Source organism: Colius striatus, chromosome 9 (genome assembly GCF_028858725.1).
Source record: "Colius striatus isolate bColStr4 chromosome 9, bColStr4.1.hap1, whole genome shotgun sequence".
Classification (NCBI taxonomy): domain Eukaryota; kingdom Metazoa; phylum Chordata; class Aves; order Coliiformes; family Coliidae; genus Colius; species Colius striatus.
In genome coordinates, this window is record NC_084767.1 from 14499804 (window position 1) to 14641161 (window position 141358).

A 141358-nucleotide genomic window follows, 5' to 3' on the forward strand; every position below is an offset into this window, starting at 1 on the left:
GCCTCTTTATCCAGCCCTGTCCCATTTAAATGGACTTTCTGAAACTCTGAATGGGATTGAGAAACGCAATTGATGAAATTTTGTTAGGAACTGTCAAGACACAGTAGAAGGAGCTGAGCTTCAGGAAGAGGCTGACCAAATCTGTGTGTTGGGATGAAGGGAACCGTCTCGCCAGGAAGCCCAGCGCTGGATCTGCTCAGCTCACACAGATGCAGGAAGTCACACCACGTGTGTTTAATACACTAGCAAAATATTTATTTTATAAGGATAAAACAGAAGTGAAGGATTTCTTTTTGGTGTGCACCAGAAATTGTAGTAAAAGAATAAGGGGATTAATGGACTCTTTATACATTTCAATGACAAAAATTCATAAAGGTTAGCATCAAATTCAACTGTTCTCCATTTACAAGCATAAAACTTACCATAATACCCCCCAAACACATATATAAAGAATTATAGTTTTAAAATCTATAAAAAGTAAAAAATATACAGTCAGAAGATCTAACTCTTATTCAAATCTTTAATATAAAATTGTAAACATTTATTTACACAAAGGAAATGTGTATCACAACATTTTTGAGCACCCTTTTCAATTGAATGGTGGTTTTTGGAAGGCAGTGGATGTTGCACAGTGACTCTCTCTCTCTCTCCTTTCCTGCCCAACCAAGACCGCAGTTTATAAATAAAGCCATGGGCGGCTGGCCAGGTGCAGTTCAGGGGAGATATGTTTTATTGCTCTGAAGCTGCAGCAAATGGAAAGCCCAAGTGCATATACAGACAGCTACATGTTTGAGGGCCTGCAGGCAGAGCCCAGCCCTGCCCATGCACCAATGTCCATCAAAACCGTTACTTTCATTCCCTTCGAACTGTTTCAGCTCTGTGGCAGTGACACCCTGTTTCCAACAGCCTCATCACATTGTGTTGACAGGGACCAGACCCGCAAGCGGAGGCTGGTTGTTTCTCTCGGGTTAAACGCTGTTGGGATCCTGCTCACATAGGAAGACCAGTGGGCTCTGTACGCCACTTTGCCTAGAATCATCCTTAATTTTACTTCAACAGTACCATGAAAAGGCCCTGTCATCAAACCCAGTTGCCTTCCTGAACAAACCCGCTGGTCAAGCCGGGCAATATCCACCTTTGCTTCCAGAAACAGCGGAGGAAAGAGCACATCTGCATTTTCCCGGACGTGTAGCTGGATTGACTTTTTGGTAGTAGTAATGCAAACAGCAGATGTTATTTTCCTCCATTTAAGAAATCACAACTGGATGGATTGTATTTTAACTTATTCAGAATAACCTGTGTGCAAAATCTACTGGAAAAGGTAGCAGATTTCACCACAATTAAACAGGGAAGAAAGAAAAGCTGAATCCTACTACCCTGTTATCTCTCAAGTGTTTGTAAGGGGGAAACAAAACCAGTGACATTGAAGCATGTCACTTGAAATTATGAGGTCCCAAGCACCCCTGACGGGAAGGGAAGGCACACTGGTGCAAAGTTAACCCTTAAAAAATAAAATGACAGCAAACATTCCTTCCCCTGCCATTGCTAGTTTATATCTAGACTCTTCTAATGACACTGACCTTGGACCAGTTTTTGGTTTAACCTCATAGCAAACCAAACTCACCAGCTCTTTTCTTAGATTGCCAGTATAAGAAAAGCTAGCATCAGTTATTTGCATCTCAACTACTTATTCTAGAAAATATCAGAAGGGTCAACAACCAAAGTCACTAACACCTTTGTCTTCCTATCCAAAGACAACCTTTATGTTATCCTTTCAAAAGCTCTACGAGGGATTAAGCCTGCTTCAGTGAAGTTTTATCCACTATTCCACGGTGGGATCCATCGTTCAATGCACATCTTTCACCAACAGTTCAACGTGATACAATATTCAACCTGTTCAACAGAGCGTAATTCATCCACACTAGCTAAGTGTGCTGGACAAACCATGTTCCATGCATATTTGGAAAGGGTTAAAGTATTAGTGTTAAAAAGCAGTTTTTAAAAGTGCAAATTGTCTCATAAAGGAGCTGCAGATACAGTAAAATATTTTCCTTCTTTGAAATCAATGTTATCCTTCGCTTCCCTTCACTTGCTCTGGGAGAAACCCTCTCTCCTGCATGTCTCTGCAGTGCAGAAAACTCCCAAAGCAGCCAGTCTGTGCTGAAGGAAATTGCTTTTGAATCGCAATGCTGGGTTTAATTAGAAAGTTTTAAAGAGTCTTCCAAAAAAAGTGGATTTAAAAGGGAAAGAGGTATTTGTGCATTTAAAACAAAAGCTTTTCAACTTTATTTTCATTTTAAAACAAAGGTTAAGGCAAGGTGGCTTCTTGGTGGACAGGGGATTTTTTGGTAGAAAGTAAGGGTTTTGGAACACTGACTGTTCCCGTTGTGGTTTTTGTCCTTTCTGGGACTGACCCTAACGTACGGGTAAGAGGTTTCCTTGGGCTGAGCTGAAGAACCAGCATCTGCTTCAAGGGCTATTAAAGAAGTAAATCCACCAGTTTATAGAACGATTATCAAACTTGGAACCCACATTTATTTTGTTTTTTTTAAAAGTACTTAAAGGGGGAGATTTCCATGGTGGAGCAACCCTGACACAAGCCCTGTCCCAGGCTGCCTGTGCTATTATTGCTGATAAGGACTTGTCACCTCTCAGACAAATTACTTTTCTTCCTCATTTTTACCCTGAAGTGACAAAGTCTTGTGCTCATTTCATCGCTGCTAACTTTGGGGAATGAACTGATCTCAGAAGTTAGTTTTACTTTTTACAACAAAAAAACCTAGATGAGCTGTCATGAAGCAAAGCCTTCATTTAAATACAACTACCTTTGGAAATAAGTTATGAAGAAATAGGTGCAAAGTAAATGGCTTTACAATTCATGTTAAACCTACTACAGTTTAAAAAGTTCTCCCATAAGAAACTCCCCCTTTAAACACAGCAAGGTATAAGCCAAAAACTGTGCCTCTCTACAACAGAGTGCAAACTGCAGCTTAGAAGACTACAATCTATTAAGACGACTACCTAGACTAACTGGCCAGGTTTTAATACTTTCTTTCATCTATTACCAGCATCTAGAAATATTTACCGTGAAGTATCAATTGCTTACGGGGAGTACAGGCACATGCTTTAGCAATGGGGAAAAGTAACAATCCAAAACATTTTGCAAGCGTCCTCCTCTCCTCAGAGAGGCAGAGCCTGACGGACAGCACTGTAATAGCATGTCAAGCTATGAACAAATAACGATTGCAATTAACAGCCGCAGGAGACTAAGTCCTACACACTACGTGTGCAACTATTTGCTTTCTTTCTGCACTACTTCTGTGGAATTTTGTTTTTTTCTTAAATAATTTTTTAAAATACACGTTACTTTTAGAACACTGCAAGTGAGGTTTCTGAAAGGCTGGCCAGGAGACACACAAGGGGGCTTTTGACCTGTTGAAGTGTGCGACTCCCGAGAGCGGCGGCGATGCCGCGCGCTGCCCCCGCAGAGCCTTCTGCTGCACCCTGCCGTGTGGCAGCACTCACCGAGAAGCAGCTCCAGTCCCTTTCCCAACCGTTCACCTCTAATGCCTGCAAGTCTCCTCAATGCCACAGGTTTTTTGGTCCAAGTGTTGCTTACATTTCATGAAATAATTAAAAAAGTAGAACCCCTGCCCCTGGCCCCATTCTAATGGGTTCCTAACAACTCATCCAAATCATTCATCCACTCCTCTGAAGTCCTGTTTTTCAGCAAAGAGTCTATCAGGTCTGTGTCACCAGTTAAGTTCTGAAGTCCATTATTGCCCGACTGGCCACTGTAGGCAAAAGGCAGCTCTTGACTGGTTGTCCTCACTGGGTACCCTTGACTACAGTGCAGATTACCTCTGTTGGGCAGTTGCTGATTTGGATTCTGGTTGAAAGCATTCAGATCTGGAACAGTCTGGTTCATGCCAGGCAAAACTTGCTGTGAGGGTACCTGCTGTTGCGTGGGTGGGTTTGTCCGCTGCTGCGCACCTAAAGACGACGACAGCATCTGCCCAGAGACAGGTGCATTCAGAGAGGTCATCGGCCTGCTGGTGCTTAGGCTTACCTGAGGCATTCCTTGGGCAAACTGCTGGTTGGCCATCTTTAGATGAGTTGGCTGCATGTGGAAAGAGGAGCTGGCAGTAAACGGTCCTAAGCCGCTGTTTGCTTGCGTCTGGTTGTTGATATTAGGGATACCTTGGTGTTGCCAAGATGGATTTTGAGCCGCCATAGCAGCTGGTACTCTTGCCATCTGTGGCTTCGATAAGGTTGGATTCAGTGCACCTTTATTGTGCTGCTGAGAAATACTTGAGTTTGCTAAGGCATTCTGCCCATAGCCAGCGGCGACGGCAGCACCCTGGCCCAGGCTGCCCTGTCTCTGCATAGGTGGCTGCCCGTTGGCACTCGGAGCCGTGTGCTGGGGAACCATCTGGGTCATACCAGGCGCCAAGTTGTACAATCCTCCTCGCTGAATGTTTTGCATATTGGGATACTGAGTCACCCCCCGATCCTGCTGACTGGAGCCTGACTGGAGTGCAGGAACAGAACTGTGTCCAGGTCCCATCTGAATCATGTTCTGGGTCTGAGGAAACATCCGTGGACTACTGGAGTTGGACTGTCCTAAGTTACTGACCCCAGGCATGGCTGAAGATGACCCTGAAATACAAAGAAATATTTTGTGCATTAAATACCTCAGTTCAACCCGAGCCAAGCTAGGCTTGTGTCAATTGTTGGCTCCAGTTAGCCCCTCCACCTTCACCTTGAGCACACATATCCCAATGCCCTAAAATCCAAATACTACTTTTCAGAGTTCACCATCATCAATTTTTAAACAATTAGCCTTTGAAGGCAGGACTCCAACATTTGTGAACAAAGGTGTATGTGAGTACTTAGAAGTGCACACACAATTTGCTAGGCTGTTAAAACATACCCCTTACTGCATACACACATTGTCAGTTATTCCCTGCATACCCTGTATATCTCTCATTGTGCAACTGTAGAGTTTCCAGTCCCCTGTTCAGCCAGCTCCAGAAATTTCTCCTATATTATAAAACTTTCAGAATTTTTTGGTCTTTTTTTTATCTTTTGGGTTTCCACAACAAAATATTCAATATGTTAATATGCAATGCAGATAACCAAGCAAGATGACTTGCAAAAATAAGTCTCCTCAAATCAACAAAAGTCCTTTGTTCTTGAAAACTCTTGAATAAAAAATGTTCTTCCTGGAGAAGGAAGCCTCCCCCTTTGAGCAAAAGAAAGAACAGAAAAGCACTGAGAAGTGTAATGTATATGACCCTCTCTCAACTTTTTACAGTCAACCAAGAAAACCTACTTACATTAGTACTTCCTCTATTTTCAAACCAAAAAGTAAGCTGAAGAATTTTTTCCATATTTTAAGTCAGCTGAGGAATATAGTCTCTCCCTTATTACTAATTCATTCTTTACTCAAATCATATTGAACTCATTAACAAAGTACACCATTAAAATGTCAGCGTTGTGGAGGGTGGTGTGGATGGGTGCTGGAAGAGTCTTACTGGAACACTACAGAGAAGAAGTTGTATATATACCAGGATTCAACATGCAAAAATAGTTATATCATCATAACATGGGAAAAATAGTGTCAATAATACCGATGCTCATTACAGTAAAACATATTCCATATCTAACAGGTGTGCTACTGTCTTTCCGTAGAAAGTGGCAGGAGAAAAAAAGCGTTCCAGTGCAGTATTTGAAGGATGCCACTGATGATTGTGTTAACAAACAATCCTTCTGATATTCTGGCTTAATGGTACAACATCTTTTCTTTATCAGCATTAATATACTGAAGACATACCAAGCTGCTTCCCCTACAAAAACACTAACATGTAAAAGAATTCAAATTGCATTCCCTTCTAAAGGTAGTTGGGATAAGAATATTGGAGAATTTTAAACTCATCCTAGTACGTGAGAGAAATAATACACTTATTTGCCTTTAATAAGGGCCTGTGATAGATACAAGCAGTAGTGACATTAGGCTTCAGGAAAAAAACTTAATTCTAATATATGGAAAGCTAAAGAGAACTTACAACCTGTATGGGGAAACAGTAGTACAAAAAGACCTTTAGAACAATGAAGGTACTTAAGAATTTTACACATTTCCAAAGCAATATCAAGAATCAGAAGCTTAAGTTGTCCCAGATACCTAGGACAGGGGAAGCTGCTAATTTGCAACTGAATCAGAGAGTGTAGGCCCAGAAATTTTAAGGCACAGTGACGTGGGAAGATGTTGCAGCAAATTAAAAGCTATCCAACCCAGAAAATTGCAGATACCTTATTTTCTTACTCCTGCTACTTTTTTTTCCTGACATTATTTCAAGTGCCATGTTTACTGACCTGTGAACTGTCCAACCTGCTGCTGGTATGGATTCTGTGCCTGATCCTGATATTGGGGAGGGGGTCGAGTCAGATGCCGCTGCAGCTGCTGCTCTTGTTGCTGCCGCTGTTTCTCCTGAGAAAGGCCCAACATAAGACAATTAGAAAACACGTCAAGTTTTTTTCCAAGGATGACTATCTTGGATAAAAACAAGCTATCGACATACTTTTATGCAGAGTTGGTAACTATAAGGGCCTTAAAGTCACTTCAAATCTTTGTTCTCAAGGTCCCAGCAGTCAATTTTATTGATGAGTGACAAGACCAGGAACTCAAGAGGTAACAGGACAACAGTGTGCATTACAGGAGTTATTGCAATGCATGTCTGAAGTCTTTTAAAAACTGAAAATTTGAGATGTTAGTCTTTACATCAGTGACATCAACAAGTATTTTTAACAATTCTTTAAAAACACAATGAAGTACAGAAAGAGCAAAAGTAGGGGACTGGAACATCTTTCATATGAGGAAAGGCTGCGGGAACTGGGGCTGTTTAGTCTGGAGGAGACTGAGGGGAGATCTTATTAACATTTATATCTAAAGGGTGGGTGTCAAGAGGTTGGGGCATCACTTTGTTCTATGGTATCTAGCAACAGGACAAGGGGTAATGGGATGAAGCTGGAACACAAAAAGTTCTACTTGAACATGAGAAAAAACTATTTCACTGTTCAGGTGACGGAGCCCTGGCACAGGCTGCCCAGGGAAGGTGTGCAGTCTCCTTCCTTGGAGGTCTTCAAGACCCGCCTGGACATATTCCTATGTGACCTGATCTAGGTGAACCTGCTTCTGCAGGGGGGTTGGACTAGATGATCTCTAAAGGTCCCTTCCAATCCCCACCATTCTATGACTGTATGATGTATTTTTTTCCTCTTTACCCCCAGGTTAATTTATTTTAGACCTCTCCTTAGAAATTAAAGTACAAGTCATAAATATAAAGAATGTTCCACAGAGAAGTAAAAAATGAACATGTAAATATTTTTTAGCCCTTGTTGTCAAAAACAAAATGAAAATAAATCCTCAAACTCAAATTCTCACCCATGTTTTTCTAGAAGATTATGGAAAACTGCAGAACTAAGTTTATAACAGAAGGTACACAGTTTTGTTATTTTTGTTCAAAACCATTTTCTTAACAATGCAACAAAACAAACCCTACTCATGACTCAAGGGAACCTTGCCTCTTTGAAAGCACACTCAACTCATATTTACTTTATGATAACATCATTTGAAAAATAAAACAAGCAACATTTTTATTTGGAGACTTTTAGGGAAAATGAAATTTAAAGCCTTAGGAGGAACATCAAAGCTTATGTACATACAGCCAGTAGCACACTCGGAGATCTTGACAGCCAACTGGCTGCTTTCACAATACGAAACATATCAGGCGTAATATTCCTGGCTCCTGTTTCTCAACCAGACTGCAATTCTGCAATAACTGAGTAGTGACATAATGCACAACCACCTACTTATCTGCAAAGTCACCCAGAGCACACAAGGGGACAGAAATTCCCTCCCAGGAATACTGGGGTAAAAAGACAAGCCTTTAAAGAACAGAGTAGAGCAACGTAAAATAGGCAGATACATGTTACTGCCATCCTTTTGAAAGGCCTATGACTAAGAAACTGTTGAGACATGCAGAGGAATGAAGAGGACTGGCTGTTTGACAGAAAGGACCTGCTGCTTGTAGGACCAGTCAGACCCGAAAGAGGCTGACCACAGAAGCCAAGAAGAGATGCCATAGTTCTGAGAGAAACCAAGGGCTGCAGAACCTGGCTCAGAAATTCAAAAAGAAAAAAAGAGAATATCAAGTCTTTGAAGTGCCAGGGAATGTCACTGAAGGTACCTGAAACTATAATTCTCCTGTTAGGAGATGATCTCCTAACAGAGATCATCTGACTCAGAAATATGTTTTTTTTAGACTACATCCAGTATCACATGTATCCAGAGAAATAAGTATCAAGTTAGAACACTAACAAGATCTAGCTTGACCAGGCAGCACGACGCCAAGAAATGTGGCAAATGCCGTGACTATATCTTTTCAGTTTCAAAGTGAAACTGCTCCTTATCTGAAATCAGTCACAGTATCACTACAGGAAGATGCAAGTTTACAAGCTAGTTGTAGTTACAGTAACTAGGACAGGAATAAAATATTTTCATTGTACTGATACTTACCACAGCAGCATGTGCTGGCTAAGCAGAAGCAAACAGGTAGGAAAAAAAATATGCTACTTCAGATCCTGTTAATAGAGCACCCCACTGCTCCGAGAGGTCTGACACCTGCTAGGGCCAGGACAGCTACTGGGCCACAGCTTTCAGAGTCACTCACCAGTAGTGAAAAGGAAAAGCATGACACAAACATCCCTTACTTGCTTTCTCCTCACCTTCTTTCAAGGAGTACCTGGTCCTTAACATTTTGAAAATAACAATTTGTAATTTTTGACATTTGATATTGACACAGAAGTCACCAAAACCTGAATGTCTTACTAAAAAGCATTATATCTATATGTTTCTATAGAAATTTATAGTTTACAGAACTCATACAGAAAATATGATTTTATTGATGATAGAGGCTTTCTTTGGCCTTCAGTCTCTGATCTGTATTTCCACTACAATATTCCCTTAGCCCAGATAACAAAAATTTACCAACATTCATGCAATTTTCTTTAAAACATAAGAATGTGGTTGGCAATGTTTTATCTACACTAGGTAAAGAACTGAAGGTGATCTTCTGTTACCTAGCTAGGACTTGGCACAGCCACAGCTCCACAAAACTGCAGATTCTACTACACACTTCCCCTAAAAATGTGCTTTCACATATTTTCACTTCAGAGGAGACTGTATTTCCTTCTTTCTTAAAGCTTCTGATCAACAGTTAAAGCAATGGGGAGGAAGGTGGTGTTCGCAACCATTATCTGACCTTCTCTCAACACCTTGCATTTCCCAAACTTAATACTGTGAAAATTCTGTCAATCAGGATAACAATTTCCAACTTTAAAGTTGAGAATATTGAGATTTTATAGCTTCTAACACTACTGGAAATTAAGGAAATTACACATTCCCAACTGTTACTGGTTCAAGGACTCCAGAGTATTAATTTTTTTTAATTATTATTTTAATTCTCAGGGATAGGCACAGTTCGATTTTTTTCCCATTAAATCACTGACTATTTTCTTCACCATCCCAAAAAAATCAACAGTTTCCATGGCTCTTCCCTCCCCCAGTTATCAAAGTCTTCAGCAGTCTAGATCATTACACATTTTCAAGAACCTAAATATCAGGTTCTCCCTGGGTTTCAAACCTTCTCTGAAAATTCATCTTCCCCCTCCTCCACATCACCTCTCTGTACGTACAGTGTCAGTGCCTGGAACCTGTCTGCATGGACTTGAAAAAACTGCAGAAAAGAACTGATGATGGGAATAAGGCCCTTTGGGATGATTCCCAGCTGAAAAGTCTTTCAAAAGGTTTAAAACTTAGAAAAGTTCACACAAGCAGCCTGTTTCCCTGAGACAGGCTACAGCAGCATTCTGCGGTCTGATGGACAGCAGAGTTAAATTCTTTTGGCAGGTTTTGATGCAAGTTGGATGCAGAAGTCTAATTATTTTCCCAAAATAAACAAGTGAAAGAAGTTTTAAAATCTGAAACACGAACTGCCGTAGATCTCACAGGGAAGACAGGCAGAAAGCACAATGAGTTCAGAGTCCTTTGCTCGTTGCTTCCGTTTTAAAGCTCTACAGAACACATCAACAGTATCCCAAGTTTATATTTCATTTTTTTGCTCCGATTCCACTTTCCCTTCATCTTTCACAAAGAATTGTGAAAGATGCAAATATGACATATTCTCTTCATATAAGTATTGCCCTGTATTTTCACACTACTCCGTTCTACCTATTTTACTCTTTTTACCTATTTTTTACCTCAGTTTTACCTATTTTACTCTTTTCATTTACCACAGTACCTTGTAACAACAGAAAAAAAGTGTCAGCAATCAAGTGCTATGTGTTGGGTTTATAGAAATATAAACCAGCAATTATGATACCAAAGTGGACTTCTTTTATACTGTGAATACAGTTCAACAAGGTATCAAACACTGTTTCATCCACCACAGCAAATCAGCACAAAGAGAATAAGACTGCTGGGTCCTCTCACCTGCTCAGCCAGAAGATGTTGCTGTCTTTGCTCCATTAGGAATTGCTGTTTCTGCTGCTCCATGAGCAAGTGCTTTTGTTGCTGCTCTCTCTGCTTCTGCTGGTCCATCAGCATTTGGTGCTGCTTAATCACTGCTGCTTGCTGCTGGTTGCTGAGATAAGGTGAGTTGCTGTGGTTACCTGCCATGGAGACATTGGGAGCCTGGGCACCCACACCAGGGCCCGGGACAGAAACAGGAACTCGAGGAACGTTAGGAGAAGGGGTTTGATCCTGCACAAAACAGAAAACATGACGAGTTACAGAAAGAGGTTAGCCCTCCAGGTTTTAGAAACTGTAAGGCAATGACCACCATTTCTGTTATTTTAATCTTTTTACAGGATATGGAAGAGAGACTTTATAAATGAAGTCTACTCAAGGAGGGCAACCATAACACATCACAGAACAACAGTCAATTATCACTGCTGTGTACATTTACACTATTTAATAAAAAGCAGTTCAGATCCTTATATTTTGCCATCTTGATGCAACAGCTTCACTTGTGAAGCTTCTAATGGAAAAGGCAAAGTGTGATACAGTTTCTAGTTCAGCTTACTAAAGTCAAAATCTCACCTATAAAGTGCCAGACACAGAAGTTCACAGTTAACGTCAGAAGCTCCACATTTCAGAAGCTTTAGCTTCAGTCTCAAAGTACTTCCCAAAGCCAAGAGGTGACCACAGCCCTCTGGGCTTGTGCTCAGAGGACTAGCATCAGCTACAAGCAGCACTTCACATACACCAGCCTCAGCTTACTTTGGTAATAGCTTTTCAAACACTACATTTCAAATTTTTGTTATACAAAATATCCATTTAAATCCTGCCTCTTCTGTCAACATTTAATCCAGCCAGTGTTTATGTCTACCCTCCTAATGTTGCTTTTTTTAGTACCAGAGTATTTACTATTTGCAGTTGAAGGGGAAGAATGCTATCACTGATCAAAATGAGTTTTAACATATTTTTCCAGCAATCCAACCATCATCATATTCTACAGAGAAAAATACTACTACAGATAAGTCACAGAATCTCAAGGGTTGAAAGGGACCTTGAAAGATCAGCTAGTCCAATCCCCTTGCCAGAGCAGGGCCACCTAGAGTAGGTCACACAAGAACTCGTCCAGGTGGGTTTTGAATGTCTCCAGAGGAGGAGACTCCTCAACCCATTTGGGCAGCCTGTTCCAGTGCTCCCTCATCTGAACAGTGAAGAAATTCTTCCTTGTCTTTCTTTGGAACCTCTTATGTTCCAGCTTGTACCTGTTGCCCCTTGTTCTATCATTGCACATCACTGAGAACAGCCTGGCTCCATCCTCCTGACACCCACCCTTTACTTATTTGTAAAGATTAATGAAGTCACCTCTCAGTCTCCTCCAAGTTGAAGAGCCCCAGCTCCCTCAGCCTTTCATCATAAGGGAGATGCTCCATCATCTTTGTGGCCCTGTGCTGAACTCTCTCCAGTAGCTCCCTGTCCTTCTTGAACTGAGGCACCCAGAACTGGACACAATATTCCAGTTCTAAGTTTTCTATATGCAAGCTTTTGAGAAATTCTCCAGCAGCATTCATCAGTATTTCTGTTAATCCAGTGCGAGTGTGGCACTGTAGATGCAAAGTCACTCTCAAGTTTTTCGGTAAATGGGAGATGTGACATACACAACTATCTCTACTCTTCCCCTTGATGTTCAGTCTGGAGAAGAGAAGGCTCCGTGGAGAGCTTCTAAGAGCCTTCAAGTACCTAAAGGAGTCAACAAGAAAGTTGGAGAGGGACTTTTTCCCAAGGGTATGTAGTGATATGACAAGGGGTAATGGCTTCAAACTGAAAGAAGGGAGATTTAGTTGAGACATTGGGAAGAAGTTTTTCCCCATGAGAGTGGTGAAGCCCTGGCACGGGTTGCTCAGAGACTGTGGATGCTCCATCCTGGAAGTGTTCAGGGCCAGGTTGAATGGAGCTTGGAGCAATGCAGCCTAGTGGAAGGTGCCCCTGCCCATGGCAGCAGAGTTGGAATGACATGAGCTTTAAATATCCCTGCCAACCCAAACCCTGCTATGACTCTATGATAGTTCTTCCATCAAAATGTTAAGACTGTTACTTCTGCTAGCTAGCTTTGAAAGAGGTTATTTTTTTTCCTGCCTTGAGACATACATTGATCTCAGATTTTTATTTGTGTATTATCACAGACTAATCAGATGTTTTTCACAAGTGTCTTGTTTTGTTGAGGGAACATATCACTAGAGTTGTACCTCCAACAGCTTTTGCTTAAGGAGTTTTAATCCTTATAACAAAGACCTTTTTTCTCCACAAGTTCTCTAGTATATGTATATTGTAGGTACACATTACAGAACCCCAACAAGTCTGTACCTCCATCCACTTAATAAATTTTCACCTGCAGCACACTTGTAGGATCAGTTATATATAAAGCAAAGAAGCTGCTTCTTTAAAGGAAAACCTGAATCATACTGCTTCAAGCAAACAAATATTACCATAACTCATTCTTGAAGACATATTTCACTCCTATCTCATGCTACCCCAAACCCCAGAGACAACCGATAAACTCGCAGATTTGAAAAGCCTTAAGGAACACCCAAGAAATCAAGAACGCAGCCCCCACTTCCACCTCTCTTCAAAAAAGAAGCAACCAAAGATATGTCTTTTTACAGTAAGCCAACTCTGACACAAGCAGAGACTAAAAAGGAGGTAAAGAAATCAAAGCTTCTTTGAGAACACTGTTGAATGCTACAGTTTTACATGAGTTATTTTAGGCAAGAGTTCATAAAGCATCTATTTATCTTTAAGTAGAAGCCTCTGTGAAGTGTGACATAACCTGTTACCCACAAAGTATATTAAGCTGGAAATCACACACTATCACATGACCTAGAATCAACAGCTATTAAAACCTGTCCCCAGTGGAAGACAGAGCTCTTGATTCTTGTCTCAGTTTCTTGCATATTACCATTTTCTTCTTTAAAATAATGTGGTAACCATTTTGAAACGATGGCAAGTACTCTGTACTCTAGCCTTACCCATCCAACTCTCTTGCAAAACCTTAAATCTATCACTGAACAAAGGTATCAAATCCCAGAACATTCACCTGACTGTGTGGTAGTCGGTAGGGAATGTTTCCAGCCTTGGGTTTTAACAGGATCATCCCATTTTGGTCATCGTTCACGTGAGACAGCGGTGGCTGCTGGCGCTGCTGTATGTACGTCAACATGGGAGTCTTGTTCTGACCAGGTACTGTAACCCCCTGTTCACATTCTGCTTTGTAATGTGAGAGAGGTTTGGTGTTCCCATAGTCTAGCATAGAGCCTTGACTATTCACAGGGTTCTGGTTTAAGCTGTTTTGCTGATGACCCAAAATGTTCACATGGTAATTGCCTCCAGCTCTCGGTGAGCTTTTATTTCCCATGTTAGGCATCATGAGTTTCTGACTGTTGAAGTCTGCCTGGTAAACCGACGGGCTGGTGGGATTTTCCATGGTATATGGGACAGCCAGTGGACTATGAGAAGGCCCCGACTGCTGCCAACTAGACATCTGACTGGTTTGGTGGACTTGTGAAGCTTGCTGCTGGTTCTGCAACATCTGGTCTCTCTTCTGCTTGGCAGCAATCTGCTGAAGTTGATGAGCAGAAGACATTTCTTTGGCACTTCCTGCACCCTTCCCAGGTAACAACACATTGGGGAGAGGCCTCTGGACGTTTTGAGAGTGGTTTGATGCCTGCATCATAGGCTGATTAGGATTTTCAGTCATTGACTGACTGGAAGGCTGAAACATAGCCTGAGAACTACCAACCGCTGGAGAAGCGGCACTTACAGGTACAGAAGCAGCACCAATGAATTGTGGACCTGATGAAGTGGATCGCACCTGGGGAGATCCCATCTGTTCCTGTTCAAAGGGTGCTGGGGAAAACTCAGTCTTTATGTTAATATCTTGTGGCAATGGAGTCTGTGCAGCTGAATTTGTAGAATCTGCATCTTTTTTCTCTTCAAAGTCTTCATTAAAGAGATCCTTCATGTCTTCATCAGGCACCGATCTATTAAGCTCCTCAATAAGTTCCTTCCATTCTTGCTCGTTAAGATTAAGATCCGGCATCAAGTTATTCTGAGACATAGAACCCGCTGCTCCAGCAATCACACATGGAAGATCATCTACAGGCTCCTGCTTCAGCTCCTTGTTCAAACTCAGAGGAAATGAGTCATCAGTATCACCACCTCCATTCATTTGCAGGCTGGAATCTGGAAGACATTTCTTGCTGATGCCATCCAGCCCCATTGGGTGTTTTCCATTAAGCTGTAAGGTATCCCCGCTGCCAGATTTCTTGTGGAGTGGAGACACAGGGGGCATTCCATTGGAAGAGCTGCTCACTCCACCATGACCATCGTCATGACGCAGTTTCTTGGACACAGAAAATACATCGCTATAGCCATTCTGCTGGTCTCCATTCTGAGGGGAAGTAGCACTATCAAGCTTTCTTTTCACAGTCTCATGGAGCTGCTAAAAAAAAGAAAAAAGGTTTTAGTTCTTTAGTTTTATGTTTCATAGATCTGGATCTTTATTTCTCAACAGAACATCATCTCGCTCTGAAATATTTCAGGAAAAAGAGGTTACATCTTTGCTTTAAAAGAAGACTTGTTTTACAATTCATCACATGAGATGACTTCCTTACTATAATCTCTTGGGATAAACTTTCAAAAATATGTACTATATCAAACAGAGCCCACTCCAAGCAAAAGCTGCCACATAGTTTGATAACAGCATAAAGTGAGAAACGGCTGTGAGTTGGACTATATTATGATTTTGCTATTCAAAGTGAGAAAATACTGAAGAATGTAAACATTCAAATTTTAGATGAGAATAAAACCCTGTATTTTACTTGGCCCATGAACACACGGTGTAATTGTTCTGTAAGACTGCTTTATAAAGCACTCACACATTTAAATACTTAGAGAAAAAGAGACCCATAACTTCTGTGATTGTAATTTTTGGAGAAGAACTATGTACATAAATTGTGTACACAATCACATTTTTGGCAGCAAAGGAAAACCAGTTTGTCACTGAGAACGCTGTTTCACACTTATCTAAAAGGCATTTCAGAGTTCACTCAATTCTATCACGGCAGAGTAAGTTTACTCCTTTCCTCCTTTCTCCTAGGGTATTTTGTCAGCTGCTTCTCTCTGCACTATGACCATCAGAGCCCCAACCAGCTCAACAGTTGTTTTCTCACAACCATCACAACCAGTGAATGCACGTATTCTTTTCCTTGTAGTGCCACCTAGAAGCAACCAGCAAGTACAGCAACAGTTTTACAATCAGAGCCTGAGAGCCTTTGGTCGAGTTCTCTCTCCTGGCAACATTCTTTCAAATATAAAGTTCTTTCCATGGACCTCAAAAACATCTGAAAACAGAATTCATGCACACATCAAAGATGACTATAAACTCTTCCTTCCCTCAGGTGCATTCTGTAAAAGCTGTGCTTTGCTTGTGCTGGAACGCTACACCAAGGCAGACAAACCTGTAGGGCAAGGACACTGCTCAAACACATCAGGGCACCCATCAGCCCCCCTGACCTGTACCAGACGCCTTTGTACATCTCAGCAGGACACACACAGAGAATCCTCACAAAAAGCCACCTGTCTGATGCACAGGTCACTGAACAACAGCTCTCTTGGACAGCAGCAAAGCAGCTCATTAAACAAACCTAAAGACAAGTAGGCTTATTTTAATATTACTGTCTCCACAATGCAGCCCACTCACCCTTGGGGGAAACTGTCTCACCCAAGAGCAAACAGGGGAAACCTCGAGATCTCAGCACTCAAGCAAGAGGTTGTATACAGAGCCAGCATAAATTATCAGAAGAATTTTACAGCACTTGCCTGGGCAACAGCAATCTTTGATTTAAGGACAGAAGGACTAGTTCACAGTTAATTGCCGTAATTTTTTTTTAGTGTACAGTTAGCTCATCTTCAGAAAAAACCCCACTATTTGTTTAAAGCATGAGTAGGAGCAAAGTCTTATTTTTATCTGAGGGATAAACTACAGCTTCCCAGAAGAGCGATCTTTTAGATGGTTCATGGAAACATCAGCAGAGTAGTCAGATCAGAAGACTCACTGGGATGAAGGGATGTGTACATTTGGAGAGCAGGCTGAAACTTGACTTCTCTTAATTTGAACATTAGGTCTGCAGGCTGGAGTAGCAGAGCTAGAGTGATTTTTTTAATATTAACTTGAAAGACTAACAGAAATTATTTTTTTTTGTAAAAAGGCAAAACAACAGAAGGCAAGTAAGCCTGAGCTCAATCACAACACTTGGCTTTCAGCAAGTTTCCCATTGTTTACTTAGTACTCCATCTGGGAAAACTGAGGCTCAAGGTGGATGAGTAACTTGCCCAAGGTCATATGATGAGTCAATCAGAGTTTGGGAATTGAACCTCCTTAATTCTAAATCATTAGGGGAAAAAAACCAAACCCCCTGAAAAATGATATAAAATAATATTTAGTACACTTAACATACTCTTCGCACAGTTGAAGCAAATTTCTATATTAAAACTGAATATATGCCCATCACATCACTGCTGTAATTATAATTCATACATACAGCTCAAGGCAACTAGCATTTTGGTAGCATTATAGCTATAATTGAACACAGCCCTTCACAGGCTGCAAAACCTACTTGCTAGACAAGTATCTCAGAAGTTAATTTGTGCTGCAGTATTTACTATTGTACTACATCATTCGCAATATACACAACTAAGACTAAGCCCTCCATGTTTACAAGCTATATTTACAGTAGTCTACAAAAAGATACAGACCCCTGATCTTCATTACAGGCTCTTCCCCTCAATCAAAACATGTAGGAGCTTTCATACCTGTGTGGGTTGTAATGGTTATAACACTCAGATATCAGATTCTTGGATCTTGACTTTAGTTGCTCCAAAGTTCTTCTTTCATCTAAAACTATATTCCTTTGTAAAGAAAAAAACCAACAAAACAGCATTCCAATAGTGAATTAGCATTTCACTAATGAAATAGCATTTGGGAGTGACTGTTTTCAGCCCTGCTTCACCTCAGCTAAATCTAAGATTATTTGAAAGTTATCCTACCTGTATACGACAGCCAATAGACTCATAGGAGAGAAGAAAATCTGCTTATCTTCTATCTGTACCAGAAAAGATTGAGCCCAGTTTGTAACCAGGACACTTAACTTCCGAGTTTTAGAAGCCATTTCACCAACTGCACTTGCATCCGAGTTCACTTTCCATATTATGAAGTCAAAAGCATACAATGATATTGTGGCAGTAAGTCTACAGTGAGATTTATGCTACTGTAATTATACCATCTACAGTACTGCCAGCTAACTAGCTTAAAATTAACCTAACAAGGATGTTTTGTTTTCCACCCTCTTTCAAGGAGAACTTCCTTTCTTACATACTTCTCACATACTACCTCAGCTCTTGATTTCACAAAAAAACCCCACAAAACCCTAAGTTCTTCCCCAATCCGTGTCTGTCAAAAAATCTGGTTTGGGGGGGGGGGGGGAGGGAGGAGCATATGAGACACTATAAGCTATCTACAGATCAAGTTGCTCCCAACAGAATTCTCAAAGCAAGAAAAATGTCTTCTGACAAAACTCAAACAAGAAAAAAACCCAACAATGACTCACTGACAAAAGTAAAACATAGCTTGGTACTTACTTTAGCCTTAATTTTATGGTCCACTATCATGCTGAAAGGCGCAGTGGCCCTCTGGTATGCTGCCAATTGTTTCCTGAGCAGAATCTATCGTTCTATCAGTAACACAGGAGCCAATCCTTCCCATTGTCACACAGTCGAATACAGAATTGTAGTCCCATTTTCTCAGCCTACTCAACTTCCAAGCAAAAGACAAACTTCCAAGATCTCTGCTATTTAGCTTTGCCAAACTGATTACCCCCAAAGCATTTATCCTAAGTATTTAAACCAATATAGGAACAATGAAAAGAATTGGATGCAAGCAAGCCTCAGTCCTCTGGCCCAAGACAGCACACAGTTTCTTGGAGCTATAGGCTGCACCTCCTCCACATCACATCATCAGAGCTGCATTTTATTCACGTGAGGAAAACAGATAGTCCTCAAGATGGTAATAAATGCACTTACTTGGCAGGAGTAGACATGCTAGTCAGGCTGTAACTGTGGATTCCTCACGTGGGGAACACAAAGTAATACAGCCCAGGTGTCAGTCATCACAAAAAAGGGTGGACAACCACAAGCTACCCCCAACAAGAGGAAATAGGCTCAAGTTGCAGCAGAGGAGGTTTAGATTGAATGTTAGGGAGAACTGTTTCATCGAGAGCGTTACTAAGCACTGGAATGGGCTACCCAGGGAGGCGGTGGAGTCACCATCCCTAGAGATATTCAGAAGACACAAAGATGAGGTGCGGAGGGATATGGTTTAGTTTAGCAGTGGGCTTGGCAGTGTGAGGATAGTGCTTGGACTTGATGATCTTAAAGGTCTTTTCCAATCACAATAATTCTAAGATCTGATGACATGTAACTTATAGGACAGACCCGTTGTACTTGACTAGGACACTGGGCCACAATGCTGGAGATGGATGCATGCCCAGTTAAATGATATAGGCTTCCATCAGGAAATGGACAGCACACAGATAATTTTTATAATCTTTATTCAATCTCTGTCTTAAAGCCACTGGTTTATGAGAATGGTACTCAGCCAAATTGTGGTCTTACCCCAGGGGCAAGACTTCACAAAAGCTGTCCATAAGCTACCACGGAAGCCCAACAAGAAGAAAATGGAAAAGCTTTAGAATTTCATCTACAGCTTTTCTGGTAGTATCAAAAGTCCAGAGTCCAGCGCAGCACTCTCTTACTGCCTTGACGGGAAAGGGGGACAAAGCATTGACCAAAACAGTGGCACAAGGTTACTCTGGTTTCATCTTTTTAAAAGAAAAATAATATACCAAGAATCAAAATATTCATGCAGAACACTCAATACCTGAAACTACTAATTTGAAACCAATATAATTTCAATATGTAATAACTTAAACATGAAAGTTTGTTTGCTTGAAAACAAACTTGCTTGAAAGCCAGAAATCCTTTGCAATGTGAAATTACTCTTGTGAAACGTTAAACTTTGAGTCCTGTAACTGACAACAGCAAATATATATGAAAAATAGAAATTGTGCAAGTTTGATTTCTTTTCCTAAAAAAAAAATCTAGTGAACATGAGTGAACATGTCAGAAACAAAATTTTCAAAAAGTCTGGTTCTTATACTGCACTTTCAGGCTCCATATAATGTTTTAGTTTAGTTTTTTGAAGCATCTGTTACAGAGCTTAAAATATTCTTACAGGATTCAACATAGTTTATTTTTTTTTGTATTTCATTTGGAATAAGTTTACCATTTGGGTCTCAGAATTAAGTTATGTCTGAGAGGATTTGTCATGAAGTACCAGCAAGAGAAACAGAATGCTGGGCATTTTTAAAGGAGAAATAGTGTATGACTCAAGGAACATGACAAAAATCTAGTTCCAACAGGCCTCCTTGCTAGATACCAGCTCTCTTACCTAGATGAGGAAACCAAAACAGAATATATCTGGTTTTCTGACATGGAAGTGGTAGTAATGCAGCACAGACATGCTCTCGTGAACCAGAGCTTACAGTCAGTCCTCTACAGACACAGATTCTGCTCTCCTGCCATGTCAAAGACTGAAGCAACAAAGATGACTACCTCTCAAAGCTGGAGCAATGCAAATATCAGAAATTGGACTGTGTGAATTTTAGATAGAAAACGTAACATCTTGACTACACAACATGCTAAGAACTCCCCATTTACTGTGCATCCTACCCACAGCTTCCAAAGTTGCACTCCCCCTACAAGGAAAGTATTTTATTACCCAATGTGTTCCTGCATTCCACTGTGTTGTCAGAACCACAACTGCTGGACTTGTATTAATTTTGACTTTTACTTTGGTTCCAGAAGACTTTTGTATTTGGGTGACTGCCTGCTGGAGGGACTGTGGATATGCATGTCTATAAATATCCCAAGCCTGCATTAGTCACAAGGGGCAGCTTCTGCTACAGGAATTGTTCTGCTGAATCAAAAAAAACTGCTGTGCCTTCAGCTGCAATGCTGGATCCTCCACCTCACTTGAACTTAAACAGCAGCAGATTGTTCACTCCCAGATCCTTATAATTTAGAAGCATATCTAACTAATCTAGTAAGGGAAATGTTTCAAATATACGACAATACCTCAGGTAGAATTAAAAGGAGACAAAGAAAAACCTGTTGGTGCTGTTGGGCAACAAACTATCAGACTTGTCAGCAAAACTAAACAATGGTGGCAAGACTACATTGCACTATAGTTATGTATAAATAACATGGAAATCATTTGCTATTTTTGTGGTAAAATGTAATTTCACAGTTTGACACCCCTGTACCACAGCTTACACAAAAATGAGGTCTTCTCAACTGTTAGTGCACCAGTCTGAGTTTCATTAGTGGAATGCTATTAATGTTTGTCAGTACAATCCAATCTATTCCCTTTAATTTATTACTTTAAGGTCTTTTGCAACCATGGAACATTGCATTGCTCTCCTTAAATTTATTTTTAAAGATTTTACTCTGTGTCTTTGCTTAAATTAGAACTTATCTATTATTAATGTAAAAAACTTCTATTGCTCACAAATAAACACTGGTCTGGTCTTCAGCCTAAACACAAAGCATTCCACACAAAGCATTCCCAAGACAGGCCACTGAGACCTTCTCTGCCCGTTCCAGAAATACAATTTGCGGTTTTGTGGCAGTCCTAGACAAAGCAAGCCATCTACACAACAACTGCTCTCAGGTGGGGAAAAAACCAGCAAGAAATAGGGAACAGGTCTCCTCCCAGAAGACCACATCACAAAACAAGGAGTGGAGATGAAAAGCCAGACTTTGCCATTCTCCTCATTCCCAGGTCAAGGAAACACTTTTCTGTTCATCTCAGTGATAGCCCGTAGCGCAGTCTGTCAGAGAGAGGCAAGGAAGCAGACCTTTCTACTGCAGAGAACTTAAAGGGAGTTATTAGAATGAACTTTCTCAAATCAGAACCTGGCAAAGTGAAAGAAACATTCTAGGGGACAAGTCCTGTCTCTTCCTTACTTCCTTGTTTCACAAAAATACAAAAGTAATACAAAGGACAATAGCCTAGGCAAACACTGAGCATCTTCTACCTTGAACACAGTCTTAATAAAGTCATCCTAACAGAAATGTGAGGTAAATTTCAACATCTGAATTTCCCATTAAATAATAGTCTCAAAAATAATTTTTTAAAAAAGAAAACAACATGTTTTTCACCTTTTTCCTCAAATGAAGGACAGGACTACATGGAACACAAATCATCCAAGGTATTTATCTATACATAGAAAGAGAGAGAGGGAGAGAAAGAGAGATTGACCTATATTTCTCTACCTCTGTGTTTTCTGTGGCCCAAATTTTAGAGCTGCTTAGCAAGAAAATATAAATCTACCTCTTCTGCTTATAAGCAAGATCCCTCCAGCTTCAGGATCTAAACCAGAGAAAAGACTAATGGAAGAGAAAAATAGCTGATTTTGGCCACAGGAAAAATCATACAAGATGTTGAGAAGGAAGAGGAAGTGCTATCCTGCTCCCCACGACTATTCTGAATTTGCAGAAGATGCTCTGAAGTACAGCATCTAGCAGTGCACGTGCTGTCCACACTTGTGGCAGTGCAGCTTCACATCCTTCTACAAACCCTCTGATGCTGCATCACAGATCCTTTACTTTTACACTAGTTGCTTTCTCTTTCAAGGATCAAAACAGATGCTTCATTAACTTTCTACACAATGTACCAGTTTTCCAAGAGAAGACTCACATTCAGCTTCATGGAAAACTCTGAACTGTAACAGCAGTGATTGCTGATAAAATGCATGTTTCACTGATTTAGTTGCATTCTTTTGAAAGGATTGTGTCCAGGATATTTTAAAACAACATAATTTTGATGTTCATCCAAATGTTATTGAATATTGTAAACGAAACTCACGTCCTTCCCATACAAAGCACGTGCTTGATCTTAGTAACAGCTACATGACTGCCAGAGGTAAAATGCCAACCTAGAGAGAGGTGCTTTTTACACCAAAGGAAGTAAGTCAGCAGCAGAGGATTTCTGTTGTCTTCAGGGTTTTTTTCAAAACTTGAATTACTAAGCAAACTAACTTTATACCCTAGTAACAAGGTGATGAATCAGCAGCTGCAATTAAGTTTACAGTCATGTATCCTAGGAAGGAAACAGCAGGCCAGCACGGGGAAGAGTCATTCATACACTAAACCCCTCTTCTGTTGTGTTAATTGGTCACCAGCAGCAGCTTCCTGTACAAGAAGGGCTTCCCCAGATGCAGGGTATTTCAGAACCTTGCTGCCTTTGAGAGTCCTCATTATAAGGGATGCTAATTAGATCAAATCCACATCCAAAGCAATTTAAAAGAAACAACACCAATGAATTAAAAGCATAGGTTTTTTTTAGAAGATCAATATGAAAACATGTGACGGCAGTTTAAGCAACAGGACTTGACACGTTGAAGTGTTCTGTGTGCAACAAAAATATGCATTATTAATGGATAGAGTCCCATATGCAAAAAGCCTTAGAGTCCAGACAGGAAGCAAGTAGGAATACCACCAAGTCTTTAGATAATAAAATACAAATTTGAGTCATTTCTGTTCTGACACAAGTTTGCATCCAAGATCAAGCCAGTAAACAACAACTACCTGGAAAGTTCTAGCGAATCACTTTCAGGAATACACAAGGTTTCCTCTCTTCCTCACTTATCCTTCTTCAACAATTATCCATACAGCTCTAACTACATGACAAGTATCTCAGTCTTCAAAAAAGTCAACAAGCCCTAGATTCTCATATGTGCATTGGCAAAAATAGAAATAATTCCAGTGAGTAACATTTTCACTTCATTTTGTAACTACTACAAACTGCACACACGCTGCCTAGTGCTAGTTACATAAAAGCTAACATTGCTGCATCCTGTGTTTCACTATTTCACATCAGGTCCAGTCATACCGAAGTAAACAGTGAACTCTATCGTGGTTCAATCTTAAAAACTGTAACTGAGGTCCAAGACAGCAGATGATCACATCCTCCTTTGCTTCTAACCTGATCAAACACACTTACTGTCTTAAAAATATTATTTAATCTATATGTTAACCTGGAAATGTCTCAGGCTGATCCAGTATCCCCCTTTAAAACCACTCAGAACACTATAGTAACATTTTCATGCAGATCAGCATTCAGAAATACCTGGTTTTAAAGACGGGTATTAAGACAGGCAACCTTTAAGAGGTTATCCTACTAACCTACATTACTGACACATTAGTAAACAGCAATAGATTTAAAGGGCTCAGAATAAATTAAGTAGAAGCTATCCTGATATACAAACAGGGCTGTATGAATATATCCTGACAACCAGAAATGCTAGAGAAGCCAGAGAAACATTAAGATTCTGAGCTAAGCCAGTTTTTAATGGGTGGAGTGGGATTCCCTTAGTGTTCACACCCACTAGAGTGAGTGGCAAATAAGCAGCTGCCTTTCCACTGAAATCCTTACTAATACGTACCAGAATTTAAATAGACACATTACTTGTCTTTGAAATTCCCCCTCAGAAATAAGCATGCTCATATCAAGTGACTCCACTAAACCCTGACAGCTTAAAGATATAAGTAAGCAAACAAAATATCCAAAGCCACCACAGCACTGATGCTGTAGGGACGTTTTAGGTGAATTGGCCAGAAAGCTAATTCACAGAAGGCTACTCTAAATGACTGTAACCATCATAAAAGACCATCTCCTACTTCTGCCCCAACAGGCAGAAGTTTTTACATAAACTTCCAGAACGCAAAGGTGTCAAGAGAAAAAATACAACCCTTATCAGCTGCAAAGTTTGAAGAGACAAGAGTACCCCACAAGGCAACACTACCCTCAGCCCTCCCACCACAAGCCACACGCCAACAGTGAGAGCTTCTTTTCCTTCCTCCATCCGGTGTCAGCTCTAGAGGAGAGGTCACGGTGTGAGTCGGCCACAACCGCGCCGACCACCGTCTCCTTCTACGGCCCCAACCACCCCGGCCCCCGACCGAGAACGGCCGGCCCCTTACCGCGATCAACGTGCTGCTGCGGCCGTGCTGCTCGCCACTCGCCGTCTCGGCATCCAGGCCGTTGGCTCCGGTCCTGTCGGCGCTTCCCGCGACGGCGGCGGCCGACGGAGGGGGTGCGGGCGGCGGCGGCGCCGGGGGCGGCTGCCGGTGCTTGCCGGCTCGCTTAGCCTTGGCCTGCAGGCAGCGCTGGTGCAGGGCGAAGGTTTGCTGGCGCTCCAGCTCCAGGCGCTCCGGGGACACGGCCTGGTAGCGGGACTCGCAGGCGCTGTGGTGCCGCCGGCAGAGCTCGATGCGCCGGCGGAGCCGCTCCATCACCGCGCTGTGCCGCGGCACCACGAACTCCGCCATGGGGCAGGGGGGCAGCACCATGGACCGGAGAGCGAGGGGGGCGGCTGCCGCCTTCACCGGCTCCTCACCCCAGCCCCCACCATGGCGGGGGCTCTCCCTACCTCGGGCCTTCCCCGGCCGCCGCCGCTCCTCCCCCTCCCGCGGGCCTTACCTGAGCTCCCCTCCGGGCTCGCCCCCGTCGGGGTCCCTCCCCCGGCCCGGCCCGGCCCGGCGCCCGCTCCGCTCCCCTCCCCTCGCCCCACTTCCTCCTTCTCCTCCAAGGCCGGCGCTTCTCCGCTCCCCCCCTTCTCCCTCAGCCCTGACCGGCGGCCGCTGCCCGGGGTCCAGCCAGAGCCCGCTCTGCTGCCCCGCCCGGCGCGGCGCGGCCCCGCGGCCGCCGCTCTCAGGCACGGGCCGGCCCGAACCCCCGACTCCCTATTGTTATCCGCGCCGCCGCCATCTTGAAATTGTTTTTCCCCTCAAGAGCCGAGTTGAGAATAAATAGGCGGAGCTTCCTGGGTGGTGGGCGACGTCACGCCGCGTGCAGCGTCACGAGCCCTGAGCGACAGCCCTCCCAGCCAATAGGCCGGCGCGGCGGCGAGAGGCGGGCGGGGGGGAGGCGGGCGGGCAGGCGCCGGGCTGGAGGCGGGTTCAGGCACGTTTAAAAGGCTGGGGCAGGGAGGGGGCGGGAACAGAGGCGGTGCAGCCAATCAGGAGCGGCGGGGGGCGGGGACACGCGGGATTGACGGGAGCGGGGAGGCAGCGCAGCCGGGGCGCAGCCCGCCCCCGCCCACCTGCCGGCAGCGCGGGGCGCCGGAGGGGTCCCGGCCCAGGGCCGCACCGGGCGCTGAGCCAGCAGAGAGAGGGAGAGGAGGGGACCAAAAAGGTCGTGTAGCAATGGGAATGATCACCTCCCGCGGCCACGGCCCTGGCACGTAGTGGCAGCACCTGCTGGTTGCTAGTCCAGTCGTGTTGTTTCAGGTTGCGGTGAAGACTGAAGCAGTGGTGTTAATTAGACAAAGAAAGCCAAGGCGATTCACTTTCTTTTATTGATTAGCTTTCACTTTTTTTTTTTTCCAAGTTGCATCTACAGGTACCTTCCTCCCAGCGAGAAGGTCACTTCTGCAAATTAAAACACAGTCCGTGTTTAGCAACACTAAAACAACAAAACCAAAACACTACAACCAAACCTTTTTTGAACCCATAAGTCAATAGTGGTATTCTCTAGGTAACAGTATGGGATGGAGAGAAGGGTCAACAAACCCCACATACAAAACCACAGCCGAAGTGGAGCAGTGCTTGTGAGGAAGGAGTAGGAAAAGAGCAATAGACAACCACAGAGATGTGTATCTACTAGCAATTAGCACTAGAATGCCTCCTCAGGCCCAGGAGCCAGTATTAAAACAAGACATTTACAATGCCCTTTAGAGGTCAGCGCCTGAAGCTGTGGTAACTCACCCTTCACCAGACCCGGCAGGGCTAGATTATATCCAGTGACACCACTGAAGCAGGAAAAAATTGTTTCAGCACTTCTACTGGCACGAGTTTCAGATTCCACCTGCCCCTACTCCCCTGGGTTGTCATTTTGATTTAAACATCTAAGCCCCACCACCCATCTTCAGACAATATATTCAGCCATGTATAGCATCCTTTGCAGAAGCTGCCTCTCTAGGGGGAACAGGCACCAAAGGACCAAATATACCTTTAAGCATTTCTAACAGCTCCCATCCTAGTTCACACATTACAACCAGGCAGAGCTTCATTACTGCAAAAGCACAGCTCTGCTTTATATGTAACTCAGGATAAAGCAGATTTCTTTTGTCCTCTACAGCTTTAAAAAGAATGATTGTGAGGTTAAACTGAGCCACCCAAGTCAGAAAACAGGATAAAAAGTAATTTTGGAGTTGTCTATCCATTTTAGAAAGTCTTCATTTATTGTAGTGATTATTGAAGCGGCATACACTACGGTATCAAAAAAAAAAGCCATAACATGCAGACAGGAGATCTTTCCAGGAGATTTAGCAGAAGCAAATGTTGATTTACAGTTAGCTTTAATATAACACTATTTAAAAGCTGATAGCAGACTAAAGTTTACTTTTAATGTTTTGAAAGAACATGTTATGCACGTGACCTGTTTTGGGAATTTAAGGCAATTTGCATATTAAGATAAAAACCATTAGATTAATAGATTTATGTTGTGCTCAAAATGTTAGCTGAATTGAAATAATTTACATAATACTTCATTCTCAAAGGACTGAGAGTCATAAATAGCAGCTGCTCCTTGATTAAAAATACAGACCTGAGGAACAAGCTAGTAGCAATGCTTAAGCTATGACATCTTCCATGTCAGAGTATAAGCTATATTTGCAATAAGGAGCAGTATTTACCAGGTGTTCAACAGGCAAAGGCATTCTAAACATGCAATAGCTCCCAACAGAACTCTGAAATTACTTCCAGTATCTTGCTTACAATAGTTTATTTGCACGCTGCAGAAAGATCAAGAAATCCTGCTATGCATTTGTGACCACTAATATTTCAAACACAACAACCAAGGGATACAACATAAGGACAGGCAGCAAAAGGTGTCTTACAAAAAAAACCAACCCAAAACCAAGAGTGTTTTTTTAGTAATTGGTTCAATTGTTTGCAAGGTAACTGGAACACTCTTCCCTCCCCAACCCCTGGGAATTATTCCCCACACTATACCTATGCTATGACCAAACAACACTGGAGTGTTTAAATTCAGTGCAAGAAGAGTAAATTTCAGGACATTTAATTTCACTCTAAACAAAGGCAAAAGTTTATCTATAGAGACATCCAAATGCCAACATATTTGGTACAGAGTAATGAAGTTACATAGATTTCACCCTCAGAGGTATGCTCTTGTGATCACCTGCATTCCACAAAAAAGTGTTTGAAACAGTGTAATATGGTAGACTCAATGCTTTAAAAAATTTATTCAGCTGGAAATGGAAGTCCCTAACATTCACAATATAATTTAGGATGCATTTGTTACATGAAGAGCAGATAAGACTTAAACATTTCACATACCAGTTAAGATACTCCACATGCTCCTTCCTCACCTACAATACTGACATCTTGGTTGGTTTGTTTTGGGTTTTTTTTTTTTCCTTAAATATTCAGTTCAGCTTGTGTCACGTGACTACCTCCCCATTTTTACAGGAGCAAACATACAGTGAGAACAATAGAGAGGATATGGGACACTGTCCTACCCAGTGTTTGGACCCTGGAAAGGAGTAGGCCTAGCTATAAAAATAAAAACTGACGATGAGCTGAACATGAAGCGCGTCAGCAACTGAGGCAAAGTTGCACTCAGAAAAAGCCGTACAGTCACAGAGAAATGAAAGCATCAGTGGCTGAACAGAGGGCAAAGGGGGAAGTAGTCTAACCCCTAAACAACCAATTAGCTTTACAAAAGAGTTAGAGAACTAAAAAATCCATTACCTGCAAGCTCTGCAGGATGAAATGCCACATTAAGATGACCCACTCCAAATTCTAGATCATTTGCCAACATGTATCAGGGCCTTAGCCATGCACAGTATGCATATTCTATCAACTGACTAACTCCTTCCTTCCTTCCACTCCTCCTTCCTCTTTCTTCTTCTCCCAAAAGAATGAAGTTGATAGATTAGAGCTTCACTACTGGTTTCCCCATACATCCTCCGCAGTTTTGTTGCCTTTTGAGGATGGAGGGGTTGTCAAACACATCAGCAACTTTTCTTTAAACAATTATCAAATTTTTAAGGGATATAAAGACATTGGTGCATTTAGGAATTTACATATTTGTTAAAAAAACTAGATATAAAACTGCATTTTTGTCACCTAGCACTTTCAAGACTCATTGTTATTTTTCACTAATTAATATATTAAATTAAGCCAAGGTTGAGACTGGAAAAGTTCTACCAATCTACTAAAAAAAAAAAGAAAAGAATATTTAAAACCAAAAATGAAAAGGTTAGTTATGTTACATTCCAAAATCCACAGCCCATTATATTAAATGCATTCTTTCTACAGGAATGATGTTCTTTTAAACAGATGATTGCAAATATTTTACTGCTAGACACTCCATTACATTGGATAGTGTGACTGGAACCTGTGGATGGCAAAATCTTGAGGTTTGTCCAAGTTTCAATGTAAGGTGTCCAAGGTCCTCTCCCAGAACCACGTTTGAAGAAAAAAAAAATAATCACAGATCAAGTTCTTATGACTTTTCTCAATCTTTCCTTGGCTTTCTATTTCTGGGTGATCTATTCACAGTTTCTTCCTCCTGCAAGGAAGTAATTTGTGTAAACATCAAGGAAATACAAATCAAAGAATACTCTTAAAAACATTTAGAGCAAGTCTACAAATAATTTATTTCCACTTTTACATTAGGATCTAATTTTTGAAAGGGTTTACTGCCATTACTATCCTTCCTTTCTGTACATGACAAACACAAATCCTCTCTATTTCACAGTGGGTGTACACTATCTGCTGCTTACAAATGGTACCTGCTGCTGTGAAAATACCCTCAACTTAAACATGGGTGGAGTGTTGCTTGAAGTCAGCCATTATGTCAACATGGAAAACTTAATAGGTCACATAATGACCGCACAAAGCTGTCAAGCCTTTCGACTCAAGAAGATGTATTCCAGCAATCCTACTTTAGCAAGGTACCCTGCTCTGCTGAAGTTGCCTACAGAAGTTCCTATTCTGCAGGGCAACGAAATTTCCCAAAGTTGTGACACTGGGAGGGAGTATCACATGAGCCAGGGTAACTTTTAACATTTTAGGAAGGTTTGTTCTACATGACTGAAGGAAAAAAAAAATGCACAAGACTTCCCTCAAAAATTATGCACTCTTACCTCTGATGCATGTTTCCTGTCCTCATCTTCTTCCTCTTCCTCCTCCTCTTGACTAGCACTTCCTACATCAGCATCACTTTTCTGCTTCTCTTCTAAGGAAAACAAAAGTATCTCGTTCTCAATTCTGACTTTAATTTCAGTTCACCATAGGCTTTATTCCACATCTGCCAATCCTACTGTTTTACTCTATCATGGAATAAAAAAAAACCCTCTGAAGAGTTAGTTGACCTACCTAGCTTTTCCTCATTTGCTTCGTCCTCCTCCTCCTCTTCCTTGTCCCCTTTATCTTTTTCTTCCTCTTTCTCCTCGTCCATCACATCAGGCTGAGGAGCATCAGTCTTTTTGTATTCCGCAGCAGTTGTCTGTTTCTAAGCAAAAAAAAATTGTCAAAGCCAGTCAGTTATTTGTGACATTAAGGCAACTTTTCCTGAATCTCTTTTTAAACATTATATTAGGGCAAACACATACCTTCCCAGAACAGCAGAAAAGGACAACAAGGAATACTGGCAAAGCCACAGTGAGGATGTAGACTACCCAAAGCCAGGGACGCTCCTCAGCAGCTGCCATCATCTGGCCCACAACACCAGGCTATAAGATAAGATTAACTGTCAAACTTCATCCCATACAGCAAGTTGTAGCAGTTCAGCTTAAGCCACAGAAATTTCAAATAGGCTTTTTGCAATTTATATTTCGTACCTCAAAACATTAAAGCTAACCTGCACACATACTTTTCCACAGTTTACAAATTAAGAATTAAGGTAAAGTTACCAGTCCAATACAGCAAAAACCTCACAAAAGAGCAATGAGTACTCTAGCAATCACTACTATAATTAGGAACTGAGGTTCCAGTCTGGTTTATCGTAACCCCTAGCCCTGGTACATACACATATAATATTGGTAGACTGGGAGAGAACACCAGTAATGCTCCCACTGTTCCAGTCAGACACAACCAACGAAACTTTTCTTTCTCACCTCTGCAGCGCCATCAGCTGCCTTTTTCAGTCCCCATCCATCATTGGCCCAATCATCAGCCACAGCTCTTTCAGTACAGATAATGAAGTTGTCAAAAAATATGTCAGAAGTCATTGACCATAATTCAAGTCCCACAGCACTGAATGGAGTCATCTTGAAAGGTTCCAAGTCTTCAAAGAAATCCGGGTTTGGGATCTTCCTAGGTTTCCATATACCCTAGGAAAGACAAAAGACATTCAGTCTTACCTGCTGTAATACAGCTTTTAGTTTTCAGCCCATTATGAACTAAGACAAAAACTGGACCATTGAATTTAATCACTATGTCTACAGCTGCAACTCATCAGGTTTTGTGAATCAATTTTCATTTCTGTTATAAAGGGAACCCAAGCAAAAAAGCTCTTTGAATCCATCCCCCTGAAACACATCACAACCATGACAGTATTTGTATTCTTAACTACATCTGCTGAATCTAAATCATTCTGCTTTTTGTAAGAGAAATGCTGCAGTGGCCAGCAGTTTAAGCAATGAAAACACCAACCTGATAGTTCACGTTATCAATCATAGGAGGCTTCCATTTGCCTTTGTAGTTTGGGTTGTCAATCATTGGTCGCTGCCAGGTACCACAGCCAGGGGCTGTCTCACATTTAGGGTTTGCAATCTGAGGTGCCTCCCATTCACCATCCATATCCTCATCCCTGAAAAAATAAATTCATTTTTTGAAGTCTGCCCCTTGCTTTTACACAGAATGAAACTTAGACAATATCTGATCTCTGGGAAAATTATCCAAATTGACATGCTGAAACTACGTACAGCATAGGTCTGTAGATAAAGACACTGCTGAAGGAATGAGGATTTCAAGACACAGCTTGAAGCACAGCTCAACAAAAGGCAGTTCCTGCATACAGCCTCTGTGCCAGCCCTTTCAAAGTATGGTACTACTAACAAGATGACTATCCCTGCCCCATTTAGCTTACAGCAGAATGAACACTAGAAAACAAGACTCCTCAGACCAACTCTGCCTTCTGCTTTTGAAGAAAGAAAGTCTGAATTGACAACTTTTTGTTAGCAAGCAACTGGGAACGATCTATTCCTATACTTGGAAAAGTCAGTACCAAAGCCATGAAATATTTCCTGTTATTTGCAATAGGCAGTGAACATACCAATCTTCAGGCTTCTCAGCATCAGGGTCTGCTACATATTCTGGCTCATCATCCAGCCAGCCCTCTGGTTTCACAGCATTTTCATCTGCAATCTTTGCAGGAGCATCCTCATCCCTTGAGATTAGAATATTATGTTAAGAACACACACATCCCCCACAGATGTTCTTAACCCCAAGACACGATTCTACAGACTCTGAACAAGCCCACTGATCTATAGACAACCAGCCAGTTTAACTTCTGATAGGAAAGCATTAACACCATGATTTCACAACAGAATTGCCTTGCAATCTGTTACCTACATATGTGCCTCATGGCACAACCATGGCAACAACTTTAAGGCAATGCTACAACTTTTTTAAAAGCAAGCTAGAAGGGGCATATTACAGGAAATCCTGTATCTTAGTGGTCTCTGTAAACACGTATTTGAGCTTGAAATTGAGTCTATGGTTCACAAAGCACAGGTTCAAAGACAGAAACCCAGTGTCAGTTTGATTTAGGATGTCAGATATTTCTGTCACTTGTAACTGTACAGTACACAAACAACTACAAACATCTTACAGTTCTCACAGAGCTTCTGCAGCTCATCTCTTGATCTCAAGCATGAAAGCATCAGCTAGCATATTTGTTTCAGTAAAACCTTTATCTGTGGCCAGCACAGGAGCACTAAACAGTAACTCCCAGAGGATACGCATCCTGTCTGGCTTCATCTACCAAACTGCTGCTGCTTAGATGCCTAAATCGATTGTGTTTTGATTACAAGAGTGAGACTCAAAACGTTCCATAAGTCATCCAAGAAAGACTCTTCCATCAGGGCCAAGTGATCAGGCTAAGGTCTCCCTCAGTTCCACCCCTTCCATAGCTCACCAGTCATCTGGTTTAACAGCATCTGGGTCTGGGATTTTTGGTCTCTCATCCCAGTCCTCAGGCTTCTGGTCATTAGGGTCCTCAATCTCTCGGGGTGGATTCACAGGAGGAGACATATCATTTAGCAAATTCCCACTGTTCACGACTGTTTGATCAACCAGTATTTCGAAACTATTATCAGGATTCAAGACTGTTAGAAAAAAAGTTGATGTAACCATTACACATTGTGATACAAAGCATGCATCAAGGCATCACTCATCCCCATGGTACAACTACAACTCCAGCAATTGAAGCTACCACCTACCCTGCAACTGTTCTAAAGAACTAAGGACCTTTCTCCATATGCCAAAGCCTAACTAGTGATGATGAACCACACCTCGTCTTCTGATAAAAAGAGACATATTGCAAGAGTTCTATTTTAAATATGCTAAAAGAAGCTCAGAGAGTGATTTACCAGTTACCACAGCAAGTTGACTGACAGTAAATATTGCTTTCTTAGTAAGAATGTATATATTCACATTCTGCCCAACAATAAGAATAAGACTCCCTACCACTGATTCACAGGATTTTCATCTCACTCCGTTATCCATTACTGCCTCTGTAGCAGGAAAAGCTACAGAGATCCTTCCAAGCACTCCCTGTAAGATTTGTCACAGCTGATATACCAGACTAGATGCTCTACTTAAGAGTTGGTACTACAAAACCAGCAAGGGGAAAAAAAAAAAAAAAAGGAAAAAAGAGAGCATCCTTCTAAATCTAAAGCCTAGTATACCCCAAATTACTCAGTGGCAGCATTCATGCACTTTATAGATGTTGATAATTATTTTGGGTATATTTAGCATATCTAGTTACTCACAAATGCTGCGAAATTCAGTTTTTTATTAAGTTCAAGGTCTCATGACATTTCTTATACAACTCAAGACCTCTTGCAAGAAATAAGCCTCTCTATAATAGGATTGGGTTTTATATTCAGAGTTTTCAAATGTTTTTTATTTTTATGGCGTATTGATGGAAATATTCAGTTGTTCATCTGGCTCATTTTATGAGCTTTTGATTCAGGAAACAATATAGTTATTGACATGCACAGTAATAGACAGTACCTAGAGTATAAAGATGGGTCTTCTTATCAGTAAAATAAGTCTTCAGGTCTGCATCTGGACGCTTTGCATGCTTCTCCTCATATTTGCCAGTCTTTGGGTTTTTGTGTCGGAAAATGAAATGCAATTTATAGTCCTCTCCACATTTGTCAGGACCAAACATGATTGTATATGGAGTTTTGTCATGGAACTGATCCTTTAAAAACAATGCAAAGCTTTATTCCATTACTTTGAAATACAACTTAAGTCATTGTCTGGCATAAGAACATCCAACTCATGAGAAATTTTTCTGCAACTTGGATATCAAGCCAGTGAAGTGCCTGAGCACACTAAAGCTTGAATGAAGAATACAAGCCTCTAAAAAAACCTACCAGAATTGTCCCAGCTACTTGATTGTGCACCTTTAGTCTCTACTTTCCAGGTAGAAAACAACAGCTACTCAAGTGTTATCAAAAAGATAAGTGCAAGTGACAACTTCAATGTTTAAGTCTGTCTCTACAGTACAATAAAGGATTTTAAAACCTATTAATACAGAAGTATCAGTTACTGATAATAATGAATGACTAGATAGTCCAGAGTGTTTTTTCCACCTACTGATATGCAGTAATAAAAGTGAGGCTGAGTTGTACTTCATTTACATACTTGCAAACTGGCTTACTGTCTCAACTCTGAGAGTAAACTGGATATTACAATCTCACCACTGCACACTGCATGCACGTCTATTTCTTCTGGCTAATGTTATCTTAAAATTCAATGCACATATTACACTGCTTATATGCCTACAAGACTACTTGGGTGTCTTTTTTTAAAATACTTTAATAATACAGTTCCAATGAGACTGCAGAAAGAAAGAAGAAGGAAGAGTAACAAGTCAGAAAAGAAGATTGCTAAAGAAAACCCATAGGCTACAAAATTCTACACAAGGTGACTCAGCTTTGCCTGAAGAGGCTAAACCAATACAAGGAGGTATACAAAGAGAGAAAAATTATCCTTAATCCTTAGGGGTAATAGCATGATCTCTTCAATTAAGCACACTTTTAAGACAATGTACTCAAGGGTCATTTATGAAACAAATTACTCTATACAGCTAGCTGTGCCCAGTGCCACCTCTCCAGACTTCAACATAAACCCAGTAACAGGCAGGCGGGTTAGCATGTTAAAGGCAAGACAGAAAACAACTGCAAGGTGTACGTTTAGGTATTTGCAAGAGTCTGTTTTCAAAGATGAAACAGAATCTTCCTCTGCACAACAGTTTCCCAAGAAAGATTCTCCTCATACACTGACAACTCTTATAAAATACTTCCTCTTTGGTCCTAGAACCTAAGGAAACTTGAAGTATTGCAGACTTTAGCAAAGGTCCAGAACTGCTAGAGAACTCCAGAGTTTTCTCTCAAGAGGCCAGAAGATTTTCAGAAGTATTTATCCTTCAATTGAAAACAATGGGAAACAGCTGAGTGCAAAGTACTTTTGCAATCAAGCCCTTAAATACACCCCACTGCCTTTACTGAAGGGGTTTCTTCGGGAAGAAGAAAAATAGAAGAGCTTTGTTTCACAGCTAATACTCAAAGTAGCAGCATTACTCACCAAGTTCAATTCAGGGGTTTTTGAAAGCAATTTCACATAGGCCCCACCACACTCTATTCCATTTTGGAAGTTTACTTCATACCTAATTTTAGTTTGGACAAAGAAGGGAGAACACGTTATACAGGAGGGAAAAATACTTTTGTAATTTGTACTTGAAAATTGTAATTGTGTATTAAGACTTTTTTTGTTGTTTGCTTCAAATCATGCACCCAGTGAAAACACACACTACGCTCTAAGGACTATGCAAATATTCATAAGGGCCTGGGAAATTAGAAAAATCAAAGATTTAGAAAACAATCTGACAAAATATTAAAAGGAATTGACTGCTGGTCTAAAAGATTGTGATCTAGAAGTAGAGAGAAGGAAGAAAAAGCTTTGCAAGTATGTAAGACGCTGCAACAAAGATTGAGGCAAGCCAATTATTTTCCCTCCAACTACTATAGCAGACAGATAATTCAATTTGCAAGACTACCAAAGCAGTAACAACTGGATCCTAGGAGAAGCCCCTTTAGGGTTATAAGCATACAGCAATATATATAGGGATGGCAAAGATTTTGAAAAAGGCAAAACATCTTTGTCAGGAATAGGCTAAGTAAGCTTGATCCTCTCTCAATGCCAGCAGCTGGAGTGGATGACCACTGGGATTTATTTTTAGCCTTGTATTTTGAACCAAACCTAAACAGTCATGCAAAGCAAAATGAACAATTCATTATCTTGTGCAAATACGAATTAGCTTACTCTTTGTTTAAAACTGATAGATAATAATCCACAGTTCAACTGTTCTTCCAGAATGATTCCCCCCACCAACTTGCTAGCGTGACACGCATGCAACTAAATATTCTACATCAGTTATGGCCAAACAGACCTAGACAAGCTGTTCATCTTCCATGACAGATAAAGTAAAAAGGAAGGACATGAGTGCACCATTACCACTCTGGTCACTCCACCTTAGAAACCAGGGACAGTTTACTGTATTAAAAAAGTATACTGACGTATGGGCAGACCAGCTTTTGTCTGGAAGGACACGGACTTTCACAGTTCAAAAAAAGTCAGTTGCCTGATCTTGTTACTATAATTAAATCAAGTGAACTGAAGTCCCAAAACAGGTTACCAAGTCTAGTTTTCAAAGATTTCTTTCCTTTTGAGGATGAGGGATCTATGCTGGTTTTAATTGCACACTTTGGGAATCTTGGTTGCTACTTTACTCTTACAAAGCAGCTGAACAACAGCATCTTTAACAGCATTTAATAGCATCTTATGTCATCTAGACTGCTATCAACAAAAGCTTGGTTATGGAATTCACCTCAGCTTGCTATCATGTCCACCCTGAAACAACAGAACACTCAGTTATCCTTTACTTACTGTATAATAAGAGGCTTCGTATCAAATACAAAAGGCTTCGAGAGTTTGGATGAAATTGCATGATGCTTGGCTCGGGTTACCAATACAAGCCCTTTGTCTCCTGGAAGCTTCGTGTCCTTCATGTCTTGGACTTCCCATTTACCTGGAAAGAAATTAATTACATGTTACCAAATCTTGTTCAAGATAGTCTGTTCAGCACAATTTTAAACACAGTAGTCCACATTCTTTATCAAGTTATTAGCATAACATCTTCACTAAAAAAAAAATCCTTTAAATCCCCAAGTGGATATTTTGTTTAAACCAAAACTATTTATTATTAGGCAGGTATATAAACATCCCTCCCATTTTCTTCAGTGAATGTCATGTTAACTGGGAAACAGTAAACAGAGACTTGTACCTCTTCTTCAGATCTGACAAACGACATCAGAAATATCTAACATCCAAAACCTGGGTCAGACTCACCATCATATTTAGCAATTTCATCATCTGTATCATCTTTCTTAGCTCTTGAAAGGATCCACCTGGAAGATATATCCAATAGTTGGAAAACCATACTTTTATCCATTAAAAATCCTGCCCTTAAGATAGCCCTTGCTGTCCTCTGACTATACCCCAGTGAGGATTACTCCTCTTAAGCCTGCAAAGTTTTCTGCTTTTGCTTCTTTTCACCTACCCACCAAGTAGGATCATGGCCACAGCATCTCATTCTTGTAAAAAAATAAAAGCAGTACCTCACCATCCTCACATTACCTGAGGAAAGTAAATAGTCACACGAGGATTAAAACGTAACTCCTGTACAGCTTGCCTCTCCTTTGTTACCAGAACAAAAGGAAATACTATAGTTTGGCTCAGTATTTTAATAGTCAGCCTCTTACTGTCACTGCTCTAATCCTTGCCAACCACCACTTTTTGCTTCAATTTTGAATAACACAGGCTTTAGAGAGGGTTTCATTGCCTTTCACCAAAAACTTGCTACACTGGATTATCTTTCAGATTATACTCACCCATCCAGAGTTCCTTTGTCAAAGGACTCCACAAAATACACCTCACCAGTTGGGATTGGGGGCCTGTAGTTAACCTATTGGAGAAGAGGCATTTATGCACATTAAAGCACATTCTCTAAAGAAATAGAGAGGCACACACAGCTCACATTTCCCCTCTACACTCAAATACAGCTTACCTGGAACACCACTGAAGCATAAATAACCAAAGTTATGTAAATATTGCTGTCTGTGCCAAACCACTGTGCTTTTGTCTGCAACTAAAATATATATCTAGCTGGGAACATTAGCATTATCTCCTGATAATCACATCACAGATTTCAAATGTGGACCTAAGTCTTCTGAAAGAACGTAGGGGATGCAAGAATAGAAACAAAGCAGCTAAGCTTAATTCCAAGCCTTACTCCCAGATAACATCTTTAATAATGTCACAACATAGTGAATGTTAGCAAAGTAAAGGCAGCTCAGATCAGACCAATATTGACCACAACACAAGCAGCAATTCAGTTTTTAAAATAAGTTCCACAACAGACCTTTGGAGCTGGAGGAGGAGCGCTTGTTTCAGGCTTTGACTCTTCTACCTCCTCAATGCCATCATCCAAGTCATCCTCAATATCCACTACATCATCCCCATCATTGTCATCATCCATATCATGTCCCTGCACAGCAAGAATCCCGAATGCCAGCAGGGTCACATACAGTAGCCATTTCAGCTCCATGATCTGAATAAACAAGACAAGGTGAAGAGGTCAACCCAGTGCTACATGCAGAGCCAAGCATTGCTGATTGGTACAAAACTGAGCATCCACAATAACAGGTAAACTGCCTTGTCACACCGCCGAAAGAAAAATGCCAACTTGTCTTTTCAGCTATGTCACTTAATGCATCTAGTTGGTCAAGACAACTCTAAAGGCTGGAGAGGAACCCAACATAAAGCTAAGGTATTCAATACAAAATAGGCATTAACTGGGTGGAAGAGTACACGTGCAAGTTCTGCAGATCATGCTGCAGAAGTGTTGTAGTTTTACTCTTACACTGCCACAGTCCATGAGCAGAGCAGCAGACACACACACCACCACAACCTATGTACCTGCAAAAGCCTCAACAGAAAATCTATTTCTTCCTTTTGAAGTATTTAAAATGCATCCATTAGAAATGGACATTTCCATTCAGTTCAGGAACTGAAATACTATCATCTCACTCTTTCAGGTAGTGAGTGATCTATAGCATTATCAACCCTCTATGTCCTGTTCAGTACTTTTTTGTCCTTTTCACTGGGGGACACCAGCATTTCCATTCAGTCTTTCCCAGGTTTTATTCTGAAACTACTGCCAACAGTCATTGATACCATTGGCAGACATCTAAAAGCACTTGAGGCTACTGAGGCTGACTCAGGAGAAAATTTCTTACTTTTTAACAGAGTTGACTTGATTTCCCTCTTTTGATCTCTAATTTAACAGGATGACCAAAGAAAAATACTATCTGTTAGCAGAGGCTTTACAGAATTAAACTATCACACTTCAACTCATTTATAAGGTGCTCAGCACATTGTTACACCTAAAATGTGGTAGATGTTAGCAAGTTGTAGCTCAAAAGTTCCAAGTACAATGGGTTTCAATTTGACTTTCTTGCTAAAAAAAAGATTGTTGCATCTTTAGGTTGCCACAGATGGCAATGCTGCTAGCATGCTGCTCATATGCCTTAAAAAAATCCAAACCACAAGACCAACCTGTGCCTTGCTCACCTTTTCTCCTTTGAATCACATTCCAAATTTTTCTTGCAAAGTAACTGAGATTGAGACTTTTTTCCAAAGCAAGTATAAAACCAAACTTCACCTCCTTCTCTTACACTCCTGCCTCAGGCTGTAGCCCTGTAGACTTGCAAACAAAATAGTGCCTGTAGGGGTCTAAGATTCTGCTAGAAAACAAACTTTGAACTTTACAAAGCATGTTTAGGCAACCAAATTAACTTAGAGTCTTAAAGGCTTATTGGCACCATCCAATGCTCCAAAACTACACTCTTAAGATTGCTCTTTAAACTTACTTCTAATGACAGAGGGGATGTTTCCTAACTACCGTAAAACTATATTTTAAGACCTGTGTTGAGGTCACGTCCAGCTTGTCACTACAGCAACATGCTATTGCAGCCAGTTTTCTAACAGTGATAGCCTTAAGGGTTATGGTTTAAAAGCAGACTCACAACCCTCTCTCTAGCAGTTCAGGCAACTGCTCTCAACCACCCCTGAGCCAAAAGGCTGACAAAAACTTCCAAGTGTTGTTATGTATGAGTAAAGCTTGTTTGCTTAATGCACAGTGTACTGCCAAAACTGAAAGCAGTGACAGAACACACAGTAATAAGAGCTGTGACTTGCTAACATGGGTACCACAATATAAAACCAAGGAATGTCACACATACATCAGTGCTCCTGGAAGTTCCTCTTGCACAGGTAGCATGCCCTCTGCATAAGTTCATACCCACCAGCATAAAAACAGCTAAGAAAATAAGAGCCTGAAACTTCAGTTGAAAAAAAACGACCTTTAGAGCTCTGGATGCATCCTCTGTGACTGAGACACCCACAGATGAGGTGGCACAAGGACACTATTCCAAGGACGGGGTTGAATTTTGCCTTAGCTGTGTTAAAAATCTATTTGGCAAGGTAAGTTCAGAAAGATTTTACCCAAAGGTTTATAGCTGCTTTCAAATCATATTATGTAGCTAGAATGACCACTTCATGATTTCAAAAGTGATACAAGGAAGTGAAAAAATATATCAAGGTTAAAAATAAGCCAACTCTCTCTGCTCCTCCTAAGAAGAAGGAGTTTCTGCATACCTCCACCCAAGCCTCTGCAAAGGATATTAATGATTTAGTATGCAAATACTCCCTTAAGTAATCTCACCACTAGCCAACCAGCAGTAAAGTTCTGGTGAAAGAATTAAATCATCCCCCAACTTTCACATCAGTACTGACTCCATATGTAGCAATTACCTACTTGCAATCCCACCCCAACTACAACTCTTTGGCAATACTTGTCAGCAGCAGATGGACTTTAGTAAACGCTACCACTTAAGTGGCAAAGCTGCACAGCCTCATACTGCAGCCAAGGGTGCTCCAGAAATTCTTCTCTCAAAGCACTCCAGTGAACCTAGACAATTCTACCAGTTACCCATCTTGCAGGGGCAGAAGCTATGCCACTGCACATTTGTGTTCCTGACAAAACCATAGGTATCTGCCCTGCAGGTCTACATTTAACACTGTCTGAACTTGAAGCCTCACTGCACCTCATTTCAAGGTAGAAATACTATCTGTCCAAATTCCTAAGCAAGCTTCCCCTCCATGCCTCTGCCTCCCCAAAGCAAGCTAAAAGCATGAGGAGAAGCTGATCTAGTTTCACACCCTGAACTCTTTCTAATCATTGGCAAGCAACAGTCACAAGTTTCTATCACTACAGAAAGCTGTTTAGGACACCTCCTACATACTAAATCAGTCCCAAATTCATAAGCTACCATTCATACACCTTTGGGAGACTAGTAGCGACTGTCAGTTCTCATGACAAGCTCCTTATTCTGTTAATGTGTAACAACACACAAACTAACTCAATTGTAAGAAATAAAAGACACTATGTTCTCAAAAGAGTGATTTAAGTGAAGCACACATTTTCCATGTTAAAAAAGTTACTTCTATCCACAACGGATGTACTGTCACAGGAGAAAATTTCAGCCTCACTTCAGACAATCCTTAGAGACATAACATAAACCTGATCAAGCCCTAGTAAGTTAGGTTATGCTTAAATAAAAGCTAGAAAGGGAGAAGGGAAGAGAGAAGAACTCAGGTTTTGTACAAAACAGGAATAAAACATTTTTTGCAGTGGAGCTTTAAGTTGCTAGAACTACAGGTGTTCCATTAAGTCACCTAAAATGCAGTCTAACCTTCAGACATGCAGCCACCTACTCTATTACAATCACCTCTCTCCCTTGATGAGGTGTCCAATTTCCAAGCAATTGTTATTAGCCATTTTTTACTCTGCCTGCACTTCCCCTTAGGTTTGTGATATTTCTGAAGGTTAGTGTATTTCTGATCATGCAATGACCACAAGCCTTTAACAAAAGAACTCTTTCATAATAGATGGGACCTTCTGACATCTCCATTCTACTTCAGTGCAACTGTCTTCACCATAACAATTTAAGTCAGAGATGACTAAAACTTCATCTGCTCTTTTTCTTTTAATAAGATCTTTGGATACTTAGAGACACTGGGACATCACTTACATTGCAGTAATTTTCTCTCCAACCAAAGTACTAACTCAGAAGAGAATCTGAGACTGTCTGTGCCAACAAATCACTTGCTCTCTGGCTGTGTGTCCATCCACAGTCAACTTCTACACTACAAAATTTACAGCTGACATTTGAGCACCATTCACCTGATTGTCAAAAGTATGAATTATTTTTTTCCCCGGAACTTACAGGAGCTATAGCAGAGCACTGAAAAAAGACACTGGGAACAGCCACACTACAGAGACTTTACTTTTTACCAAGTAAAAGCAAACCAAACAGGGGTGAGATTCAGAGACAGAATCAGCTTCTTGCTGTAGAAGGGGCATTCTTAAAATGTAAGGCTAAGTGACTGCTGCCTTTGGATTTCAAGGAAGTTACACAGCTTCAGAATATTTATTTTCATTTACAATTCCCCTTTCACTGGGTATAAAGGAGAAAGTTCTTAACTGTCATGAATAATAATTGGGAACACTTGACCCATACCACACACAGTTGTCACCATTCTCTAACATATATGTCCTGGGGTAGGACAGACACCAAAAGAGCCCACACAAAGGATGTTTAAGTCCTTCGCTATCACACTTCCAGAACATGGTATTTAGAATGTAACTTCCCTGTCAGATCAAACAGCCTGCAAAACCAGTTTAATCATCTCCTTTATCTACTTGAGTGGTTCCTCAAGCCAGTTCTTAACATTGCATATTTCAGAATGTGTAACTACTGTGTGTTGCTACTGGCTATCTACAACATTAAAAAAATAACAGTCAGATGAAGCGTTTCTTGTTTTTAATAAGTCACTTACCATGAACTACACCTCAAGATCAGTGGTTTCTATTTCACCAGCATCTGAGTGACAGTTGAATGATTTAAGTCAAAAGAGCAAAATTTGCTAGCAAAGTCCTGTGTTCCAAACACAGTACCTGAGTACTGTACTTCCAGTGGAAGCACACCAGTAAGAAGCAGCGCCATGCATTCTCACACAAACGAGAATTATGGAAGAAAAATTACAAGACAAGAAAGTCAAGGAAACTATTCACAACACAAAAAAACAAAATGCAGAGAGAAAATAGTAGAAAGGCTGAGAAAGATACCCATTTTCCCCTCTCCAATGAGATTATTACGGTTTCTGAGCAAAGGCTTGGCTACTCCACACAGTAGTCCACTAGCTTTTAAGTCAGAACCACTAAAGAGTAGAGGAAATCTCCTCTGCATCTCACAACCCCTCCACCTTTCACATCCTGGCTCCTCCGTGGTGCAAAGGTAACTGTTTACATAGTCTCATGATGAACTAGCAGTTGGTTTAAGATGGCTTGAAGTCCTTCTTCTGTGTTATTTTAACCCTGAATCAATACTCCAGTCCAATCCACCATGCAAAGGCAAAAAGAGCTGTGGCAGGACAAGTGAGGTACTGTGAGATAAAGTAGCCAAGGATAAAGGAAATAAAGCTCTTGGCAGCAGAGTCAGCTTAATGCCACAGGTACAAATGCAGTTCTGTCATCTGCAGTTGTCTGAGACAGACCTGTCCTTAGGCAGACACAGGAGATTGACGCTCCATGGCAAAGCTCAACAATCATGTGGCCAAACGCAATAATTTCAGCAACCAGTACATTACCTCACCACCCCTCTAAGAGGGATCTAATAAAACTACATTCATATATATGAAGCAATTAATTATGATGCAGACAACATTTTCTCCCATTTAAATGCTTAGTTTTTGCAGCTAGACAACATCTAGTGAAAGTTCTGCCTTTAACATTGTAACTCAACAAACAGCAGAAAAGGCTGAACTAAAACTGCCTTGCTGACAACAGGCCAGAGGTCTGTGTTGGAGTAGTTTGCTCCCCTTCCCCTTTTTTAAAGGGGATGGCTGAGACACACTGCTACGTAAGATTTGAGGAAAACCTCCTGGAAAGGGTTAGCTAAATCTCTCCTGGAGAGTTTGATAGTTACATAGAAAAAAAGCTGCCTTTTGTTTGGGTTGTAAGGAGCACAAACCATACAAGAGATTAGGTAGGTGAGAAAAGCAACAACAACAGAGCTAGGTTTTAATAAGTATTTCAAACATGCCAGCTTCTAAAAATAATACACAACAGTGCAGATAAGGTAAGGGAGAAAGCATTGCCTGTCAGCAAAGAGATCATTCTCATAGAACTGGAAGTCCTTGGAGGGCAAAGAGAGAACTGCAAGGCTTTTTGACCATATAACAGATTGGCTGCCAGGGGAAACTGCATTAGGTGGAGATCCAGAGGTGCCTCCAGCTCTTTCAGACCATCATGCGTGGAAACCAAGTCAAGTTTACCCTGATACAGATTTGACTCCAGCAAGAGCAGGCCGCCACCACAATCCCTACTAAAGGCAGTAAAATAAAAAGGCCAGAAAAGGAAGTAAAAGGCAGAGCTAAGTGCAAGTCACAAGGTATTCTCAGTAAAGGATTTATTCGTTTATTAAAGGAGAAGTGCTGCAGCACATCAAATGAGAAGGCAATCTAACCAAAGCTGCAAGCTTTCTTACTGTCTTGCTTAACACTTCCTTTCTAGGGGGGGTAGTGATATCAGGAAGCAATTTACATCTTACACACAGCTTGTGATATTGTCTGAATTTTACAATACTTTTAATACTAGAAATACCGAGTCTTACTACAACCACAAAATTTACAACAAAGCTTTTCCTAATTGTGTTAGGTATTTTGGGTAAGCTCAGGTATTAACAATCACATCAAGAGTAAGGAGGTTTTTGAAATAATTTCAAGTGCAGAGAGAACCTAGAGTAACATATTTCAACCTGTATTTAATCAGTATTTTATTTGCATTATCTCATACATTATTAGAGTTCTGCTATTTCCTTGCAATATTTTAGGAACAGCCCAAACCCCAGTGGCTGAAGTGTCCCATAAAGCTTGTGCCTTAGTTATATTTATTCAATGACGGGTAAACATACTGTATTTAGAAATACTTTACATTCCTAGAGACTATTTTTCAGACATCTAACATACTCTAAATAAGTTCCAGAAAGAGTTTTCCACACTGCTTTGTGGAAATGCTGCAGCACTGATTACGTTAACACTAATAATAACATGTGGGCCTTTACTATTACTACTGTTACTATGTCTGCTTCTCTTCACAACCAAATCACCTGCAGTTTTTCTCCTTCTAGAGCCTAGAAAGTTCTTAGTCAGAAACCTGCATCTAAAAGCTCACTCTTTAGGCCTGGTACAGACAAGATACCAGTAAGCTATAGATGCTTTAAATCAAAGCTGTGGAGATTTTTTGTTTGTTTTAAAAGCACACACTACAATCCTCAGCAAAAAAAAAAACCACAAAAAACCAAACCAGATAATTGAGATGTCATTTGTATATTATTTTGAAGACACACAACATAAATGACATTCAGGGAAAGGGAAGAGGAGTAAAAATCAAAACATGTATTTTAAGGCCACAAAATTCTCAGACCTTGCTACTGCAGTCTCCTCAGCTGTACTTCACCTTTGGCCTCCCTGGCTGTTGGATTACCACAGCTTCCCCACTTGTTGGGCTTCCAGTTCTATGCCTTGAACACTACCTTCCAGAGATTTCTTTCCACCACACAGCCTGCATCAGGCCACACAAACCTACTTTCACCTTCTACCTCTCTAGAGCTCACTGATGCTAAGCATTTGTAGGTAGCCGAATACTATTTCCACGCATTGGCGCCTAAGCAAGAAGCCAGATAAAACCCAAACCGCACACCAACCCACATCCACCTCCGACCTCCCTCCCTTCTCAGAAGCCTCTCCCCGTCCTACCCCATCGAGGGGAAGGAGAACGCCACCAAAGGCCCCTGGGACCCGCTCCAGTCGCAGCCCTACCACAAGCCACTCCTCAGCCCAGAGGCCTGAGAACTTACCAGAATACCCGCCGCTCCCCACCAGGCCTCTCAGAGGCCTGCAGAGGCCGAGCGGGCGCTCGAAGGCGCCTGCAACAGCCCCATGCCCGCCCCCGGCCGCAGGGCCTCTCCAGGCGCGGCCGCCTCGCTCGCCCCGACTCCCAGAGGACCCCGCCTTCCCCCCGGCGCACGCACGGGCCTCAGTCGCCCAACACACCCAAGGCCCAGCAGCTTCTCGCCGCCTCTCCGGGCCTTGCCCGCCGCGCCCCGCACCCGGCCCGGCTCCTCCGGGTTCCCCCACCACCTCACCCCGCCAGGAGGCCCTGTGGGCTGGCCTACGCCGGCTGCTTCCCACTAACAGCGACACGGCTGCCCCGGACACGGGCGCTGGGGAGGAGAGGGAAGGAGGACACTCACCCGCCGCAGCCGCCCCCCGCCGCGGCCCTCACCTCCGTCACGTGTCCTCGCGGCCGGCGCTGCCGCCGCCCGCCTATCTGCCGCGCGCCAGCCCCGCCCCCGGCCCACCTCGCTCCGCCTCTCCCATTGGCGGAGAGCGCTCCCGTCCGCCTGCCTCGCCTCCAGCCCGGCTCCTCGATTGGCTGGAGGTGCCGCCAATCGACACTTCTCCCGCCCCAAAACACGCCCCAACGGCGCTGCCTTTCGTGGAGCGCTTTTATTGGCTGGCGGGGTTGCAGGAAGTGTCGGGTGATTGGCTGGCTGACGGGGAGCCGTTGAGAGGTGGGCGGGGGCGCTGCGGCGGCGGCCGAGGCGGCGGCCCCGGCCCCGGCGGCGGTCACCCGCATGGGACCTCGCCCCGCCCCCGCAGCGGCCCAGGCGCGGAGCGGGCTGAGGGGACCCCGGTGCCGGGCCTAGCGGGGCCCAGCCGGGCCGGCTGGCACGGAAGGCCGCTGCCGGGCCCAGCGCCTGAGCGCTGTGGGACTAAACAGCACAGTCACCATTGTGTCTCTCTTCTCGCTCCATAGCTTCTTAGAGAGCGTTTTGCACTTGTTCTGCCTGTTCAGAAGATGGGTTTTGCTCAGTTGCAGGCTGAGGGTTTGAGAACCCCGTAACAACTGACACATGCTCCAAATGCCTTCAGAGCGTGGCAGTGCAGCTCTGGCAGGTGCTTCTTTACAGGCCTTGTGCAGCAACAGAAGCCTTACGCTGTGCTCTCCACAATTAATGTCAGGTATTCCTGTAGAGGTGAAACGCTGTATAAATGCTCAGTGTTCACAGAATCTGAGGACTGGAAGGGACCTCGAAAATCATCCAGTCCAACCCTCTTGCCAGAGCAGGGGCACCCAGAGTAGGTCACACAGGAACTCGTTCAAGTGGGTTTTGAATGTCCTCAGAGAAAGAGACTCCACAACCCATCTGGGCAGCCTGTTCCAGTGCTCCATCACCTGAACAGGAAAGAAATTCTTCCTTGTATTTCTTCAGAACCTCTTATGCTCCAGCTTATAGCCATTGCCCCTTGTCCTATCACTGGGCATCACTGAGACATATCTGAGCAAGGCAGGAAGCACAGGGAAATGCAGATACAGCTGTCCCTACTGCACTGACTGGGAAGGAGAGGCCAGAGGGAGCGATGGGTCTGTGTGGGAACAGGTGAGGGACTGTTGGAGCAAGACAAAGGGGGTGGTATGTACAGCAGCATGGGATAATAATGAACAAGGCCCGGCCATGAGGAAAGCAGACTCCTGGTACCCTATCAGTAATGCCACTTTTAAGTTGACTCTGAGCTGCTCCAGCTGAAAACAGTTAAATGGGAAGCTATATCTGAACTACCCTGTTTAAAGTTGGCTCCTGTGAGGTCTATGGGCTGAAGCCTGTTCCATCAGATGGGAGGTATTCTGTAGGAATAAGAATAAAGAAGGGGGAAGGGGGAGTTGTAAACATAGATCTGTTTTGAGTCCATGCAATGAGTCAGCAACTAAATCTCCCCACAGAGAAAATTCCACCACATCAGGACAATGCAAGCAGGGCCCCATCATTCAGAAATAAGGCTCAGCATAAATGAAAACAGCAAATCCCTGCCTACACTGAAGTTTGGAATCAAATGCTCACATTTTTCCCAAAAGCCACCAAGCTGGCTCCTAAAGCTCCCTGTTGACTGACCTACACCCAGAGACTGAAAAGAAGATGCAGACAGACAGGCAGGGAAACAGCCACAAACAGCGGGCACCACAGGATATACCAAGTACTTTAAATTACAAGCTAAAAACACCACAGAGGAATACTTCAAAAGGTTACAAGGCAGGAAAATGTATCAGACTCCCTGCCTGATGTAGGCAAAATCCATTTTCACCATCTTTCAAGCCCCTCTTTGGAAACAGGTTATTAACTCCAACATAACCCAAAGGACAGCATGATATTACTGCTACAATCACACAAGCAGTGGGACTCAAATATACAAAGACATGCCTTACACATGCTTAGCCTTTCTTTCCTACCTTTTCCCAAAAAAGAGAAGACATTCCTTCCTTTTACAACCTGCTGAATCATGGCAGAGGCAGGCAGCCCTGAAACCCACTGCTGCTGCCTGCGCTGCTTTGTCATCGAGGGGATCAAAAGATCATGTAAGTTTAAAAACAATAAAGTAGAAGCTGCTAAAAGCATATCCTAGGCTGTGATTTTTGAGGTGATTGAACTCAGATAAAAGGAATATTAAACCAACAAGAGAGAGAAGATAATCTAGAAGGGGCGGGGGGGGGGGGGGGAAGACCAAAACAAAACAGAAAAGAAGGATAAAGGGAACAGAAGAAAAATGCACAGAGGTTTAACTGCTTTGGCAGCCCACAAGGTGATATTTTTAGATCAGACTATGGAGTGCCAGGGCAGGGGCGATGAAGGAATGGGGGATGGCAGATACCACACAGCACACATGACATGGAAAACCATCTAGGTGTGTTTGGGCTTTGCTGGAGGAGACTTGCCTCATGCCACTGAGAAACACTCGGGGAGCATGCTGTTTTCTGTTTTGGCAGTAAATTTGAAAGGTGGAAAAGGGGCAGCGTGGTGAGGCTGGCAGAGCCTGAACGTGCAGAGTGACCACATGCATCCTCAGGTGACCACAGCTTTGAATATTTGCCCTTTTGGGAACTTTTCTTACCCTAACTGTTACCAGAGAGACCTCCCGTGCTTTCAGCTGGCACTTTCCATTCTTAGGTCTCTCTAACCTTGATCTCTGAAGAATTCCCTTATCTTTAATTCCTGCAGGGCATTGCCACATTGCCAGCGCTCCCCTTGCATTTCAAGCATTAGTAGTAGATCTTTTCAGACTCACTCTCCACTGGAAATCTGGCAAGAAGTGAGTGGAAAATCAAGCATGTCAGAGTGGCAGGACAATAGTAACACCACACTGACAGATAGCAGGCAGTCGAGGCAGATGACCAGCAGGAGAACGCTGACTTTTGCTCTTTGAAACTTTGAACTGCAGGAGGGAAGACAAGTGCAGATCTCTGCATGGGGCAATGTCCATGCACCCTGGTATGCTTTTTGTAGAAAACACATTTCTTTACCATGACATCTCTGGAGAGCATGCCTGAGAAAAGATGGGAGAAGAGACACCGATGTTATGAAAATGGGGGTGGGGGGGGGGGGGTGTAATATCGAAAGGCAACCAAAAAAACCCCTGTGGTTTTCAAAGCTAATAAATGTGGATGTAAGGAGTGTTATAAATTAACTGTAATAAGCAGAGGCAGATAAGTAGAAAAATGAAAAAGAAACAGAACTAGAAGCAGAGCACTAGCAGGTGGAGAAGGTGGGAAGACAGAGTACTGAGGTGTAAGAAGCTAACCCTTCCACCTGATACCATTTGCACAAGCTGGGAAGTGCCTCTGAGAATAGGAGATTTACAGAAAACTTTAGGGACCTGGAAGCTCAGAGTTACCCAAGACAAGGTAATAGGTGTAAGTTTGGTCTGGACATAAACTAGGGAAATCCTGATGGTTCTCACGGGTTGTACACAGCCTTCATGGTTCCCTTAGGCATTGTTCCACTTAGCTGGGCACCATTTGGTTCCCAGTGTGTCCCTTTCCACCAGTCCTTTCACAGACCAGATGTAGGTTTGTTTGAAAGTGGCCTTCAGATATGCCCAGAGTTGTGTCCCCGCTGAGGGTCTCACACTTGCGTTTTTATCTGAGCATAGCATGTGAGAGGAGTTCTTTCTCTACAAGGGAAATGCAGCTTACCCTTTGGATGCAAACACAGCATCCCCCAAACAGCTAAAGCCCATCAGCAATAGCAACAGGCTACCACTGCCTTGGCGGGCTGAGTGCATCATATATGCCCAAAACGTTTTGCAAAGGACAAAACTCTCATTCCACTCCACAGGGAGTGGCTGTGACTGTCTTTAGCAACGCGGCTGAAAGAGAGAACGCTGTGCTGAAACAGAAAGTCTTTCTGCTTTAGCTCATGTGTTTGAGATCAGCCGGCATAGATAGTGACTGACAATAGCTGCTAATGGCTCCGTGCTATCTCCTTTACAAATCCCCGTGAGTCAGTCCCGCCTTGCATGTGGCAGTCTGGGGGTTGTCTGTCTCAGGGCTTGTTCCTTTGTTTGTTTGCAAGTAGTTATTTTGATAAGGAAGCGTTTGTTTGTTTGTTTGTTTGTTTGTCAGGACAAAACAACATTTGAATTCTCAATGTTCAAGTTTCCAAACATCTTCAGTTTAGACAGACTGATTGGTGTGAGTAATGGCAACTGAAATTCCATTAAAAAGTAGAATCTCGCAGGGAGAAAGCAAAGTAGATGGGTGTATTATTTAGAGGAGAGAGAGGCAGGACAACTTCCTGCCTGACTGTATGAAGAAAGGAAGGCAGGAAATCTCTTCTGCTCCCATGCCAACGTACAGCTCCAGGGCATAGCAAGGTCTCATGTAAAAGATTGGCAAGGGCCCCCCCACCCTGCTCTCACCTTGGCTTCAGGGGACATGACCACCTCCAGCCCTGGACAAGACGCCAGGCATCTGGGGCCGAATGCAACTCTGAGGTAACTGAGCTGGCTTCAGCACAGTGCTCCCCCTCTGCAGCTGCCTGTTGTCCCCACCACATCCTTAAAAACAGGCAAAAATCGTGGTAGAGCAGCTGCATTCCTGACATGCCATGTAAATAGCACAAGGCCACTTGGAACCCCTGGCTTGTCCTAATCCCAACTTGCTGCAGTCAATAAACAAGGAATTAGCAGCCCTTAACTCGGTGACCTCTCCAGAGGTGCCTCTCTCCTGCTTGAAACCATCAGCTTCTGGAGCTGAAGGGGATGGATCACAGGAGACAAATCTTTCAGCCTTTGTGTGTGACTGACAAACCCTCACCACTCTCTACTTTTAAGGAGCACAGAAACCCAGATGTGGTTTCTGCACACTGGCTTTCGAGACTTTTTTTTTTCACTTCTAAACTTAAAGTTTTCACTTAAATCTTGCATGTGGTTTCACATTGAGACTGTTTCTTTGTCTGGCATCTGTCCTAGCTGAAGGCAAATCAGCTGAAAGACACATGGTTTCATCTTGGATTAGCAGGACTGGCCTTTTTGGGAACAGTACAGATGTAGGTATGCCTGAATGGCTTGTGAAATTGAATCTCTAATACCCAATGTAACTGCTGATGAGTGTAAGTTTGTGCTGGAATACTCCACTATCAGTCAGAATGGCCAAAGTGGGACATATGTCGTATTCAGTTGTCGTTGCTGTGGAACATCATCTTCTGGTGGGTAGCCCTGGTGGAAAACTAAGCTTGGCAACCTCTTAAATTACCATCAAGAGCTCTGGAAGTCAGTACAGTAGTGCAGGAGGGACTTGCTTCTGAGAAACAACTCTCCCAAGGAAAAACTCTTCCTAGAAACAGCTCCTTCCCTGCCATGCATGAGATGCAAGAAAGAGGACAATGTGCCCATAGGGAGGGTCATAGCACGGCTGCACTGTGACCATGGCAGCTGCAACCAGCCAAGGAGGATTTCACCTGTGCTTGCTGTATCTCTAATAACCACTTGGTTATACATTGGATCTACAGGACAGAGCTGGAGAATCCCTGCTCATGGGGATGGTCCAAGCCTGTGCTCACCCCAGGAAGGTTTCAGCAGATGGAGAGGCAAGGTAGGTCTGTGTGTGCTGAGGTTTTATGTCCATTTCTCCGGACGTAAATCTGTCATTAATCAGGTGAAAATATTTCTCTATGAATGGAAAGTACTTAAGAGCCATTTCCTGATGCCAGCTTCTAACTAAGCTCACAAACCCACCAGAATCTCTACAGAAAGCTGCAATCACCTAGCACCTCCCCTTGGCCTGGCCGGTGGGCCTCCCTCCCATCTGCCTTGCCAGCACTGGTTTCAAATGCCTGAACCCCAGTGGTATCTGCATTTCCTCCGGCTACTTGGGGAGGACCTAACTGACCTAACTGCCTGTCAGGGGGTGCCCAGTGCAGCCACAGAGATGTTCTCCTGCAAGGAACAACCAGAAAGTCTCCAGGACATTTGTCCCAGGTGGGGATCCCTCCCTGGGCAAGCAGGACACCGTGTGCTGTGCTGGGGGGATGCAACACTCTCAGCTAAGAACCGCTGGCCCATTTGCTGCCCTGGGGCTGCTTCTGCATCCTGGCCCCTGGAGACCATCTCCGCCTTCCCATTCTAACAGATTCATTTTCCTGTCTTGTATAGCTGTTATTCATTAAAAAAAGGCCGATACACATTTATTTTTCGACATAAAATTATGAGACTCTGTATTTGCAGTCTACTGTGCTTCCCTAAGGACAGCAAAGGGGGACGAATGAGAGGATTACAACCAAACACTGCAGCGAGAGAGTCTCCTGTTGTCTCTCCCAGGGGAAGGTCCTGCTAAAGACCCACTGTTCACATCTGCAGCTCCACACTGCCTTCTGGTGGCAAAAATGCATTAAAATCTCCCAGCTTGGGCTTCTTCCAAGTCGGTGCCGAACACTTGCACTGGATGGGTGGTGGTTTGGGGCCCCGTCTCACACCCACCACCTGGCCCTCCCCTCCCTGCAGTCTCTCTGAAATTCCACCTCTTTTCTAGAGGAAAAAAAACCCGCTCCATTCTGTGCCAGAAAGGAGAGTAGGGAATAAGGGTCTGGCTCTGCCTCTGGGAATGAGACATGTCAGGGTCTCTCAGTTCTTGGCAGCCCTTTGCCAATGTCTCCAAAAAGTGCAGGCATCTCAAAGGCTGCCTCTTGCTCTGGCTGCTCAGTGGTAGCTGGTGAGGAATGGTGAATGGATTTCCATCCTTGGTTGCCGGGAGCAAAGCAGCCAGGATGATTTATAGGATTTGCTGCTTCTTGTATTTGTGATAGTCATTTCCTAGGAAAGGATTAGCTGCTGGGTCTAGAGGTGGTCCTGCACCTCCCTGGCTTCTGAAGTCCAGCAGGAACAAAGGGTCTGCTAAGGAGTTTATCAGTGCCATGCTGTGATGAGGGCCAGCAGTGAACAGGACACAGATGTGGGAGTGGGATGAAGAAGAGACCATGCAGGGAGTGCTGTGCTATGATGTGCAGTGAAGGTGATCCTGGCAGAGCTAACAACTCTAGTTGTCTGCCAGAGTTTTCTGTGGAAACATACCGCATTTTCTTGCATTGCTGTGGGTGATAAACCCCAAATAACATTATGGTGCCATACGCATTCTCTCCCTCATTTTAAATGTGACAGAGGAAAGTTTCCTTTCATTTGCTTGTTCTTAACAGTCTTAAATCTTGCCCAAAAGCATCTAGTAATGGCCAAAAGCTGTGCTCTGTGGAGAGGTACTAGAGGTTTCTTTCACGAGAATATCTATGTTTGTACTGTACCTGAGCCCACTGCTTCCGGCAGCTTCCTAAGTGTAGGGTCAACCTGAGACAGCCTCTGATGTCCATAATGTTTTTGTAGACATCTGGCAGCCCTCTGGTTGGAAAGCCAAGGCTGTTCATTTCACCAGCAAGTGCCCATGTGAGCTCTGCAGCCCTCCCTGGTATCAGTCCAAGGGCTCTGTTTTCAAGCTGCTCATGCATGACAAAGTGGAGGCCAGGGACCTAATCACTCTATTTCTCCTTCTATGAACACCAAATATTTCTGCTCATCCTAACGCAGACCCAGGAAAGAGTAGAGCCTGTCTCTGGGCTTACCTACTGAGTTTGGGTCTTGCTGCCACTGCTGTTTGACTATGGGGGAATGAAAGTAAATGATGCTTATTGTTATTTCAGAAATCAAAGAATCTTCTAAAAGCAGATCTAGGCAGGAGCGTGTCAACAAAGATGATGTGAGAACCTGGAATCCACTGGGTTTTCTTCTGTTTTGGGGTAAGGAGAACCATTAGCATGGCCCTAAAGGTGCAATGTTCTTGCTGTTCTTTACTGTCCTAAGCTTAGATTCGCCCCACTTTTCAGTAAGCTGTCTGAAAAGCTGGAAATTGTTAAAAAACCACCTCTAAGTATGGCTGTGCTAATAATGTTTCCAGGGAAAATGGTGAGTCACAGATGAAAAGCAGCACTGTGGCTGTCTGCAAGTGCAAGCAGAGGTATAGTATTCTCTGTAGAGTTTGAAGATGCAGAAGCTCTCTAATGTAGAAACCCAAGACAGTGTGGATGTGAGGGTTTATTTCAGAATTGGCTGGCTGTTAAAAAAATGAAACAGAAGCTGGGAGATGAGAGGCTTCCTTTGATATATGGGCTGATAGGAAAATGAAGGTAGTTTAGAGTCAGTCACAGAAAATGTCTCCTTGGCATGAGAGTGAAAGGAATGGTTAAGGTTACACAAGTGAAACATGACAACCTTTGCTCTCATTTTCAAGTCAAATAGCTTCAAGTTAGATCGTATCACTCAAGACTTGAATTAATCATGAGGTGAGTATTAAAACTGAAATAAATGGATCAAATTGTAAAGGCAAGCTGCTACCAAGCTCAATGGAAACTCAAAAGCCTGATAAAGAATGAAGAGATAGTTCTGAATAAGAAATGTATCAGCTATGCCTCAGGGAACATTGCTGTTCTCAAAGACAAATTCCAGAGTAAAAAATGTGGTGCTTTAGTTTTCCATCCAGAAACTGGGCTAGGTAAGAGGTTGAATTCTTTCAGAGTGTGCTTACCCTGCTGAGATGAAGAGGTTTGCAGCTGGGCTGGCCCATGGTTTGCCTTCATAGAAACTGTAGATTATAACTATCTGGTGTGTATCAGACAAGCTCACTATTTTGGTTGTGCATTTCCAGTTCATTCCTTTCATTTATTTTAAACGATTCCTCCATTAGATTCTCCTTTTTGCAAATGGCTATATGTGGGACTGGAATCAGTTGCTGATTTAGTCTATAGAAGCACACCATCAGCTCCCTTTGTTATTATGGGACATTTTAATCCAAGACTTTATCCAGGTTCTGCTTTACAGCTCTTCATGGATTTGAAAAAGTATATAAACACAAGTGTGTATATATATTCAAAATCTCCACCTATATGTATAATAAGAACATAATAACAAAATCTATCTGTATAGATGTGGTTAAGAAACCCTATATTTAAGGTTAAGAGGATCACTGGTACAAGAAAGGTTAAATATTGAAAGGCTGATCATTAGACGACTTTGAGAAGAAATTTAACTCAGTTTTACTGGAGTAAAAGTGTTCTGCAGAGAGCAGCTGAACTTGTAGATTGATTGTAAATATTGAACTTCTGGAAATAATGGGCGCTCTGTTTGCTTTAGTAATAACCAAAACAGTGGGCCCTGGTAAGTCCTATACCAACAGAGTGGGTTGTATATTCCTGAATAGACACATCATTCTCTGACAGAAGTTAAAAATTATAGAAACCAGTAGTGTCCTAATAAAACCTCCCACAAAAAAAAATAAAGAGAAAACCTTGAATTAAGGATAACTCTGTAAGTTATCACCTGCTTGACATCCACCCTGCCACTTATCAGACAAAATAAGAGATTTCCTTGTGGCATTTCTTTTTAGAAGAGGTGAGATTGGTCCTTACAGTTAGCGTACAATAAATGCCCTCATAAGAGAGCATCCACGTCTCCTCCAGATACACTTTTCCAAATGGAGGTTCAAGCCAGAGTCCCATTTCTCTTGCCCATCTTCCCTGCTACAGGTAACTAGATCAGAAGGAATTTTGCTTGCTTGGTTATCTGTTACCAGCCTCATTAGCTCTCTTGTTGCTTTATGACTATTACTTCTAGTCTTGCCTGTGCTGGAAAGTCTGTCAGATAGGCAGTTACACACAGCAAGCAGTTACTGGTTTGGTGATGTCAATGAATTCAAATCCTGTTTGGCTACCTTGGCCAAGGCAATATCCTTCTAGCACTGGATTATATCAGCAAACGATGAGCAGTCATATGGGTTACTGCTAATTCTCTTTCTGTGACATGTGGCTTAGCAAAAGATCTTTTAAATAAATTGTGAGATGCCAGTGCTTCTCTTGGGCAATTGCAGGAACTGGAGATTGAGCTCCCTTAAATCCCTTTCTTGTAAAATCTGCTTTTAGTTTTAATTTCTAGTGCTGCCAAAAGCTTAGTTGTCACACAGATACCAGGGCTCTTTTGTCCACTCAAAGGGCAAGGCAAATAATTCTTTGGTGTTTGCAAAACTATAGCAACACCCAAAACTTTAAGACGGGTATTCAAGAAGAGAAAACCAAGACAGGGAATAAAGTGCACAAGCTGTTACATGCAATCACTGAAACTGTACAAGGCATCACATCTGTTTGGGATGTCTGCAGGTGCTACACAAATTGTGATGTAAAACTGCAATGACCAGCACTAATGCCAGGGCTTTCAAATACCAAAGCCCAGGCTCCTGTGCGCTGTGTTCAACTCTGCTTTGCCACAGCAGCCCCCAGCCAGATAAAAGCTGACCTGGATCATGCAGAGGTAGGGGATGCAGACAGAAGCCTGGGTAGTCAGGAGCCATCGACCACTGATTAGAGCATGGAGAATTTACTTAACAGAAGTGGCTGCCATCAAGACATGCAAAGTTATTAGGCAGCATCCCAGTCCTGTGCAGTGTGGAGCTGATAGATGGATGCTGGAAAATGAGTAAGTGTGATGCAATGGGCAGTGGGATCCACATTCCAGTACCATTCATCTTGCTTAATGCCATCACAGGCATGAAGTAAAAACTGTGCGTCTACATGGTTTGCAGACATTGTATTTAAAGTATGATGGATCGTGAGGGATTTGTATCACCAAGAAAGCAAGTTTTAAAGAAAACATTGAATGCACCTTGCTGGAAGAAGGCAGTGGAATTGTCAGGAAACTGAAAGTGATGAAATTCCTCTTGTGTAAGGGCTACAAGAAATCCTCAAATTACAGCAGGTTCTCTCTGCCCTTTTCCCCAGCAGAGCTCCAGGGTACTGGTGCTAACTAGGAGCTCAATAACTGCCCAGTGTCACTCAATGAATCCTCTTCTTGTTGGAGCACTTGTAGACACCATCCATCCCACCCTCAGGCTTTGAGAGGCAGATAGTCTGCAAAGTAACACCACTTCTGTTGCCATTTCAGACTCCAGTGGATAAAAGCAAGGATGAGGAGGCAAGGTTGGTATTTAGCACTGTTTCTGGTTGTTCTACTATTTCACATGATTGCATCATGCAGCCATTTCATATCCTAAAAATAAACCCAGCTGGTTTTAAAGCAATTCCTTTGTTGCAGTATGGGATTGGTCACCACTTTATGACTGCTGAGGGGCAATTTCTCACCCTTTGCAAAAGCTCCTTCTTCTTGATGAGTGCTTTAGCTGCCTCTCAAAGGTATCTGGGAAGAGTAAGATTTTCTAACCTAAAGCCCCCACCTGTATGTCTCTCTGTCCTGGTTTGCCATGACTCAGCCCCTACCTGCATGCCTCTGGGGGCCAGCATTCCCATAGCCGGAGAGGCTGAAATAGCTCAGAATGTGCTGGAAGGAAGGCCAATGCCAGGATGGATGCCTGAATGCAGAGGCACCTCTGGCATTGCTGTATCTCAGCTTTGCAAACCAGGAGTGGGAACAAAAAGGGAAAAGCTCAGAAGGAGCCTCCACCTCTGGTATCTTAAATAATGCCCCTCAATTTGAGATGCTGAGGGTAGGAGTTATCTGCCTTTGCTGGTGGACAGCAGAGCTGGATCAGCCTTCATGGGGTGTCTGGGCTCCACATGAGGCTAGAGGAGTCTCTGTGGCACCTCTTCTCAGTCTCTGTCCCCAGCTCCACTCTCCCTGCAGCTGCCTAAGTAATCTTGACCTTGGTCAGGCTCCAACACACACAAAGGCTACAAGGAGTAACAGCCAGTAACCGGAAACTCATCCACTCCCAGACTTACATATTGCCCCTGTCACCCTTGGCTGCCACCAGCTCCCTGGTCCTGTGCCAGCAGGAGATAGAGAGACCAGATCTGTTTAACTTCTCTGGATATGGGAGAAGGGACAGAGCCTGTCCTGTTCCTCTGGGCTCAGCTATTTATGTGACCTGGTCAGCCACTTCACACTGCTTATGCTGCACTTGCAGCCTTGCAGCTGCAGCATGGTGTGTGTACTGCTCACTGGCAGCATCCCACCTGGTACCTGTGCTCTGCTCCCTGCCAGGCTGCCCTGGACCCTCGGGCACATCACTTGGCGTATCTTCTGAGGGCACGAGAGCAAAAGAGTTCAAAGAACAACAACCCAAATGATGACCTGCCCTCATCTGCAGTATCTGCCTTTGACTCCTTCCAAAGATGTATTTCAAAATGTTTTGACACCACTAATGTCACAGAAGCTTTACAGAAACATCTGTCTGTCTCCTAACATCCTCAACTTACTGCCCCCAGCACCTTCTGCCCTCGCACAGGCTCTTTGGCTGGCCTTGTTCCTTGTCCCTAGTCTATGGAGACTCTGGTCTCACCCTCTGTGTTTATCTGGCTCCATTGTGGCCTGGGATGATGTTGAGGTGACATGGGGCAGGACATGGGTCCCACTAGGCACAATCCTGCAACACCAAGCGAGGACAGCAACTGAGGGCAACGGGGACAGAGACAGCCAGAGATGGCCACACCAGCCCATTGTGATGAGTGACATCTGAGGAAGCCAAACTGAGGGTTGAAGCAAATGGCTGGATGCTGGTGGCCACAGCAGAAAGAGAGTGGGAGGCCTTGAGGTTACATACACCTTGTGAATGAACTGAGGGCCTCATGGAGGTTTTTTTGCAGCTCACATGACTCTTCTCAATGGGGTGGTCTCCACTTACAGGGTTGGCCTTGAGTGTGGGAAGCCCTGCTTGCTTCTCTGCCCACATCACTGCACCTCCTGCAGACCTGCCCCCAGACCACTTCTCTTGTCTGCTCAAAACGCCTCCTTTCCCCTAACCCTTCACAGGCAAGGACATCAGAGTGAAAAGACACTGTAATGGCTGAGAGTCTTCCCCCGTGCCTGGCTAGCTAAGGGTCTCGCCTTCACAGGACACCTGTCAAGAATGCCAATCTCCTCCCTAAAACATGTCTCTTCCCTAAAATATGCCCTCACTCAGCTCTCTCTCCTAACTGGGTAGGGCTGGCCAGCATCCAGCTTTCTGTTCCAAACAAGACAGAAGAGCTAAATGGCTGTATTTCTTCATCCCTGTAATTTTAGGCAAGAGAAGCTGCACTCTATGACCGCTCTTCTGCCTTTGATGTATTTCAATGTGTCCTGTAGCCTAGCAATTTTTTCCTCCACATCATTATAAAATCATACTAAGTGTGTAACAGCTGGCAAAGATGTTTGAAAGGCTTGTTTGTCCCTCTGCAAAGGGAAATCCTACCCTTCCCTGCCATATGCACTTATCGCTCCACAGATTCATTCCTCTTCAAAGTAGCCAGAAGTGCAGTTGCCTTTCTGGTGTTGCTCTTTTTTGCTTGTTTGTTTTTGTTATTTCTGACATTCTGATGAAAAGGGAATAGGAAAATTGGCAAAACACATGGAAAGGAGTGTCTTCATGTGACTCATGACAATAACACAAGGCAGGACAAGAGAGGGATTTCGTTTGCGTGTTTGAATGTTTTGAACAGCTGTTGTCCATAAAAGAAGGAATATTATTAATTTGCATGTATCAGTGCCTCTTGATGATGGGTTAAGGGGAGAATTTTGGCAGTGCTTTTGTACTGACGTGCCCTCTAGTCAGATTTAACACGCACACAGACAAAGCTCACCAAACTCCTTTAGAAGAAAGTTTTAAAAAAATTCTCCAAACTATCCCTAGCTAAATTAGTATCATATATTCACTTATATAGCTCCCCAAAGCCTCAGCTTTCCGTCTTGCTTTTTAGAAAATGGCTGTGAATGTTTTCCCTGTTTTATCATTGAAGTGAAGCCCTTCACCTTTACTGAGATGAGAGGCACTGGCAGTAGGTTCTGCTCCACGCAGTGGCATTCAAGTACAGGGTTAAAGCAGGCCAGAGACTGGTTTGGCCCTTAGAAATTTTGCTATAACTAATCATTTCAGAACATTTATGAAACCTCTCTGATATGCTACAGACACAGAAATCTCAGGAATACCAGCCTGAAATCCATCTAGATCAACAGGCCAACACATATGTCTTGTACTGAGTTTGTACTCTGAGGGATGCTTTGTATAATCCTAGCTTAGATGGTGCCAGCAAAACCAGCCACTTGCTGCTTTACTTTCTGAAAGGAGGGGCCTCTGTACAGATGCACATTTTTGGAAGACATGGCAAATTCTTACAGTTAATGCAAAATGCAGAACCTGGGACACATTTCAAAATGCTCAGGAGATGGGAACCAGCCTGCGCCTTGCCAGGAGTGCCGGTACAAACTGCAGAGCAGAAATTGCCTGCAGCTGTCCCTTCTTCTTAGGAACAGCCACATGTGGTTGATTCCATCTTCCTAAGGAATGAAACCCTGAACTGCCATATTTTTAACTCGTCCTTTGCTCAGAGCTGTGAAATCCAAGAATGCCTGGAGAACCTCAACGAGTGTCGGTGTGAGTTCACAGGAGCTGCCGCGGGCCCGGGAGATCGGGAAGGCGTGTCGCTGGCCCCACCGTCGCAGCCTGAGGCAGCTTGGAGTTGGACAGGCAGCAGTGCTGGGGGCTGAGCTCTCTTTCATTCTCGTGAACTAGAAAAACTCTTTTTTCTCTGTAATTCTTGTGAACAAAAACCCCTCTCTCTTTTTCTGTCTGGCTGTTAGAAAGACACTAACTGTTCTCGCCAGCAGTTCCATGGTCACGGGTTTGGATGTGCTTGGTGGCTGCCAAAGGATTCGAAGGGAAAGGAAGCAGAAGCACCAACTAGATTAGAAAACACTGCCATATTTTTACAATACAAATGGAAGGACGAGGCACCCCCATGCTTTACAACTAAAGGGTAAGTTGCTCAACTGCAAAACGTTCCCTCTTCCACTAACAGAAAACTCTTGGCCCCTTGTAGACTCATGAAATACATTTCTAAGGGGATGTTATTACCTCTAACGGTGCTGGGCTCAGCGCTTCTGGCTTCTTGCCCCTGGGGAGTAACAGGTTCTGAAAACTCTGCAGATGCTTAAACTTCTTCAAGCCTTTTGCGTTGCCTGTTTTCCTTCCCAAGATCGAGTTCTGATCAGTGCTGCAATCCAGCTCACAGTATGGCCTTAAAGTGCTAATTAGGAGAAAGAAAGAATCTGAAGATTAATAGCTTCAGGAAGAAGTGGCAGAAGTAACCATGGGCACAGAGAAACGCCTTTGGTGATGACTCAGTGGGAGGTGCGAAGGGTTTGGATCATGCCAGGTTCAGGTGCCCTTTGATGCAGAGCAAAGTACACACTGCTGCGTGGGAGAGAGGGACAGCATTTCGTTAGCTTCCACTCAGTAAATCCATCCCGAGGTGAGTCTGGGACTGCAGCACTTGTCTTTGCTTCAGCAGAAATTTGGCTGTGTCAGGCTCAGAGGGTGAGGTTTTACAACCCGCTTATCCCAGTGTCATTGCAGGTGGATGACAGTGGTGACGTCTTGTCCTCATCTCCCCACCTCAGATGCCTTTCCTGCCCTTCTCCTCCCCCAGAGCCCAGTGACGTAGTGGCTGAGCAGTCAGCTGGGCTTGCTGAGCTGCCTGCAAGCAGGTCTCCCTTTGCTTGCAAGCTAGAGTTTTCCGTTTGATCAACGGCTTGATACGTGTCACCACGTGGTCATTAGGTCAGATGCAAGCGATCGAAGGTCGCGGAGTGAGGGGGACCATGTCTGCTGGCTGGAGCCTGCAGTGACATCTCCTGCCCAGGGATGTTGGTGGCCACTGTGGCCTGCAGGATGCTGAGGCTGTTCAGCAGTGACAGTCCCATCACCGAAGGGCATTAGGTGCTGGGAGAAAGGTCTTTGGGTCTGCTTTTTGCAAACACTGAGTGAGATCAGAAAATAACATGAGCTCTGATGTCAGAAGGTAAAGACAGCTTGAAAAATTATGCTTATGGGGGAGGGAGGAGGAGGGGAGAAATGTCTGTGCTTGTTTATCCATTCATGTTTCTACTAGCCTTTATTATATTTAGACTAAGCTAGATAATACTAGAAGTATTTTGCATTTAATGATGATCTGGGGTGCGGGAGAGCTCTGTGGCAGCCTTTACAGCTCCTCCTGGCCCAAGTTTCCTCACACATATTTGACACTTTTTGCTGCAGATTACACTGCTGCACTGTCATCTTATGGAGGTGATGGAGGATCTTTTTTGTTCAGTTGTTTTGCTTGGTATGTTGTTTTTTAGCGGGCTCTAATTAGACAGGAGCAGAGGGAAACCAAAGCCATTAAGCACCGCAAGACCTCTGCCCTTTTCGAGCTGAGACAGGAAAGTCCCTTGGTTTTTTGACAGCTAGATGGGACAAAACAGAACAAAACACAACGTTCCTTATACTTCTAAACAGTCGCTGGAATGAAAAAGGGTGATTTCTGAGATGAAGGAATGAATCTTAGAGATAGTGCTTGAAAAATGGTGGTGTCTGTGTTTGGTGTTTGCAAAATACTAAGCTGGGACATTTTTATACCCTCTTTGGGTGCCTTTATCCCTTACAGAGAGGCAGAAAATTGGAACCAGCTTATTGCTTAGAAAATCTATCAAGGATATCAGGCATACAATTGCAATTTCTGTGAACTGCTTTCACCTGGTCCTATTTTCTATAATAGTGTCATTTAACAATCACTGTGTCTTAACCCACTTTGCCTTTTCACTGGTCAAAAGGGAAAATTCTTCAAATGAAGAGGAAGGAAACAAAGCCAGCAGTCTCAGCAGCTTGCAGCTACGCCAGCTTTGTGCTCTTAAACAGGAATTAGCCGAGTGGGTCGGGTCTCTCCTGACATGTGAAAACATCATTTTCCTTTTGCATTATCCTGATGAATTCTGCAGGTTTTTACCCACACAGAACTCTCTCTGGTGTTTACAATGCCAGTTAATTTGGTTCAGGATTGATCAGAAGCCTTAAATGCACAGCTCCCAGCCTTTCCAGTAGGAGGGCTGGCTCTGAAACCCTCTTGGTTTCTCACAGTCATTCTGCAGGGCCCATTCCCAAATAGTGTCACTGTGCAAAACAGATCGATACCTTTTAAATTTTATCTCATCCTGTCATTGCAGTGCATTTTTCACTCGGGGGCTTTATTGGATTCTGTCTCACATACATCACGCTCCTTGCCCAACACATGCTTTCCAGAGCCTGGGCACGCAGTGATGGGTACCACGAAATGCTGCCTGTCCTGATGCTCAAGTAGTGCAGACCAGCCCAAGAGGAGCTGCGGTTTCTCTTGTGATATCAGCAAGAAGGACGTGCCTTGGCCTTTAGAAGCTATTTTAAACCAAATGCCCTGGGGGGCAGTGAATTGCTGGGCTGTCAAGACTTATCTGTCTCTCCATTCAGCTTCCCATCATATCTGTCACGTGTTCATGCTCTGATGGGTTTCCTGCTCCCTCATTACTCACTTCAGGAAAAAGGAAGGTGGGAACGGAAACACTCTGCTAGATGTCTCTCTGCCTATTTACATTTCCACAGTGCGTATGGTAACACACCAGCCAGACTCCTCCTGGTTTCAAGCACCACGTACAAATCTTCCCTGTTCAATTAGAGCAAACCTAGGCTGCTAACTACCACTGCCGACTGCCACATCAGCAAGGACTAAACCTCACCTGGCAGAGGAGCTTCTGATCAAGAGATTGGATTTTCTAGCGTCTGGAAGAGTCAAGATGTTGGATCAGATTCATCTGCTGGCTGCCGTGACAGTCCTGGGAGTGCTGGAGCAAGGTAGGGGCCATCAGAGGCACGTGTCCAAGTACTTGCTGGGTTGGTCTACTGTACCTCCACTGTTTTATTTTCATTTCCATATTTCATTTCCACCATTTCATTGGCATTTCCAAGCTTTTCAGACAGTGGACTGATAATCTTGTCTGAGTTTTGAAAAATAGTCAGTGAAACGAGGGCCTGGGAAGCCTTTTCTCTGAGCTGACCTGCCTCCCCAGTTCACAAATTTCTTGGTAGATCTGCAAACATGTAGAATTTATTTCTTTGAAAAATGAGTTTACAGCAGTGCCTGGGGTTCGTGTAGACATTGGCATACAAAGAGCAGTACGATGTGGAAAGGTGGAGGAACAAACCATGTTTGTTCACATGGAGCGTCTCCCAGCTGCGGTTCTACGTTGCATGACAATTTAATTCAGTGGCTGGGTGGCTTAGCTGTGGCATCAGCTCTCTCCCTGCCCAGCTATCAGGGCGAAATAATAAAGGTTTAAAGAACTTTAAAAGTGGCAGTAGCAAAATGCATGTGAACAGTATAACAATTTCCATAGATAATAGATTATCTGTTAATTACATGAGAGAGCAAATATCCGCTGGTGGGACATGACTGCACACTCGTCACTTTGGTGTTACACCGAGTCATTGCTTTTCGTTATTTGAAAGGCATCTGGGATTTTCATCCAGCTTTCTCCACTATGCGGGTGTGCAACATTAAGAGGAACTGCAGATCTTTTGCCCCTACCTCTGGCAATCTCCTGGCCACACTGTGCCCAGCCAGAGGTCTGACCACTGCTGCTTTTATCTTTTTTGCTGCAGCTTACTTCTTCCTCCAGGTGATCTATGCCAGGAGAGCGTTTGGCATTTCTCCTCCAAAGATCTCAGGCCCACCTGAATTTGAGAGGATCTTTCGAGCACAGTAAGAAACTCCTCTTAGAAGATGCTTGACAGATCTCATGTCTAACAGCACTGCCCCTCTCCTGCTTTGCCATTTATCTCTGAAGACTGTAATTCAGCAGTTATCTCCCTCAGTGTAAAGTTAATGGGCTTAAGAGCCAACATCGAGACTGTGTTGGCTCATGAGTGCTAAACACACCAGCCATTGCTGATAGAACCCACGTAGAATGCATTGCTGTAGAGTGAGGGGCTACTAAAGACAAAGTTGTGGGTGCCTGAGTCTAAGGCTGGTTTTAGCCAAGCAGCATCAAAGCCTCAGGCAGCTTCATCCCTGCTCTGAATCCCACTTGCTGGGAAAGACAAGCTCTCAGCTGAGGCTGGTACAAGGACAGCCACAATCCAACATCTCTGCTGTGACTTCTGGGCTAGGGCTGCAGTGAGAAGGGGAGCAGAGAGGGAAGAAGCTTCCACTTTTGCTTTAACTGAGCACTGAAAAAACGACCGGGCAGCAGGAGCAGGATCCCCTCAGCCATTCTGTGATCCCCTTCTCTACTCCTTTGCCAGCCTAGACACGGCTTCATCCAGCATCTCTTGCTCCTGCTACTTTGTGTTTGAGGAGATGGGGCATGGCATACAAGCAATCCAAACAGCTAAGTGCTCCCTCCCACTCCTGCTGCATGAAGCCGAAGCTGCTCTGGCCTTATCTGCTTGAGATATAACTCATCCTCAGAGTGTCTGCAGCCTCCTGGGGCAGACCAGGAGGTCTGGCGGCTTTGGGGCTTTTACAGCAGGGTTTAAGCTGCAGCACTCAGGAAGGGACTGTGGGGGTGGTTCATAGAGTCCTTCTGTGCATGGTCTGATCTGGGCACCTTTTACTTAATTTCCACTGTTCAACTCCTGTGAATAGAGGTGGGACAGGAACTGCAGGGAAAGCTGCAGACCTGGAGGCTTTTAATCACAATGTCACACTAAAAACCAACAGCCTCCAGCCTCTGGAAACTGCTAGGGGAAGAAAAAATGAAGATCTTCCTCCTTTCCCTCATTTATGACCTTCCTCTTTCCTGCCAGGGTGAACTCCTCTGAGTATTTTCCCATTTTCCTGGCACTTCTCTGGCAGGCTGGACTCTTCTTCCATCAAGGTGAGAATAGCTCTTTGCCTGGTTTGTCACTGGATCTATTTCTGCAGTGCTGGCTGAGTGCTGGCTCAGACCTCAGGTCCTGCTCACCTTCCAAACCACGAAATCACACAGTAATTCTATCTCTGATGGGAAGGCAGAGCCAGAGGATACAAACCTTCTATTCCTCCACTTTGGGCTACCTGTTTGACTCAAAGTAGCTCTAAAAAGCCTTTGGAGATGGTCACTGTGATCTCTCTCAACTGCAGGTCTGGCTGCAGCCTTGGGCCTGCTCTATCTCTACGCCCGCTACTGCTACTTTATGGGATACAGGGCATCATCCTCAGAAAGGTAAACACCTCTGCCTGGAGCGCACGGTAACCCCTGGGGCTTGCATCTGGGAACATAATGTGCTTTGGAGAAGCCCAGGACTCACTCTAGCTGCTTCAGTGCCCTGCATGCCTCTCTCTGAGGCATAACATAGGCATTGCCACAGGGCTGGAGCCAGAAACACAGATTATGGGGCAAGGCTGGAATTGCCCTGGGCTCCCTCGAGGCATGAACAGGGCACAGTGCCTTTCCACCTCCCTTCTCCAGAGAGGAAAGGGCTGTTCCTTGGCAAGAGCACTGAGGCTTGGTCTCAGCAGGCTCCCTCTCTCCTCTCAGGCTCACCCCGATATACTTGAGCAGTGGAGTCCTCTGGATTCTCTTGGCAGCATCAGCCCTGGGCATCTTGCATTTCTTCCTCTCTCACTACGTGGAGCTGAATGTCCTCCATCTTCTCACAGCGTGACCCACTCCTCCGTCCCTCATCCTGTGAGCCCGGCTCCCTCCTGCCCACAGTAACAGACTGGCTGCAACCAATACATTCTGCAGTGACAAATCCATGCTCAACTGAGTTTTTAACGCTTCCCTTTCCACTGTCCAGCACTGGCACAAACCACTGAGCTCTTCAGGAGGTATTTTTCCCCCACGGCACTATGTGTGCCACGTGCTCTATGTCCAGCAGCTCTATGATAACTGATGAGGAAAACAAGAAAGCTCAGACCAAGGAGAAATTTAGGAAAACTGGACACGTAAAAGCAGAGCCTGAGCTGCCCCAGGGGATCACCATGTGTTGCCCTTCCTGCAGTGGCTCTGTCTTCATCCCAGGCACTGAATGTGGGTTCATGACAGTTTTCCAAGGCCCACACCTAAGAAAGGCATTTGTTTGCAAAGAGATGTGGGCTGGGGCATGACAAAAGAGGTGAGGGGTAAACAGGAGCAGCCACCAACATGTTGTGCAAAAGTCTGTTAGTGCCCTCATAATGTTTTTTAGCCATTGCCTGTGAGCAATATGGTAAATCAGACTGTGCAAACTCATAACCACTACCACATGCATATCTTTGGATACTGCTGAGCAGCAATGTGTACCAATAAAAAGGCACTGAGCTTGCTGTGCTGGGTGTCTCCTTGTGGGTCTGCAATTAGCAGAGAACAAAACCAGGAGTGTTTGAGCATGGGGCAGCTGCCTTCACTTCCCCACCATGCAGTGCCACACAGCCTGAAACCCTACATCTTGCAGGAGGACAGCTCTGAGTAGGGAGAAGCTGATTTTCAGAGGTGCTGAACTAACAGATTTGGGGCTGAGCCACTCAGCACCAAACAATTGTTCCTGCCGGGTGCTTGGGACCTTCTCTGGGCTTGGTGCCCCTGTGGCAGGAAGGGATGGATTTTTGTGAGAGCCCAGTGTTCACAATGCTGATGCTTTTGGCCATTGGTCTGCTCATGTTAGCACCACAGCTTGGGAAATACCAGCAGCCCTCCCTAATATCGTCACAGGACCATTTCACACCAAACCCATTCCTTAACGTCCTGTACTGTCCTTCCCTTCCTTTCCCAGCAGCAGGCATATCTGGACTGTAAGAACAATAGGTATGGGATTTTTTTTGGGAGAAGTGATTAATTTTTCACATTGTTTCATTTCCTTCTCTGCATTTTAAATTGGCTTATCCAGCAAAGCCCCCAGTCCATTTGCCTTTTGGGTTCTCCTGCCTTGGAGTCACGCTACTGCCTTGAACTTGGCAAACACTGCAAGGGAAAGCTCAAATCCAAACAACAAAACTGTACAGCACTTGCTTCTGCAGTTTTCAGTGCAGCCCCATCCTCACAGGCCTCCCTGACTGTCACAGCAAGATAAACAACAATTTTTTTGTTGTTGTTTTGGAAAACAGCTTGGAAAAACAGCTTTGGAAAAGGCTGAGTGTTGTTTAACTCTGTCAAGGCCAGGGGGGAATAAATAAGCCAACTGCCCTCAGTGAGATTTTACTTAGCCTTTATATTAACATGTCACATCATCTATTGGAAGTTAGTTCTCAGTCCCCACCTTTTTACCAGCAAAACCAGTCACCTCACAGAGGGTTAATACAGAAGGACCAGCCCCACCTGACAGTGCAAGTCCTGGCTCTGTGTCAAAACTCTGCTGTCTCAGGTTAGTTCAAGCTAACTGGTGCTCACTAGTTCTTCAGAAACAACCTCCACCTCTTACCCTGAAAAGAGTTTTCTAACCCCATCATATCGTTCCAGAGCTGCTACGTACCTCAGCCCTACTTGTCTTGGCTCTGTGAGTGACAGGACTGCAGAATGACTCAGAGGGGAGTTAATGATCCAGAAGCGAGGCTGTAGCAAGCTGAGTTTTCCCTTTTGATGCACAGCAAAGCACAGCCAGGCTCTGGTCTCGATTGCCCACTGTTCTGCCACAGAAAAAACTGCCCAGAACATTGCCCATTTCGAACAGTTGTCAGAGGGGTCATTTCAGGCACCTCTAGCAAAAAAAAAAAAAGCCACCCAGGGATGCTGTCATTACTCTGCTACTTCATAACTGTCATCAAAGACAATCACTTTGCACTGGACCATGGTTCAACGATGCAGGCAATGGTGTCAGGATTTAGCCAAAATGGATGAAATTACTCTGCCCACTTGCACCTGCTGCAGAGATGCCAAGGGACAGGCAAGGTGTATGTTAGTGGGACAGGGTCTGCCTGTGTCACCCCAAGGTTATGTGACTCTGAGGTCACCATCCAGCTGGTGTAAGGCCTGTCCTGTGAGCTCCAGTTTAACATCAATCTAACCTCCTGACAGCACCGATATTGGTGCAGGGCTCACAGCAGATGACTGACTTCCACTGCTGACAGGGCAAGGGTCCACACTGTTGCTGGGATGGCTGTGGCCTTGCTGCTGCCCGCGACCCTGCTGCCCACTCCCCACCCTCCCTGCTTCAGGGCAGCTGTGATGGGTTGACCCATGCAGCCAGCTCATCTCCCCCCACCTGGGAATTTGCATCCTGGCTTCATAGAATCTTAGAATAGTTGAGGTTGGAAGAGACCTCTAGAGATCATACAGTCCAACCCCCTGCAGAAGCAGGTTCACCTCCATCAGGTCACATAGGAACGTGTCCAGGAGGGTTTGGAAACCACAAGAGAAGGAGAGGCCACACTCTCCCTGGGCAGCCTGTGCCAGGGCTCCCTCACCTAAACAGCAAAGAAGTTTCTCCTTGTGTTTAAGTGGAACTTCTTGTCTTCAGCCTATGTCCATTACCCCTGTTGCTGGACAGTACAAAGTGTCACCCCGTCCTCCTTAGGTACTTCTAAGTGTTAATGAGATCCTCCCTTAGTCTTCTCTAAGCTGAACAGCCCCAGTTCCTGCAGCCTTTCTTTGTGGAAAGATGTTCCAGTCCCTTGATCATCCTGGTAGCCTTCTGCTGGATTCTCTCTAGAAGTTCCCTGTCTTTCTTGAGCTGGGGGTTGGAAGAGACCTCTAGTGATCATCCAGTCCAAGGCCCTGCTAAAGCAGGTTCCCTCCATCGGGTCACACAGGAATGCCGGCTTTCTTCCAGCCAGCTGGAGTCAAACTGGGTGAGGGGCGAGCCGGCGGAGATCCCGCGGCTGAGCTGAGGCCTAAGGGCGCAGCAGCCCGTGCCGTGCCTCAGCCCGCCCGCCCCGCGCAGGCCCGTCCCCTCAGGCCGCGGCCGCGAGCCGGGCCCGTCCCGCGCCGCTCGACAGGGGGCGCCGCTGGCCCGCGCTGGGCCCGCCGCGGCGGGAGCCTGAGGGGGCGGCAGCCACCGGCCCCGCGCCCGCCTGCGGCCCAGCCGGCGCCCGCAGCACCTCTCGCAGCACCCCACAAGTGCCCGGGGCACCACCGGCTGCAGCCCAGGGACCACCGGCCGCCGCCCCGGGCAGGGCTAGGGCAGCGCTCCTGCAAGCTCATCCGCAGACCCTCCTGCATCAGTTGCACCTGTGCTAAGACAGGCCCTGCTATAAAGGTCATTGAGGCGGGGAGTCCTGTAGCCTGGCACAAATGTCCTGGAGACGGATCGTGACAGACAGAAAAGCCCTCTCCAAGCACGTTGCGGATTCCTGAGCTCCTTCCTGCTTCCTTCCCTTACGGCTGCCAGTTCAGAGGTCTGGCCCAAGATAGCAAAGCCACTCGGGTACTGCCACAACCTCCTAGGCAAAACAGCCAGAAAGACAGGAGGCCAGCGGAGAGCAAAGGAAACCTGCCAAATCAGCAAGAACTTTATCACAAGAAATGCAGAGGCTGAACTTGTAAACAGGCTTCCGTTCCCCTCCCCAATGACGCTTGTTCCCACAGGAGCAAACAAGTGACTGTGCAGCTCTGTCCTACTGACAAGCAACCACCACTGCTGCCGGGATCGCTGGTGCACAGCTTCCTGTAAGGCTTCTGGTACCACATGGCAGGAGTTTGCAGCTTATTTTTATCTTGAAAATTTCAAGTGTGCCCACGTGTACTTTCCTACTGGTCATGTGGTGGCCCGTGCAGGATTCATGCGCAGACAGGTCTGGTGCTCTCACAACAGTGAGTATACATGCAGTGCCCAGCACCAAAATTCTGTGCCCTGGGATGGGGGAAAAAATGCACCCATGCACTTGAGCCCAAGAAAGAGCACCCTGGCCCTTTTGGAGCATGGCTTGGTGGGAAAGATGGAGCACACCCTTGAATTTCTCTTGGGAGCACCACTGCTAACTTTCTTTGGGGGTGTGTTTAGGAGAGAAAGGGCCTGTGAGGCTGGGAGAGGAGGGTACAGCTGATGACCCTGGCTTTGTGGCATTGGCATGTCACCCAGGTTTCCATAGCACCAGCATCCGTAACACAGAGCTAAGGGGAGGGAAAGAAGTAGGTCAGACTGGGCTAACAATACCCAGACATATCTATGTATGGCTCAGCTGATCTGGGAAAGAGGGTGAAGCAGAGGAGAGAAGGAAAGAGGGAAAAAAAAAGAGAAAACACAAAGTGTCCATAGTTTGAGGAATGCGTTTCTTTCCCTCAGAAAATCGGGACACTTTAAAGCCACCTTTGTGTATCAGTACTGAGAGACCAAGACTGGCACCCACCTCCTGCCCATCTGACAACAGACTACAAGGGAATTCAAATGCTAATCTGGAGCCAGACTTCTAAAAGGGTCTTTATTTCTGCAGCAGCTCCAGGCTCAGAGCTCTGGGGAACCAGCTGGCTGGAGCTGTGAGGATGTTAGTTGCCAGACCAGGACTGTGAGACACTTTCCATTCCCCTCTCCATTCCTCATCCTCATTTTGTTACCCCTTTGTCTTAGTTTTACTTGTTTACATTCAAATGACTTGAAAGGCAAGGAAAAAGAAAGGCAGGTACACTGGAACTGTGTAACTGAAATAACTGTGGTAGTGACCCATTTGATATGCTGAGTCTGCAGAGGCCTCACTGTGGATATAACAGCATTTTGGTGCTTGTCTGCTTGCAGGATGGTCATTTTGAACTATGTATCTATCCATTGATGCCAAAACTGAGAACAACATTATGGGCAGTAAGATCCAGAATCTTTTTGATCCTGTTAGACATATGAGTGCTAGTTTTGTCTGGGGTAGAGTTCATTTTCTTCACAGTAGCTGGTATGGTGCTATGCTTTGGATTTGTGCCGGAAACAGTGTTGATAGCACAGGGTTGTTTTAGTTACAGCTGAGCAGGGCTTACACAGAGTCAAGGGCTTTTCTGCTCACCCCACCCTACCAGCGAGGGGGCTGGAGGTGCACAAGGAGTTGGGAGGGGACACAAGGGGCACAGCTGACCCCAACTGACCCCAGGAGTATCCTGGACCACATGGCACCATGCTCAGCAGATAAAGCTGGGGAAGGAGGAAGGGGGATGTTCACAGCAATGGCATTTGTTTTCCCAAATCACTGTTACATGTGCTGAAGCCCTGCTGTCCTGAGGATGGCTGAACACCTGCATGTCCATGGGAAGTGGGGAATGAATTCCTTGGTTTGCTTTGCTTGTATGCGTAGCTTTTGCTTTACCTATTAAACTGCCTTTATCCCAACCCACAAGTTTTCTCACTTTCATTCTTCTGATTCTCCCCACCATGCCACCAGGGAGGAGTGAGCAAGGGGCTGTGTGGGGCTTAGTTGCTGGCTGGGGTTAAACCATGACAATATGGTCACACAGATCCATGGAGCATATAACAGAGCAAGATCAGAAGGAGGAGTTCATTGCTCACCATGAATCAGAAGCTGTAGGTGCAACAGCACAACCCTCACTGGAGAGACTGAGATAGACTGGGGTGAAAAGCAGGACTCTGGCTAACCTGTGTCATACCTGCAGTTTGAGAGCACTGTTTGGCTTGAATGCTGCACCGTTGCAGAAGAGACATAGCCATGGATGGAGGCGCAGGGAGTTTTGGACAGGCCTCTGAGAACAGGACTCTCACCCACAGGCAAATATGCCCTTTACATTACCACAGGACAGAGCCCTATGCAGTAAAAACCATTCCTGGATTAGACTGTGGGGTAAAATTTGAGCAAAACCAAAGCTATCTGCCACTTTGTATGTTAGCAGGTGTGACATCCCACTCAACCCAAAGAAGGGAGGAGTGAGTGACTTGAGATTTGCTGATCTCCTTTAGTTAAAATGAAGGCAGGAAAGAATACCAAGGAGTTGTAAATAATGAATTATATTTATTAACAGAGCTCATTAGTTGTTTTCTTAATCCCTATAATACGATTGTGGTAAGTTTTGTAGGGTGTAGTAGAAGGTTAATGGAGGGAGTGGAAAGAAGGGAGAGAAAGATATTTCACGAGCCCTGGGTTCAGTGTCGGTCCTGTCAAGGAGGTGTCCAGTCTCTGCTGGCACTGCCTACACAGCAATCTTTTCACTGCCTTAGATTGTTCTGGAAATGGGTCAGTGGGCTAGTAGGGTCTTTAAGTGGTTTTGGGTTTCCCCTGCCAGAATTACTGCTATTTGATCTTTTCTAGGACAGGCACTATTCAAAAACAAGTCTTTCCTTCACTGATGTTTTTTCTGCTAACCTTTGCATTGTTTTGCAATGTGGTTTCATATGGAAAAAGCTCAGAGAAGTGCTGTCTTGCTTCAGAAGGCTCCTTTCTCTGACCATAACTTCCTCTTATTGCCATGCTAACACATTAGAGAAATGTTTGAGACATTTAATGGTATATTGTCCAGATCCTTACAGCAGGTCAATACAGGGTGGCCAGGAAAATCTACATTCTCTGGTCACAACTTGCCTTGTCTTCATCACATTTATACTTCCTAGCAATCACCATTTTTAAGACAGTGCCCTTTCCTTTGGTAAGGGCAGACCCACAGTATACACAAGGTGTACAGGGCTTAATGAGCCCTTTTGTGAATGCTCTCCTTCCAAAGGAAAGCTTACACATTGGCTGTTGTAGCTCTGATGCTCCAGCCCCTGCTGTTGTCATTGAATCTTAAAGACTGTTCTCACTTTGCAAGTACCAGTTTGAAAACTATGTCAGTATCAGGCAAGTGTCAGTCCAGTGTGCTCCTTGAGGTGACTAAGATCATTATGTAAGGAACTTCTAACCAGGAGTTACCAGCCTTGAAGAGCAAAGCATCCTGGAACGTACATACTTTGTTAACATACTTTGGAACTTTCAGATTAGAGTGTTCTTAAAAAATCTGTTATAATACTAAAAAACATATCCACAGGTCAAAAGATCTCTTCTCAGGCGAAGACCCCAACTCACGGGCATGGGCAATGTGGGAAAATGCTTGTGTAGTCATCTGCAAATTACTAACCAATCCTAGGAAAGGGGAAGAGTTACAAGGAAGGTACTAACCAAGGAATGGTAGTATAAAGTGTGTGACAGTCATTGGAGAGGTGTGCTGGCTTTGTGGATTTATTCCTCCAGCACTCGTCTCTGTGAAGACATGAAATAAAGCTATATCTTGATTCTGTGTGTAGATTGGCTTATTGCACATTGGGTACTGAACCCTGCTTGTGGGACAACAATGCTGTGCCCTGCTCTGTGTTCAGGGATTTACAGGCAGAGCACTTCTGGAGTGAGAGAATAAAGAGGATCTGTGCCAGCAGCATGTGCATCATCTGTGTTGCTTTGGCATTGCACTAATCGACAAGAGAAAGCTGGGTGACCCCCAACTGCTAAGACAACATTACCTGCAAGGGGTGAAAGTTGGGGATCATCATGTCAGCAAGGAGAAAACCAGTGAGCTGCTGGCATCACTGCTTCTGAGCCTGTGAGTTGTTAAAGTAGGTTCCATTTCCTGAACATGAGTGGCTAGAACACGAAGAACTCAGGCACTCTGTTATCTGCCCTGATAGAGATATTGAGGCATGCTCTCCCAGGACTGAACAAAGTCACCCCACTGTAAAGTATTTACAGCTTTGCAACTCCTTCTCCTTCTGGGAGGGTGTAAGGAATGCAGCAAAGGCTTGTTGTGAGGGATGCAAATGGACACTGGCCCATTTCTTTCCTGATGGGTACAGAGGTTTGACTCTGAACTGTCAAAGAGCTGAGGGAATAAACCTTTGCAGAGAGCAGCCTGATGATGCACAGCCAGATGACTTCTGGATCTGAGATGACTCATTCCCACCCCTAGCTCAGAGTCAGGCAAATGTGCAGATACCTGAAGTGTGCTGGTAGAGTAAACCTCTTTTACTGTTTTAACTGCATTCACAGCAAGGTAGCTAGCTCTAGAAGTAAAAACCAAAAGGTATTCTGCCAACTGACAGAATTATAATGCTGCAAACCCAAAATTCAACAGGCCTGAGTTACATTAATGGACAGATAAGCATCAGAAAGGTGAACTCTCAGGTGAGCCCTGAGGGGAACAGAACAGACCCGATTCTTCCATTTTCACAGTGACAAAATATGGAGAAGCTGGCGATGCAAAGGGAAGGGTGATAGATTCAAGCAGTGGCCTCAGAGAGCAGGAAGGACTGAGTATTTGCTTTTCAGTAAAGCGGTATCTACCAAACTCTCCAACTGCTTCCAGACTGGCTTGGCTTTGTAGTGAACTATAGCTTCGGAAAAGTGGGAAACATGAGCTCTGCCCCAGTCTCTGCTGCACATCATCATTTTCAGAGTAATAAAGATAAAAAAAGTGAAAAAGAAGAAAGTAAAGGCGTGTGTGTGAAAAAAAAAATCCGCCTCTTAAATTGCCCAAAGCAAAATCAAGGAGAAGGAAGCTACCCTTAGCAAAGCTGTGAATAGGCAGCATTAGCAGATGATGAAGGTGGCCATGTTATCTAATACTGTAGAACATGCATCATGCATATTTAATAGCATTGTTTAGCTTGTATTTGTCACAGCATTACAGCTTGAGGCTGCTTCTAAAGCCATGGGTAGAGCCAGAAAGGTTTTAATTGAATTTTAGAACTTTTGACTGGAGGTCATGCATACTGAGAAACCTACAAAGCTTTAGTAGGAGACTTCCATGCATTCCCCATTTTCAGCCCTTACATAAAGCAAGTCAGCTGCTAGTTGTATTTGTTGAGAGTCAATCAGGTTTGCAAATTAACTGTGTATAAATACGCAGTTTAAGTATATATGTATATATATATACATATAGTTACATGCAAACACAACGAACATGCTTAACTTGAGACATGAAGGATGAAATTTATGATGGAGGCAGAAGAACAAACAGGTAACATTTAGCTATGAAAGAGAGAAAAGGAAGGTGCCTAGAGCGATGGGGTCAGGATGATCCCATCTTCTCAGAGGACATATTTAAACTCTGATCACTGTTCTTGAAATGGCAAATGCTGACCCATAAAAAAATCACTGGTTATTGTCTTTTGCATTGCAATATCTCCAAAACCTAGTCAGAAATTAGCATCTGCATCACTTCCAGACACTCAAAGTATGCCCATATGCCTAGATGCCTATAAAACCCTTGAACCAGAGCTGCAGATTTTCTCCCCTATTTTCTTGACCAAGAAAGAAACTAAAGCTAACAAATAAGGATTTATAAATGGTATCTCTCCTAAGCAGGGAGCAGGCTTCCAGGAAGAGCTTTACTTTGGTCCTGCTTAACACTTAATGTGTCTACTTGGCTTTATGCATCTCCCCACAGGTTGGACCAGTGCTCATGCTGTCCTGGTGCAGAACTCTGCTCCCAGCCCTGCTCACACGAACTCTGAGACAATTGGGGATGTTGCACAGGAGCTGTGTGACTATCTGGCAGATCATTTCTCCAGCAGATTTCTACTCAGGAGGCCATCTCTTTGCCCATTTTCTACCAGGTGGACTAGAAAACCCATCAGGCTGAGCTCAGCTTAGATTACAGACCTCCCAGGCTGACCTGTACAAGGCAAAATGAATCTTCTGAGAATGCAATTAGGAAAATGAGAGCAGCTCCTCTCCCCAGTAGTCTGGACAGCAGGTGTGCCTTTCCCTTTGCAGGAGTGGGCCAGTGGAGTTCTGAAGTAGAACAAAGCAGTTTTGTAGAAAAACAAGTACCTGAATTTGCAGTGTGAGCTGCTGACAGACATGCTGACAGAGACAGCACAGTTCAGCTGTGTCTGCTGGCAATCAAGGTACAGGTGCCAGGCTGGCAGCATAAACTGAAAAATCCAGGTAAAGTGAAGATGCCCAAGTTGTAGAAGAAATCATGGAAGCAAGACCTGGAAGTTTACATGTGCAAATGATGTACACAGTTGTTTCCTTTCACAAGAAACCTAATGAAATCCTGCATTGTATGCTTCCAGCAAGATTTTAATCCCCTATCTCATTCTTTGCAAGCACTTACATACCATGGGACTAGCCTTACTTGCAAAAGCACTTACCAGAGACAGCCTCTCAGGAAAAGGGCTGCTGCTGTTAATAACTCCATTCAAATTGTTAATTATTTTCATCTTTCAAACACCACATAGATGTTGGCTAATTATAACTCTTCTGATAACTATTTATGTCTCTGTCTCTGCAGTTTGGCCACATTCTTCCCTTAGAAGTGGCTGTACCTGTTGGATGTGTCAAGTTTCAAGGCAGGCAGGTATTTTGCTTACGCTTAACAGCAATTAAATATTTGAAAAAAGTCACATGACCTTTCTTCTAACACTGGAAGAATATGCATGCAGCAGAACTTCTTCCTGGTATCAACATAGGGTGATTTTTTATTTTCTAAGAGACCTCATTAGACACAAACACCCAAATGCTGTTTGACTACAGTAAACATACAGTTAAGAAAATATTGAGAAAACCAGGCTTTATTAATCACTGAAAATTAGATAGCAAGAAATGAAATGAGCCAGTACAGCTCACTTCAAAGCTGTGAAGTCACATGAATCATGATGTGTAAACAGAGAACCCATTTTCCATCATTATTCAGATGCAGTAATGCAGACTAAGACCAGACTAATAAAATGACACAGTAAACGTACCCCAGTACCTGACTATTAATATAAATGAAGACAAAAATTATCGTTAACTCACTGTTCGAATTGCAAAGGCTTCAACAGGGATTCACAAAGGAGCTTTCTTTACACTAACCAGTTAAAACAGGGCCGTAAATAGATGCCACACCTCCACAGTCCTAAGGTCACCACTTATCTGCTAAATCACACTGGCTCCCTTACAGCTATTTTAATTTAAACTTGTTTTAGCTAATGATTCTTTGTTAACAGTGTTTCACGGAGGGGATCGGTCTGGTTTGGTGTGGGGTGAATAGACTGTAGTGCGCAGACGGCATGTGAGAGCGCAGCGATCGCTATCACTCTGACAGGACACTCACTCGGCGACTTCCAACCGGAGATCCCACAAATAAGCCTCTCCGCGTCTAGGCCCAAACAAACAAACAGCGTCTCTGAAAGCACGATCTGGAAAGATCAGGGCTGGCAGATTTTCAGCCGCTGCGGTTACCATCCCCATTGTTAGCATTTCCGCACCACGGCTCGTTAAAAGCGTCACTAGAACGTTACGCGGGCAGCCAGCGGAAGGCCCAGCCCAGGCCTCGGCTCGCGCGGCCCTCACGCCACCATCTCTGCGCGGGGCCTGCCCGTCGCTTCTTCCCCCGCAGCCTCCTGGGCTGGCCGCACGGCCTGACCCTCCCGGAGGGGGCTCTGCGGGCTGCTCCCCGCAGACCAGGCGCGACTAGGCCGCTCGCACCCGCCCCTGCGGGAGGGGTCCCGCGCCCCGCCGCGTGCGTGTCTGTCCTCCCCCCCCCCCTCCCGCGCCGCGGCGAGAGGCGGAGCTCAGCCCACCTGACGGCGGCGGACGCTGCTGCAGTGCGCGGAGCCGCCGATCCCCGCTGGCCGCCGGAGCCCCGCGGCCGCTGTTCGCCGTGAGCGGGGGTGCTGGGGGGGGCAAAGCAGGGGGAGTGGGAGGGAGAGGGAGGAACAGGTAGGGGGAACGGTCGGCGCGGCGGGTGGGGACGGACAAAGCCGCCGCCATATTTGGCGTATGGGCAGAAAAACAAGCGAGGCCGGCCCTTGAGCGCGGTGGGGGGGCCGGGTGCGCGGGCGGCGGTGGGCACGGGGGGGGGGTTCCCGCCCCCAGCCGTCGCCACGGCCGTGGCGGGACCACCTCAGGGGTGGCCGAGCGCCTCACCCCCCCCCCCCCCCCCCCCCCCCCCTTTCCCTGGGCCCCCCCTTGGGGCCGCCGGACGTGACTGGCTGGTTTAATTTGTCACGCTGCCATTGGCTGGCGGCCGGTGCGTGACGTCAAGGCGCTGCGCTGCGCGGCCGTGCGGCTATTTATACAGGCGGAGGGGCGCTGCGCAGAGGGAGCGAGCAGGCGGGTCGGGCCCGGGCAGGTCGGCGGTTTCATCGCGCCTCATCCCTGTGCCAGCTGCGGAAAAGCGACCGAAAAGCCCTGTTCCGCCTGTGCCGGAGCGTCCCTTCGGCGGCGGCTCAGCTTTTGTTTCCGTTTGCGCAGCGCCCGAGCGCCCCCACCGAGCTTTGTCTTCTCCCGGTCCCTGTGGGGAAGGCGCGGCCAAGATGGACCCTTGTCACACTGAGGAGACCGAGGGCGAGATCCCCGGCCTGGGTAAGGCCCGGCGGTGGCGCGGGGCGGGGAGGGTGGCGGCGGTGGCGGAGGAGGAAAGGGGGGGGGGTGGGGCGGCTCGGACCGCTGCTGGGGGTGGGGGGGAGGGGCGGCTGGTCCCGCCCGATCCCGGGCCGCGGCGCCGCCGAGCGCCCGCCTTGGCGCCTGCTGGAGGCGGGGGCCGCGCGCACCGCTGACGCGGCCTCGGCGGCCGGGCCGGGCCTGGCTGTGCGGCGGCCTCACGGCGCGGCCGCGTGCGCCCCTCCCCTCCCCCCGCCGCGTGCGTCGTGGCGGCCGCGGCGCTCGGTGGAGCCTCGGGGCGGGAGCCGCGCTCCCGGAGGGGCGGGCGGGGGGCGGGAGCAGTTGTGAGGCCTCTGTCCCGCGCGCTTCTTGCCGGTACCGCGTGGGAGTGGGGGGCAGTTGCATTGGGGCGGGAATTGGTTTATGGGAGCCGGGGGGTCATAAACGAGAAATGCGTAAATCGGAGTTTATTCCAGGTATAATCCTTGCGACTGCAGTAACGTCCACTATTATGTAGAATAAATCTTGTGAAAACAGCTAGTCAATAAAACGGAAGTTGAAAGTAAAGGTTGCTGGACGCCATAACAGTCTCGTCTTAAAATGGTGACCTCTGCCAGTTATTGCAAAACAGCCCTCCCTCCGTGCCTGCTATCTCTGTTTACAGGGTTCTCAGCTGCTGATAACTGGTTAACTCCTCCGTTGTTAAGGCCAGTTACTAGTCAACATTATTTTAGAATCTTTATTAAACAGCAGAAAATCTACACAAAGTACATTATCAAAGCACTGAGTGGGTTCATTTCAAAACCAGCACTGGTTAAACAAAAAAAAAAGCCAAACCACCTTTTGCACTTCAAAATTGCCATAAAATAAGCCTACATGCAACGTATTCAGTTAATGCAAATTGTCTAACACAACACTGATTAGGTGTAACTCTTGGACTTAGACTTTGACTAATTTTCATCATAATGAAGTCAGAAAGGACTTGACCTGTAAAAACAAAAAGCATATGTATTTTATGCATTGAAAGACAAACTAAATCATTAGTTTTTTTCCTATTTCTTGGGGAACAAATGCCTTGTTCCTGTACAATATCCCGTTCTGTTCTAATCCTACATAGAATTTGTGACCTGAAATGCTGTTCAGTGTAGCAGGTGGCAGGAAACCCAAGACTTTTAAGTTAGTTCTAGGTAGAACTGAGTAACTAAACTATGCAAAAGTAGCAAGTACTTAGGAAAGAATGATTTACAAAATGCAACTTCATTAAAGAAAAGATAACTTTTTTTTCCCCCCTTCATTAGGTAGCTCCCTTCCTAGGAAGAAAGGAATTGTCTGAAAACTGAGCTGAAGATCTGGTAGCACTTTCAGCATGGTGCTTGCTGTACCCTCTACCTTGTGCTGAAAGCATGAGCTGACTGGAAGGGGCAGAGGGGGCCTTTCACTAGAACAAGTTAAAAGATAGTGAGCATGAGCATAGTCTGGTTCATAACTCTGAAGTGTCAAGGGCTGGTTTCCGTGAGGATGTTACAGTTCCCTCTCCAGTTTATATAGAGCTATATAAATGGGAGAATTTGGCTTGGCGTGAAGGAGTCATACAGTCACCTCAAATGGATGACCCCGAACAAAATGGAGAAATAATTCTCAAGTCTTGCTGTGGCAGGGAAGTAAAGGAAGGTTAAAGTGTCCCAGTGTTACAGCTCTGCTTGGAGGACTGGGAATGAGTCCCATACAAGTATTAGGAGTATTTATTTTTTTTTGCTGGGGACTAGGCACATGGCTCCAGCAGAATTTCTTTGAGAATCTGCTTCCCAAGTCTTGCTTTTCCTTGGAATTGGCAAGCACCATTTTGATGCAGGTGACCTATTTATTACCACCTTGTTGACTCTCCCGTCCAATTTTACTTAGAAGTGTCACCTCATGCATTTAGAATGATATACAAGGTTCAGCTACCTCTGCACGTTAGATGTATTGTGCTCTGGACAGAAATTCCCACAATTGCCTTTAAAATACCCATTTTTTGTTTCCCTTGAGGAATTTTGAGGATGAAGTGAGGTTACATGACTCTTTTTAAGGAAAACACAATGCTTGTTTCTGCAGACATGTAGCTTCCTAAGATTATGAAGGAGACTGTACTAGCCCTAAACAAGTACTTCATTACAAATGTTAAGAATGTAAAATGGTAACTTGTAGCTGTTAGAGTAGAAGAAAAACAGATGAGGAAACACTTAACCCTTACCTTATCAATCAGGTACTCCTGTTTAATCTTGTCGTTCTTGAAGTCTTCATTAACATCCAAGACTAGAATAGGCATCTCTTTAAGATTCTCAAAATCCACTCTGTTAAATGGAATAACATCAGGCTAGTAAAATTGTATAAAGTACTCATAAACAATATAGCACTTCAGTTGCTTTCCAAATCATCCTAAGGGCATAGCATTACTTAGATTACCACATGTACCTGTATTAATGCTGCCCATGACTTAAGTGTAAAGCCCTAGTTAAGTCTGTCCTTAATTGCTCTTGTGTAACCCAGTCAACATTGTAGAACAAATCTGGCCTTCTCATATGGATTTTTATTGTACAATTGGGGAGGAAATGCTTTTAACCTTTATTTCCTTTACTTCATTTTTTTTGTTAAGGAATCAATTGTCAGCAATGTGATTTTTTTTTTTTTGGTAAGAGGCAGTACTTTCAATTATCACTTGCCTGTGTTGCCCCCACCCCTTTCTAGTTGTCTGTGAATCAGTGTACTAAGGTGCAGTGGAGGGGGGCAGCTCTTTCATGGGTTGTAAGGCTGGTATTCAAAATCACTCAGAGATAAGCAAGACTATTTTGTCTACAGGGTAGGAGCAGATGGGAGCAGTAGCGGGTGCAACTGGATGTATTGTTCTCTTAAAGCAATAGTCACTATCTGTTCATATGTGTGAAAAGCATTTCTAAAATGCAGTAAGTGCTGAGCAACATTCTTAACTTGTGTGTATAGACTTAAGTATTGCTGTGAGAAACACAGGAAATGCTTGTTCACAAGTTTAGAATGAGTACACAATGTAAATGTTTCCAAAATTCCACACTATACAGTGTCTTCTTGTCCCTGAGCATTTGGCTCATTCTACATGAAACTTAGGAAAGTAGATGATTGATACTGTTATCTTCCTGGAATTGTTATGCTTCTCATTCAGTAGATACTCTTAAGCCTGCTTTCACATTTAGAGGTCCCTTAAATGGGAAGCTACTAAGTATCAGTAAGGAAGGGAGAGATATGCAGAGATTACTTTGTTGCTGACTGTGTTTCTTGTGGGTAACGGTGCTTGTCAAAAGCCTTTCTAATTATTGTTTGGTTTGGGGGTAGAATTAATATTTAAACATTGATGAAATACAGTCATCCTAGTTTAAAGGCAGTTGAGACATTACCCTGGCTTGGATTGGATGGAAGCTGTAACCTGTCTGTGATCAGCCACTGAACACCATTTCAACTCTGTCCTGTTGCTAGGAACTTCCAGTTAACAAAACTTGTATCTTTGCTGGAGTTACAGCTACATAGATTTGTAGGTGAAGCTAATGCTTACCCAAGGCTTTACATTACATGAATTCGTTACTTTCCTGCCAAGAGACAAACTTCCATCTGCATATAACCTAGAGAAATAATTTCTGTGCCAAGAAGCCCAGAGTGGGTCTAAAGATAAGTCTATCTAACTGTACCCAGCTGAAGCTACATTTAAACTTTAGTTGTATCACAACCTTTAGCATAAGGTAGGCAAGAGCCTTGCCTGTAAATTGAAACTTGCTTACAGAAAATGTGTTCATACCTCATAGTCCTTTCATGAAGCCAGGTTTCATGTTTATAGTGGAGGTTTTCCAAGTATTCAAGCTCAATTCCTTGCTCCTCTTCTCTCCCCCTTGTCTGTAACCTTTCCATGCATTTCTGAAAAGTACAAGCCTGGATGTGAATCATGCTGAAGCCTCAAAGTCAGCTAAACAGATCAAGTGGTCCTTAAATCAGGAGTAATGCTAGACATTACTGAGCATTAATTTTAAATGCTTGGCTGAACATGAGTTAAATCTAGAATAACTTCTCTTTAAAAATGAGGCACTTTAGCTAAATGCAGTAAGTAGTTCTCACTAAGAGATTATCTTAACTTCAATTCAGGAGTATTTGGGAAGTCAAACTTGATTCAGAAGTTAATTTCAGCCTTGGATCCTTAGAGTGAGGAGTGTTAGCAACTAGTATTTGCTGACATCAGAATTGTAGGGAAGGGTGGTTAACTTGGTCTCTGAAACATGAATTTATTAATATGCTTCCCATTACATGTGGAGTGAGGGGAAGCTAATTCAGCGCTAGTCACTGCAGTATTATGTCCTGAGTACTTAGGAACCCTCCTGGAAACTGAAGCTGGCGCTGAAATATTTTCACTTTTAGTGAACATACCTGAGGTGTGGTTCTTAGGTAGATCATGCCATCCAGTTCTATCTCAGATTCAAACTGATTCAAAAGCCATGTGTGCCAGTCCTGATAAATAGCCCACTCTGTTTCATTAATATTTCCAGACTCAAACAGATTAGAAGCGAATATGTATCTGCAGTGGAAGAAATCAGTCTCATGTCAGGAATGACCGAAGGAAACTACTACAACAGTTCTCAACTACAATCATCAAAGTTATTCTTAGTTAATCTAGGAGTTATTCTAGAATCAGAATCATGGTACAAAAAAAAAAAATCTGCCCATTCTTAGATCTGTAAAACAGTTGTAATACCATCCTGTTCACTCAAACACGGTCCGGGCAGATACTAGTTTGATATTAAACATTTCCCAAGCTCCACCTCTTTAAGCATAAAGATCCAGAGCTTTTAATCTGAACTCTTGCTGTACTGTGAGAGTAGTTACCTGTCACTGTACACGGATCTCTCAAAAAATTGCACTGGATGTTCTGCTTCTTGTAGCTTGGCTGAGACGGGTTTTAATTGTGCTCTTACTCGGCTCAAGCAAGCGTAAGTCTGAAATGTATAAGCCCATCTTGTGGGTTTATCATACAGCATTTGAAGTAGATTTCCTCCACTCTTCTGAGATGTTGAAAGTTCCTGAGGGACAAGAGAGAAAACTTAATACCAGCAGGCATACTTAATTTGCAGGATCTGATTCCTTTTTCTCAACCTAGAATTGTGGTGTGTTGAAATAAGACTTCATGACCTTGGTGCTTTAGTTTTTGTTTCTAAGGAAAAATGCTTGGGCATAGGAATAAAGAGACTTGTTTATCGGATTATCGTAATTGATGGCTTCTTTAGCAGAAGTTGATCACTGAGTTTCAGACTTTAATGGCATTCAATTTCTAAGTAGCTTTCACAATTCCAGAGTGCTTGACCAGCTGGTACAGTAGCAGGGATAACTGGATGCTCTAGGCTCAGTAGAGCTGAGTTTTGGCATGGTTTCTCGGCTAGTCACAGCAGTTTCTTCTGTGCTCTATATCTCCCCAAGCCTCCTAAATCATCACACCTACCTCATATTCATCTCCAGCTGTCTGGATGTTGCACCATTTCGCAATGGGTTCAGGGATGATCTCCCACTCATCACTGTGTTTCTCTAGTAGCCTGACAAATGTCGACTTCCCAGCAGCTGCACAAGATTTGAAAAGTTCAGTGAGGCTGTGGATTAGACTGGTATTACTGATACAGATTGGCAGTTGTGAGGTTTCTTTAAGAGGCTGTAGGCAGTGTCAGTGCAGTGTTTGAGTTGCAGAGCTCCACGGAACTCCGGACGGGCTGTGAGGTTCTGGGGAACGGCTGTCTAGCGCACTTGCCGAGCAAACAGCTCTAATCTCCAGCGCCAGAAGACTGTGCCTAGGCCGGGCGGCCGATAAGGAGGAGGCAGCGGCGGCTGCGCCTCCATTTTAGGAGCAGGCTTGTGGGGGCGGCGCAGAGCGCGGCATTGTTGAGGAGGCGGCGTGCAGAGACCGGCTGCTGCGCCTGCGCGGCGCGGGGCGCGCGGGCGGGGCCGCGGCGCAGGCGCGGCCGCTGAGCTGGCGCCGGAGGGCGGCAGTGTGACGCAGCTGCGGGTGGGCGCGCGAGAGGTGTCCCCGCGGGTCGCGCTGCCGCGGGCCTGGCCCTTGGTGTTAATGTTGGATCCTTGAGCTGGGAGGAGCGCGCGGGCGGCCCCGGGAGCGGGCGAGGGGTGAGTGACTCCCCTGAGTCCAGGAAGGACGGGGTGTTCGCTCACTCCAAGCCCACTCCCACAGCGGTTAGCTGCCGGCGAGGACGCGCCGTCCTCTCTGTAACGAACCCCCGGCGTGTCGGGCCTGGGCAGGGCCCTGGCAGTGGGCGGCGAGGTTCCCCTCCCCCAACCCCGTGCGATGGCGCCAATTCCTGAGAATCGCTGGGAGCGGGTCTCGGCCCAGCGACAGCAGACAAAGTGCCAGCTCATGATCCCTCCCCCGCCTTTCTGCAGAGTTGGGTGTAAAAACCCCTTCAGCTGCCCTTCTCTTAAAGCATCACCTCGGCGCGCTCCCATCCTCAAGCTCTTAACAGCCGCCGGTGAGAGGCTCGGCCTGCCTCCCTCCCTTCCCCGCCACCCAGCTCACCGATATTTCCCTCGATGGAAATCTTCCTCAGGCGCTTTTGGAAGCTGGAGTCCAGGGAGCTGGTAGGGCTGAGGCAGTGCCGTTTGGCGGGAGTAGACATTGTGCTGCAGAGCGGGGAGTTCACGGGGCTCCCGGCTGCTCCAGCCCTCTTTAAGTCTCCCGCCAAGCAGTGGGCGGGCTGGCCGCCTCCCGCCACCACTCCCCGGGAAGAGGCGGGGGCAGCGCTTCTGCCCCCCACGCAACGAGCTGCGGACGATTCTTCCGCCGCTCCCGCCCGGGCGGGGAGCGTGGCTCCTCTGCTGAGCTGCTGCTTCAGAGCTGGTTAAAGTGGATGTTCAGCAAGTGAAATCAAGCAGAGCTGCTTGGTTCGTAAAATGGTTCCCCTACTGACTTGATTTGCATTAATGTAAACGAGTTCTTCATGCTGTTTGATACACAGACATAAACTTGAGAGTATCTTTCTCCTTTTTTAAAAAGCACCCAGCTTTTGCGGGCAGGTAGCTGTTAATAGTCCAGATTGGTAGCTGTTAAACTTTTTACATAGTTATGTGAGGCGTGAGCCCATTTAGACTCGAGGCAGGCAGTGAGATGGCTCAGTCAAGTCTGGTATTGCCTGGAAAGGGAGCATGGATGGAGGAAGGTCTATAGGCGCTGCTTTGAGCGGCACTGCTCCTTGGCTCCTCAACTACAGTGTGAGCCTGGGCATGTCTGGGCTTTATGAAGTTGCTTAACTCTTGTCACAGGTTCTCTGTAGGCAAGTTGAAACATGAACTGGTGCTTTTCAGGGTAAAGAAGGGGGATGAAGGACTCTTAGAGAATAGTTTTTACGGGTGCAGCTGAGGTTGTGATACCGTAAGTCATTCCTGTAACCTCTTGTTGCATCTGTACTCATGAGATTCAGGGTGAAACCTAGCTAGGTCTGGTGTGTTTGGAGGAGACGGGAGGGAGTTTTATTTTCCTTTCTCTTATCATGATTGTGACCCATGTCTCTTCTTTTCCCATCTCCTACAAACACACCAGGCTTCAGTGACCGAAGCGAGCAGATTGTTTCACGTGGGGTAGCGTCAGCATTTGAAGCTGGTAAGTGCTAGTTCCCACATACTTCTTTGTTCAGACAGACTCCTCACTCTCCGTGCAACGCGTACCGCGCTTGTGCCCGGGCGAGTGTCGGTATTCGCGACCGGCCCCAGTCCCACACCTGCGGCCGCGGGCAGGGGGACGGGGGGCAGCGGCCGCCGGGGCATGTGCGGCGTGGCGCCGAAAGGCGCGGAAGCCCGCGCCGCGGCTTTGTTCGGAGACGGCAGGCAGGCGACGCATGCGCACCAGCGGCCGGGCCGGGGGTGGCGGGGGAGCGTAGAGTAGCGAGGACGCATGCGCACCCTGGCGGGAGCGGCGGGGGCGCGCTGGCGGAGCGGGTGCGTGTCCCGGGGCGGCGGGGCGCAGTGGCGTTACGGAGCATGCGCAGGCGGGGCCGGCGCGCTCCGGGCGGTGAGGCGCATGCGCCGCGAGCCGCAGTCGGCCACGCCGCAACCCCGCTCGGGAGCCGGTCGGCAACGAACGCAGTCCGCCCTCGGCAGCGGCCGTTCACCGCACGCCGCTTGCTCGACCGCCGGCCACGGCTACGGCGCGCTCGGCGGGGACTGCGAGTCGTCGGGCCGACCAGGGCAGGGCGGTGTCTGGGGGCCAGGGTTCTTTGTGCGGTGGAAGGCCCGGCCCAGCGGAAGCGGGAGCACCCGCCGCCATTTCCTAGCGCGCTCTCGCCACAGGCTCGCCCGCTCGCCGCCGCCCGACTGGGACTAGGCGCTCTCCGGACAGCGGATCAGGCTTGGAGCCCTAGAACCACCGCGGAGCCCCACCATGTGTGCGTGCGGGGATGGGGGCAGGGCGCGGGCCGGGGGGCGGGCCAGGCGTGCGCCGGGCGGGAGCGGCTCTGTGTGTGTGAGGCGGGCAGCGGTCCGAGGTAGAGGAGGCTTTCGGGGGCGGGTGGGCACGGGCCAAGGGGGCCGCCGGGCGCTCTGAGGGGGTGCGGGTGGCGGCCGTGCCGTGCGGCGTCTCAGAGGGCCCGTTTTGATCTTCTCCAGCAACCACAGAAGCCGAGACGGAGACAAGCCTCACGCCCAACGTGATGCTCAACACAGAGAGCAGCGAGGGATATGTGGTGAAAGTCAGGGGGCTGCCTTGGTCCTGCTCCACTGAGGAGGTGCAGAGGTTTTTTTCCGGTAAGCTGAACTGCGGTGGGGACTGGGGTCTGGAAGAGGGGCCCAGTGGAACACTGGCAGTTGGAGTGCTGCAGTTAGCGGTTCCAAAAGGCACTTCAGTAGCTAGTGAAGTTTGTAGTGCAACAAGTGCCTCAGTAGGACGCCGTATGGAAAGCTATACACTTGCTAGCAGGAACTAAGAGATGAAGGAGCAAATTATTTGTTCTGATTCATTTTTTTACCAACTGGTTGTTAATACTCCTTATTTCATTTCATGCTGATGAGAAAGTCCAAACCAGTTACCATCAAAAGCACATAGGACATGCAACCCGACAAAAAAGCTTTGAAAATAGCAATTTGGGTTTATCCTTAGTGTTTTGGTAATCTTCAAGCTTGACAAGAAGGGTAACTTAACTTTTAGTTAGTCCCTTAGTTTGTTGGTTGCTACAAAAGGTATAACATGAATACTGCTGGATTTGTTTCCTTGATAGAACTTGATAGTTGTCATTATTTTGATTCTTTTTAATATCTGAAGCTTTTACAGGACCATCGTGACCTTAATAGTTAAATTGATTCTGGCCTTCCTCTTTCATTTACAGATTGTAAAATTCTAAACGGGGCTTTGGGTATCCGTTTCATCTACACCAGGGAGGGCAGACCAAGTGGAGAGGCATTTGCTGAGCTTGAATCAGAGGAAGATGTGAAATTGGCACTGAAAAAAGACAGAGAAACAATGGGACACAGATATGTTGAAGGTTTGACTCAGTTGGTCTAGTAACTGACTAAATGTGTTTGTGCTTGATGGTTTTTTGTTTAAGTGTTTTTCCTGTCTCTTTAAAATGCATGTGAAAGGGCAAATAGACTTGTGATACACAAGTTGACTAGTTTGAAGCAAGGCAAATGACTTTTTAAACTGTGGTGCCTATTCCAGAATGCATTAATTCTAAGTGCCTTTTACAGTTTTCAAGTCAAACAACGTTGAAATGGATTGGGTTCTGAAGCATACTGGTCCCAACAGCCCTGATACAGCTAATGATGGTTTTGTACGTCTTAGAGGACTCCCATTTGGCTGTAGTAAAGAAGAGATTGTACAGTTTTTTTCAGGTATGTAGGATAAAAGTAGTAGCTATAGCACTATTGGTCTATGCTTACACCTCCCCCATCCCCATGGATTGCCCAGTAGTACTTCCAACAGCAGACTGACGGGTATTAGAAGTAAATAAGCAATTCTTCATTAGTTACCTGGGGCCGAAGGATCAATTTCTAAAGTACCTGTTTATCAAACAGTTGAGGGAAATTCCGAAAAGTCGCTCTAACTTATACTTAGCGAGACTTGATGGTTCCAAGCAAGGACAGCAGAAAAACAAGTGTCTTGCTTTCTAAGTTAGAAGTGAACAATTGAGATGGGAGGATGTTTCCACCCACAGTGTTAGCTGGTTCTTGCTATTCAGTGAAGGATGTAGAACGCCTTTTAGTGTTGAGCTTAGTGCAGGGAGCAAGATCTGAGGGAGGGAGTGCATTGTGACCATGGTCACTTGCAAATGTAGGTTTAATATTGAATAAGATTTAAGGAAAAAAACAACCTGAACTCTACTCCACTACAGATTCCCCCGTTACTTCCTAGGGGGAAACCCCCCACCCTTGATGCTGTCTAGCTTAAAGTTTTTATGGTGAAGAGATAATGTCTGTATTGACCCATTCTCACTTTTTTGCAGCTGTTTTATGTTTTAGGATCTGGAATATTCTTATAAATGGCTAAGGATGAAATCTTCTGGTTTATCTAGGATTTAACTCGCTAGTATTTTTAAACTAGTAGATGACTAAATGTTTTAAAATCAGCTGGAATGTTTTGCTGTAACAAGAATGACTGAGCTTACTGTTTTGCTTTAAAACAAAGTAGAAATATTTCAAACTTTACCACTTCAGGACTTGTTTTTTGTTTTCTGAATCACCAATATGTTTCAAACCAGAGAATTCCTAAGCATGTGCATTTAAAGTTGTTGCTTTCTTACATGGTTAAATGATTCGAGCTTTAAAAACTGTTAATGTTCTTAATATACAAACTGTGCCTCTTCTGTTCAGAAACTAATACTTCTGAAATTACTTATTGGTGTTTTTTTCTTAATTGAGCACTCCTAAAGATAAAATAATGCTGAAGCTTGATGTTTACATAAGACTATTTTGCCTGAGTGACTTCTAGAAAAAATACTTGTTATATGTAAAGCTGTATTACTTGCTGTCATTAAATTATGTTGAAAAGTTCATCTTAAATACTTTCACAGAATTGAAGAGGTTTGTAATAATATGTCAGCTTCTTAATGCACCCTGCATTAGATGCCTTCTCTGAGAGGTTGTACCTGACACTCAGAACATTTCTGTGCTCTGCAGGGTGGGTTAAGAACATGAACTGAATGGTATGTGATGGTGGATCTCTTTCTGTTGACATGTTCTTTCTTCTAGTGTTCTAGAATCAACATACCATTCACTTACAAGTGTTAAAATTCTGGTGTTTTTAAAGCTTTAAGAAAATCTCATGACTGGGCTTGTGATGTTAATATTGCCCCCCTACTGGGGTTATTTGTCCTTGGGTTGAAGGGTTGGAAATCGTGCCAAATGGGATAACATTGCCGGTGGACTTCCAGGGGAGGAGTACGGGGGAGGCCTTCGTGCAGTTTGCTTCACAGGAAATAGCTGAAAAGGCTCTAAAGAAACACAAGGAAAGAATAGGGCACAGGTGGGGATGGATGGTTGGTTGGCTCTGTCACTTTTCTTATGGTAAACAAGTAAATCCATATTCTCTCTTCTGAAAGTGTTAACATCCCAATAGAAACAATGTTTTGGCCTCTAACTTCCATGATAAGTAAAGGTGCTGCCAGTGTGCAGGTGGCACAGGCTGTTTGGACCTACCAAAATGAAAGACAAAATTGGGCTGAGCTTCAGTGTGCCTTGGAAACGGGTCGTGGCGGAGGAGCGCAAAACTGATAGCTTGAAAAGCAACAAAGTTGAGAGACTATGGCTTTAACTTCTCCAATAGCACCAATTCTGCCTTTAGCTCTAAAGACATGCACAGTACTCTTACTACCATAAGAAAATGTGATACTTTCTAAACTTGTTTTATAAGTTGAAATGTAACAAATTTTCTTACTGTATTAATCTTTGATGTAATAAGCATAGCTTTCAAGAAATTGTCACAAAGGGTTTTTATTCCATTTTTCTTGTGACTATTTTTCATTGAAGCATGCACTTTTTTTTGCCTACGCTGAATCACTGAAGCATAGGCTGGGTTCACTGGCACATGCAGAGCTTTTTGTAGCATCCTGATGGGTTGAAATCTTGGTGGAGGCCGGGTTTTTAACCCTCTGTTTTGTTGCCACATGAGCAAAGAGTGCTGAGTTGAGCGGACGTCAGTCCCTCCTATGTTTTTTGACTAACACTTTAAATTGGGGGGAGGAGGGTGGGGAATCAATAACTGCTCCCCCACCCTTAAGGCTGGGATACTGAGAAGTATGAGGAGCACGTAAACCCTTCAGTAATTGTAATTTCTTGAAAATACACTGATTTGAAAGTAATGTAGTGCATATAATACTATGTCATTGCCTGCATAACAAAGAAACCTGGCTTAAAAGCTACTGCCAGTTTCGAGGCTATGACTAAATGGCTTGTTTGAATGTGAAGTTGTGAGGTGTTTGCAGAAGGAGCGAAGGACTGACTTCTGTTTGTGGCAATGCTTCTAGGTACATTGAGATCTTCAAGAGTAGTCGGGCAGAAGTGCGCACTCACTACGACCCTCCACGCAAGCTGCTGGCAATGCAGAGACCCGGCCCGTACGACAGGCCCGGGCTTACGCGGGGATATAACAGTCTGGGTAGAGGAAGTAGCTTGGAAAGAATGAGGCGTGGAGCCTACGGAGGAGGTAAGTGCAAAGTCCAAGAGGGAGCTGCTCATCTGAGAAGCAGCAACACTTGGGCCTCGGTGTCTTTGCCTGCATTGTAACTGCTGGTTTGTATATGTCCGTGTCATTCTTGTGAAAGAAGTGAGACGTTCTTGTACTGGTTGTCTGCGGCGTGTTGGTGTGTACTTGCATCTTGCTGTAGTTGAAATGAACATGTTGTCCAATCTGTTATAGGTTATGGAGGTTATGATGACTACAATGGGTATAATGATGGCTATGGTTTTGGTTCTGATAGATTTGGAAGAGGTAAGCTATCTCTAATAGGAATTGTAAACAAACTTTTCAATACATCTCCAAAGAAACTAAAATACATCTGAAAGACCTAGAATGGACTCTTTTCTCTGCAGGAATGTCGGACCACAGATACGGCGATGGAGGATCCACCTTCCAGAGCACGACCGGCCACTGCGTCCACATGAGGGGTCTGCCTTACAGAGCCACGGAGAACGACATCTACAACGTGAGTGCTGGCCCTGCCGCGGCAGCCGCCTTCCTGCACCGCAGCGCCGTTTGCTGGCCAAAACGGCTGCCGCGGCGGGGCCTTTAATCTCTGCGACTGTTTTGCGTGTAGTTCTTCTCGCCTCTGAACCCCGTAAGAGTACACATCGAGATCGGACCAGATGGCAGAGTCACCGGCGAGGCAGACGTGGAGTTCGCGACTCATGAGGACGCAGTGGCCGCCATGTCCAAAGACAAGGCAAACATGCGTAAGTAGGGCTGCGGTGGGAACGTGCAGCACTGCAGCCTCATGCATCTGCTGGGACTGGAATGCCAAAGGCTTTATTGCAGCCTTGCAGTTTGGTGTGAGGGTGGTGGGAAAGGTTCTCATGGCATGGTTTTCTCCTTCCAGAACACAGATATGTAGAGCTCTTCTTGAATTCGACAGCGGGAGGCAGTGGCGGTGCCTACGGCAGCCAAATGATGGGCGCGATGGGTATGTGTAATGCTCTAACAGCACTGCCAGACCAGCACTTGGTACCCACCAAAGCTGGCTGGTCTGTATAGCTCCTGCTTCTGTGCCTGGCATAAAAAACTGAAACTCAACATTCTGTCTTAATCACACAGTCAAGGAATCGGAAGGGGTAGTCCAAGACTGGAACACTAGCACATTGGCAGGTATATGAACCTTTTGGGCAACACATTTGAACAATTTGTGGTTGAATGAAGTGGTGTGTGTGGTGGGATGAGTGGCTCCTGGGAGCCTGGTGGTGTGTGTTGGCGTTAGGTGGGAGGTGCCTGTCCTTTTATTCTCCTTCCCCCTCCCTGTTTTGGTTGATTTTTGGAGACCAGAACACTCTGGGAACGGAGGCCATGTCTGTGGGATGTGACCTGCCATCCAAGCCTGGTCTTTGTGGTGAGGGAAAGTCTTTAGAATTGGGAGAAACACGATTGTTCAAGCGATCTTCAGAATTGTGTTGCAAACACATCTTAGATTTTCAAACAAGTCTGAACGTTGGCCACTGCCGTGGGCGTGAAGCGGTACCCTCGTGCTGCCCAACTTGTCTGGTTTCTTGGGGATGAAGGTGGTGGTTGGTTTTTGTGGGGTTCCTTTCTTGGGGGGGGTTGTGCAATGTGACTGGGTGTGTAGATTGCTGCTTCTACAGTGTTTTGATTACAAAATGTTTGAAGTCTGATGCTGATACTTGAAATTCAGAGAAGTTTGTGGGAGAGCAGGGATGGTAAAGGAAGAGCAGGAGTTATTTGGTGCAGTGGAGGCCTCCCATCTGTGAGCTGAGGCGCAGCTGCGATGCAGCACCCTCCAGGGCAGGAGTTGCTGTACCCAGACGGGAGTTGCTGTACCTCTGGGTGGGCTGAGGGCCTCTGTCCTGTGCGAGGCGTCTGGCAGCCAGCTCGGAGTCTCTGGGGCTGTGAGACGGCCCATAGAACCTGCAGGAGTAAACTCTTACAGCTGACCTTACCTTACAGCTGCTGCCCAAGAGGCTCCAGTAGCAATCTTAAACTCTTGTTGCTCCTGATGGTAGGAAAGTTTTGAAACATGATGGCTATCTTAAAGTTGTCACCCCATCTGCTTGGGAAGAAGGCTGCCTGGGTGAGAGTGAGTGCTAGGGCCAGAGTCCGAGGCTGTCAGTGAGGCAGAGGGTGGGTTTGGTGATGAGCAGGCTTTGGCAGGTGAGCCCTTACCCTTTTTATCCTTAACTTGAAAGGAAGCCAATCAAGTTATGGTGGTCCCGCTAACCAGCAGCTGAGCGGGGGTTACGGAGGAGGCTATGGTGGCCAAAGCAGCATGAGTGGCTATGGTAAGAGCATTTCTGCACTGGTTCTGGGGCTGTGGGGCGCAGCTGGCTGAGCGTGTCTGCAGATACGTTGTGTGGGAAGCAAAGGGCCGTGCTGCAGGCTGAGCAGCACAAGCCCTGGGAATTGAGGAGTTGGGTGTTGGGGATTTTGGGACAAACAGCGAAGCAGAGGGGGGGGGGGAGTACACTAACAGCAGGAGCTTGGGGCTGAAGGGGGGAGATGTGGGGAACGATGCCGAGAGGGGTGGGCGACGCCGGTCTCCAGACTCCGTTGCTCGTATGGAAGCTGGAGACCGCTGCTCTGGATGCAGCGCAGATGGGGAAGGTCTGCGGGAGGCGGGGTCCTCCCCACTGCCATGGCCAGTGGGGAAAGCCCTGAACTCCCGGCGCTCTGCGGTTGAAGAACTGATAAACTTTAACTCGGGTCTGGAGCTGTGAACTGACGTTTTGCAGTATTGGGCACAGTAGGCGGTATTTACGAGGTGGCCCCGCCAGGACAGGCGTTGGGGGAGCGATGCTTCGAGTCGGCCTGAACCAGCTGTGAACCCGCTGTCGGTTTTCCCCCTCAGACCCCGGGAGCCAGGGCGCCATGAACAGCAGCTACTACAGCAGCGGGAACCGGGCGTCCATGGGAGTGAACGGCATGGGCGGCATGTCCAACATGTCCAACATGAGTGGTGGCTGGGGAATGTAACCGAGCGCTGACTTTTGGTCACATCTTTTTTAGAAAACAAAAAAACAAAAAACTAAGTTTAACAGTTTTGCAATACGAGCTTGTGATTTATGCTTTACTGTAAGTGAATTCAGGATTGTTCTTTTAAAACCTTTCAGGTTCAGTATTTTTGAACATACGGAAATGAACATTCATCTAGGATGTAATAACCCAGTTGAGTAAAGACTATAACTGTTAAACAATTTTGAGCGTTTCTCAAGTTAGTTTTGTTGTAGGAGTGTATTTAAGCAGTAAGCGTATTTAGGTTAAAGCTGTTTGAATTACGTTAAATGTTGCTCTTCTACCATATTACATCAACACTGTTTTGAATCCATGTGGAGAGAGACATGCTTTTTTGTAAAGAAACAATATAGGAGCTGTGTCTGAAATTCGAAGTGAACATTTGGCATGTTAGTTCTAGTTTATTTCTTTTAATATCCTGTAAGGCACGTTAAAGCTTTTTTTTTTAAGTTAATGGGGGAAACATGTCGAGACGCAATACGGCTACTTTAGGAGTTGGGTCTTGGTGTTCGTATACAATTCTGAGGCCTTGATTTAATCTTTCATTGTATTGTGATTTCCTTTTTAGGTGTATTGCGCTAAGTGAAACTTGTTAAATAAATCTTCCTTTTAAAAACTGGAACTCACTCCTTCTTGTCCTCCAGCTTCTGAGGGGTAGCTGCAGCTGCAGCAGTGTCACTGCTCCCTTGGCCTGGGGCCTGCACTGCTCACACCAGGCTGTGGGCATGGGAACTGAAATTCCCACGCTGGGGAAGGGTGGAGTGGCCTGGGGCAAGGGCTGTGCTTTCCCAGGGAAAAAACCAGGCCTGGGGGTAGTGCTGAGGATTAAACCTCCCCAGGGCAGAGCAGGGATCACACCTGCCTTGGTGCTGGTTTTAATGAAGTCAGTGAAAGCAGCACCTCTGCCCTCACTGGGCTGCAGGGGGTAGGGCACAGGCTCGTTGAGGCACTTCCTGCGCCCTGGCCCCATGGCCAGCACACGCTGCAGTCACTACCCTCTCGCTCCTGGGCAAGGGACCCTGGCAGCACCTCAGCACCCTCCAGGAACGTCCCCATAGCACACCTCTGTCCATCACACACAGCATCTGCACAGGGAGAGCGAGGGCTGAAGCCCTCAAGGTGCACAGCCCTATGTTCTCCAGGATCTGTGAGTGACAGCTGTTAAATCAGAACCTCAGCCTTGCTTTCAGTTTTTGCAAAAGGCTTTATTGTGTAACTGCTGTACTGCAGTCATAGCAACGCTGGGAACAGGTACAGGGTGGGATTTGACTCTGCAGTGAACAGAAGGCACATTCATTGATGCCCAGCATCCAGCTCTGCTCAGAGACAATTCATAAATCCACTTCTCTTTGCACTTGGAGTATAATACAAAACTGTACAGGAGCCGTTGAGAGGAGCAGCAGCACCCACAGTGATGACAGAGGAACTGATGATGTGCAGAGACAGTGACGGGGCAGCGACCAAACTCATGTAGAAATGCCATATACAAATATTAATACAAATGCCTACAAAAATCAGAAAAGTGAGTCTGCATTGTTAAGTTTCAAAGATAACTTTTAAGGGAAACTACAGCTAATAGAATGTTCTTAATTATTTCTGATGGAGAAACATTAGCTTGCATAATCCCTACAAGTTACTTTACACTGCTCTGACAGTGAAAAATGAGCCCAGAGAGGCTGCTGCACAGGAGGGTTAAAAAAATAATGGCTACGTTCCTGTGTTAACGTGGTCCCGGGTCAGGGGAGGCTTAGGAGGAGTTGGATGAACACCGCTGGAGGAGCAAAGTGTGACAAGTGTCGCACACACGGACAGGTTTCGGGTACGATGGCAGTGCAAGTTCATTACTGGAACAAGTGTTGCAGAAGATGTCCCCGCAGTTTCTGCAGTGGTGCTACAAACAGAGTTAGCAGCAGTAAGCACAGCTGTCTAAAGTCTGGGTGCAAATCAGACCTTAGAAACCTGCTGGAGTCCACTGACCCCATCCTCCACTTCCCAAGAGGTCCCCTGCTCCCCACAGTGCTCTCTCCTGTGCAGGATACAGATGCTGCCCCTGCCCAGGAGCTGCAGGCCAGGCCGGGGGAGCCGCTGCCCCCAGCCCACAGTGCTATGCCCTGGCTCCCTGTGCAGCTCAGCCCTGCTGCCAGGCAGCACCGCCAGGCCCGGCCATACATGGGGACATGTAGCTGCTCCATGGCCCCAGCATGGGCTGAGCTGTCCCCAGCCCTGGAGCAGCCCCCTGTGGCCTGTCTGCCCCTGTGCCCATGGGACACTGATGGGGCTGTCGGCATCCCACCCCCAATCCCCCTGCCACCCCCATGGGGGTGGGAGATAAGCCTCAGCACGGGGAAGAGCCTTCAGCTGCTCCGGCCCCAGCACAGCACCCACACAGAAGACTTGATTTTTAGGCTGGGAAATGCCACTTTAGTCGTCAGTGTAATAATTGTGCCATCCATGATCTGGAATTGAAGCAGTACCCTTCTTCTCTAGCAAACTACGAAACAGCACCATTTTTGGTTTTTTATAGAACCACAGAATGGTTTGGGTTGGCAGGGACCTTGAACACCATCTGGTTCCAATGCCCCTGCCATGGGTAGGGGCACCTTCCACCAGATCAGGTTGCTCCAAGCCCCATCCAACCTGGCCCTGAACACTTCCGGGACTTTCCATGACAAAGAGAGCAAAATAAGCCTCTGAGCAACAATTACCTTCCTTCTTGAGATAGAGAATTCCTTCTCACATTGCTTGCAGTGTGTTGCTTCATCATCCTTCAGCCAGGTATGACCCTAGAAAATTGGGATGCAGACCTCACTGGAGATACAAATAAATGTGTAAAATACATTCTAAAGGCAGTTTACTAGTGTTAGTGTTTATCAAAAGCCATCACAGAATGGTAGGGGTTGGAAGGAACCTTTAGAGATCATCTAGTCCAGCCATCCTGCTAAAGCAAGTTCACCTACATCAAGCCACATCTTTCAAAGTAGGATAGTCATGGTGAAGTTTGAAGGTGTTAAATGAAATGCATCCATTTAGTCAAAATACCCATGAGAGGTGAGTACCTTTAGTGCTTTATTCACTTCCTTTATATCTTCCATCTTCAACTTTGACCTAGAAAAAAACAAAATTTCCCTCTGCATGACTTTATGTTGTGTTCAGTTTTCCCTGCCATGCCAGTGTCCAGCCACCAAATCCACACTCCAGTTCCTCAGTCAGTTCCCGTTCCAACCCTGCAGCGCTCAGTATCTTCAGGACACTGCCACTGTGGGAGCTGCCCGCTCTGGCAAAGCCCAGCTCCCCTCTGAGCCCCAGGTGTTTACTCCAGTGTTTCCCATCTGAGCCAGCTTACTCACACAACCGTCTGCCCTTGCTGGGACTTCACAGCTGTTCAGTTTCCCATGCACAGCAACTGCCTCCTAAAATTCTCAGTTAATTGATTTTTATAACTGGATGCATCTGAAACTTATCTGTGATAGTCTGATACTTCTCTCTCCAGGTTATATCACTTACAGATCAGTTCCTGGAACTTACTGGCTGAGATGAAGTCCCATTTCTTGAAGAGCTTGCTCCTGTTCCTCACAGACCTTCTCTAACTGCTGCTTCTCATCTTGCAGTTTTCTCAGCTCCTAGAAAATCAAGCAAATTCTAGTTTGCTGCATGCTATGTTTGACCTGTGAGCGAGACCAGCTCCCCAAGCAGCTCACCAGAATAAGCCCCTTTACAAAGCTGCCCACTCCTAAGGTTTGATTTTCAGGGTCACGTGGCTGCACTACCCATGGCTTCTGCACAAATAACTAAACCATTTCACTCTGTTTACCAGAAAGAGTAAGACTTTCAGGCCTTAAGCATCCCCAAGCAGAGCCTGAATGTAGCAGCCTGCGGCCTGCACACAGGTGTACAGACGTTGTGTCTCCATGATCTCAACCGCTAGATATGCTGGAGCAAACTCTCCTCAGGTTAACGGGAATGTTCACGCTTAGAAAGTAAATCACGTTCGGTTGTTCTGAATGCTTTACAACGTTCTTCCATTATATACAGCTGAAAGCCCTCAGTGACCCAGCCTCTGAAAGCCCTGAAGTTGGTGCTTCCTCCCTGAGCCGGGGTGTTTTCCCCTCAACTGCCCCTCAACTCAGCTGAGCTGCCGCCGGCCCTCGCACACAGGTGCAGCGACACTCTGCTGCAGACGCAAGCCTTGTGCTGCTTCCAAGGCAGCTGGAGCTCCCAACACAAGGCACACTGCACTGGCCATACCTTTTTCAGTCCTTCCATTTGTTGCAGTTCTGTTTTAAGCAGCGTGGCAGCATCCTTCTCTTGGTGTAGTTCTCTTTGCAAAGTTTGTCTTTGCTCCTTTTCAGATTTTAACTCCTTTTCCAGAGTTGTGCTATTTAGAAAGAATTAATTCTAAGAAACTCTACAGCAGAAAAACATCCTATAACAGCACTTAAGTGCAGCAACAGTATGAGAAGAAGAAATCTTGTCCAAAAGAAGGCAAAACACTGGAATGTTTTGCCTAGGGGGACACAACAGGGATGTGGCAGCAGGTATCAGAAACTATATGAGCATTTTCAGGTGACAGAAAACAAGCAGCAATGAAAGGCTACAAGGAAAAAAAACTAGAACAAAAAATCAAAACCAATCCCCACAAGTCCATATTTGATCACCTGTGTTTTAATAGTCATGTTTAAAAATGACCCCCTCCAAAAACGCCCAGCCCACTGCGATGCCAGACCCATGTGCTTCTGTCCATACCTGCTGAACCCAGTCTAACTCAAACCTACCCCTATTCCTCTTCAGGCCCTAGCACAAAAGCAGGCAAAAGTACTTGTTAAAGAAATGGCAAAAAGGAAGGAAAAAAGACCCCAAACTGATCAGAAGAAATACCATTTGCTATCCATCTGGGACATCTGCTGCCGACAAGTGTCCAGCCTGCCAGCAAGCTCTTGCTTCATCTTGTTGCATCTTTCTTCAGCAGCTTGCCTTGCTTTTTCTGCATGCTGCAATCTACAAAGTGAGGAATGTGTACATTGGTTGCAATTGATAAAACTCCTGACCTACACCCTCTCATTTTGTTCTCAATGATCTTTACTGGACACATCTTTATAAAAGATTTGACTGAAAATACTCATGGAGAAAACAATGACTTTTGAAAGCATCTGTTTCTGCAAAAAAGCCCCAAAAGACACAGTCATACCTATTCTTAAACCAAACATCAACATGTTTTTAATCAGCCTGCCTTATAGTTTTTGAATGGGTCAGTTATGGGTGTGTTTGCCTGGGGAGAACAGGCAAGTGCAGAGGGTGGTCTGAGGGAGAATGGAAAAACACGGTCATGCTGGCATGGCTCAGCATCTGCAGGGGTATGGGAGGGCATTCTGTAAAGGTTTCAGTTGGAAACTTCCGACTCACTTCAGGGTTGATGCTTTGAGCTTGTAATTATTACCTCTCTTCCATTTGTTTCATGGAGGACATCATCTCATTTGTTTTTCCTTCAAAAGAGGATATTGCTTCTGTTTTCTGTTGTAATGAACACTCTGCATTCTGTGGAAGGAGTAATACATTTTCCAGGTAACACATTTCGGTTTTCCAAAGCACAAAGTGTCAGTGTTTAACCAAGTCTGCCACTAGATAAAGAATGTTTAGCTTGTTACAGGCCATGCCTGGGTCTAATGAGAATGCACAAACAAAATGCTGATAATGCCAGAGCAGACATTCCTCAACTTAAGAGCTCAGAAAAAACCCAATTTGCTGAAGTTTTGACGTATGACATCAGCTACAAGCCCAAAATCTTCACTTCAGAAATGAACCTGAAGGAAGAAATCACCAAATTGTCAGGGTAAGAATATCAATTATTATTTGAATCCAACAACTGCACTCTGAGCATGGAACCAGGAAGCCAAAAAAAGATCCCCAAAATAACTACTGCTTTTGAAAGCAAAGGCACAGCAGCACCGGGCTTTCACTGGCCACTGCCTTGCCAAGTGTCTGTGCATCTGTGAAGGAGGCAAAGCCCTGGATAAGACCTGAACAAGCACCAGCAAACAGTCCATACAATTGGAGAGAAATCCCCCCTGCATCTCTGGCAGCAGGTATGGGAGGGGAAGCCTAGTTCAACCCTGATTTCATTAATGGAGACAAGCTCTGTGTGTTCCATGTGAACTCTGCTACTCCAACACTTCCTTGTAGAAATGCCTGTCAGTGTATTTGTGTCCATTTGAAACAAACAAACCAAGACAAAACGCTACAGCCCAAATGACAAAAAAAACCCCAACCCCCAACACAGGTGGGAAGGAAAAGCAAGACAGTTCTTGGCTACAGTAAGTGATTTTTTGATAGACTAATCATTCAGTGGTTAGAACAAAGGACTTGTGCAAACACTTTCTCCCTAGCAAGAACAGCCCACCTGTACCAGCCTTTGTTGGATGACCTTATGCCACGCTTTCTTTCCAAACACACCCAATATCACACACATAATGCAGCACAACACAAAAATTAAGCAATTCTTTCTACAGTTTTAACCTAGGTATTCTCAAGAAAACTATTGCATCTAAGTATGAATTCAGATGCTATTTAAGTGCATGTGCATCTCCTGCACATGACTAAAGAACACCCCTACAGCTGCTCTCTTGATTTTCCACTAGGCCCATACCTGAGATTTGTGAAACATCTGCAAGTTAATAGCCTTCACTTCTTCTAACTGCTGGCGAAGGGCAACTAAAGTGTCTTGTTTTTCATGAGTATCTTTCTCCAGAAGTTTCATGGCAATTTCCATTTCTGTTTTCATTCCAATCTGTAGCTCCAACTCTTTCTCTAGTTCCTTACAAAGAGATTTCCTTGTTACTGCTATGGAATTATATGTCAGCATTTCCAAACTCATACAAACCCCATACACAAACTACTACTGATTTACGATTTTACAGAAGAATTAGGTTTCAAATAATACATAATACACATAGTTAGGGAGACCAAAACACTATTTCAGCTCCCCCGATCAGGGCAAGGGTGCAGATGTGCTGTCATGGGGTGTAGAGCTTAGGGTGTAACTTTGAGGTCTGTCAGATGAAGCATTTCTCCTGGCAGCTGCGGTTGGGTCAACCTAAAGCCACAGGCTTCAGCAAGCCTGAGCAGACTCTTCATCAGTCACTCATCAGCAGTTCACTGTGTGACCATATTTTCCTCCATAAAGACAGTTGCCTGTGTTTGATCTCTAGTATAATAATGCTGGTAGGTTCTTAAACAGAAAAAGACCTTTTATTTTCAGCATTCCAAAAGCTATGATTTCCAGCTCTTTACAGACACTGTTAATGACCAATGCCCAGCAACTTGCCTACAATTCCTTTATGAATCCTGAGCAGCTGTCAGAAGTGCACAGCACACACACTTGTAACGCTGCCTTAACTTACAGACAACCTTGTATCATTCATTTCACTTTCTATACTGGAGTCTCCTTCCTTACCAGCCTAATCTTCTTCTCTTCTTTCAACTGCTTCCAAACATCACTGTACATTTCATCAAGACCCTGGCGTGACTGCTTGTAAGTATCCAATTCTACTTTTGTATCCTCTTTGGTAACCTACAAGAAATATCAGCAAAAGCTACAGAAGATCACAAAGCCACATATTTAAAACGCGTCCTAAGTTCTTGTGGGTAACACAGTATTTCTATGTGCTATTTCAAGGAAAAGCCTCCTATTTAGCAATTAATAAGCTGGCAAGCATTAACAACATGACATTTCAAAGAACAAAAATTAAAAGCCATGGGGTTTAAAATAATTAAAAGCCATGGGTATTGTTTAGGAAAGACAGGCCAACAAGGTGAGGAGGTGGAGTTGCTCTCTGTGTGAGGCAGCAACTAGAGTGCACTGCCTGGGAGGGGATGAGGGGCAGGTTGAATGTCTCTGGGTGAGAATTAAGGGGCAGGGTAATGTAGGTGATGCTGCTGTGGAAGCTTGTTACAGGCCACCTGATCAGGAGGAGGAAGTGATGAGGCCTTCTACAAACAGCTGAGAGCTGCCTCACGATCACAGTCCCTGCTCCTCATGGGGGACTTCAACCACCCTGATATTTGCCGGCAAAGGCACTCAGCTAAGCACAGGCAGCCCAGGAGGTTCCTACAGACTGTTGACAACAACTTCTTGTTGCAGGTGACAGAGGAACCAACGAGGAGGGGTGTGCTGCTGGACATTATGCTAGCAAATAAAGGGGGTCTGGTTGGTGATGTGAAGGCTGGAGGCAACCTTGCCTGCAGTGACCACGAGATGATAGAGTTTAAGGTCCTGTGGGGAAGAGGCAGAACACAAAGCAGAATTGTGACTGTGAATTTCAGGTGAGCCGACTTTGGCTTCTTCAAAGATCTACTTGGACGGATCTTATGGGATGTGATTCTAGATGGCAGAAGTGCCCAAGAGAGTTGGTTGATCTTCAAGTGTCACTTCCTCCAAGCCCAGGACCAGTGTGTCCTCATATGGAGGAAAGCAGGAAAAAGAGGCAGGAGGCCTCCATGGATGAGCAAAGATCTGCTGGGACAACTCAGGCAGAAAGCAGCTGTCTCTGAGAGGTGGAAACAGGACATGGTTTCTTGGGAACAGTATAGGAACATTGCCAGGGTATGCAGGGGTGCGACCAGGAAGGCTAGAGCCTTTCTAGAATTAAACCTGGCCAGGAAAGTTAAGGAAAACAAGGAAGGGCTTTTCAGCTACATCAGCAGCAAAAGGAAGATTAGTGAGAATATGGGCCTATTGCTGAACACAGAGGGTGCCCTGGTGACTGAAGATACAGGGAAGGCTGAACTACTGAATGTCTTCTTTGCTTCAGTCTGTACAGCCAAAGCCAGCCCTCGGGAAGCCCAGTCCAGCAAGGATAGTAGGATGGGAAACTACAGTCAGCCTCACCTCCATCCTTGGAAAGGTGATGGAACAACTCATCCTGAATATTGTCTCTAAACATATGAAGGAAAAGATGGCTATCAGGGGGAGTCAACATGGGTTCAACAAGGGGAAATCCTGATTGACTAACCTGATATCCTTCTATGAGTGCATAACTGGCTGGCTAGATGAGGGGAGAGCAGTGGATGTCATCTACCTTGACTTCAGCAAGGCTTTTGATACTGTCTCCCATAACATCCTCATCAGAAAGCTCAGGCAGTGTGGCTTGGATGAGCGGACAATGAGGTGGATTGAGAGTTGGCTGAATGACAGAGCTCAGAGGGCGGTGATCAATGGCACAGAGTTGAGTTGGAGGCCTGTGGTCAGTGGAGTTCCACAGGGATCAATTCTGGGGCCAGTCTTGTTCAACATCTTCATCAACAACCTGGATAAGGGGACAGAGTGTACCCTCAGCAAGTTCGCTGATGACACCAGACTGGGAGGACTGGCTGATTACCCAGAGGCTGTGCTGCCATTCAGGGGGATCTCGACCGGCTTGAGAGTTGGGCAGAGAGGAACCTCATGAGGTTCAACAAGGACAAGTGCAGAGTCCTGCATCTGGGAAGGAACAGCCCCATGCACCTGTACAGGCTGGGGATTGATCTACTGGAGAGCAGCTCTGCAGAGAGACACCTGGGAGTGTTGGTTGATAATAAGCTAAATATGAGCCAGCAATGTGCCCTTGTGGCCAAGAAGGCCAATGGCATTCTGGGATGCATGAAGAAGAGTGTGGCCAGCAGGTCAAGGGAGGTTCTGCTCCCTCTCTACTCTGCTCAGGTGAGGCCTCATCCATGTCTAGTTCTGGGCTCCCCAGCTCAAGAGGGACTGAACTTCTGGAGAGAGTCAAATGCAGGGCCACCAAGATGATCAGAGAACTGGAGCATCTTCCTTATGAGGAAAGGCTGCAGGAACTGGGGCTGTTTAACCTGGAGATTGAGGGGGGGGACCTCATTAATATTTACAAATATCTAAATGGTGGATGTCAGGAGGTTGGGGCAGCACTTTTTTCTGTTGTATCCGGTGACAGGACAAGGCATAATGGACAAAAGCCAGAACACAAGAAGTTCCATTTAAACGTAAAGAAAAACTTCTCTAATGTTGAGTTGAGGGAGCCCTGGCACAGGCTGCCCAGATGGGTTGTAGAGTCTCCTTCTCTGGAGGTTTCCAAACTGGCCTGGATATGTCTCTGTGTGACCTGACCTAGGTGATCCTGGTCCATTCCAACCCCTACCATTCAGAGATCCGATGAAAAAAAATCTATTCTTTCTAAAGCTTTCTCCCCTCTGCAAGCCTGTGTTTAGTGTGTAGTAAAGAACAGCAAAACTCAATGCCTGTGCATGCTATACACAGAAACAGCGATTTACATAGCAGCATGCTGAGCTGTCCTTGGCATTCCAGTTCAAAGCGCTTTTGAGAGCACTAGTTCCAGTTGATCAAAAGAGGTGACTTATTTTAAGGATCCTCATCATGCTTAATTAGGTGTCTCACCTCTACACTTTTTTCACTCTGTTCACGAATTAATTCATTTTGTTGTTTTAACTGCTGCTGCTCTTCCTGAAGTGACCCAATTCGGTCGGTTGCTGCTGCAAGCTGTTTATAAAGAGAATAGATCTGTATTTAATGACTGTACAAGCATACAGCATCTGGAGGAATTCTAAAGTTAGTAGCTCAGCCCTTGCAGCAGATGCACTGCTCACTTCCCCTTTCGCCCCGTTTCCTCCCCCTGAAGCTGCTGACCTTCTGGCAGCCATACTCACTGTAAGGTCTCAATAAGCCCACCAACATTCATTCACTTGACTTCTGCTTCACACCCTAATAATTTTTTTTTTTAAATATTAACAGTGCAAATAAAAAGCATCCTAGTGTAAAAGACTAACATCTGCCACAGGACCTGTGGTGTTCATTTTGGTGTGAACTACAAGACATCTAGCAAGTCAGGGCTGACATTCACTCGTGGAACCTTGTGGTGTTTTCAAGTGAAGATACTCAAAAAAGTATTGGAAATTGGACCACATATAAATATACAAATACCCACCACCACAAAACCCAAACCAACCACCATCATGCATGCTACTGGAATCTATTTCGGTTCCCAGACAGGAAAGATTTCCTAATCAAAGTGTGATTCTCCTCCACCTCTTCTTCTGAGTTCTGCTTAACTCACATGACAAACATGTACACAGGTGCATGTGCAGAATGAAGAGGGACAAGTCGTGCTCATTACAGTGGTAGAATCACTTTTGGGTGGAGACACCATTGAAAGACAAAAAACTCACTTAAGCTAACATAACGTAGAAGCTTTCCACCCAGCTTTCCCCACGTGCCAACTCATGTCAGTCCTACAACTTCCCCCCACTTTCCCAGGATCAAGGCAAATATTTTAGGTCTAAGGTCTACTCTTAAGGAGTTATGCCTCTGATGGAAAAGAGCTACAAGAAATAATTAACAGAGCAGATACAAACCTCTTCCTGTAGTTTTGAATTGGTCTTTTCTAAACAGTCTATTTTGTTCTGAAGATCTGCAACTGTGCAACTGCAGCAAGGAAGAGATACATAAAAACAGCAAATAAAGTGCCAACATTCTGCATTTATTCCTATCCTCTGACATACTTTTACAATATTGTATTTGTTAATGAAATACTTTGGTGACCTGGCAAAAAACACCCACAAAAGAAGGACAACTGTCTCTCTTCCAATACCAAGAAGACCATGCATTTCCCTGCAGCTGGCAGCCTACTGTATTGCTTGGTAGCCCTCTTATGTGGCTTTGCTTTTGCAGTCTTAACACCTCCCATGTTCAAGAGGGTGAGGCCTGCTCTGAGGAACCTACAGGGGAACAACAGAGACTTTCTCTAAAGAATGAAATTCTAGATGAACTTGTAATAGTTTTATCTTGAAAAAGTAGCTCCAAAATCTTCTGTTAATCACTAGTAAGTCTCAAGAAAGTAAACCCTTATTATACAGACTTGTTTTCTGCACTGCAGATGGCATCAGAAGATTACAAAATGAAACTAAGGTTTTGGGAAATAATCGGAAAAGGCATTTCAATATCAGACACAAGTTTACAAGACTCAAAGCCAGCAGAGACATTCAAAGCCATATTGGAAAAGCTGAACAAGTGTTTGTACATTAGAAGACATGAAAACCCCACCTTAGATGTCGGTTAAGTTCTTCCACGTAATGCTTCTGGTCAAGGACAGCTGTAATTCCTCCATCTCTAGTTGTAAAAGTGAGAATTTATAGTTTGAGAAGAAACTCCTTCATTCTCAAGTGTTAGCTTTCAGAAAATGTAGGGTTTTCAGAATAGCTGCAATCTGAGCTGAAACTTTTTCTTCTTTTCTAGTAAGAATGCTTGTGCTTGAGCTAGACTGGAAGTACTAGGGAGACGAAGCAGCTCTTTAGCTACTTCTCCTCAGCAGCTGAGTAGTAAAGTACTCTGAAATGCCTGACGCATAAACTATAAAGTCTCCTCCATTTATTACAGGTCATCTAGATACAGTGATGCTAACAGTCACAGTCTCCAATTTACCTAATGTTTCACCTAAAATTACTGTTTTTCCTCCATAACTGACCTTTCCTGCAAAGACAGATACTTAATTGAGTGTGTTTCTGAAATGGCACTTAGAAACCATGCAGTGACTTAGTAGTGGGTGACCTGGTAGATCATGTCTCCTAAAATCATATAAAAACATAACCTAAAATTCTGGGTGCTTTTAATTTGGTCCAAGCTCAGGACACAAACTCTCCATACTATATCATTAAAATTCCCACTGGCTCTACCTTTGAAAACAAGAACTTTTCTTTAGGTAACAAAATCTATTTTGGATTCTCTTCTTTGGATAGTTAAAAGTTTGAGATCTCAAGCATTCCTGTGCTCCCATGGGCTGTCGGACAGGTTTGCTCTACAAAAAAATAACAATTTAGAATCACCATACATACTGTTTGCCATCAATGTCCTGTGTTTCCTTGAGGTACAAGGAAAAATCAATCACTCCAACCTGAAAAATATATGTAAGATATTAACAAACCTTCACAGTGCAATTCTGCATAGCAGCAGGTATTACTTTATGTTTGGAAAAAAGGAAAGATCTGAATTTTAAGCTCAGAGACAGACAATACCAATACTCTTTCTAGCTGAAGCAGACATGGAAGCTAGCGCTGGTCATAAAAGCATCAAAATAACAGTACCCAGTGTGCTCAGCTTCCCAGCAGTTACTGGCTTTGACAGCATGTCCATAAACTGTTCCTTAAGGAGATGGATACTTACATACTTTTTATTTTATTCAGTGACAAGCTTCAACACAGGACATGCTGGACATAACTCTGGACTCATCTCCGTAAAGTATTTATGGATGGGCTTAATTCTACTAGAATCTTATAGTGACTGATCTTATTTAAGCTTTAATCTTCACCTGGGAATCCAAGTCTTCTCCTTTCAAGCAAAGGTTTGCATCAATAACGTTCAGTCCAACTAGCAGACCCACAATGACTGCTCCTTCCTCCTCCATCATCAAAGCATCAGGTTCATAAAATTCACTAGAAGAAATATTAAAGGCATCGCTGCGCATCAAAGAATTATGATGGTACTTCCACCACTGAAATCATATCAACAGTAACTTAGCTGTTATAAAGTTCAGCTGATCAGCCCCTTCTCACTGAATTTATTGCACAAGGCAGAAGAAGCAGAACTCTCACAGAAAATACTCGACTTGTTCCTCTGTAGTTCCCTGCAATGAATAACTTGCTCCTTTGCAGGCTGCAAGTATAAGCTTAAACTGGTCACTTAATGGCCTCTTACTACAGCAATGCCAGGTTTCTGTGATCCTGTGAATACAACCTACAAACACCTGCACTTACCTTAACAGATGTTTATGGTCCAACAGTACTTTGAGATAATCTGCCAGCTTCTTTTGCATGAGTGCCAGATAAAGCCAAGCCCTTCCTCTTCCCACAGCAGTCCTAAAAGGAAAATGTTTTGGGAAAACCAAAGCACTAAGTAGATCTGTGCAATTCAAAATCACAAAAGGAGATGAAGGTTGTTATTCACTCAAACCTGAGCAACTAAAAAAATAATCCCTAAGGAAATAAAGTGTTGTCTCCAGAATACAGAAAGAAACATTTAAGTACATATTGCTTTAGCAAAGGGAAAGTACATTGTAAACTCTTCCTAACTTGGAAAGACACACGTATTTTCAACTACTACCATAACCTAACTACTGATATATCCTGGCATTAAAACTAGTTTCTTTCTATCATCCCAAATTACCCAAATTAAATACTACTATCACATGCACAAAATGACAGAAATTCATACAAGGAAAGGAAAGAAAACATCTTTACAATTATTTTTATCAAGGTCATTGAAATTTTGGAATGCTGTTTTTAGTCTGACAACACTGTTTGAGTCTGAAGCACTGAGTATTTTGAGACATCCTCCTTATCTCTTGGAGGAATTAGTGCCTCCTACATACCCTGTTCTTCTCTTTGGGAACAAGACCTCATTAAGGAAGGTGAAGGACTACACAAAGGATTCTTGTTCCTAGCACTGTAAATGAAAAACATCATCCCCAACAATCAACTTACTTCAACTCTGGCAGATTTTTAACACTAGTTGCTATATCTGATGCCTCAGGACAAAGTTTTTCCACTAGTTCCAAAGGACCAAAAAAAGATTTGTTCTGTCCAATAAAAGTCTTCTTCACTAAAGGGAGTACACAGAGAAGCTTGTGAGGAAACGTGACAGGCGTCCAACTGCAGAATTACAAATTTTAGTCTCTTTCACTTCATCTTACCAGCTCATAGCACATCAATAAAAAAGGGGCATTAAAAATAGCTTGACAGTTTAAGAGGTACAAAGTACATAGCATATGATAATGTAACCACATAGTTATGCCTGTAATATTGATTAGCATCACATAGTGTCTGCGATTAATATGTCATACAGCAGCCAACCTGGAGACACAGTGAGACCCGACACAGTGAACAGGGGAGTGGCCACTCACCTTTCAGCCCGTGCTTGAGGCAGTGCTCCAGCACCACGAAGAACTGCTGCAGGGGAGGGAAGTCGGAGTCCAGGGTCCGGCCCAGGCTCAGGGCCGACTGGATCAGGGTTTTGATACTGAGCTTCATCATGTTCATGAGGTTGGCGCGCTCCTCCATGGCGTGGCAACGCGAACCTGGACACACACGGACACAAGGGTGGAGAAAGAAGAGCTGCCGTTAGAAACGCGCTCCCGACCCCTGCGAGCGCTGACAAGAGCGGTGCCGCCCTCCATCTTGCGGAGCCGAACGGCTTGAGAAGCTCTGGGCACAAGCCCCGGGTGAACCCCCCCAACCTCAACTCGCCTTACGCGCAGATCGGGAGCTGACAGCGGGGCGGAGCGGCGCGGGGCCGCCTCCCGGCCCTGCCGGCCTCGGCCGCCGGCGCTCCCTGGGGCTGCGCAGCCGCGGCCCAGCCGGACCCGGCGCCGCCCGAGAGCGCGCGCGCGGCCGGGCCCCGCCGCGGCCTGAAGCGGCCCCTGCGCCGCGCGCGCGTTCCCACGGCAACGGCTCCCGCCCCGCCCCCGGCAACTCTCGCGAGACCGCGGCGTCGCGAGGGCGGGCCGCGCGTGGCGCCAGGCGCCATCTTAGAAGGAGTTTGTGGTGCGAGGCGCTGCCGCCAAGGCGGGACCGGGGCCGCGCCCCTGAGCCTGAGGGAGGGCGAGGCTGAAACCGGCTGCCAGCTACCCCTTCCCCTTCAGTCTGCCACAGCTGCTGCCAGCCGCAGAGCTGTGGCCACCATAATGTTCTGTTGGGCTGGTGCTGTTGCCTTAGGAGAATCCTGCTATCAGCTGCGGATCAAATGTGGTTATACTCCCTTGCAGAAAACCCTGTCTAACAGGTAGAGCTGCTGTGTCAGTCACATGCAAGATGGTCAGTGCTACTCCTCCTATCACACAAAGTCACTGTAATGAAAGTTATTACCTTCTTCTCTGTGCGCTTAATTTAGGATTAAACCCAAGCAGAACTCTTCCGGTGTTGGAAGACTCAAAGCAGGCAGAGTCATTCTAATCAAGTTGCTCTTACTAATCACAAAGCACTCAAACTCCTGTCTTCTCAGCAGCCTATTGTATCAATGACTACAGGCAACATAGCGGGTACCTCGAAGTTGCACATAGTGTAATGAGATGAGACTGGGGATTAAAAGGGATGTAATATTTAGAATTTTGATGTCAACACTGTCAGGTTACACATCAACACACAATCAGCGACTTTCTTTGTGTATTTGTGTGTTTCAGTGGCAACACCAACTTATTTTCATGGTTTCCTCAATTTTAACTATTACTTTGTTAGGAATACTTTGCTTGTAAGCCCTGCTCAAGATGCATGTATTGTATTATCCACAAGACTTAAGAATGAAAAACCCACCAAAAAAATCACCAGAGAACAAAATGTTCTTCTGAAAAGAAATTTAAATTAATCAGTGTCATAATAAGGGTTTGTACTAAGCTAAATAGTTACAATACTTTTTTAGACCATTCCAAATTTATACAGTCAAGTATATCTTTTTCAAATATGTATACGAGCTGGTGCATGCAAAACAGACGGGTATTAGATACCTTACCAAAGCCAAGCCTCAAACATTAGGAATTGGGTTACCTAACTGCAAGAGAGATCACAGGCATTATGCTGCAATCTTTAGGAATGCAGTCACACAGTCTCATATCTCATTCAACAGATTCATTTTAAACATTTGTTTGAAGCCCCGTGCCTTGTTTGCTGTAATTAGTCAGCATAGTTTGAAGTCAAAACACTGCAGCAGGAAGAAAAAACAAGTTCTCCATTTCTTGGTCTCAAAGACTGCAAGTCTATCTTGGTTTCTATTTAACTCCTAGCCTTCTCTGCAAGGCAGGACATACATTCTTCAATGGCAGACCCTGGCTTTATGATGTGCCTCTCTGTACGTCCAACTGACTGCATGGTGTGCAGCACAGTTTGTATGCAATCAAGAGATCTGAAGTAGCCGGTAGAGGTTACAAAATCTCTGGAAACAGATAGCAGCAGGGAACAATTTGCTAGTTTTCTAAAAGTAGTGTTGCAGGCCTCAGCTTATTTCTTAAAAATACCTGCTTTAAATTGAATTTATAGTGCTCAGTCAAAGGTAATAATGAGCAGGTGGAACATGCAGAATAGATGACTTAGTGCCTATGTTTCGTATGTATGTTATGAACAGATTTTTCTTCATATTTTCCATAAACCTCATCAACATATTATCTGAATACTTTGAACAATTTGGGGAGATAGTGTTATATTTCCTCACTTTACAGGTAAAAAACTGAAATATCATGGTAGAAGTTCCATTAAGTCTGAGAGGTCCATCTCAGGCAGGAAAACACTTTATTCCCCACCCCTTGCCAAATGCTGTACTTTGTTTTGAATTACAGCTCTTCACAGCATTATTCCAAAAGCAACCCAAGAAAATAGGGTATTCTGCCCTTTGTCAGGTTACATCCCAGGTGCTTAAGATGGGCATCAAGGAAAAATCTGTGAGAAATTGAGATGCAGAGAAAGGGAAGAATCTGTTTTGTTCAGAACAGAATTAATTTTAAACTCTGGCTATGCAACACTGAGGAGTTTTCACCCACTCCCCTGCCCCATATCCATCAGCAGTAACTTGTTTCACCATGCAGTCACACAGAACTCCAGCTGGAGTTTAACATTATTAAACACAGAAAAAAAATGGCACCACTTTGCAAAACTGAGCTACACTGCTCCAAAACCGTGAAGTGCCATCTGAGACTCTGGAGCGCATGACTCCAGTCCAGCCACTGCTACATCTGAACGTGGTTCCATGTTCTGAATGTCGCAGAAGTTTGATTTCCTTACAAATTCAACTAAAGCCCTTTTAATTCAGTTCTAAGAGACCTGTTCCACAAATCTGCATGGCTGCTGTATTCATGAATACAGATGTTTAACAGAGCAAGCTGTGGTTAAATAGAAGGTGCTTTTTAGCATAGTTATAATTTATAACAAATTTGCATCTCAGTTCACTGGTCCCCTTCCTGACATGAGAGCTGTGCGAGAAGTTCCTTCTGTAGGAGCAGCCCCTAGGAAGGGTAACACACGGACATGTTCACTCGTGGGCACAGCCAGGCTGAGCTTTGAGGGAGAGGGAGAAAAGCAATCAAACAGAACTAAAGTAAATTTCCCCAAATATATTGAAGAGTCTAAGGTTCTTCTGACTGTAACAAGTTTCGAGAAGTTCTACATCTGTGTTGTTTTTGCTACCTTCGCTGAAATTAAGACCTGCAGCACCAGGTTTTAGCAGATGAATCCCAAGTTAAGAGCTATCACTGACACTAACCGACAGCACTTACGGGAGCAAGCTTATCTGCGCACCATAAAAGCAAGTTTACTAAATAAGCATTAACCATACTTGTTTTCGCGGTGCTGCCATTGCCGCCCGGTTTGGGTATGAGTCCTACCAAAGATGCCGACTTCAGAGCGTTGCCATAGCTCAGCGCTAAGTTTTCCGAGGCCTTCCTGGCTAGCGACAAGATGGGAGCAGACCACCTTGCTTCCTCGGGTCTATCTTTTTCCTCGTTTTTCAGCTCGGTTGCGTGAGGAATCTCTTTCTTGTCAATAATCTCGAAGCCGTCTGGCGTCTCCGCGGCAGCGGCACCGCACAGCTCCCCTTCAGCCATCTTTGGCGGGTCATATGACACTAGGCTGGAGCAATCGAGCCCGAGCCGGAAGCGCCGCTTTGCCCGACGCGGCGCTTGGAAAGCGGCTGCAGCCACGAGCAGGGTTGAGAGGGGGCTGAGAGGCAGAGCGCAGGAGCTGTGAGGCAGAGCGCAGGGGCTGAGAGGCAGAGCGCAGGGGCTGAGAGGCAGAGCGCAGGGGCTGTGAGGCAGAGCGCAGGGGCTGTGAGGCAGAGCGCAGGGGCTGTGAGGCAGAGCGCAGGGGCTGAGAGGCAGAGCGCAGGGGCTGAGAGGCAGAGCGCAGGGGCTGAGAGGCAGAGCGCAGGAGCTGAGAGGCAGAGCGCAGGGGCTGAGAGAGCGCAGGGGCTGAGAGGCTGCGCAGGGGCTGAGAGGCAGAGCACAGGGGCTGAGAGGCAGAGCGCAGGGGCTGAGAGGCTGCGCAGGGGCTGAGAGGCAGAGCGCAGGGGCTGAGAGGCAGAGCGCAGGGGCTGAGGCAGAGCGCAGGGGCTGAGAGGCAGAGCGCAGGGGCTGAGAGGCAGAGCGCAGGGGCTGTGAGGCAGAGCGCAGGGGCTGTGAGGCAGAGCGCAGGAGCTGTGAGGCAGAGCGCAGGGGCTGAGAGGCAGAGCGCAGGAGCTGTGAGGCAGAGCGCAGGGGCTGAGAGGCAGAGCGCAGGGGCTGAGAGGCAGAGCGCAGGGGCTGAGAGGCAGAGCGCAGAGCGCGGGGGCTGAGAGGCAGAGCGCAGGGGCTGAGAGGCAGAGCGCAGGGGCTGAGAGGCTGCGCAGGGGCTGAGAGGCAGAGCGCGGGGGCTGAGAGGCAGAGTGCAGGGGCTACCAGGAGCAGATGAGGGAACTGGGGATGTTTAGCCTGGAGAAAAGGAGGCTGAGGGGAAGACTGCCTCAGTCTGCAGCTCCCTGACAAGATGAGAGACCTAAGCTACGGGATGAGAGGAAAAGGCCTCATCTTGCACCAAGGAGGTTTTAGATTGGACGGGAAAAAGTAGGAGAAAGTTAATCACCAACAGGGTGTCTAGCATTGGAACAGGCTGCCCGGGGAAGTGGTGGAGTCACTGTCCCCGGAGGTATTCAAAAGACATGCAGATATAGCCCTCAGAGTCATTGTTCAGTGGTGCATGTGGCAGTGTTAGGGTAACGGTTGGACTCAATGATCTTAAAGGTTTTTTTCCAACCTAAATGGTTCTGTGACTAAGACAAGCGGGGCTATAGGGCAAGCCTTTCCAGAACTGAGCAGTTTGCTTGATGTTCTGAGTTCAAGACTCAGAGAGGTAGAAGATGAAGAAAGTTTACTTTGCAATGAGTGATGAAAACAACAAAAATACACTTTGCAGGGTTTTATCACTATCTACTTTCCCAAACATTGTTTTCAATTAGAAAATTCGTTGTATTTTCTGACATCCCAGGTTTTTGCAGTCAAGTTGTGACAACTTTGAGATCTTTGTTAGTCTGCCTTGTGATTCAAGTCATTGTATCTTGATTAAAATGGTGGTGTGACAGGTTCACTGTTTCAAAAAGTGCATGCTTGCATCACTGTCATTAAAAAATAGCTGTACTCAGTAAGGCTACTTCATTAATGTACTTGGGCTGTGTTTGGTAGAAAGGATCTGTCATGAAGAAGAACTGAAATTACCCTAGAATGAGAATCTGATCTTACTGGGTAGCTCAGATATGATACAGCCTACTGATGGACAGACTATTGTCCATTTTTCCATCCATCAACTGTATGTGCTTGAGATACATCACTCATTTAGTCATGAGTGCTGCCTATTAGCTTTTTATTTTGGTACATAAAGCAAAGTTTCTTAAAAAAAACCTGACACAACAAAATGTGAGAAGGAGGAGGGAATAGGAGGGTCGAAGACCAATTTCAATAGCCTTGGAACAAAATAAATATTCCAATGTGTATCTTATTTGTTCTACTCTAAGCTCTAAGCTACTTTAAGATTGATTCTGACTTCTTGGCTTCTTAGACACTGGAAAATTAACTGTTCCACAGAGCACGTGGAAGCTTTTATATTTTTGCTGAGAGATCATCAGCCTGTTATTCACTCATGATTCATATGAGCTAAGTATAGGTTTTAAGCTACATTGCCTAAAAGGTTATGGAGCCAAGTTTTGCTCCATCTTGTGGCTTCTAGCAGTATTTGGCTGTGTTTATAAGGCAGCTGTATCTAGTAGCTTTGTGGGTTGTTATCTTGCAGTTGTCTATATGAATACACCTCTGACTTGACTAAGACTTTACATTGATTTTCTGCCTTTTACTATCCACCCGGTATTAGAGTCAGGGCAATATTGGCTAGAGAAGGAAAGCAGAATTTGAAGCATTGAAATAGCTTTTCTTTTTCAATACATCTGAAGAATAGGGCATGAAAGTTTTGTGACTGAGAAAATAAGAGCAAACCAAGACTCCTATTTACCTCTCAGTGTGTTGCTCCTCTAAGGCAATGATACATCAGACTCCCCTTTACAACCTGACAATTAGCTACTTTGTAAAAACATTAAGTGAAGTTACCACATAGATAGTAATCAGATGTGATCTTTTTTTTCCTTCTATTACTAGTAAAGAAACCTTTGATTATTTTATTTCAGGTGTCTGCTGAGATCAAACAGGGAACTTTATACTGTCAATATGAAATTTACTAAAGTTTTTGCTACATGGCCATATGATTGAATTGTGTTTTGCTTATGACTGTTTGGTCAAAATGACTTAAATGTTATGAAGTCAGCCACAGAATGCATTAAATGCCCTCTACCCTCACACTTATTATTTTAAAGCAATAAGTGGGCCCTAAGTTAGAGAGGTTTGATTTGTTTACAAGTACAGATTCCTAAGAAGTCATTTGGGGCAGCTGAGGAGGATGTGGTTTATGCAGGATACAGCTTTAAGCACGTTAAAAACCCCAAAGTGATGTTACTTAGGTTCCAATTCACAGATTTCTCAAGGAGGGGCACTATGCATGAATAAAACTGTTTACTTTTAGCTTGGAGAGTGGGCTTATTTTTATCTCTGTCTTCTGCAGGTGATGGTATTTTGACACTGTAGTCTCTTTACAGACCACTAGTCCAGCTCTTGCTATGCTGTGAAGATGAGCAGTGTTATCTTTTGAAAGCCCATTATGTGGCATGTCTAGAGCTGCCAGAGCACATAAATGTCCATTCTGTGTAACCACAAAAATACTTAAAATTGTTAAGGCTCACTGAATATTTAGTCAGGGAACTAAGTGACCCATTTACTACATTTTGCTTTTCCTAACCATACAAATTGACAAGGTGCTTCTAAAGAAGAAGTATCATTATGAAGCTGTCTGAGCTAAGTGAAATTTGGTTCCTTTTTCATTCAGATCTTGCATGGCCTTATTTGGTTTTACCATCCCCATTCCTCTGTCTTTTAAGGAAGGGAGGGGAAAAAATAATAAATCACATTTGAAATATTTAGATAACAGAAGATTCAAAGTATAGAAAAAGGTTATTCCTGAAGGATTCCTGTTTTAATCAGGAAAGTGTACATTTAAGACAAAAGGCTGGCTAACCAAAATGGAAAAAGTTAATTTTAGAATGTCAGAAACTGTATTATTTGCATTCAGTGGTATTGAAAGGAGTACTAATTTTCATGCAGTGATATTTAGCAAGACAGTTTACTTGGTTAATTCCTCTTTATCTCAGATTTATTGGAGTTTTGTGGGGTGATGTTTTATGAAATTTTTTACCTTTGAACATTTCAAGTGAACTGCACACTTTACATATTTAAAGTCAGCTAAAATGCCTCTGTATGCTAAAGGGTGAACTTCCATGATTAGCTACCAGTTATGCCTTGCATTCCTATAACATCTCCAATCAGCAAAACATAGATTATGCTACAAATGAGATGGTCAAATGTTTTATCTTTAAAAGGTTAGTAATAATAAATACCAAGTGTAGCTAAAGCATAACTCTAACATAAAAAAACCCCAAACCCTGATGTGCAAACCCTGATTCACCGAGCAATACAAATCACAGTATTTAGTGAAAAAAAATTCAGTGGTTACTGAGTAAAGCTGCATCCACCAGGTTCTGAGCAACCACTTCGTATCAGCTTGATGGCAATAAGCTCTACATGTACGTTGTGCAACTGTCGGAAGCCATCTTACACCGGTCACAGCGGCAGCAAATACCAAGAAAAGGTTCCTTGCTTGTGTTGTACTGTTCCTTCCCTCTCCATTCCTCAAACCACTAAATCATTCTTCCCCTTGTGCACCAGCATATAAGGAAAACTTCTTCACTGTGAGGGTGAAGGAGCACTGGAACAGGCTTCCCAGATGGGTTGTGGAGTCTCCTTCTCTGGAGACATTCAAAACCCACCTGGGTGAATTCCTGTGTGACCTAATCTAGGTGGTCCTGCTCTGGCAGAGGGGTTGTACTAGATGATATTTCGAGGTCCCTTACAACCCTTAAGTTTCTGTGATTCTGTGACAGTATTAGGAAATGATAAGACATTATCTTTAGGAAGTCACACCCCACCCCCCAAGCAGTGAATAAATTCGCCCCTTGTAACAGTGATTATGAGAGACAACAGTTTTAGCTGTTGTTCTACTTCTAGTGCAGCTAATTAGATAACATATTTTATAATCACTTCAATCAAAGAGTGATTTTTTTAAAAAATTAATATTTTTCTGGTTGTTAAGGTATTAATCACACCCCTTTAGAGTCAAAGCATGCATTACTTTAAAAAAAAACAAACCCACACTGTACCAGCTAGTACCATCCTTGAAAAAAATCTTCATTACTGCTGAAAAGATCAGCTGTTTGAAATTAATTTCAAAGGTCATTAGAATCCCTGGGAAGAAATGGAAATAGTGTTAGGTGGAAATATGTGTCCTCATAGTAAATAAAAGGAAAGACAGAGTATGGAAAAAGAAACTTGCATTAAGATATTGGCGTGGAATCAAAAGAATGGCAACAGAGCTCAGTATATATTCAAATCATTCAGTTAAGACCAAAAAAGCACCAGATAGATGTTAAATGACAATCTGAAGAAAAGTGCAGTATGTATATTGTTTTACTCTGAACTATTGCCTGCTTTTTAGAAAAAAAAAAAGAAGGTAAAAACAACACACTGAGTTTCCTTTTTGTTACTGAATACGGTTGTTTGTTGGTACAGTAAAAAGAGAGGCAACAAGCAGATCTTCCCACTAGGTGTCACTACGGCACTACCTTAGTATCAGAGCAGCACCTAACGTACAGCAAGGACACACTGAGGGCAAGCATACCGTGAAGATAACCTGGTACAAAACAACTAGCTCTCAAGGCATCACCTACCCAGCCGACGCTGTAAATACCAGATTTTTGTGCCAACCTTAAAAGATCACGTAGATTTTAAAGGCAATCTTTAAGTGTCCTTCGGCTTGGAACTGAACTGAGTAATAGCATAGCAATGCCTCTTTAAAAACTTTCTTAGAACAAAGTTTTTAAAATAGGAAAAGAAACAAGCTAAGCTGCTTACCTGAGCAGCTCCTGAACTGGTAGTGCTCTGTCCTAGAGGCTGTGCTAATGGAGACCGTTTGGGGAAAAGGAAGAAGTGGAAGAGGTTCAATCTGTGACTGTTGAGTGTGTGTTCAGCAACGTTGTTTAATGTAATCCTAGCTGTTAATGAATTCAGGGTCATTTAGCAGTTCTTGAGTTCCATGTGAGATTATGAAACAATTAGTATTTTACAAAAGATTAGTATCTGTTAAAATTGTTACATAATGTTTCAAGCACTTTAGGAGAGTTGGGAAGGTTGGTTAAATAGTTTGATTTAGTCTCATCTACAGATGAAATCAGAGCACATCTGTTTCAACAGTGTTATTCACATGACCTGTGTTGGTTTGGTTTGCATTTTCCATGGCTTTTGTGTTCTGGATTTTTTCTTGTCTCTTACTAGCTTGACTTTTTTTTCTTTTTTTACTGTTGGGTGCAGGGAAATTTGGATCAAGTATAATTTTAAAGGTGTTATAAAAATTATAAGAAGTTATAAAAGGTGTTGCAAGACTCGACTGAGGGGCATAGGGTCAAAGGAATTATAAATTTGATTACAGGTGGAATCCTAGTAAGGTATGAATGCAGTGCCTTTGACGTGCTGGCATTTTTGCTGCTTAATGCAGTTTTCAACAAACACACATGAGAATAATTATATGTGACTAAATTAGATAAAGAAATGAGCTCATATAATTCTGTTAATGTAACAGAAATATGGCAAATGGCAGAAAAAAGCCTCACAGTTAGGTATTACACAATAAGTTAATGAAATATATAGTACCTAGATAAGTCTAAAACCCCACCATTGTGCTGCACAGAAACATTGTTAGTTGTTTTAGACATACATTTTAAAAGAAAATATTGGAAGTTCATTAAAAATGTAATCTAGTATCCATGAAAGTTGAAAAAAAATTCAGATAATTTATCCCCTCCCCACTCCAATAGCATGGCATGATTTGCTGAATCATGGCTACAAAAAGTTGTGAGACAATCACTTTGTGGTGAGTAGTTCCCACTATATTTTTCTGCCAAGTACCCCTTTGGCATCCAGCTACACTTACAGATTTCTCTCTTTCCCTTCCTACCCAACCACAGGCACAACTTTGGTTGCTCTAGGCTACACAGTCATTTTCTGGAAGGCTTTCTAAATTTGCAAGTTTGCTAGATACAAGAGAAATGTATGGAAAATTATTTTAAAGTTACTAAATAATAGTACTATAAGAATGGCAGAGTTCTAGAGGACTAAGTAGATTTAAACTAGGGGAGTTCACAGTTTTGCAAAGTAATGCACATCGGATAACAGAGGGTTTTGCTGCTCCAGTAAAAAAAGAAAAAGATAAATTAAGCAAAGGATATTCAGTTTTCTACAAGGTATTTAAGTGGTAAGTTTCTTCTTCATTGGAAATATTAAAAGAATCTTTTCAGTTTAAGATAGTGAAGAACATTTAGGTGCTTGCATGTGGTTCTGGTGATGCTGCACTTGTGCACTGGAGGGCAGAATGTGGCACAAACTGGCTAAATCTGCTTCACAAATAATTGAGGTCGTGTAAAGGAGTCACATCTGTAAGATGCAGTAAACAAACAGTTCCGAAGGATTGCAACAGGTAGTGAGAAGTGCAGTTCCTGGCTTTTCTGTTACCTTTGATTTTCTCGGTTTTCTGATTGCCTTGTGAATGACACTGCATAATAATTAGTTAGATATAGTTAATAGTTAATTAGTAAGATATGCATAGTTAATTAGTAAGATATCTAGAGAGCCTAAACCAGAAGTGAAGTCAATAAATCTTTAGCTAGATTTATTTATTTTTTATTTAAGTAGAAACAATGTATTTTCTCTCTCCTTTCTGTTCTTTTCTCAGAACTTTTATCCTTGCAGGGCTGTAACCAATAATTCATTTCCCACACTTAAGGGTAATTCCTAGACCCTTTAATTCAGTAGGAATTTTTATGGAGGTAAAAAGAGAAAAAATGAAATAGGTGTTTTACAGATGTGCAAAAGCCCCTTAGTTACTGACAGAATAAAAGGGAAACCATAGCTTTTGGATAATCCAAGTGTGTAGCTCAACTTTACTCTTTCTCTATTAGATATTACAAGTTAGGCTAAATTTCTCTTAAGGCCCTTCCATGCTTCAAGAGTACTCTGGAAACTTGAGTAGGCAGGTTAAGATGTTAACAGTGAGATTGCTTAGCAGTGTCTCACTAACAATCCACTAGAAATGTCTTTGCTACACCATTTGAAGGAATTAATCATATGTAAGCATTTCACCTTTGGAAACAGAACAGAGAAACACAGCACACTAGTGACTCAAGTGGTTTAAACTATTCTAAGCTGGACCATTGGAGTGCTGTTCTTCTCCTTTTCCACTAGCTGTATGTTTCTGTTCACTTACAACAATACTGCTCCCTGTCTGACCTCTTACTAAGCCAATCAAAGGTAAAAAGTGATGGGGAAGTTAAGGCTGTAGCTCTCTAGCAGCCTAAGGCAGTTTAACTACTGGCTGCCTTGGTGCTATCTCCTGTCCCTGGCCAAACCCTTTCCCATACTCACTTGGTCACTGGGTTGCTGAGCCATTTCAGTGCACTGAGTTGGCAGAAAACTAATATAACAAAAGTGAGTAGTTTTTCTGCTGATTTAGTGCAATGAAACAGCTCATATTTTCCAAATATGTTGGAAGAATTGCTGGCTGTATGAATGTCCTGTTCAACCCCCAGTTTTCTGTCTGCCCTGAGTTCTTTGCAGACTTCATGTGGCAAATTAACAAAACAGATGGCAGACTTACTACTGGAGTGCTTTATCTTGAACATCCTGCCTTCCATCTTTTGTCAGCTGTAAGGGCTCCTGACATCACAGCAGTAGTAAATGCATAAGGAAAAAAATGCCTTGGTAAATCTCAAAAGCTTTGGGTGACCAATGGATTGGGAACGTTGTGATTAGGAGTTGCATCTGAGTAGCCATCTTTAGATAAAGAGAATAAAGAGAAAACCTAATCTGAGTGCAGACTAAATGCCTCAAAGCAAAACATCCCTAAAAGCCTTAAAATGTTTCATATTTGTTTTATTTATACTGTTTTGGACTTATCCTTTTAAACATATAGTTATATGTTAGTTATATGTAACACCCTTAAATCCTGGGAAAGAGTATTCAAGGCAGTATTACAATTGTTTTCACCTAGAAAAAAAAAATAGAAGGCTCTAATAATTCCAAATACACGTGGCATTAACTAGAATTGCATACCATAGCAAATTTCTGTTGACACCTCATCTGATGTAATACAAATCTCTTTAAACTATCCCACATGACCAAGAGAGTTCTTTTTTTGCACAGAATACCTTCTTCTTAGGGGCGAACTTTAAAAGCACACAATGATAAAAGTTACAGAATTTATCAAATGAGGAAAGAGCCATAATTTGTAACAACTATGGTGGCAATAAAGAAGTGTAATAATGGCTTCAATGAAATGAAGTGAGGCACATTAATCTTTTTAGCTGAAAGTTGTTTAAAATTTTGAGCTGTGTGAAAGGAAGAGACCTCTAATTCAATTACCACTTTGTGCAAGTGGGGAGACACACCTCCGGTAGATTGCTGTGTTCTTTTAACAGAGAGTAGTAATTGGCATCCAGCTGTTAAGGTACAGTGTCTTGCCATTTTTCCTTTTCCTCTTTGTTCTATTAATTCCAGAAGATTTTACACCTTACCCTGCCTGCTGCTTGGAAATATGGTATTGGTAACTGTAGCAAAATTTTCTAGTTCTGTGTTTGAAAGATCTCTCTTTTAAAAACCAAACTCAAACCCTCCAAAACCAAACCCTCCAAACCTTCATCTGAAAATGGCCCTACTGATTGAAGCAAGGAAGAAAAATGCAAGGCCCTAAAAGATTAATAAAGGCTGAAGTGAAACAGTTTTGGTGTTTTTCCAATAAGCATAAACCAAACATTTGTTGTTTTAAGTATAATAAGAGAAATAAAAAGTCATGTTGTTCTCTGGTAACTACCAGTTACCAGTTTCAGGCTGTAATCTTGTCAGCTTTCCTCAACTCTGAACTCCAGTGCTACCAGGATATGTTGGTATTGATCTCCCTTGAGTCAATGTTTTATAATGACCACCCAAGGTGCTAACTGTCACGTAATTCTGTGGCCCTACTTTGGTCTTTAACTGCCTCAGGGTTGCCACATGCAGTCTGTAAATAAGGAAGGAAAAGATGTCTTTTGTTTCACAGTGTTGTATTGTTGGGTTACCACTGCTCTCTTGGAACTCTTGAAAATGGATGACATTTCAGGTGCATTTCCAGATGTTCCAAATATGATGGTTGTTGCCAGCCAGGTGTCTGCTCCCAGGATAAGTAAATCTCAGTTTTACCATTGGTGTTGTCTTTGTTTCTGAAAAATCCACAAGTTATTTCAGGTAGATAAGGAAGTCTGGATATGCTGCTGAAAAAGATGAGTAAATGGGGTATGAAAGCAGTCACAGCTGGTTGCATTTTATTTGTAAATTGAAAAGTCATTGAAGAGTTACATGGTGTCAGAAAAATAGTTGGGTTTGCTTTTTGGAGAAAATGTTATGTTTATATGTAAGGTAAATACTAGTTGATTAAAAAACTTCACAGTTCAATACTAAGTCAGACTGCATAATGAGAACTCTTGTGGTTAAGGCACTGAGAGTGATTTAGAAAATCTTTTTTCTGTTCCCAAATCTGTGGTTATGTCCTAATGCTGACATTGTTTATGATTCAGAACTTTGCCTTAGTTTTCTTTCTGCAAAATAGCCACTATCTTCCATCATTTTGTCTGCTTAGGCTGTAGACAAAACTGCAGGCACTTTGGAATGGGGACTTCTTATTGTATTACTAAATGCATAGATCATGCCTGGCACAATCAGAGATAATGTGGTTTGGGTAAGTAGATATATATTTAATACTACTGGCTTTTTTTTGTTTGTTTTTTTTTTTTTTTTTAATAATTGCAAAATCCTGCTGTTGAATTGGAGAGCTTCCAGTTAAAATTACTTTTATGTCTGGTTGTAGAGAAAATATTTTGCAGTGAAAGGTATAAATTTTCATTAACACAACCAAATTTGCCACAGGCTTCAACTCAGGACACGTTTTCAAAAGTAAAGGATCTTAGTTATTTGTTATTTGTAGAGACTACACTGCAAAATTCATGTGTGCTTGAGAAATAATGTAGGTATGATGGATCCCAAAATAAGAAAGAGGAAGGAAGGGATTTTGTCCTGAGCACACTGGAATGAGAAGAAATTTAAACGTTTTGGTAGTGCACTTGTAGAAGACTAGGACTGTATGATAATAGAGGAAAGGTCTGGTTTTTTTTCTTATATGACAGACTTCTTATGTTTTCTCATCATTGTGTCCAAATTTTACAAAATCCAATTCAAGAAAAAACATTTTGATTTTTAATATAGGCATTGGCACAATTTTAGTATAAAACCAGATTGTTTTTCAGGCTGATCTCTGGTTAGTGCAGATAGAAAAAATAATGGAACTCTTGATCTATGTGGCAAGTGAACTATTTAAAACCAATAATTTCTGATACAGATCTCTTTTCATTTGACTGTGACCTTCTGTAGAGTTTCCTAATTAGCCCGCTTATTTTCAAATTCAGTTATAGACCAGAATCAGACCAGTGAGCTGTTTGATTTCTGATTTAATTCATTATGTAAAGTTTTACTTCTAGAGCAGCTCTGGGATGCACTGAGTGCAAAGTCCAAAGGAAAATACTTGCTTTGTGTCTAAGTGTCTGAAATTTATTAAAACTAGTCTTGTGATGACTGAAGGTAGCGCCTGGCTCTGAACTTTGGGCTTCAGAGTACTCTGTTCTCAACCCTGCCTTTTGTACTTGTTTTCATTCTTCATGTTCCCTAAGTGAGCAGAGTGGATGGTGTCTCAGTCAAATTGTCTTCATAGCTACAATTACTTCATGAAGATGAACTTCACTGAGCTAGATTAAAGATATTATCCATGTCTTTAGAGAAGGAAACAAAAAACCTGGTGTGATCAAGTGCTTTTAGATCTTACTAATCACATTTTAAATCTCTATAGTGAATAGAGATTTTAAATCTCTATAGTGAATAGAGCCACAGGCAGTGTGGCTTGGATGAGTGGACAGTGAGGTGGAATGAGAGCTGGCTGACTGACAGAGCCCAGAGGGTGGTGATCAATGGCACAGAGTCAAGCTGGAGGCCTGTGCCCAGTGGAGTTCCACAGGGATTGGTTCAGGGGCCAGTCTTGTTCAACATCCTCATCAACAACCTGGATGAGGGGACAGAGTGTACCCTCAGCAAGTTGGCTGATGACACCAAACTGGGAGGACTGGCTGATTCCCCAGAAGGCTGTGCTGCCATTCAGTGGGATCTCAACCAGCTTCAGAGTTGGGCAGAGAGGAACCTCATGACGTTCAACAAGGACAAGTGCAGAGTCCTGCATCTGGGAAAGAACAACCCCCTGCAACAGTACAGGCTGGGGGTTGAACTGCTGAAGAGCAGCTCTGCAGAGAGAGACCTGGGAGTCCTGATTGATAATAAACTAACCATGAGCCGGCAATGTGCCCTCGTGGCCAAGAAGGCCAATGGCATTCTGGGATGCATCAAGAAGAGTGTGGCCAGCAGGTCAAGGGAGATTCTTCCCACCCTCTATTCTGCCCTGATGAGGTCTCATCTGGAGTTTTGTATCCAGTTCTGGGCTCCTCAGCTCAAGAGGGACAGGGAAGTGCTCAAGAGAGTCCAGTGCAGGGCCACCAAGATGATCAGGGGACTGGAACATCTTTCATATGAGGAAAGACTGCGAGACCTGGGGCTGTTTAGTCTGGAGAAGAGAAGACTGAGGGAAGATCTTATTAACATTTACAAATACCTAAATAGTGGATGTCAGGAGGTTGGGGCATCACTTTGTTCTATCGTATCTAGCAACAGGACAAGGGGTAATGGGATGAAGCTGGAATACAAAAAGTTACACTTAAATATAAGAAAAAACTATCTCACTGTTGAGGTGAAGGAGCCCTGGCACAGGCTGCCCAGAGGGGTTGTGGAGTCTCCTTCCTTGGAGGTCTTCAAGACCCTCCTGGACATGTTCCTATGCGTCCTGATCTAGGTGACCCTGCTTCTGCAGGGGGTTTTGGACTAGATGATCTGTAAAGGTCCCTTCCATCCCTACCATTCTATGATTCTGTGAAGTGGGAGTTGGGCCCTTTCTCTCCATGGGAAATTGCAAATCAATTCAGTTGCAGGGCAGGAATTCTTGATATTAAATTAAAAATCTAAGTGAAATCCATATTATTTTTTTATTATCTCCCTCTCACAATTTAAAAAAACTTTTGTTTTCCCATATGCATTATTTTTAGAACATGTCAGATATTAATTACTTGGAATTTACATTTTTCTCTCTGTTTTTAGAAGACTGGCAATAAAGTGATCTGATCTTTCTGAATCTGTCTTTGCTTTAGTTTGATAAAACAGCATTCTATAGGTGGCACTTAATATACCTTAGCATAAGATTAATTTTGGTTATTTGAGTGATCTTGCTTAGCAATAAAACAGGCAAAATTTAACCTTTCACAACACAAAACCGTAGGTGTCTGCAGAAATACTATATTCCCAGTTTTTTTATTAGTTTAACTGGTTAGACCTGCTAATGAACAGTCTGATTTGCATATCACTGTCTGCACAGACATACTTGTCTTTTTTCTTTAACTGTCATAGTTTCCTATCTGTTATTCTGCAGAGTCTGATGAAAATACAGCTACTGTGAGACATATGGCACTGACACTTGCTATGACTCAATAGCTGTCAGGCAGCTGTACACATTTGCTGAGTAAGCTCTTATTCCTGGGTTTGCAAATCAATGGTTGTCTTTTGTTGGAAAAGTTAATACAGTGATGTAATAGTTTTTTACTGAGCACATTTCTCCTACCTATCATTTTTTCTGCAGTTTTAGTACCAGCCTAATGAATTTAAAAGCAGTGGTCGCTTTTTCAGTACCTGAGAATCTCTCAGACACCAGTCTCTCTGAAGTATTTCTGACTAATGTACTGAATTATAAAGGACGAAAGAAAGAAATTGATGTTATGTTTTTTGATGATAATAATAGGAAATATTAGGAAATAGGAACTATCTACCACTTTATAGAAGTAGCATTTTTTGCTGGACTGAATTTTTCTCTCTCAAAATTCCCAGACTTTTCACACTTAAAAAGGGCAAAATTTATTTTGTATCTCTTACAGAAACATTAAATTCCTTTTGTAAAATAGGAAATAAAATACAGGTTTGACAAGGTTTTACTTTTTTTGTTTAGCCTGATACATTGGGTTTTTATCTTAATTTTGAAATGTTGTTAACAAGGCATAAGATTATCTTAAAAAGAGCTCAGTTAGCTGCTACCTCTGTATTTGCAAAGAAACTTAGGAAACTCAACTCAGGAAACCTTATTTTAATATAGTTCTGAGTACACAGTTCATTATTGTCACTAAGACACTCAGATTTATCTTGACTTAAATGTCAGAGAATATTCAGGTGTGGAAGACACCAAAGATCACAGCTAACTGACATATTGAATCTTAATTAGCAACGAGACCATATAAAACTCAGAGGCTTCTATGAACTCTGAAAACAACTTTGACATTCTCTGTTGGGCTCTGGGTATTTATTGTTGATTTTGATCTCCAGTAATAATCTCCAAAGAGCTGTGATTCTGGCTGGCTTAAAAATTTGGTTTACTTTCAAACTTTTCCTGTTAAGTCATTATTACCAAATAACTCTGGAGGGACTAGAACCTCATAAAAGGCATTTTATTTCCTATTATGCAATTTGGAGATTAGACAAGAGCATTACATAAACCAAAGCTTGTTTCTTCTCTGCAGCTCAGTTTACTTAGTATTAAATATATTCTGTGCATTGAATCTGTATCCTGCTTTTTTTAAAACAGTCAGCATGTTTTTTGCAGGACTTCTTATGTTTAGAAAATACCACAATATTTTTGAAAGATATAATAAATAGTTGTAAAATAGACTAAGGAATTATCCTCTGAGATAAGACCACAGTCCACATCATAGTTAATGGACTCATCTGGCAACTGGGGAAGATAAAATGCAGCTTTTTCTTTTAGGTTTTCCTCTTTGATATTTGCTCTTGGTAGGATTATTTCTAATTAGATTGTTCCTTTTCCTAATCTTAGAAGGGGCACACACAGTGAGTGAACAAGCAGACGTTGTAGCTCATGCGTCTGAACTGCAGCTAATAAAGTGCAGGCTCTCTTGCCGAAATCACAGCTAAATTTAAATGTTTAAGAAGTCCATCATAGCTAAATTTAAATGTTTAAGAAGCCATTGTCATAATTAATTACACAGTTTCTCTTTGTTATATGAAGATATTGTGTGAGCAATCTGTAAAAGACTGCATCAAACTTCAAATTATTTTGACTTTTATTATTGTAAAGTTTAGGAATTTACAGTGTGACCTTAAAAATGCTTAAGGCATTCAGAACTCTGAGACAAGATTAGCTTTCATTTAAGACAGCCATGTTAAATGTTATTGCATACTTATGTTGTAATTTTAGTGATGCCATATCACCTGTGTTATTAAAAAAATATTGGGATACCAGAATCTGGTTTTTTTTCCCTCCTGGCACAGTGTAACACTTACAGTGTTGCAAAAACCAAAGCTGAAATCTGTTGTCAGGGAAATTGGCAAATATGCTCATGTTCATATTTAAAAACAAACAAGGCAATTCTAAGCCCATTTTATCATTTCTACCTTGAAGAAGTACAAGCCATTGCTGGTCTTTTCTAGGCAGCTGTATACCAAAATCAATGAACTATATACATACAGATTTGCATGAAGCTCTGCAAAAAGAAATGCCCCAGGGAACTTTTCTGAATATTTACATAAAGACCCTATTGGGATGCATTCTTTAGAAATGTTATGTTCTGCTAGGACAAATGTGATTAACTTTCATTGGATGCTGAAAGTTAGATGAAGAGAAAGGAACTTATAAAGTTGGTTAGTGAATGTTTTTGTTGGCTGTAGCATACAAAACTAGATTGTTTTGTGTTACTGAAGCTTATGTCTATCATGATGCAGGAATAGATGTAGGAGATTTCAGTCAGGGCTGAACTGACATATTTATGCAGAACAGAGCTGATACAAACTTGTAATTTTCAGTCTGTAGGAAGATCTGAATTCTGCTTTATTCTCCTCTCAGGATAGGAAGCATTGCACTTTCAAATGCAAGTTGTTATTGCAGCTTTGTTTAAACTGACACATTGCTGATAAAAATTCTATGTTATAACACAACATAATTTTTCCAATGGCTGCTTTGCTTTGTAAGACTTCAGTTTGATGTAATCTGAGCACCTTCAAATATATAATTGCATATCCTCTGTCCCTTGGGAAACAGTAATACTATTGTCACAAAATACACAAGATTTTATGAATACTGCTGGTTTATTTCTAAGGTTTAGTAACATAGTTGCAAGCAGCACGTTTACCCTGGCTTATTTATCACTTTCTATGTTTTGGAGTGTAAACTGTTTAATGTCCAAATTCCTTTATTTTCATTGCCATTTTTCCAACATTTGCAGTAAAATCATATGGGAGTGTAAATCTTGGGTCATGATCCCTGTCTGGTAAAAATGAAAAAAATGAAAGAAAATAGTTCTTGTCCCAGAGCTTGTAATCTTGTTGCAAAGTGTTGTGGCATCATTTTGACAGGAAATGATCAGTCACACTGTTCCTGTTACACTTTAGCCAGATTTATAAGTTATCCCTTTCTGTCTGTCTTCAACTATGTGTCTGCTGCAAACTGCTGCCCCTAGTGTTTCTCTGATCTGTTGTCATATGTTGTTCTTCAGTAAGTTGGACTTGTCTTGAAGCCCTTATGGGTTGAATAGCTGTGACAGAGCAAGTAGAAATAAGTACTAGCAATTTGCATTTCACTCAGCTCAAAGCAAACACAGCCTGGATACTCCAAAGGCCTCTAGAGAAGCTTTACATGACTGTTAATGACTTACAGAAAGCTTTGTTAATTGTTTTCCAGTTAACCACTTCCAGTTGATTCTGAAAGACAATTAGAAATCACACTGTGTGTTTGCAGACCTCAGCCATTTCCATTATCAGGGGAAAAGGCAAGCAGAGACGATAGCAAGAGAAGACAATTGTCTCTTGAACAGAAAATGAAATTGTACAATAAATACTTTTTTCTAGTTTTGTATTTCTGTGTCAATATTATAGCTCAGTAGTTTCACTTGATAGTGGTTTCTTGTTTTCTTTGGACTAATCTAAGAATCAATGAAAATAACCTATTGTAGCTATGCTGAGACTTTTTCTATTGAAGTCTTCATCTCCAATGTGAAATGTTTCTATATATGCAGAAAAGCCAAGACCCACTATAATGTATCAATATTGGAGAGTAATCAGTGGAGGGAAGGTTCAGGAAGAGAGGTGCCTGTAACAACAAAGAAGAGAGTAGAAGAGAAAAGGGACAAGTACATGGAAACAAAAGCTAGGAACAAGATTGACAAGGAGCTGGTAGCTCAAATCTGAGAAATGCCGAGAGAAAGTGTAAAAAAAAAGACTTCAGAGGATGAAGGGAGGATGAGAAGCAGGAGGATGCCTGGTGTGTTCTCCAGCTCTTTGGAGTTTTAATACATTTCCAGCCAAATGAATGGTCTGTTGAATTTTAGCCTGAAAGTTAATATCCTATATGTGATATTTTGTGTGATCAACCAGCTGTTCAAATGTCCTTCTACAGAAATTGTGGCTCTTAACACCACATGGAATTTCATGCAGCAGTCCTTGATGCTGGCTTTGACTATTCCCTGGGTTTTTTTGCCTGACTTTGTTTTCTGCCACTGACTGAGCTCACAGAGGGGTTAGAAATATACCCAAGCAAGCACCAGAAGAGTGTTTATCTTTCTTAGACTGTTAGAGTAGCTGTAGCACTTGAATTTTGCAAGAATTCCTGAACAAACTTCCAAAGACACTTTTGAACCGTGTAAGTCAGAAGTGTAATTGAGGGTGATAATCAAAGGAGAATGTATATCTGTGTTTATGGCTACCTGAGCTGTATGAAGATCTCTCTGCAGTCCTTAGTCATGCTTTTTGTAATTACAGACGGGTGCAAACAGCTGTTTATTTGTACAGAATTAGTATAGAATGAGTGCTCAGTCATTTTCATTATATAATGAGTTTTTCCTACAGCTCAAACACCAATGCTTAATGTATAGATTAGTCCCTATTTACTTTAGTAAATATCAAGATATTTTAATTTTCTTCAACCAGTCTCATCTTGTTGTCCAGTCACAATATAGGTAGAATCACTACTATGCTTTCCAAACATATATTTGATACTTTTATTGATGCTTAGTAGAACTGGAATAGATTCCTGTCTCTATTTTTCTCCAATATGCATCATCAGCAATCCCTGTTCTGCAGAAGGAATTGGGAGAATGCAATAGGGGTGATTCAGAGAAAGTTAATGCAACAGGATTATGGACAGTGTAACACTGTTGTAAATGAATGCAACTACTTAGGCTTAAAGAATTTAAACTTAATTAAACTAATGACTGCATTGGATTCTTGTGATAAGATCCAGCTAATGCCAGCCTATGTTACTCCACTGAAATTGATAACGTGCCTTGGGCTGGATCTTAACAAGCTCAATTCCACTGACTTCACTTGGCTGGTGGGTGTATCGGCTGTAGAGTGGCCTATTTGTGTGGGTCTGTTAACTATCCGTTGTCTCTGTGCTTCCTTTTCACAACAACAACAAAATTGTTCAGTGATTTAGAATTAGCCACATCAGTCTGCAAGATTCCAGTCTTACAAACCACAAGCACTGAGTTAACCAACACGTTAGATGCAATTATGTATGTAATATTTGGCTGGCTGTTCTGTGCATTAGACAAAGAAATATAGCATGCACTTCACTGTTTGAGGTTTTTTTTAGAGGCTTATATAGTTTTAATAACAGTTTTGACAAAAGAAAATTGGTTATTAAGCCAAAGGTAGTTATGGTCCAAAAATACGTGGTAAAAGACACCAGCTTGCTTAGATTAGGGGTTTCTACTTGAAATGTTAAAAAAGATTGTTGATCTTATAGTCTTTAACTTCTGTTTATCTGCATCAGACTTCATGTGTTTAGATAGATTAAATTTTTTTTCACGAAATCACAGAATCTTAGGGGTTGGAAGGGACCTTGAAAGATTTTTTAAAAAAATCCTAATTATTTCTTACATTCTTCCTACATAATTGGATAACTTGACTTATTTTAATGGTATTAAATAGAAACAAGAAGAAAAAAGAAGGTAGATGTGCCTCTTTCTATGAAATTTTTGTTGCTAAGGCAATGATTCAAATTGACTTATAATAAATTATTATCACAGAATCACAGAATCTTAAGGGTTGGAAGGGACCTCAAAAGATCATCTAGTCCAACCCCCTGCCAGGGCAGGACCACCTAGAGTAGATCACACAGGAACTCATCCAGGTGGGTTTGGAATGTCTCCAGAGAAGGAGACTCAACAACCCATCTGGGCAGCCTGTTCCAGTGCTCTCTCACCTGAACAGTGAAGAAATTCTTCCTTTGGAACCTCTTATATTCCAGTTTATATCCATTGCCCCTTGTCCTATCATTGCACATCACTGAGAACAGCCTGGCTTCATCCTCCTGACACTTGCCCTTTATGTATTTATAAACATTAATGAGATCATCCCTCAGTCTCCTCCAAGTTGAAGAGCCCCAGCTCCCTCAGCCTTTCATCATAAGGGAGATGCTCCACTCCATCATCTTTGTGGCCCTGTGTTGAACTCTCTCCAGTGGCTCCCTGTCCTTCTTGAACTGAGGCACCCAGAACTGGACACAATAGCCCAGAGGGCAGAGTAGACGGGGAGGAGAACCTCTCTCAACCTACTGCCCACAGCCCTTCTAATACACGAGGATGCCATTGGCTGCCTTGGCCATGAGGGCGCATTGTTGGCTAATGCTCATCCTACTGTCCATCAGGACCCACAGATCCCTTTCCCCTACACAGTTCATTCCCCAACCTGTACTGATACCTGGGGTTATTCTCTCCCAGATGCAAGACTCTGCCCTTGTTGAACTTCATTAGATTTCTCCCAGCCTGTCCAGGTCTTGTTGAATGGCAGCACAGCCTTCTAGTGTGTCAGCCACTCCCCCCAGTTTAGTATAATCAGCAAACTTGCTCACATTGCCCTCAGTTCCCTCATCAAGGTCATTAATGAATATATTGACAGTACTGGTCCCAGCACTGACCCCTGAGGAACTCTGCTAGACACAGGCCTCCAACTAGACCCTGCCCTGTTGATCACAACTTTCTGCCTTCTTCCCTTCAACCAGTTAACAGTCCACCTCACTACCTGATCATCCATCCCACACTTTCTCAGTTTTGCCATGAGGATGTAAATGTTTTTCAAAAATTTTTAACAGCTCATTCTGTGGCACTATATAGTAAATGCTGTTATTCCTCTTTCAGTTATTGTTCACTCAACTGTACACCAATTCAGCTGAACTCAATAGCTTTTAATGAGAGTGTAGTATTGTATGCATGGAGATTTTCCCAAACATGCTGGCACATTCGTTCACTGATCTGTGTCTCAGCCTCTCACAGGGTACTATAAATAAATAAATGTCTATAAAATCTTGATGGACATTCATCAGTTGTGATGATGACCATAGAGACAGTCAACTCATGCTCATCAATTTATCATTTGTTAGGACTGATGAGGCATAGCTTGTATTAGAATTCAAGCTTTGAAAATAAGATCAGTGAGGGGTTTTTCAAGGATCATTTTTTATGGTCAATCAGATTTTTTTTTGTGACTAATAATTATCTTCTGGTTCTCACTGATAAATATTAGGGGCATGGGAAATAGTATTTGTCCATCTGCTGTGCAGGAAGTGTGATTTGGCACATCCAGTGGCTCTCAGGTGATAGATGCTTATGAATTATTACACAGGAATTACATTAAGTTTATCTTACTTTATTTAAGGAACAGTGTAAAATGTAAACACTTCATCAACTGACTTCCAAGGAAGAGGAAATGTAGGATATGTAATAACTTAAAACCAGAAATCTGTAAAAACACGACTTTTCATTACAGGCGTTTCCCCCCCCCCCCCCCCCCCCCCCCATTGCATATATTATTTTTTTATCTTCTGTTTTCTGCTTTTCATTCTGTCTATATTTACAGAAGAGGTCATCTACCTGTAGTCTGTGTTTGCCAACTCTTCCCTTCAATAATAGATTATTGACCATTTTCTAGCACCTTTAGTATTAAAAACCCCTTTTTTGGGTTTGCTGTTGTTGAAGAAGCCATTCAGAAATCATTTTAGTAGGGTTAGCTCAAGCCCATAAGTCACATGCTATTTTAGCTTTTTATCTTATTGAATTCTGGAGGTGAAAATGACATAGTAATGAAAAGTCAGAAGGGGGAGAAGTGGATCAATATATTGCTAAATTCTTATTGAAATTCTCATGCTTAGACTGTTCTGGGCGGTTTTATTTCTGCTTAACATTTGCTGAGTAAAAGTCATTGCCCTAGAGATGCAAGATTTATTGACACACAGAGATGAAAATGATTAGCTAAAAGGTTTCTGCACAAAGAGAATCAAAATCAGCTGAAACACTACAGGGTGTCTCATATACAGGAGGCTGAGCTATTTCAAATAAGTTATTAATGTTCAAAAGTAAAAGCTGAGCTTGTTCATATTACACCAATTGTTTATTTTTTACTTCCTTTGCAGGAACCATCCAATTCTGGAAAAGGCTTTCAGTTGTATTTATAGGTTTATATATTCTACATACACACATTTTGCATGTTAGAGTTCATAAAGGCATTTTCATAGATTTATTTTCTAATTAAGTACGTGTTTGTTTATTTGCAGATTTGAGCTTTTCAAGAATTGACTTTATGGAGTGTTCCTGCTGTCTGGACAGAGGTGAAGCTCTATGACAATATATTCTGATCCATTAGGAATCTTCCTCACTCATTTTTCATTTGATTTCATATGCCGCAAACTAGGTGCATTGCTATATCGTCTTTAGCTTTTCAGTTGTCTGAAAGATGTTATCATGATTTGGCTTACAGAGCATGTGAGCCTGCCAGAAGTACTAGGCTGATCCTCTGTTTTTTGGCCTACTGAAGAGCAGCTTGTGTCTTCAGACTTGACTTTCTCTTGACTTTGTTCCGGCAGAGCATAGGAAAGACTGAAAAATCAGAAAGATGAAATACAACAGTGATTGAGTGCTATCAGAAGTCAAATATACGTAAAAAAAAATCATTAACTAGGTGAATTCAACAGAATTTACTAATCTTGTTAATGCCATTTACAGTTCCAGTGTCACTACAATTTTAGTGATAAATTCTGATAAGTCATGTCTTGGCTTCCTTCATCTAGTTGCTGAATGGACAATGATCCTTACACATAGAATCATAGAATCGTAGAATGGTAGGGGTTGGAAGGGACCTTTACAGATCATCTGGACCAACCCCCCTGCAGAAGCAGGTTCACCTAGATCAGGTTTCATAGGAATATGTCCAGGCAGGTCTTAAAGACCTCCAAGGAAGGAGACTCCACAACCCCTCTGGGCAGCCTGTGCCAGGGCTCCGTCACCCTCACAAGGAAATAGTTTTTTCTTATGTTCTAGTGGAATTTTTTGTGTTCCAGCTTCATCCCATTACCCCTTGTCCTGTTACTAGCTACTATAGGAAAAAGGGATGTCCCACCCTTTAGATATTTAATAATGTTAGTAAGATCTCTCCTCAATCTCCTCTTCTCCAGATTAAACAGCCCAAGCTCCTGCAGTCTTTCCTCATATGAAAGATGTTCCATACCCCATATCATCTTGGTGGCCCTGCACTGGACTCTCTTGAGCACTTCCCTGTCCCTCTTGAGCTGAGGAGCCCAGAACTGGATACAGTACTCCAGATGAGACCTCATCAGGGCAGAATAGAGGGTGGGAAGAATCTCCCTTGACCTGCTGGCCACACTCTTCTTGATGCATCCCAGGATGCCATTGGCCTTCTTGGCCACAAGGGCACATGGCTGGCTCATGGTTAGTTTATTATCAATCAGGACTCCCAGGTCTCTCTCTGCAGAGCTGCTCTTCAGCAGTTCAACCCCCAGCCTATACTGTTGCAGGAGGTTGTTCTTTCCCAGATGCAGGACTCTGCACTTGTCCTTGTTGAACGTCATGAGGTTCCTCTCTGCCCAACTCTGAAGCTGGTTGAGATCCCACTGAATGGCAGCACAGCCTCTGGGGAATCAGCCAGTCCTCCCAGTTTGGTGTCATCAGCGAACTTGCTGAGGGTACACTCTGTCCCCTCATCCAGGTCGTTGATGAGGATGTTGAACAAGACTGGCCTCTGAACCAATCCCTGTGGAACTCCACTGGGCACAGGCCTCCAACTCGACTCTGTGCCATTGATCACCACCCTCTGGGCTCTGTCATTCAGCCAGCCCTTGATCCACCTCACTGTCCACTCATCCAAGCCACACTGCCTGAGCTTTCTGGTGAGGTTGTTATGGGAGACAGTGTCAAAAGCCTTGCTGAAATCAAGGTAGATGAAATCCGCTGCTCTCTCCTCATCCAGCCAGCTGGTTATGCACTCATAGAAGGATATCAGGTTAGTCAAACAGGATTTCCCCTTGGTGAAGCCATGTTGACTCCCCCAATAACTATCTTATCCTTCATACGTTCAGTGACAACATTCAGGATGAGTTGTTCCATCACCTTTCCAGGGATGGAGGTGAGGCTGACCAGCCTGTAGTTTCCTGGGTTGTCCTTCCTGCCCTTTTTGAAGACTGGTGTGACACTGGCCTTTCTCCAGTCCTCAGGCACTTCGCCTGTCCTCCATGATTGTTCAAAAATGATAGAGAGAGGCTTAGCAATCACATCAGCCAGCTCCCTCAGAACTCTAGGATGCATCCCATCAGGACCCATTGACTTATGAGCCTTAAACTTGTCCAACAAGTCTTTAACCTCTTCCTCTTCTGCCCAGGGCAAGTCCTCTGCTGTCCTGGCCATCCTGTTATCCTTGCCAGACTGGGCTTCCCGAGCGTAGGCCTTGGCCGTAAAGACTGAAGCAAAGAAGGCATTTAGTACTTCAGCCTTCTCTGCATCCTCAGACACCAGGCCACCCTCAGTGTTTAGCAGCGGGCTCACATTACCCCTCACCATCCTTCTGCTGCTGATGTACTTGAGAAATGCCTTATTACTGTCCTTAACATCCCTGGCTAAATTTCATTCTAGAAGGGCTCTAGCCTTCCTAGTTGCACCCCTGCATGCCCTGGCAACGTTCCTATACTCTTCCCAAGAAGCCTGCCTCTGTTTCCACCTCTCATAGGTGGCTGCTTTCTGCCTGAGTTGTCCCAGCAGATCCTTGCTCATCCATGGAGGCCTCCTACCTCCTTTTCCTCCTTTCTTGCGCATTGGGACACACTGATCCTGGGTTTGGAGGATGATCCTGAAGAAAATTTGTGGTACTCTGTAAGAGCACACCGTGTTCCCACCCTGGCATACCAGTACAAATGCTGCAAGGGTACTTCTTGTTGCCAAGGTTTGGATAAGCACAGAAGGTACTTGAAGTTGTGTTAGTGTCCTGCTGGTCCTCAGAATCAGAACAGGGGGTTGAGAGGGAGACTTTTTGCTATTCAACTTGTCTTGATCAAAGGATAGGGTTTTATCAGAGTCATAGAATCATAGAATGGTAGGGGTTGGAAGGGACCTTTAGAGATCATCTAGTCCAACCCCCCTGCAGAAGCAGGTTCACCTAGATCAGGTCATATAGGAACGTGTCCAGGCGGGTCTTGAAGACCTCCAAGGAAGGAGACTCCACAACCCCTCTGAGCAGCCTGTGCCAGGGCTCCGTCATCCTCACAGTGAAATAGTTTTTCTTATATTTAAGTGGAACTTTTTGTGTTCCAGCTTCATCCCATTACCCCTTGTCCTGTTACTAGCTTTATATTTCTTACTGTTTCTCCTTATTAAATCTGGAATGTTCTAAGCAAAAACTACTAAATAAAAAAGACTAAATACAACTAATAATTCAGAGAAAATGAGATGGGAGATTACTGAACACCAGACAAACCTGGAAGTATTGAATAATTATGCATATTGTTTCAGGAAATGTTGTATGAAATTTAATTCTAGGTTTCATGCAGGTTTTAAAGCTCTGAGCGGGTTTTATTTTCAAATAGAAATGATTAAATATAATTTTCCAATACTTTTACATGATTAATGTAAGAGACTGGTCTTTCTTTGAGTACATCATAAATACCATCCACATTGGTGTGCTATATATGGCAAGTTTTATTACTGCAGCACTTTATGAAATTATTCTTTGGGAAATTATAGATAGTCAATGAATAATTCAAGGGAAAGAATAAAACAAAATCTAATAAACTGTGTATGATTGAACTTTGACATTATTACAGTAATGTGTACATACAAATCTCACTGTTATTCTGGAAAAATGATTCAAGCAGAGCTTGATTTTCATAAGAAGAGATGTTTTATCACTTAACTTGTCAGAAGAAAAGTGAAAATTATTAACTAATTGGTAACCTGAATGCCAATCATACTTTCTTCTGTTTCCAAAGAAGTAAAGAGCAAAAGATACAAAAAGAGAAATTGTTGAAGATATGCTGGATTTTTCCAGAGATTCCAATTGCTGTAACAATTTCTGGGAGTCTTAAAATACTCCTTTAAATCAGAAAACTAAAAACCTTGCAGAGAGGCACGTACTACAGATTTATAACAAAATTTCTGTGCTAGGCACAAAGAAATCAGAGCAAAGAAAACAGACATGGCAGCAGGTATAGAATGGCCCAGCTGGAATGAGAAAAACTAATAATATCACTTCTAAATGTAGCTATAACCTAGCCTCTCTTTCCTATTTTGCAGAAAGTTAAGGGGTGAGGCAGAGCTGGTTACAACCGGTAAGGATTGGGAAGAATGGTGTGGTTTTGACAGAGCTGGGAAAAACAAAGGCAATAATGAGAGAGACTGAGGAGGCATCATATTTGTGTTTCTTTTGTGTATAACTACAATACTCAGTTTCCTCTCTGTACTAAATTACTGGGCTATGAAAAATAGTTCATAAACTCTTTAACGTGTGCTCTAGACTGGTGTCGTGGTTTAGGCTCTGCCAGGAACAAAGGACCACAAGGCCACTCGCTTACTCCTCCCCTGTGGGCAGGATGAGGAGCAGAATAGGAAGAGAAAGGTAAAATTTAATGGGTTGAGATAAGGACAATTTAACAGAACAAAGCAGGGAGAGAAGAAACAGCTGTGACAGTAATAAAAGAATATACAAAATTAAGGGAATACACAAAGGTAGGGATGCATGAGGTAAAGGATCACTTCCCGGAACCTGACACAGTCGATCCCTACTGAAAACCCCAGTTCCCAGTGTGAGAAATGAACAGGCTTTATCACAAAAGACTCATGTCATAGTCTGCAGTAAAGCACTTTTAGTAAGCATTCTTGCAAGAGCAGGTGTCCTAACTAGTAGGCACACCATGGTGGATATAAAGTTTGACTTTTTATTCCCTATTCCTGTCTGCCAGGTCCCTCCCTTGTTTCCCCATTGGTTAGGTACTCCAAGGTGTACATCTTACCAGGATGCCTCAAATTCCTTAGACCTCACAATCCTCCCTTTGGACTTGTTAGTGAAGGTTTTAATTGTACATCCTAACCATGGACATATTGATTGATTTAATGTTCAGGACTCCTCTCTTATTCTCATCCCCACTGCACCTGCAAAAACAGCTATATTTCACACAATCTGTATCTTACAAAAACAATTACATCCCTCGGACACCACTAGGTTATCTAGCCCCAGAGCTGCATAGACACAGCTTCAAACACAACTATATTTCATAGATGTAGCATTGCTCAGACACTGCTATGTTATCTAACCCTCTATAGTTATCTAGCCCCACAGATGCATTCAGCAAAATGAGCCTTGGCATCTTCCAGACCAGTGGCTTCCTCATATATATACTGTGCATGACATTCGTATGGTATCAGATATCCAGCAGCCAGCCTCAGTCAACTGCCCCAGCTTGCTAGCTTCTTGTAAAGGTTAACCCCATCCAAGACAAACCCAGGACATGAGCTGTGCTCCCTCCTAGCTCCTTGCAAAAACTATCCCAGACGAACCCAGGACAGCTGGTATGAGTCCCTGAGTGACAGAGTCCCTGTCACTAACATCTCGTATAACTCCTTATGGAAGGGTTGGGTGACTACTAAAGGCTCAGAAGTGAATATCAAAAGCTTAGGAGTAACTTTCACACATTTTTACAATCTCAAAGTCATAAGGAAAAGGAAGCAGGGCAAGAGAGAGGCATTTCCTTCTCCAGAGTGTTAAAGCCTAGTTAGCACCAGACTCCTGCTCTGAACTGCCCTCAGAATTTTGTGCTCTGTCCCTCCTAACTGCACAGATGTCCTGTAGAGACTGACCTCCTGTCTTAGTGCAGAGGTGGTATGAATGCCTGTAATATCTTCGTCTTATGCAAGTATTGACTTTGGAGACAGTTTTAGGCAAAAAGCCTCATCATTCCTTGAGCCTGGGAAAGGGACAGAGTCAAAATCAAGCCTATTTTTTATTTCAAACAACTACAGCAGTTTCTGTCTCTCTCTGTTAAAAATAAAGTCCTATGTCTTCCCTTCCAGCAATTTCCTATAAATATGTCCAATTTTTCTATGTTATTTGGTATACAACATGGCACCACTTCTTCAATTGCCATAAATCAAAGTAATGCCATTGATTTTAGTAAGACTATATGGATTTAATCCAACTGGTGGTCTTATGATTAACTTCAGTGGTCCAGAGAGATGCACATTAGCTGGAGATCTAATCCACAAATTTCAGTGGAGCTGTCCAACTCACTGCAGGTGGAGAGCTGTCTAGCTCCTACTACTATTGTGTTCAAATTTGTTAGAAAAAAATTGATCACAGG

The 141358-nt window shown here is 43.9% G+C and overlaps 6 protein-coding genes across 19 annotated transcripts; 2 read left to right on the forward strand and 4 right to left on the reverse strand.

Annotated features, from left to right (window-relative positions):
- Positions 1 to 233: 233 nt before the first annotated feature.
- Positions 234 to 25266, reverse strand: MAML1 (mastermind like transcriptional coactivator 1). 2 transcript variants are annotated; one of them, XM_010202245.2, is made up of 5 exons: positions 24731 to 25266; positions 13668 to 15068; positions 10553 to 10822; positions 6376 to 6490; positions 234 to 4659 (listed from the first exon to the last, which is right to left on the reverse strand). In XM_010202245.2, exons 1-5 carry the CDS (start codon positions 25097 to 25099, stop codon positions 3668 to 3670), a joined length of 3147 nt encoding a protein of 1048 aa, XP_010200547.2. In that variant the 5' UTR covers positions 25100 to 25266; the 3' UTR covers positions 234 to 3667. The 2 variants fall into 2 exon arrangements, with proteins under 2 accessions (XP_010200547.2, XP_061858528.1); XM_062002544.1 differs by having other exon boundaries at positions 13668 to 15071.
- Positions 25267 to 27514: 2248 nt separating this feature from the next.
- On the reverse strand, positions 27515 to 46605 carry CANX (calnexin). Of its 3 annotated transcripts, none has more exons than XM_062002449.1 (15): positions 46513 to 46605; positions 38496 to 38684; positions 37966 to 38039; positions 37424 to 37482; positions 36962 to 37103; positions 35600 to 35681; positions 34019 to 34211; positions 32919 to 33108; positions 32055 to 32168; positions 31433 to 31589; positions 30895 to 31110; positions 30391 to 30510; positions 30155 to 30290; positions 29923 to 30014; positions 27515 to 29345 (listed from the first exon to the last, which is right to left on the reverse strand). In XM_062002449.1, exons 2-15 carry the CDS (start codon positions 38679 to 38681, stop codon positions 29292 to 29294), a joined length of 1815 nt encoding a protein of 604 aa, XP_061858433.1. In that variant the 5' UTR covers positions 38682 to 38684; positions 46513 to 46605; the 3' UTR covers positions 27515 to 29291. The 3 variants fall into 3 exon arrangements, with proteins under 3 accessions (XP_061858433.1, XP_061858435.1, XP_061858434.1); XM_062002451.1 differs by having other exon boundaries at positions 46545 to 46602; XM_062002450.1 differs by lacking the exon at positions 46513 to 46605 and adding an exon at positions 46405 to 46492.
- A 17378-nt stretch (positions 46606 to 63983) lies between these two features.
- Positions 63984 to 70169, forward strand: LOC104552782 (leukotriene C4 synthase). Its single transcript, XM_010195174.2, has 5 exons — positions 63984 to 64256; positions 65064 to 65163; positions 66210 to 66280; positions 66526 to 66607; positions 66923 to 70169. The coding sequence occupies exons 1-5, from the start codon at positions 64199 to 64201 to the stop codon at positions 67047 to 67049; spliced, it is 438 nt and encodes a 145-aa protein (XP_010193476.1). The 5' UTR covers positions 63984 to 64198; the 3' UTR covers positions 67050 to 70169.
- Positions 70170 to 78410: 8241 nt separating this feature from the next.
- Positions 78411 to 95891, forward strand: HNRNPH1 (heterogeneous nuclear ribonucleoprotein H1). 8 transcript variants are annotated; one of them, XM_062002632.1, is made up of 15 exons: positions 78411 to 78837; positions 79438 to 79548; positions 87152 to 87211; positions 88213 to 88350; positions 88929 to 89084; positions 89290 to 89433; positions 90925 to 91063; positions 92064 to 92242; positions 92456 to 92527; positions 92608 to 92741; positions 92853 to 92988; positions 93132 to 93215; positions 93347 to 93397; positions 94447 to 94539; positions 95106 to 95891. In XM_062002632.1, exons 2-15 carry the CDS (start codon positions 79500 to 79502, stop codon positions 95228 to 95230), a joined length of 1560 nt encoding a protein of 519 aa, XP_061858616.1. In that variant the 5' UTR covers positions 78411 to 78837; positions 79438 to 79499; the 3' UTR covers positions 95231 to 95891. The 8 variants fall into 8 exon arrangements, with proteins under 8 accessions (XP_061858616.1, XP_061858608.1, XP_061858611.1 ...); XM_062002624.1 differs by having other exon boundaries at positions 78548 to 78844; XM_062002627.1 differs by lacking the exon at positions 78411 to 78837 and having other exon boundaries at positions 79163 to 79548; positions 95002 to 95194.
- LOC104562769 (deoxycytidine kinase 2) lies at positions 80292 to 86308 on the reverse strand. The gene is made up of 7 exons (XM_062002633.1): positions 86132 to 86308; positions 85055 to 85170; positions 84445 to 84638; positions 83989 to 84136; positions 83369 to 83484; positions 81800 to 81899; positions 80292 to 80553 (listed from the first exon to the last, which is right to left on the reverse strand). The coding sequence occupies exons 1-7, from the start codon at positions 86229 to 86231 to the stop codon at positions 80527 to 80529; spliced, it is 801 nt and encodes a 266-aa protein (XP_061858617.1). The 5' UTR covers positions 86232 to 86308; the 3' UTR covers positions 80292 to 80526.
- Positions 95892 to 96453: 562 nt separating the features above from the next.
- RUFY1 (RUN and FYVE domain containing 1) lies at positions 96454 to 113865 on the reverse strand. Of its 4 annotated transcripts, none has more exons than XM_062002405.1 (18): positions 113598 to 113865; positions 110185 to 110358; positions 109766 to 109883; positions 109040 to 109141; positions 108595 to 108718; positions 108122 to 108180; positions 107334 to 107399; positions 106646 to 106715; positions 105672 to 105773; positions 102717 to 102833; positions 101910 to 102077; positions 100704 to 100801; positions 100145 to 100264; positions 99515 to 99644; positions 98795 to 98889; positions 98326 to 98374; positions 97975 to 98052; positions 96454 to 97160 (listed from the first exon to the last, which is right to left on the reverse strand). In XM_062002405.1, the coding sequence occupies exons 1-18, from the start codon at positions 113863 to 113865 to the stop codon at positions 97017 to 97019; spliced, it is 2082 nt and encodes a 693-aa protein (XP_061858389.1). In that variant the 3' UTR covers positions 96454 to 97016. The 4 variants fall into 4 exon arrangements, with proteins under 4 accessions (XP_061858389.1, XP_061858391.1, XP_061858392.1 ...); XM_062002407.1 differs by having other exon boundaries at positions 113647 to 113721; XM_062002408.1 differs by lacking the exon at positions 113598 to 113865 and adding an exon at positions 110533 to 110617.
- Positions 113866 to 141358: the final 27493 nt, after the last annotated feature.

What these genes read in the sequence shown, in the direction of transcription:
- MAML1 (XM_062002544.1), bottom strand. Translation starts at nt 25,099, where the DNA reads ATGGTGCTGCCCCCCTGCCCCATGGCGGAGTTCGTGGTGCCGCGGCAC. An exon ending in AACATCTTCTGGCTGAGCAG is followed by an intron (nt 6,491 to 10,552) that starts GTGAGAGGACCC and finishes GGCCTTTCTCAG; the next exon opens with GAGAAACAGCGGCAGCAACA. An exon ending in GCAGGTTGGACAGTTCACAG is followed by an intron (nt 4,660 to 6,375) that starts GTCAGTAAACAT and finishes TTTGTATTTCAG; the next exon opens with GGTCATCTTCAGCCATGCCT.
- CANX (XM_062002449.1), bottom strand. Translation starts at nt 38,681, where the DNA reads ATGGAGCTGAAATGGCTACTGTATGTGACCCTGCTGGCATTCGGGATT. An exon ending in TGAAATTGCTAAATATGATG is followed by an intron (nt 37,104 to 37,423) that starts GTGAGTCTGACC and finishes ATTTCTTTCCAG; the next exon opens with GTAAATGGGAAGTCCAAGAC. An exon ending in ACGAAGCCTCTTATTATACA is followed by an intron (nt 35,682 to 36,961) that starts GTAAGTAAAGGA and finishes AACTAAAATTAG; the next exon opens with GTATGAAGTAAACTTCCAAA.
- LOC104552782 (XM_010195174.2), top strand. Translation starts at nt 64,199, where the DNA reads ATGTTGGATCAGATTCATCTGCTGGCTGCCGTGACAGTCCTGGGAGTG. An exon ending in GAGAGGATCTTTCGAGCACA is followed by an intron (nt 65,164 to 66,209) that starts GTAAGAAACTCC and finishes CTTTCCTGCCAG; the next exon opens with GGTGAACTCCTCTGAGTATT. An exon ending in AGGGCATCATCCTCAGAAAG is followed by an intron (nt 66,608 to 66,922) that starts GTAAACACCTCT and finishes CTCTCCTCTCAG; the next exon opens with GCTCACCCCGATATACTTGA.
- HNRNPH1 (XM_062002632.1), top strand. Translation starts at nt 79,500, where the DNA reads ATGGACCCTTGTCACACTGAGGAGACCGAGGGCGAGATCCCCGGCCTG. An exon ending in AGCGTCAGCATTTGAAGCTG is followed by an intron (nt 87,212 to 88,212) that starts GTAAGTGCTAGT and finishes GATCTTCTCCAG; the next exon opens with CAACCACAGAAGCCGAGACG. An exon ending in GCGTGGAGCCTACGGAGGAG is followed by an intron (nt 92,243 to 92,455) that starts GTAAGTGCAAAG and finishes AATCTGTTATAG; the next exon opens with GTTATGGAGGTTATGATGAC.
- LOC104562769 (XM_062002633.1), bottom strand. Translation starts at nt 86,231, where the DNA reads ATGTCTACTCCCGCCAAACGGCACTGCCTCAGCCCTACCAGCTCCCTG. An exon ending in TTCCATCGAGGGAAATATCG is followed by an intron (nt 85,171 to 86,131) that starts GTGAGCTGGGTG and finishes AATCTTGTGCAG; the next exon opens with CTGCTGGGAAGTCGACATTT. An exon ending in CTTCATGAAAGGACTATGAG is followed by an intron (nt 81,900 to 83,368) that starts GTATGAACACAT and finishes TCCATTTAACAG; the next exon opens with AGTGGATTTTGAGAATCTTA.
- RUFY1 (XM_062002405.1), bottom strand. Translation starts at nt 113,865, where the DNA reads ATGGCTGAAGGGGAGCTGTGCGGTGCCGCTGCCGCGGAGACGCCAGAC. An exon ending in GACCATAAACATCTGTTAAG is followed by an intron (nt 108,719 to 109,039) that starts GTAAGTGCAGGT and finishes TATTTCTTCTAG; the next exon opens with TGAATTTTATGAACCTGATG. An exon ending in ATGAAACAAATGGAAGAGAG is followed by an intron (nt 100,265 to 100,703) that starts GTAATAATTACA and finishes CTCACTTTGTAG; the next exon opens with ATTGCAGCATGCAGAAAAAG.